Source organism: Eleutherodactylus coqui, chromosome 1, assembly GCF_035609145.1.
Source record: "Eleutherodactylus coqui strain aEleCoq1 chromosome 1, aEleCoq1.hap1, whole genome shotgun sequence".
In the NCBI taxonomy this organism is placed as follows: domain Eukaryota; kingdom Metazoa; phylum Chordata; class Amphibia; order Anura; family Eleutherodactylidae; genus Eleutherodactylus; species Eleutherodactylus coqui.
Genome location: NC_089837.1, coordinates 476,220,494 through 476,362,175, shown reverse-complemented (window position 1 = coordinate 476,362,175; position 141,682 = coordinate 476,220,494). Strand labels below are relative to the sequence as shown.

Below are 141,682 nucleotides of genomic sequence, written 5' to 3'. Positions count from 1 at the left end.
GTTTTAAGCAGGCCAGCACCTCCAGAGCGTACAGCACAATTTCGTGCCACGTGTCTAGCTTTGACACCCAATAGTTGTATGGAGCAGAGGTGTCACGGAGAACGATGGTACGATCGGCTATGTACTCCCTCACCATCTTTTTATAGTGCTCCCTCTGACTCAGCCTTGACTGGGGAGTGGTGACACAGCCTTGCTGGGGAGCTTTACAGGCCTTGGAAAGTGTTTTCCCTTGCCTGCGCTGGACATGCTGCCTGATCCCCGCTCCTTGGCCCTCGGGTCTGCGTCTTCTGCCACTAGCGCTGTCAGATGGGAACTTTAGCATCACTTTTTCCACCAGGGCCTTATGGTATTGCATCACTTTTGTACCCCTTTCCTCTTCGGGAATGAGAGTGGAAAGGTTCTCCTTATACCGTGGGTCGAGAAGGGTGTACACCCAGTAATCCGTGTTGGCCAGAATGTGTCTAAAGCGAGGGTCACAGGAAAGGCAGCCTAACATGAAGTTACCCTTGTGTGCTAGGTTCCCAGTACGCACACATCGCTGTCCTCACTAGGAAGATGACTTTCAGGATCCTCCTCCTCCTCTTCCTCCTCCTCCTCCTCTTCAGCTTATACACGCTGAACAGATGAGAGACAAGCAGCATGGGTACCCTCTGCAGTGTGGCCAGCTGTCTCTTCCCCCTCCTCCTTCTCCTCCTCCAAAACGCACTGAGATATAGACATGAGGGTGGTCTGGCTATCACGCGGCGGAGGAGGAGGACATGGAGGGTTTGGAGGAGGTGACATAAAACCAGCACCGAGGTAGGACCCGCTATTCTGGGTGTGGGTAGGACATGAGCGGTCCCAGGCTCTGACTCGGTCCCAGCCTCCACCAAGTTCACCCAATGTGTCGTCAGGGAGATATAGTGGCCGTCAGTACTTGTCCACGTGTCCGTGGTTAGGTGGACCTTCTCAGTAACCGCGTTGGTGATGGCACGATTTATGTTGCGGGAGACGTGCTGATGTAGGGTGGGGACGGCATATCGGGAGAAATAATGGCGACTGGGGACCGAGTAGCGTGGGACCCCCGCTGCCATCGTGTTTTTGAAAGCCTCTGTTTCCACAAGCCTGTACGGCAGCATCTCCAGGCTGATTAATTTGGCAATGTGAACGTTTAAAGCTTGTGCATGCGGGTGGGTGGCAGCATATTTCCGCTTTCGCTCCAAAGCTCGTGTTAGCGACATTTGGAAGCTGCGCTGGAACACATTGGTGCAGGCAGTGGAGGTCCGTGGAGATGAGGGTGTGGGTGCACTGGGAGGTGCTCGTGCCTGCGTCCTGGGAGGAGGATTGGATCTGTGTGAGGCAGTGGTGTGACCTGTAGGCGGTAAATGGCCTTCGTTCCAACTCGTGGGGTGCTTGGCCATCATATGCCTGCGCATGCTGGTGGTGGTGAGGCTGGTAGTGGTGGCTCACCTGCTGATCTTGGTGCGGTACAGGTTGCACACCACTGTTCGTTGGCCATCCACACTCTCACTAAAAAACCTCTAGACCTTCGAACACCTAGCCCTCTGCACAGAGGCTTGCTGCGAGGGGTTGCTGTGGGAAACAGTTGGGGGATTATTTGCTCTGGCCCTGCCTCTCCCCCTGGCCACCCCACTGCCTCTTCCAACCTGTCCTGCTGCTGCACTTGCCTCCCCCTCTGAAGCCCTGTCTTCAGTAGGCCTAGCAAGCCAGGTGGTGTCAGTCACCTCATTGTCCAGCAGCTCTTCCTCTGAATCCTCTGTCCGCTCCTTCCTCTGACTTACTGCCCTACAACAACCTCACTGACAGACAACTGTGTCTCATTATCCTCATCCACAAAAAGCTCTTGAGACAGTTGCCGGAAGTCCCCAGCCTCATCACCCGGACTCTTGGAAATTTCCAAATGTTGGGCATTGGTCACGACAAACTCCTCAGGTGGCTAATAAACCGTTTTTCCCACTCAGGACAGGGACCCGAGAACAGTTTCTGGGAGTATGCCTGTTTAGAATCTCTCCTTTTCCTGGAGTGAGCAGGCTGGGTGGAAGGAGGAGCAGCCTGAGGATTTAGAGATACAGTCCCTTGGCCGGTAGGAGTGGACTGCATGGAAGACTGTGTATTTGATAAATTGCTGGACGTGTTATCCGTGATCCACGTCAGGACCTGATGGCACTGTTGTTCTCGTAATAAAGGTCTACCGCGTGGACCCACAAAATGTGACATGAAACTGGGGAGCGGAGAGGCGCGGCGCTCTCCCAATTTCCCTTAGCAGCAAGCTCTGATTCACCCCACCCAGGTCCTCGGCCTCTGCCCACACCCTCACTTGAACACCCGCGTCCACGTCCTTGACATTCACCCTTACCCCTACTCTTCATCATGTCGGATAAAGATTAGAGCAGGGCCCAAATAAATTAACCCACTGTATAGTGCTGAGTACTGGGGCTAATTCACTGCACACAGAGACTTGTAGATACCAGAAGCTCTATGCTGTCACAGAATGTGAGATACTCTGCACTGGCCCACAAAAAATTAACACACTGTTTAGTGATGGGAAGTACCTTCTGCAAATTCACAGCACACAGCGAATGGGAGATGTGAGATGCTCTGCACTGGCCCACAAAAAATTAACCCACTGTTTAGCAATGGAAACTACCTTCGGCTAATTCACCCCAAACAGCGATTGGGAGATGTGAGATGCTCTGCACTGGCCCACAAAAAATTAACCCACTGTATAGCGATGGGAACTACCTATGACTAATTCACCGCACACAGCGAATGGTAGATGTGAGATGCTCTGCAAAGGCCTAGAAAAAATTAGTCCACTGTTTAGCGATGATAATTACGGCTAATTCACCGCACACAGAGAATGGTAGATGTGAGATGTTCTGCACAGGGGCAGAGAAAATTAACCCAGTGGATAGTGCTGATAACTGCGACTACTGCACCCCACACAGAGAATGGTAGATGTCAGATACTCTGCACAGGGGCACAAATAATTAACCCAGTGGATAATGCTGATAACTGCGGCTACTTAACTCCACACAGAGAATGGTAGATGTGAGATACTCTGTATACAGGCAGAAAAAAGTAACCCAGTGGATAGTGCTGATAACTGCGGCTACTTCACCCCACACAGATAATGGTAGCTGTGAGATGCTCTGCATAGGGGCACAAATTATTAACCCGGTTGATAGTGCTGATAACTGTGGCTACTACATCCCACACAGAAAATGGTAGATGTGAGATACTCTCCACAGGGGTACAAATAATTAACTCGGTAAATAGTGCTGATAACTGCGGCTACTTCACCCCACACAGAGAATGGTAAATGTGAGATGCTTTGCACAGGAGCAGAAATAATTAACTCGGTGCATAGTGCTGAAAACTGCGGCTACTTCACCCCACACAGAGAATGGTAGATGTAAGATGATCTGCACAGGGGCAGAAAAAAATAACCCAGTGGATAGTGCTGATAAGTGCAGCTACTTCACCCCACACAGAGAATGGTAGATGTGAGATGCTCTGCACAGGGGCAGAAAAAAATAACCCAGTGGATAGTGCTGATAAGTGCAGCTACTTCACCCCACACAGAGAATGGTAGATGTGAGATACTCTGCACAGGGGAACAAATAATTAACTCGGTAGATAGTGCTGATAAGTGCGGCTACTTCACCCCACACAGAGAATGGTAGATGTGAGATGCTCTGCACAGGAGCAGAAATAATTAACCCGGTGGATAGTGCTGATAACTGCGGCTACTTCACCCCAAACAGAAAATGGTAGATGTGAGATGCTCTGCACAGGGACCGAAAAAAATAACCCAGTGGATAGTGCTGATAAGTGCAGCTACTTCACCCCACACAGAGATTGGTAGATGCGAGATGCTCTGCACAGGGGCAGAAAAAATTAACCCTGTGGATAGTGCTGATAACTGCGGCTACTTCACTCGACATAGAGAATGGTAGATGTGAGATACTTTGCACAGGGGTACAAATAATTAACTCGGTAGATAGTGTTGATAACTGCGGCTACTTCACCCCACACAGAGAATGGTAGATGTGAGATGCTTTGCACAGGAGCAGAAATAATTAACTCGGTGCATAGTGTTGAAAACTGTGGCTACTTCACCCCACACAGAGAATGGTAGATGTAAGATGATCTGCACAGGGGTAGAAAAAAATAACCCAGTGGATAGTGCTGATAAGTGCAGCTACTTCGCCCCACACAGAGAATGGTAGAAGTGAGATGCTCTGCACAGGGACACAAATAATTAACCCGGTGGATAGTGCTGATAACTACGGCTACTTCACCCCACACAGAGACTGGTAGATGTGAAACGCTCTGCACAGGAGCAGAAAAAATTTACCCAGTGGATAGTGCTGATAACTGCGGCTACTTCACCCCACACAGAGATTGGTAGATGTGAGATGCTCTGCAGAGGGGCAGAAAAAAATAACCCAGTGGATAGTGCTGATAAGTGCAGCTACTTCACCCCACACAGAGAATGGTAGATGTGAGATGCTCTGCGCAGGGGCAGAAAAAATGAACCCAGTGGATAGTGCTGATAACTGCGGCTACTTCACTCCACACAGAGAATGGTAGATGTTAGATGCTCTGCACAGGCACAGAAAAACTTAACCAACTGTTAATACAGAACACAGCCAGGATGCTTGAAAAAAAAAAGTGGTGCACTACTGGTCCCAGCCAGCCAAAACGCTAATGCACACAATCAGGAGTAGCACTAAGAAGGACTGTTGGGTTCTTGAATACCAGTTCATATATTTGTGGTGAAGTCAGCACTCCGGGCTTCCTCTTAAATAGATAAAAATCTTTATTTCTCCATATAGAGCTGCGACGTTTCAACCTTTAAAAAAAAAGGCTTTAACTGTGGCTACCACATCCCACGCAGAGAATGGTAGATGTGAGATACTCTGCACAGGGGTACAAATAGGTCAAAACATCGCAGCTCTAAATGGAGGAATAAAGATTTTTATCTATTTAAGAGGAGTCCCGGAGTGCTGACTTCACCACAAATATATGAACTGGTAATTATGTCCTTTTCGGGTCAATAAGTCCGGACCCAGCATTGAAGTCATTGCATTTGCTTTTGTAAAGGCTCCCCCCCATAGTGGTTCATTTAGAGTGTGCTGCTGCCAATCTACTTATGTTGGGTTCTTGAAGTCAGGAGCCCTACACTAACACTTTCCCTATCTCAGCAGCTATTTCCCTAACCTCTGCCAGCATGTGTCTGAGGCGAGCCACGGGCGGCACCAGTTTAAGTACTCAGCGGTCACCTGATCCTGCCAGCCACTCACTGCTGTGGACATGCAGAGGGTGGGCACGTCACAGCAGGAAGTGGTAATGCCTTCCCGGCATGTTTATTGGCTAAAAAATGGCGCTAAACATGCGGGAAGGGAAATCAAATTTTCTCGAGTACCGGGTGGTGCTCGACTCGAGGACCCAGCATCTCGAGTAGTCTAATTCTCAATCGAGCATCAAGCTCGGATGAGTGTGCTCGCTCATCTCTAACCCTGACAAATTATGGGAGGAAATCAAATCCATCACACTGAATACAGCTGAACAATTCATCCCTTTCAAAAAATCAGCAAAAAGACTGCAATGGCTATCGGATGAATCCATCAGAATTGCCAACAAGTGCTGAGCAGCTAAAGCAGCGGGCACCATCGTTGAATTCAGACAGCTAAATGCGGAATTTCAAAGAGAAGTCAGACAAGACAAGGAGCGCTACTGGAACAACCAGTGCGCAAAACGGGAAGAAGCAAACCAGCAAGGCCACAACCAAGCTTTCTTTGTCCATGTGAAGCAGAACCGGGCACTATTCGCACCATGCAAGACAGCAACTATCAAAGATTGGGATAGTAAATTGTTACAAGAAGATCGAAGCAAGCGTAGGTTGTGAGAATATACAGCAGAGCTGTATGCAAGCGATCAGGTCGACAACCCATTGGATCACATACATCAAGTAGAACAAGAACTGGGCATACTAAAGGAAGAAGTGACATGGGCCTTGAAAAAACTACCAAACAGGAAAGCTCCTGGCATTGATCACATACCAGCTGAACTGCTCAAACCAGTGTCAGTCACGATCCTAACTGACCTATTTCAAAAGATCTGGAGCTCCAAATCATGGCCCAAAGACTGGACAAGATCTGTTTCCATCACACTTCCAAAAAAAGGTGATGCTCAAGAATTTTCCAATTACCGCACCATCGCCCTCATACTTCAAGCAAGCAAAATTCTTTTAAGGATCATACAAAAACGCATTGAGACAATTGCTGAACGGCAACTGCCGGACGTTCAAGCTGGCGTCCACAAAGGTCGTGGCACCAGAGACCAAATCGTGAACCTGCGCTGGATCATGGAAAAGACCCGATAGTATCAAAAGGATACATGTGTTTCATAGACTACAGAAAGGCATTTGATTGTGTCAAACATGACAAGCTTTGGAAGTGTCTGAAGGAAATGAGTGTCTCAGAACATATTGAACAGCTTATAAGGTCGCTTTACAACAACCAAGAAGCAACAGTCCTGACAGCTTATGGAAACACGGTTTGGTTCGGAATTGAGAAAGGCGTACGGCTGCATTCTCTCACCAGTCCTTTTTTAATCTGTATGCAGAAACGATCATGAGTAGAGATGAGCGAGCACCAAAATGCTTGGGTGCTCGTTACTCGGGACAAAATTTTCGCGATGCTCGAGGGTTCGTTTCGAGTAACGAACCCCATTGAAGTCAATGGGCGACTCGAGCATTTTTGTATATCGCCGATGCTCGCTAAGGTTTCCATTTGTGAAAATCGGGGCAATTCAAGAAAGTGATAGGAACGACACAGAAACGGATAGGGCAGGCGAGGGGCTACATGTTGGGCTGCATCTCAAGTTCCCAGGTCCCACTATTAAGCCACAATAGCGGCAAGAGTGCCCCCCCCTCCCAACAACTTTTACTTCTGAAAAGCCCTCATTAGCAATGCATACCTTAGCTAAGCACCACACTACCTCCAACAAAGCACAATCACTGCCTGCATGACACTCCGCTGCCACTTCTCCTGGGTTACATGCTGCCCAACCCCCCCGCACGACCCAGTGTCCACAGCGCACACCAAAGTGTCCCTGCGCAGCCTTCAGCTGCACTCATGCCACACCACCCTCATGTCTATTTATAAGTGCGTCTGCCATGAGGAGGAACCGCAGGCACACACTGCAGAGGGTTGGCACGGCTAGGCAGCGACCCTCTTTAAAAGGGGCGGGGCGATAGCCCACAATGCTGTACAGAAGCAATGAGAAATATAATCCTGTGCCACCGCCATCAGGAGCTGCACACGTGGGCATAGCAATGGGGAACCTATGTGCCACACACTATTCATTCTGTCAAGGTGTCTGCATGCCCCAGTCAGACTGCGGTTTTTTATAAATAGTCACAGGCAGGTACAACTCCGCAATGGGAATTCCGTGTGCACCCACAGCATGGGTGGCTCCCTGGAATCCACCGGCTGTACATTAATGTATCCCATTGCAGTGCCCATCACAGCTGAGGTAATGTCATGTTTAATGCAAGTGGGCTTTGGCCCACACTGCATGCCCCAGTCAGACTGGGGTTCTTTAGAAGTGGACACATGCAGTTACAACTCCGTGTGGACCCACGGCATGGGTGGCTCCCTGGAACCCACCGGCGGTACAAAAATATATCCCATTGCAGTGCCCAACACAGCTGATGTAACGTCAGCTGTAATGCAGGTGTTCTAAAAATTAATTGGATTACACTGTAGGCGAGGGCCCCCAAAAATTGGTGTACCAACAGTACTAATGTACCTCAGAAAAATTGCCCATGCCCAACCAAGAGGTCAGGTGAAACCCATTAATCGCTTTGGTTAATGTGGCTTAATTGGTAACTAGGCCTGGAGGCAGCCCAGTTAAAATAAAAATTGGTTCAGGTGAAAGTTTCAACGCTTTAATAAGCATTGAAATGTATAAACATTGTTTACAAAAATTATATGACTGAGCCTTGTGGGCCTAAGAAAAATTGCCCGTTCGGCGTGATTATGTGAGGTTTCAGGAGGAGGAGCAGGAGGAGGAGGAGGAATATTAGACACAGATTGATGAAGCAAAAATGTCCCCGTTTTTGATGGTGATAGAGAACGATGCTTCCATCCGCGGGTGCAGCCTACGTATTGCTTAGGTATCGCTGCTGTCCGCTGGTGAAGAAGAGAAGTCTGGGGAAATCCAGGCTTTGTTCATCTTGATGAGTGTAAGCCTGTCGGCACTGTCGGTTGACAGGTGGGTACGCTTATCCGTGATGATTCCCCCAGCCGCACTAAACACCCTCTCTGACAAGACGCTAGCCGCAGGACAAGCAAGCACCTCCAGGGCATACAGCGCGAGTTCAGGCCACGTGTCCAGCTTCGACACCCAGTAGTTGTAGGGGGCAGAGGCGTCACGGAGGACGGTCGTGCGATCGGCTACGTACTCCCTCACCATCCTTTTACAGTGCTCCCGCCAACTCAGCCTTGACTGGGGAGCGGTGACACAGTCTTGCTGGGGAGCCATAAAGCTGGCAAAGGCCTTGGAGAATGTTCCCCTGCCTGCGCTGTACATGCTGCCTGATCTCTGCGCCTCCCCTGCTACCTGGCCCTCGGAACTGCGCCTTCTGCCACTAGCGCTGTTGGATGGGAAGTTTACCATCAGTTTGTCCACCAGCGCCCTGTGGTATAGCATCATTCTGGAACCCCTTTCCTCTTCGAGAATGAGAGTGGAAAGGTTCTCCTTATACCGTGGGTCGAGCAGTGTGTACACCCAGTAATCCGTAGTGGCCAGAATGCGTGTAACGCGAGGGTCACGAGAAAGGCATCCTAACATGAAGTCAGCCATGTGTGCCAGGGTACCTGTACGCAACACATGGCTGTCCTCACTAGGAAGATCACTTTCAGGATCCTCCTCCTCCTCTGGCCATACACGCTGAAAGGATGACAGGCAAGCAGCATGTGTACCCTCAGCAGTGGGCCAAGCTGTCTCTTCCCCCTCCTCCTCATGCTCCTCCCCCTCCTCCTCCTCCTCAACGCGCTGAGATATAGACATGAGGGTGCTCTGACTATCCAGCGACATACTGTCTTCCCACGCCTCCGTTTCCGAGTGCAAAGCGTCTGCCTTTATGCTTTGCAGGGAACTTCTCAAGAGGCATAGCAGAGGAATGGTGACGCTAATGATTGCACCATCACCGCTCACCATCTGGGTAGACTCCTCAAAGTTTCCAAGGACCTGGCAGATGTCTGCCAACCAGGCCCACTATTCTGTAAAGAATTGAGGAGGCTGACTCCCACTACGCCGCCCATGTTGGAGTTGGTATTCCACTATAGTTCTACGCTGCTCATAGAGCCTGGCCAACATGTGGAGCGTAGAGTTCCACCGTGTGGGCACGTCGCACAGCAGTCGGTGCACTGGCAAATTAAACCGATGTTGCAGGGTGCGCAGGGTGGCAGCGTCCGTGTGGGACTTGCGGAAATGTGCGCAGAGGCGGCGCACCTTTCCGAGCAGGTCTGACAAGCGTGGGTAGCTTTTCAGAAAGCGCTGAACCACCAAATTAAAGACGTGGGCCAGGCATGTCGCGTGCGTGAGGCTGCCGAGCTGCAAAGCCGCCACCAGGTTACGGCCGTTGTCACACACGACCATGCCCGGTTGGAGGCTCAGCGGCGAAAGCCAGCGGTCGGTCTGCTCTGTCAGACCCTGCAGCAGTTCGTGGGCCGTGTGCCTCTTCTCTCCTAAGCTGAGTAGTTTCAGCACCGCCTGCTGACGCTTGCCCACCGCTGTGCTGCCACGCTTCGTGACACCGACTGCTGGCGACGTGCTGCTGCTGACACATCTTGATTGCGAGACAGAGGTTGCGTAGGGGGAGGAGGGTGGTTTAGTGGAGGAAGCATACACCGCCGCAGATACCAGCACCGAGCTGGGGCCCGCAATTCTGGGGGTGGGTAGGACGTGAGCGGTCCCAGGCTCTGACTCTGTCCCAGCCTCCACTAAATTCACCCAATGTGCCATCAGGGAGATATAGTGGCCCTGCCTGCCTGTGATTGTCCACGTGTCCATTGTTAAGTGGACCTTGGCAGTAACCGCGTTGGTGAGGGCGCGTACAATGTTGCGGGAGACTTGGTCGTGCAGGGCTGGAACGGCACATCGGGAAAAGTAGTCGCAACTGGGAACCGAGTAGCGCGGGGCCGCCGCCGCCATCATGTTTTTGAAAGCCTCCGTTTCCACAAGCCTATACGGCAGCATCTCCAGGCTGATCAATTTGGCTATGTGCACGTTTAACGCTTGAGCGTGCGGGTGCATGGCGGCGTACTTGCGCTTGCGCTCAAACACTTGCGCTAGCGGCGGCTGGACGGTGCGCTGAGAGACATTGGTGGATGGGGCCGAGGACAGCGGAGGTAAGGGTGTGGGTGCAGGCCAGGAGACGGTAGTGCCTGTGTCCTGAGAGGGGAGTTTTTTTCTCTGTGGCAGGTTGGGGCACAGGGGGAGAGGCAGTGGTGCAAACCGGAGGCGGTGAACGGCCTTCGTCCCACCTTGTGGGGTGCTTGGCCATCATATGTCTGCGCATGCTGGTGAAGGTGAGCCTGGTGGTGGTGGCTCCCCGGCTGATCTTAGCGCGACAAAGGTTGCACACCACTGTTCATCGGTCGTCTGCACTCTCAATGAAAAACTGCCAGACCTTTGAGCACCTCGGCCTCTGCAGGGTGGCATGGCACGAGGGGGCGCTTTGGGAAACAGTTTGTGGATTATTCGGTCTGGCCCTGCCTCTACCCCTGGCCACCGCACTGGCTCTTCCAACCTGCCCTGCTGCTGCACTTGCCTTCCCCTCTGAAGACCTGTCCTCAGTAGGCTTAGCAAACCAGGTGGGGTCAGTCACCTCATCGTCCTGCTGCACTTCCTCCGAATCCTCTGTGCGCTCCTCCCTCGGACTTACTGCCCTTACTAGTACCTGAGTGATAGACAACTGTGTCTCATCGTCATCGTCCTCCTCATCCACTGAAAGCTCTTGAGACAGTTGCCGGAAGTCCCCAGCCTCATCCCCCGGACCCAGGGAACTTTCCAAAGGTTGGGCATCGGTCACGACAAACTCCTCCGGTGGGAGAGGAACCATTGCTGCCCATTCTAGGCATGGGCCCGAGAACAGTTCCTGGGAGTCTGCCCGCTCCTCAGAATGTTTCATTGTAATGGAGTGAGGAGGCTGGGAGGAAGGAGGAGCAGCAGCCAGAGGATTCAGAGTTGCAGCAGTGGACGGCGCAGAACTCTGGGTGGTCGATAGATTGCTGGATGCACTTTCTGCAGCCCAAATAGATTTTTTGTCCCAAATTTTTTTGGAAAATCCCACTGCCTATATAGACAGTATATGTCTTTCACCTTTTTCACTGTCCCTGCCTCACCACTACTGGCCCTATACTATGTAAAATTACTGCAGACTGAGAACGCAATGCTCTGCACGGCCGATATACAAAAAAAAAAAGTGCAACACTGCAAAAAGCAGCCTCAACAGTACTGCACACGGTCAGATGTGGCCCTAAGAAGGACCGTTGGGGTTGTTGAAGCCTAAAATCACTCCTAACACTGTCCCTATACTATGTAAAATTACTGCAGACTGTTACCCTCTGGACAGGATGACAGCGGTGATGTAACGGGCAACGCAGAGCCAAGAAAGAATTTTGTGCAAGCCTGCTGTAACACTTAGCTGGCTGCGTATTAATTAGGACTACTACCTCCAGCAGAGACAAATTTTTTTGGAAAAGCCCACTGCCTATATAGACAGTATATGTCTTTCACCTTTTTCACTGTCCCTGCCTCAGAACTACTGGCCCTATACTATGTAAAATTACTGCAGACTGTTTCCCTCTGGACAGGATGACAGCGGTCATGTAACGGGCAATGCAGAGCCAGGAAAGAATTTTGTGTAAGCCTGCTGTAACACTTAGCTGGCTGCGTATTAATTAGGACTACTACCCCCAGGAGAGACGCAGTACACTCAGTACGGTCACAGGCAGCCCAAATAGATTTTTTTGTCCCAAATTTTTTTGGAAAAGCCCACTGCCTATAGAGACAGTATATGTCTTTCACCTTTTTCACTGTCCCTGGCTCAGCACTACTGGCCCTATACTATGTAAAATTACTGCAGACTGAGGACGCAATGCTCTGCACGGCCGATATACAAAAAAAAAAAGCGCAACACTGCAAAAAGCAGCCTCAACAGTACTGCACACGGTCAGATATGGCCCTAAGAAGGACCGTTGGGGTTCTTGAAGCCTAAAATCACTCCTAACACTCTCCCTATAGCAGCTCCAGCAAGACAGCACTTTCCCTGAGTTATGTCAGAATGCATCTGTGGCGAGCCGCGGGAAGGGCCGATTTATATACTCGGGTGACACCTGATCTCGCCAGCCACTCACTGCAGGGGGGTGGTATAGGGCTGGAGCATCACATGAGGAAGTTGTAATGCCTTCCCTGTCTTTCTATTGGCCAGAAAAGCGCGCTAACGTCTCAGAGATGAAAGTGAAAGTAACTCGAACATCGCGTGGTGCTCGCCTCTAGTAACGAGCATCTCGAACACGCTAATACTCGAACGAGTATCAAGCTCAGACGAGTACGTTCGCTCATCTCTAGTTCCTACCTAGAACAACTGAAGCAGCACAATCCGATAGAGTATTATTCAATTATAATTTTTTAAGCAGGCATTCTTCCAAACCTTTATCACAATTATACACATTATGATTGTCACATCAGTGGGATAAGACAATCTTAGGTCAGAATTAATAAAGAGATGAACAAAACTCTCCACTGAAATTCCCCTACCGGTGACCTTTATCTCATGTGTGATTTGAGATATCAAAAGTCTATCTAAGATGGTATGCTGGTTTAGGTGATGATCGACACAGCAGATAATCAGATAAGACAGTGGGTAGGTAAGACACTGGTATGTAATACAGCTTGCAGTCCAGGCCTGGAGAATATCTTGCCCATGGATGTACAGCAGTCAGGGCATGTTCCATACAGTCTGTGACATAGTGGATTTCGGGGCTACTTGTCCCAGTTAGATGAGTAATGTTTTGGATATCTGTGTGTATAAGTAAAACAAATGTAAGTCAAACATTATAGACATACATAACATATAAAAGCATATTCTAATAGAATGCCTCACGTTTCTGATAGTACTGTTCACCAAAGTTATCTTTGATTTGTGAAGGAAGATTTGACCACAGATGCTCCACAGACTTCACATGAGTTTCTGGTATGCAAATTGGTGTCTTGAAAGCGCCAGGTTCAATTATTGAGACCTTCACTCCAAAATCACGAAGCTCCCTTCTGCAAAGAGGATACAAAGCATAAGAGAACTACTTCAAATTATATTCTCAAATTCACACACAAACGTTTCCAAGTGTAAGCAAAAGCCATCGCAATACCAGAATTTTGAGGAATTGTAGTCGGTATAAAACTACAGCTAGGATGTTAATTGAATTGGAGTTATTTAGAATGGTTCTTGAGAATAGTGAAGCAGCTCCAAACGAAGTTTGGACTAATGTGAGATCTTTTTTAAATACCTTAACCACCACAATTACACACTGGAATGCACAACAAGTTCATTGGTGTTATGGGAAACACTTATGTTTGGTATCCATCCTAGAGCTCTCAACCCCCTTCAGATTGTGCTTCCTTTAATGATCAACTAGTGGTTTGGTGTCTATAGACTTCCAGACTATCAGATAAAAGAGGACAGCATTTTGGTTTACACAATGCAAAGCAAATGAGATACAAAATTTGGGGACAGAAATTTTCTGGCATTTTTCTTGTGTAAAGCTGAAAAATCTCATCAGTTTATAAATGTTCAGTAACCATCCGCAGGCCTTGCCAGGTGAGGGAGACAGCAGGGTTGAGAAGATGGCTGTCACTGGTGGCTCTGCTGCTCTGCTCCGTAGTTCGGCTGCAGCCTGGCTACTCGACAATTGTTTTTTATATCTTCTCCTCCAGCTAACCCCGGAGTATTCTGGGTGAACCCCTCTACCTAATCCCAGGACTGCCTTTGGGGGGTGGGGGACTCACAAGACACATGAGAGTAGGGTATCTCACATCCAGACATATACAAGTTAGACATACACAACACCAAACATTTGACCTGACAGTGACTCTATACAATACAAAAAACCACCACCTGTCTCCTCCATTAAACAAGACAGACAGGCACTCATAAACACACATTACACACACCACAGGAGGTAATTAAAGTCCTGAGTGGCCCTAAAGTCTGGAACACTACAGCTCCCCCCTACTTTGAGAAAGCCGACCTCGGTGCACTATGAAACACAAAGCTTATATCCGAGATGGAACTGCCCTCAGTGTGCTACTTAATCAAAAGAAAAACTCTCCTTAATCCCAATAAAGAGTGGCTATACCGGTCTCAATAAATAGGATTGTTATGGGAGAAAACTCACTAGTCAAGACTGGAGAGGGTACGGTAGAACCGTATTCCTCACTCCTCCTCAGGTTACCCTTTACATTAAGAACCTTACTTTGGCATAACTTCAAAATTTTTTAAAAGTCTCATGTGCGATTTTAATTTATGACAGCATGTAGCATGAAGCATTGGCCAGTGGCTTTTTAAAGACTGTCGAGTCAAGTAGAACTCGAGATACATCGACATATGCTATGGGGCCCAAGCTTTGAGACAATACATCACTGTTACTGACACTAAAACTAAGAAATGATGTCTTGCTAGGTTGTCGGTAGTAGTGGTATGACCTTCACTACCTTCCAACTCGCCATGACAGATGAGATTTCACCAAAGGGAAATATAAAACATTGAGGAGGTGCAAGACATGGAAGTGGCACACTCGACACTGGTAGTACTTACTTAAGGACTGTATCTTGACACTAGACACCCTAGTACTCTCTAGGAATAGAAAACATTTACACATTTCAGAATAATATAACTTATACACGCCTGTAAATTGCTTCCTCCTGCACAGTTTACTCATAATGTTGCATAACATTTTAGAATCAAGACATTCAAATAACGAAGCATCATTATTAGTCCATATATGAAAGCACAGCTCACAAAAACATGAAGTCCATAAAGTGTCCTTCAAATAAAGTGCTTTCTCATAAATTAGGGGGTAATAGCTAGGTATGAAAACAATCACAAAGTACAGTAATTTGTCTCATAGGGAGTCCTTAAAGATTTTTTTAGCATGTACTTTAGAAGCCTCCCCTCCTAGGATGCTCCCAAGGGGCAGTTGGCTCTTCCTCTTTCAACTCTGTGGTGAAAATAGGTGTATATTTGCAGAATGAACTTATGCCAATGGACGAGCACAGTGATATGCTGCGGTGCCGGAATCTCATGAAATCTTCTTCGGCCTCCAGAAGTGCATTTTCTTTTTCTGCTGCTGGTGTATTGGCCAAACTACCCAAGAGGAGGGCCGGTAATACACTCCATCAGTCAGTATTCCACTTGATGGTGGCGCTGATCCAGCCGTTTTCAACATCAGATCCTTGCTCCACTGGACAGTTGTCCCTCTTTGGATCCCAGAAGTTTGCATTAGGGTAGTTTATCACATATGTCTGGAGGTACCCTGGAACGCGCTGTAAAGCCTCTATGTTGTACTTATGGATCAGTATTAGAGATGAGCGAATATACTCGTTTCGAGTAATTACTCGATCGAGCACCGCGATTTTCGAGTACTTCCGTACTCGGGTGAAAAGATTCGGGGGGCGCCGGGGGGCGGGGGGAGGTGTGGCGGAGTGGGGGGTAGCAGCGGGGAACAGGGGGGAGCCCTATCTCTCTCCCTCTCCCCCCCACTGCCCGCTGCAACCCCCCACTCACCCACAGCGCCCCCGAATCTTTTCGCCCGAGTACAGAAGTACTTGAAAATCGCGGCGCTCGGGCGAAAAAGGGGTGTGGCTGAGTAGGTACGCTCATCTCTAATCAGTATCCATGGCGGGCAGTGATATAGTACAGATCTTGTAGGCAACATATACGGTTCTCTCAGCTTTGTGCTGGCATCTCAATGCTATTCCTATGCAGAAACAGTGGGGCCATGTCAGACTGTACATTGGCAGTATCAGGCATCTGATGAGTTCCTATTTCTTGCAGAGTAATTGGATCCAGCAAGCACCATGACAGTATTCGTTTACTTCTCCTTGGCGACAGGCAGGTGACTGTTGGCTCCTCCGTTCTCTTGTGAGGCTGACGATTACTTCGGCTTTGAGTGTCCTTAAAAATGCAAACTGTTTTCTGGTGCAGCTAAGCTTGACGTGGAAGGCTCAGGTGATAATGTGCTGTTGCATTTCCAGTTCATCCCAAAGGACCAGCAGGCCTCCACTGGGGCATAGCCAGCAGGCTTGTAGTTTTGAGTGGCCAACATTCCTGTAGAAGTTGCGCGTCTACTGCTGTGCTGCTGATCATGTTCTGAGTCTTTTTCTTCAAGTTCACTTACGCTTTCCTCAAACTCCATCCTGGGGGAGGCCCTAGAACAACTTTCATCACTGATTACAATGGGGGATTCACACCCCCTACTTTGACTTTAGCAGTGGCGGGTTGTTTTGGCGCGAAGCTTTCACAGGCTTTTCTCCTGATGAAAAAGACAGTTGGGCGCCATCTTGTGAAATAGTGGTGCATTTTAAATTTTCTAGCAGTTGGTCACCATCTTGTACAACCAACTCTTCCATTAATACAACACAGTCCTCCTTTAACATATATTGCATTGTAGGACACATTGTCCCATTAAAGTTTGCAAATCTCAGTTTTTCAGTCTGTACTTTGTATAAAAAGGCATGGAGGTACAATCCTGTTTGTGACAGCCAAAAAAATGGGTGCAGAGCTTTCCGAGTGAGGGAGACAGTGGGGTTGAGAAGATAGCTGTCACGGGTGGCTCTGCTGCTCCCCTCCGCTCGTTCGGCTGTGGCCTGGCTCAGCTACTCACCGGTTGTAATTAGACATAGACAGAAGAGTGTGATGCCAATACCCTTTATCTTAAATATGCTGCTGATAATGATAGATACAGTCCAGACCAGAGACGTTATGGTAAACAACTGTATAAAGTTGACTCAACTCTTGAACAAAGTCCATTAACAGTTTTTATGGTAACAAGCAAAACATTGATTTTTCAGCAGATATAAGAATTAGTAAGACTTCTCTCAGACACTCTGTAGACATAAGTGATCCTGAGGTAACATTATTTGTGGAGGAATTAAGGGAACTTAATCTGGCACTCAAGTGGCTCCTATTCTGCTGCTCTTTAGTGGTAGTTCTACACACGGTTGACACTGGCCAGTTCAGGGTTACTCCCGGGACACGTGAAGTCTTACCCGCACTGGGCATGCTTTTTCCAATGGGGTGGAAATAGACTCTCCGGCTACCGGGGCTCTCCTTCTCAGACTCCCTTTTCTTTGTCTAGGCTTTAGACTAGACTCAAGCTTTTCCTTTTTCTCTTAGACTCTGGCAGGCTGGCTGCCTACATGCCTGCATTGTTATATCTTCCCCTCCAGCTAACCCCAGGGGATTCCAGGTGAATCCCTCTACCCAATCCCAGGACTGCCTTTGGGGATGACTCACAAGACACATGAAGGTAGGGTGTCTCACATCTAGATATATACAAGTTAGACAGACACAACACCAGACATTTGACCTGACAGAGACTATACAATAAACAAAACCCACACCTGTCTCCTCCATTACACAAGACAGACAGGCACTCATAAACACAATTACACACATCATAGGAGGTAATTTAAGTGCTGAGTGTCCCTAAAGTCTAGGGCACTACAAATGTATTGTAAACAACTGAGAAGCACAATGAACAAAAAACATGGCAGCACAACCAGTATAAACCTAGCATCCCACAGATATATTTAGTTAAACATAAAAAAATAATAGTGGTTTCTACTCTTCATTAGATCTCATGTAAGGTGTGAAAAAGGATTGATGCAGTATCGATCAGCCACCCATCAGCTGCTGTTCAGGACACTAGGAAAGTTCAACTGACACCCTCCCTCCTTTGTCTTCCCTCCTCCCTCACAACTGCCAGGCATTTGATGACCATGTGGCCTTAGGAAGTATTTGATCATGATGGCAATCAAATTAGTCAGTTACAGAGGGATTCCAATTACTCCCCTGCCAGGGAGGTGTGACACCTTGGATGGTTCCCAGAGAGACATCCAGGCTCCAAAATTTTTATTAAGAGTTATCAGTCGTGTAAAGGTCCTAGCCCAATATGAATTATTTTAGGAATCGGGTGGGCCAGCCTGGCAGATATAGCAAAAATGGGAAATTATGATTTTTTGAGGCAACTACACCTCTACTCCCACCCCTTTCTGAATGAACTAAGAAAGGGCTGGGGGAGGTGTGTTCTGGGGAAACCAGGGACCCAGTTGTCAGACTTCAGAGATACGCTACGGTGTAAGGCTTTCCCAATTGCTTCAGTGACTCCACACAAATCAGAACCTTGGTAAATATCCCAAATCTGATAACTTTCTTTATATTGTCTCCTTGTTTTATTTTAAATTACTGTCTGTTGTATATGCATGTAAGCTTTATCTCCATCGTAACATCCTTTTCTGTATATTTTTGTATACATAGATATTTAGCACTGCTAGTCTTTTTTAGAATAAATCTGCAATTTCTTAGTCAAGCCTTGTCCTTTTTAAAATGAACCATGAATTCGGAAATTGTGTTCATAATTAATAATCTGGGTTCCAGCTTACCGGTGACATACAAGTTGGTGGTGGCAGCAAGTGTGTGTGTGCGTATTGTAGAGTGCTGGAGACGTTAGACCGACCAGAGGGTGATTTGAGCTTTCGTTCTGCATGTGTACAAGAGCCTAGGAAAGCTGGGTACAAATGCAGCTGTATTCTAGCGACTCTGCACTAGCAACCCCGCTAGAGTGATCGATTGAGGCTCTACCATGACAATTGGCAGCAGCAAGCGCCATCTGTGAAAAATCAGTGACAGGGGCAGGAACAATCGGGATCCCCCCCCCCCCCCCTCTCTCTCTCTGATATAGGGGGTTATGGTCTTTCTCTTAAAGAGGTTGTTTGGGACTTTGGGCATTTTTTCTATTTATTACCTATCCTTAGATAATCAGAGGTCTGCCACTCAGGATTTCCACTAATCAGCTGATTCCCAGCACAGCTGTCAATATAGACAGCGCAGAAAGCAGATCGTGCTGTCTGTAGTACAGTGGCCCGGACTGTTATTGTATGCAAAACTCCCAGTGACTTCAGTGAGAGCTGTGCCTGCAGTACTACAATGGGCTTTTGCAATATTGACATTGCTATTAGCATGCAGCACTGAATACATTGACAGTGGTGCCAGGAATCAGTTGATTGACAGGAATCTTGAGTGCTGGACCCTTAATGATTATCTATTGATGATCTAGCCTGAAGATAGGTAATCAGTAGAAAAAAAGGACCCCAGGTGTGGGAAAACTCCTTTAATTACTGGTGGATTGGCACAGTGGTGAGGGAGAGCAACGATTCACATGGTCTACATCTTGCATCCTATTGTCATAAAATTAGCAGATGGAAATCCCGGTATTATGCAATAGTCCTATGTTGTTGATTTGTGCCTCAGAAATAGGTCTCAGTCAGTATTATTAAATAGAGATGAGCGAGCATACTCGTCCGAGCTTGATGCTCGTTCGAGTATTAGGGTGCTCGAGATGCTCGTTACTCGAGACGAGCACCACGCGGTACTCGTCTCGATTAAACGAGTACTGACCATTAAATTCAATGGAGCCGGCAATACAGCCGGCTCCATTGAAAGCAATGGGCTGGCGGCGAGCGCGGGATGAATTTCCGGGAAGGGCTTAAAAATATAAGCCCTTACCTGAAAATCATCCTAAAATGTGTAAAAAAAAAAAAAAAAGTATACTCACCTTTCCGCTGCAGCCGGAGTTCAGCCGCGTCTGGCCGGCAGTTCTCCTGAACTGCTTTCTGTAGTATTCAGCAGGTGGGGATTTAAAATCCCCGCCTGCTGAATGGGCTGCCTCTGATTGGGTGAGTGAGAACTGCCTCTGATTGGTGAGGCTGTGACCATTCATGAATTCATGAATGGGTGAGTGAGTGCTGCCTCTGATTGGCTCACCGCAGGGACCAATCAATCAGAGGCAGCTCTCAGCTGAATGAATTTTTTTTTTTTTCTTTTTTTACACATTTTAGGATGATTTTCAGGTAAGGGCTTATATTTTTAAGCCCTTCCCGAAAATTCATCCCGCGCTCGCCGGCAGCCCATTGCTTTCAATGGAGCCGGCTGTATTGCCGGCTCCATTGAATTCAATGGGCTAACATCGTTCTCTCTGCCACAGCTGTTACAGCTGTGGCAGAGGAGAACGATCTTTATGCTGACAGTGCGGGGGGGGGGGGGGGTCTCATTCTTGCCACTATTGTGGCTTAATAGTGAGACCTCGGAGCCCGAAATGCAGCCTTGCATGTTGCTCCTCGCCTGCCCTATCCATTTCTGTGTTTTTTTACATGACTTTGGTGATTTGCTAAGATTTTCACAAATGAAAACCTTAGCGGAGCACCAGTTATATACAAAAATGCTCGAGTCGCCCATTGACTTCAATGGGGTTCGCGACTCGAAACGAACTCTCGAGCATCACTGAAAGTTCGACTCGAGTAACGAGCACTCGAGCATTTTGGTGCTCACTCATCTCTATTATTAAATAATTTGTTTTGACTTCAGAAGCAAATTCCAGTCAGGCAATTGCTGTGACCTCAGAAGCTTCTTTCATTCAGATAAACTGCTGCGACATCAAAATGTGTTGTGATATCACAAGTGGGTTCCAGTCAGCTATTCTTCTGTGACACAACTAGGGAATTCCACTCAAGTATCTGATGTGACATCACCAGTGGGTTTCAGTCAGGTAAGCTGTGGTGACATCACAAGTGGGTTCTAGTCAGCTTTTCTTCTGTGACATCACAAAAGAATTTGACTCCGTTTACAGCTGTGATATTACAAGTGTGACAAGTTGGAGTCCGCTTGCCACTGGATCGCCCACCTTTGATGCCTGAATGGCCACCAGCCATGCAGAAATGCTCCAGAGATGTAGATTCTCTTTAAACTTGGCTCCTGCCAGTCTTTATTCACAGCACATCAAACAACGTAAACAGAGTCCATAAAACATTCTTCAGTAAACATAAAGTCCATATACGCACCCCACCTGGGTGTTGAGGTTAGGGTTCTCATTCCTGTCAACCTCCCACCTGTCCTGGTCTGCACTAGACCATAGGGCTAGCAGCCCTTCCAGCTCCACTGAGCTGTCTCTCTGGCTCTCAGCCAGCGTCTCTGCTGCTTCATGCAGAAACTGCCTCTCTTGCAGCAAATTCTTGCTACACCCAGGATGTTAACCCTCTTTCCCTTTTGCAGGTATCAGAATGCCTGACTAGCACACTCTGCAGTCATCTGTGTAATCCTCTACTCCACCCCCGCCCCTTGATAAAAGCCATAGGCCGTATTATAAAACTCCAGGCTCGGGTGTCTCTTTTATTTTTACTTCGTCTTGTAACTCTGAGGGCTGCTCAGCCTCCATCTGTAGCTCAACTCTCACCTTTGCAATGACTTTCATGGTTTTTACTTTCTTTTTAAGATTCATCAGGATTTTCTTTTCTTTTACTTGCCTGAACTGGGCCCTAGGCCTCTCTAGTCTCTGAACCTTCCTTCTAGCAACACGACTATTTGATTCCACGAGTCATCTTTGCGTTTGACTTTTGGACAAACTTTTGAAACTACACCTTTTCTTTTGACACCACTTTCTCTGAGCATGTCAAGGGTGGTGCTTCATTATTTTCCTCCCGAGCCCTTTCTTCCAATTCTAACTGGGACCGTTCTTCAGCCCAACTAGTGACCTTTGCTTCCTGTTTTCTCAGAGCATCTCGTAGACTTCCTGCTAGCTCTCTCATTTGACTGTCTTCTTTTCCTATAAGTTTCAGGATTGCTTGAACTTGCAAGTTCACTTGAACCAAATCTGCCTCTCTTTTTGCCAGAGCCATTTCAAGTCCTTTGTTTTGTTCATGTAGAGCAGCATTGGAATGTCCAAGTGCAGTCCGCTTCCTTCGTTCAAGCTCTAGCTCTCTTTTTAATCTAATTAGCTTCTGTTGATATCTCTGACTCAGGTCAGTTGATGAACAGCCCAAGAACCCTTCAATGGCCTTTTCCTCACCTTCCAGTTATATGTTCAAGAACTCTTGTAGTGTCTCTTTCAACTGATTCTGCTGCACCCTCTCCTGCTCTAGAAGACCAGATACTTCATGTAACTCTCTTTTCAACTCTTCAGTGTCAGAAAGTTTCTCCTTCAATACACTGACCTCCATTTCCTTTTTCTGCATTGCATCTGTGAATGTCTTACTCTATGTTCTGGATTCTTCTAGAACACGGTCTCTATCCTTTGGTAAAGAACATATCCTCTGACTAAAGGCTTCAAGCCTTTCTAGATTTTGATTTAATTTGTCTTGCAAGTTAACAACAGACCCCTTAAGACCTTCATTTCTTGCAAATTCACCATTTGTTTCATCTGCTTCTGTTTCAGCTCCTGGACTTGAGCTTCATATATTTTAGCTTCCTCATATAAGCTCTTTTATAGCTCGGATACCTCATCCTGCCATTGGTTTTTCCACTTTATTTTCAGCTTTCTGCCTGACGTTCTCAGACCCTCTAGTCATAGCTTTGACGTTCTCCATCTCATCTTGTACCTGTGACAGCTGGAGTTTCACCTGAGTTATGTCTTCTTGCGATTCTTGGACGATCGCACGCTGTCCCTTTAAGTCCTCTGACATTCTCTCAAGCTCATCCTGAAGCCTCTCTTGCTTCTGTTACTCCATGTTCAGACTTGAACACAACTGCTTGTTTAGTCTTTCTAACTCAACCTTCAATTCGAATGCCTCTTCCAGGGTGCAGTGCAAGGAGATCACTTTGGTTTCTTTATCACGAATCTCTGCTTTAGCATGATCACGTTCTTCTGCATATTTAACAGAGATGGTTTTCTTCTCACTAAGCAACTGATCAAACTTCTATTTCTTTCTCAAGTTGGACACAATCTGATGTTGGTGATCCAGATCCACACTGATAACTTTTAATTCTTGCTGAAGTCTAGTGTTAGCCTTCTCTAGTTTGTCATGAGCATCTGCTTTTTCTTCGTACCATTGATTTGCAGCTTCTAATTCCTTTTGAACTTTCTTCTTTTGCTCTTCAACAAACTCCAAGCGCACAGCACTCTTCTCCATTTTCTTTTCCAGAATCGATACCTCAGCCTGAAGTGTTGCATTCTGCTCAGACGGGTCTCTCTTAGTTTGTGCATCTTCCTCTAACCGCTTGAGGAACACATTTCTCTCATCTTGCATTGTCTTCAGGTGTGCACTGAGACCAAGCCTCTGCTGCGTCTCTTCTTGCAGCAGCTTCTGAGACTCTTTAGTCTGAGCTTCCAGCTCCAGCTGCAGTCTGCTCACCTGCTCAGACAGCGCTGTTTGCATGCTGTCACCTTCAGTTATCCTAACTTGTAGCTCTTGAAACTGCATCTCTACTGCATTTTTCTTGCATTCAGATTCATGTTTATCTTCCAACAATACCTTCACTTTTTAGGTCAGCTTAATACACTCACTTTTCAATGTTTATATCACCTTTTCAGTTTGCTCAAACAGCTTGGACAGTTCCCTCATAGCTAGAGCATGACTCAGTTCTAGCTCCTTGATCTGGGTTTCATGTAGTTCAGCTTTCTCATCCAAGCGCAACTGTAGCTGGGACACGAGTCTCTCGTGGAGCGCTTCCTGGTTTTCCTTACCTAACCCAGTCTGTCTTTCAAGATCTCTGCTTGCTTCTCTGTCTGACTGCAAGCAGTTTTCTCCCTCTCCAGTTTTTCCTTAAGCTGACTTATCTGGAAGTCCAATTCACCATTTTTCTTTGCTAACCGCATTTTCAACTCTGCAAACCTGTAGCTTGATTCTGTGCATCTGTAGAATCTCTTTCTAACTTGCAACACCTCATCTCCAGCTCTTGGGTTTTCATTTGCAGTTTCCTACAGTCCAGTTTATACTGCCCCTCCACCTCTGAGGTCTTGCATCTGTTCACGGGCTTTTGAAAGACATCCCTCATACTTATTTTTCTCACTTCTCATTTCTTCTAAACTTTGTACACACTGGACAGTTTTCTGTTCCAGCGACAACCTTTGTTCAGTTTCAACTTCAGTTAATCTCCTAAGGTGCTCAATCTCCTGTAAGAGAGCTGCATTCTGTGCTTTCAGGTGATCAGCTTCCTGGAAAGCACTTTTCTTATCTATGAGGATTCTTTCTGTCTGCTCCTCTGCTAACAGCCTTTGCCTCTTGGCCTCTACTCCAAGCAGACACAAGTTGGCCCTTTCTTTTTCCAACTGCGTGTCATATCTTTTATTAGCCGTTTGACATGCTTCCTCAAGAAACTTTATGTAAACTTGCATCAGTGCAAATGCTTCCTGAATTCTAAGCAAGGCTTTGCGGTCTGTCTCACCCTGGTCTTTTTCTTTGCTAGAAGCAGCCTTTTTCTTCTTTTTTTTCAAGCCTTTAGTACTACTTGTCTCCTCTCTCTCTAGTTTGCTTTCACTACTCCTCTCTATCACTAGAGGCATAGTCATGCTAACTCCCGCATGGGAGTTGGCTGCACTCCCTACAGCAACCTGTTCATACCCCGACCTCATTTGGGGATTATAACTCCATATTAGGCACATCATATAGAAAACACATCCCACACTCCCCCATACATGACATTTCAGGGTTAATGGATGTCAGTTCACATTGTGCAGATTCCCCTACACCAACCTGCAAAAAAGAAACGTTATGCATTTTGTCTGATTTTGCATTATCAGAATGTTTCAGTCCATATTGCCTCATTTCCTCAGTCCTTGAAATGCTCTCCCCACTCCCCCCAACTTAATAGTTGGCATTGCTGCCACTCCTCTGGACCCACAGATGACAGTCCCTGAATACAGTTCACACCTGCAGTTTTTGTAGGAACATACACTGAATCCTTTGCCTCCCACAGTTGAAAAAAATGGGGAAAGTCTATGCCAACACGAATTCTAAAGGCATTCTCTCACATTTTGTCAGGACCCATGTCACCATTTTATAAGGCATCTCAAAGGTTAAACTCACCCCCTTATCGGTCTCTGGACCGCAAAAGAGAAATGGCAAAATGTCTGGCATCACAGTAGACTTGTTCTGCTGTGATGCAAGTCCACAAACCGTGGGATGTCACCCACTATCAGCTGGCAGGTTCTCACCTCCAACCTTACTGGAACTGACCTCCTGGCCACCGGACTCTCTGGTGCACAACTATCCGTGTTGTCCACACAGCAACCAGAGTTTTTCCAGCCTCCTGGCCCATTAAACTCCTCTAGCACTACAGCTCACAGGAAAATCCATTTGCTCACATGTTGCTCTCTGCAGCTTTGTGCGCCATTCCATTTGTGCCAGTGCATCCTCCACCCTATGTGACAAGTTGGAGTCCGCTTGCCACTGGATTGCTCACCTTTGATACCGGAATGGCCACCAGCCATGTAGAAATGCTCCAGAGACGTGGATTCTCTTTAAACATGGCTCTTGTCAGTCTCTATTCATAGCACATCAAACAACGTAAACAGAGTCCATATAACATTACTCAGTAAACATAAAGTCCATATACTCACCCCACCTGGGTGTTGAGGTTAGGGTTGTCATCCCTGTCAACCTCCCACCTTTCCTGGTCTGCACTAGTATAGAGGAGATAGATATAATATAATATAATATATTATATCTATCTATCTCCAAGGTGAAATGTCTATTTCACATTCTGAGCCAGCACAACGGAATGTGCCGGCCACATCCTCTTCTGCTAACCGTTATCAGAATATGCAGCTTGATAAAAATACACGCTCATAACCTAAGGGCACATTTTTAACCCGCACATAACCCTCAGGCGTCATTTGATGACACACTGCTCCCTCCACCCCTGCCCCCTCCATTAAACACGAAAAGATGGCGCTGGTTTGCACCTGAAACCACGTGATGTCGGACGTCGATGACGACAGAAGCTCACGCAGGACCGGATGTAAAAAGATCTTATTTGGACTACTCAATCCCATGCTTTGATTTACAATCACGTATTGCTTCCTGCATGCCCATAAATTGCAATTAACTCATAATGCTATATAAGATGCTATACGCCTACTAATAAACAGAGTCCAGGAAGACTTTCTACACTGACAGTCTTGTCTCTGTGTGATCTCTTCCATTGTGCGCACAATCTCTGAACATAAATATGGAAGGGTGCAAACATTCCTATTGATTACGCCGTGGACCCGAAATAAATAAATCCTCGACAGCTGGCGCCAAACGCGGGGCCATGGTCGATTTGGATCCGGACGCAATCGGACCGTGAAGGACGCGGACACACGGAGGCAATCCTAAGATCTGGCACGGGCTCAACCAAAACCACGGTAAGATAAATTATCTATACCTGTGTGGCCAGTTCCAGGCTTGTCTGTTTGCCCGTGTTGGATCCGCTCAGTCTAGATCCGTCAGACAGGTACCTTATGTCTTGACCACGCAATACAGAACCTGTCATATTTTAAAAGGAATGGTTGGCATGCCTGTGTTGTTTGAGAGTACTGGTTAATCGGCAGAGTCAACAAACTGGTCACAGGAGGGTAACATTTATTGAGGTTTTGTCCAGACGGACTCTTCTCCGGGAAGGGGCCAATAGTCCTTCTGGGGAGATAGAGGGTGCTGACGGATGATGTTAGTGTTGAAATAAGTCAACCTGGTTACTCCTGGCAGGGCAGTGAAACGACCCCGATTGTACCAGTGCTCTCTCTATGTGTATGTATGTCCTGCTCAAACTTTAAAAAGGGATTGTTGTTGGCAATAAGTACGCATTTGTTGGGTTATAGCCAAGATTGATGCACTGTACACAGCGGATAGTTGTGGGTTTGGCCCACTGATAGAGGATTGTCCTCAAATCAAAAAGTGTATAGGTTAAATGTGCATTATTGGATCCCTTCTAGTAAAGACAGATTGCTAAACTGTGTTGCTGCTGAATTGCTTAAAAGTACAGGACGTGATATATTGTGCCCGGCATCGGGAGAGTGTCCACTGAACGTTACATTGACAGTCAGGTAGTGAGAGAAATATGGGGAACAAGCATAGTGAATGCATGTGATTTGGTGGCAGAGAGAGAGAGAGTGGATCAATATGTGATAATAGATATAGATACAGATATAGATACAGTGCAAGAGTGTGATTATGTCACCTATAGATATATAAGAAAAGGTGTATAATACTAGGTAGATAGACATGGATGTATATGTGTGTGTGTCTGTATATATATATATATATATATATATATATATATATACACTACCGTTCAAAAGTTTGGGGTCACATGGAAATGTCCTTATTTTTGAAGGAAAAGCACTGTACTTTTCAATGAAGATAACTTTAAACTAGTCCTAACTTTAAACAAATGCACTCTATACATTGCTAATGTGGTAAATGACTATTCTAGCTGCAAATGTCTGTTTTTTTGTGCAATATCTACAAAGGTGTATAGAGGCCCATTTCCAGCAACTATCACTCCAGTGTTCTAATGGTACAATGTGTTTGCTCATTGGCTCAGAAGGCTAATTGATGATTAGAAAACCCTTGTGCAATCATGTTCACACATCTGAAAACAGTCTAGCTCGTTACAGAAGCTACAAAACTGACCTTCCTGTGAGCAGATTGAGTTTCTGGAGCATCACATTTGTGGGGTCAATTAAACGCTCAAAATGGCCAGAAAAAGAGAACTTTCATCTGAAACTCGACAGTCTATTCTTGTTCTTAGAAATGAAGGCTATTCCATGCGAGAAATTGCTAAGAAATTGAAGATTTCCTACAACGGTGTGTACTACTCCCTTCAGAGGACAGCACAAACAGGCTCTAACCAGAGTAGAAAAAGAAGTGGGATGCCGCGTTGCACAACTAAGCAAGAAGATAAGCACATTAGAGTCTCTAGTTTGAGAAATAGACGCCTCACAGGTACCCAACTGGCATCTTCATTAAATAGTACCCGCAAAACACCAGTGTCAACATCTACAGTGAAGAGGTGGCTGCGGGATTTAGGGCTTCAGGGCAGAGTGGCAAAGAAAAAGCCATATCTGAGACTGGCCAATAAAAGAAAAAGATTAAGATGGGCAAAAGAACACAGACATTGGACAGAGGAAGACTGGAAAAAAGTGTTGTGGACGGATGAATCCAAGTTTGAGGTGTTTGGATCACAAAGAAGAACGTTTGTGAGACGCAGAACAAATGAAAAGATGCTGGAAGAATGCCTGACGCCATCTGTTAAGCATGGTGGAGGTAATGTGATGGTCTGGGGTTGCTTTGGTGCTGGTAAGGTGGGAGATTTGTACAGGGTAAAAGGGATTCTGAATAAGGAAGGCTATCACTCCATTTTGTAATGCCATGCCATACCCAGTGGACAGCGCTTGATTGGAACCAATTTCATCCTACAACAGGATAATGACCCTAAACACACCTCCAAATTGTGCAAGTACTATTTACAGCAGAAGCAGGCAGCTGGTATTCTATCGGTAATGGAGTGGCCAGCGCAGTCACCAGATCTGAACCCCATTGAGCTGTTGTGGGAGCAGCTTGACCGTATGGTACGCCAGAAGTGCCCATCCAACCAATCCAAGTTGTGGGAGATGCTTCTAGAAGCGTGGGGTGCAATTTCTCAAGCTTACCTCAACAAATTAACAGCTAGAATGTCAAAGGTGTGCAATGCTGTAATTGCTGCAAAAGGAGGATTCTTTGACGAAAGCAAAGTTTGATGTAAAAACAATGTTATTTCAAATACAAATCATTATTTCTAACCTTGTCAATGTCTTGACTCTATTTTCTATTCATTTCACAACGCATGGTGGTGAATAAGTGTGACTTTTCATGGAAAACACAAAATTGTTTGGGTGACCCCAAACTTTTGAACAGTAGTGTATATATACACACACACACAAATGGTTAACAGAGCTTACTTTTAGTGAGAGAAAGACTGTTTACTTGAAGTTGCAGGCTGAGACAACCCCCCCCCCCTCCTTGCCTCTGTCTTCTTCTCAGGGCCTCATGAGATAAGAACAGAGAGAATGTGATACTAACCTTGGAAAGTAGCTTTGTTTGCTTTAATCGAATGGAAGCTTGTAATAAATCTAATGAATTATGCTGTCTTAGAAGGCAGGAAAGATAGGGATTTTAAGGTACATTCTTGCTGGGGTCTGAGGTCACAAATAGATGTTCAGTGATGTACTAAATTGTTAGAGCAGGTGGGGTATCAGTAAACAGGAGCATTAGACCCCAGCAGTAGAAGTGGAAGCAAGTTCATGGAGAATCTGTGGACAATTATGTGACAAATAACCACTACTATTTGTCTTGTATGTCTTGACGTTATGTAATATAAATCTTTGTTGTATGTCTTGGTCTCCTTCATACAAATGTAAGAAAGTTATACCGCACTCACATTCTGTGGGGGATTTTAAGAATACAAGGGTTAAAAATGCAGAAAATGTTGCATCGTCAGAAGCTCCTAGCATATATTTCCTTTTTTTATGAGTTTAAAACAAGTTTGTTCAGTCTGTGTTTCATATTCACTGAGAGATAACAGTCAGAGTTATTTTGCAAAGGTGGGGACTGTCATTTTTGGACTTCACTCTTCGTTCATGGTCAAAGACAGAGAAGGAGGGAGAGAGGGGGGCTGAAACAGCACTGATACCCATGCATTCTAAAGACACCAGCATTTAATATAGCATATAACTGCTTCAATAAATAAGGAAGATAGAATAATATCTCAGTCACTCAGCAAACTTTTTCACACAATTTGTCAAAAATAACACTCATTTACAATCTCAACTCAGTAGAATCATGTACTTTATAACATTATAACACTCACCTCAATGCCTTTCAAATGATGTCTGCTTGTAACATAGTAACATAGTATGTAAGCCCGAATGAAGACAATGTCCATCTAGTCCAGCCTGTTTATCCTCCTATGTGGTTGATCCAGAGGAAGGCAAAAAAAAAAAAACAAGAGGCAGAGGCCAATTAGCCCTTTTGGGGGAAAATTCTTTCCCGACTCCCTAATGGCAATCAGACTAATCCCTGGATCAACCTCTAATAATTCCTACCTGCCTGTATACCTGGATTAACAATTAACCTAAGATTTATATCCTTCCCCTCCAGAAAGACATCTAGTCCCCTTTTAAACTCCTCTATGGATCTTGCCATCACCACATCCTCAGGCAGAGAGTTCCACAGTCTCACTGCTCTTACAGTAAAGAACCCTTTTCTGTGTTGGCGGTGAAATCTGCTTTCTTCTAGACATAGCGGATGCCCTCTCATTACCGCCGCAGTCCTGGGTATAAACAGATCTTGGGAGAGATCCTTGTATTGTCCCCTCATGTATTTATACATAGTTATTTGATCACCCCTTTTTTCCAGGGTAAGTAATCCCAATTTGGATAGCCTCTCTGAGTATTCCAGTCCCTTTATTCTATGTATTAGTTTTGTTGCCCTTCTTTGAACCCCCTCCAGCACTGTAACATCTTTCCTGAGCACCGGTGACCAGAACTGTACACAGTATTCCATGTGAGGCCTGACAAGTGCCTTATATAGTGAAAGAATAATGTTCTCGTCCCTCCCCCCTGTACCTCTTTTAATGCACCCCAAGACTTTATCAACTTTTGCAGCAGCTGACTGGCATTGGTTACTCCAGTTTAATCTACAATCCACTAGTACCCCCAGGTCTTTTTCCATATCACTTTTCCCTGGCAGTACCGCATTTAGTGTATATTGGTGACATCCGTTTCTCCGGCCCATGTGCATAACCTTACATTTTTCAACATTGAGCCTCATTTGCCATTTTTCTGCCCAAGCCCCCAGCTTATCTAGGTCCATTTGTAGCCGTACCTTGTCCTTCGTTGCATTGATTATATTGTATAATTTTGTGTAATCTGCAAATATTGATATTTTACTGTGCAGCCCATCTATCTGGTCGTTGATAAATATATTGAACAGAACGGGGCCTAATACTGAACCCTGTGCCACCCCGCTAGCAACGGAGGCACAATCAGAGTATGGACCATTTATTACCACCCTCTGCTTTCTTTCTCTGAGCCAATTCTTTACCCAGAGACACATGTTTTAACCCAATCCGAGCTGTCTCATTTTACACACGTTTATGACACTTTTTTTCTGTGTTCTGCCTGTGTGTCGTGCTGGCACACCTTCACACAGGGGGGCAGACTTGACCACATGGATGGATGAAAGTTAATGACTAGAGATGAGCGAACACGTTCGGCTCCGCCCCTTTTTCGCCCGAACACCGAACTTTGCGAACACTTCAGTGTTCGGGCGAAAAAGTTCGGGGGCCGCCGTGGCAGCGCGGGGGGGTGCGGCGGGGAGTGGGGGGGGGAGAGGGAGAGAGAGAGGGCTCCCCCCTGTTCCCCGCTACTGCCGCCCGCGCCGCCGCGCATCTCCCCGCCCCCCGGCGGCACCCGGACACTTACGCGCGAACACTGCAGTGTTCGGCAAAGCCGGTGTCCGGGTGCGGATATGTCCGTAACGGACACGTTCGCTCATCCCTATTAATGACCAGTGTTCAGACTATGATGAATGTAAAATGTGTGATGCAGATATTGACTGGGGATAAAAAAATTCTCCTCCCTCTGCACCTTACTTGTTTGGGATGTGAATTTGAAGATTGCAAATTGTAAATGAAAGCATGAAGACACATGCAAATGGACAGAATTGAAGGAGTGAAGCTAGATGATGTAAAAGTACGTAATTGGTCATCCCTCTCTTGTCCACAAAGGAGGGGGTGAGAATATTGGGCAGTAAGAAAAAGTAATTTTTTTCTCAAATTTGATGAGACATTGCAGACAGGATCAGATTAATAATGAATTTGCTTAAAGAATATCACATTTCCAATGTGGATAGAGGTTTATAGATTATTCTGCCCTGATGTAACTCATGTCTCTGTTATTGGCGCTGATATCATATCTGCATCCCTCAAATTCTCACCGGATGGATCGGTACAGGTTGAGACCTCATGTGCCAGTTCAGAAGAGTTTTGTAAACTAACTGCTCTCTTGGTGGATCCAGCTCACGCGTTTGTCCTGACAGCCGCTGTAGAAACTCAGTTTTCCGCAGGTCCTGACAAATTGTTGGCCACCTCCAAGACAGACATAGGGAAATTGAATGTACCCCCTAAGATGGTATGTCTGAAACCAGGATACACACCCCTGGGTCAAACAGTAACCCTTTAGTTTACCACAAGAAAATGTTGTTGGGGACAAGTGGGAGACTTGGTTCCAATGGGTATTTTGCGTGAGATACGTCCTCCAGCAAACACCTCTTTTTCAGTCAAGAAAAGACACACTACTTTGAGCCCAGCTACTCTTCTTCCAATCAAGTATCCTAGTTCAAATGGGGGAGGAGAAGGCATAGGTGATCTAGGTATTACAGATCAGCTATTTATTTATTTTTTTAATTATTATCAGCATGATTGTCTAGCATTGATGCAACAAGAAAATTCAGGTTTTAAAAATAGTTACTGGAACCTCTTGTTAACAATGCATATTTTGAGCTTTTTGTAGATGGTACCAGGGTGAGGATTGATGACTCCACACCGGATATGCAGTGGTCACACAACAAAATGTCCTAAAAGCAGAAGCTCTGTCTCCGCATGTCACAGCAGAAGAAGCAGAACTGAAGGCCCTCACTGAGGCGTGTAGAGTGGCAGAAGGTAAGACGGCAAAAATTTACACTGATTCCCGGTATGCATTTGCCATAGCCCATGATTACGGCCCAATATGGAAGGCCAGACAGTTTCTTACCTCAGTAGGACAGCCAATTAAGAATGGTGCAGCGGTGCAGAGTCTCATGGAGGCCCTACTTCTACCTGACAAAGTGGAAAGCTTACACCAATTCCTACACTGGAGAAGCAAGAGGCAACGCCATCTTAGAAAGCATAGCAAAGGCAGCGGCCCTCAAACCGTAGAAGAAAAGAAGATACTGACAACATAAGCCAGAGACAAAACTTTGGACATTGACAAAACTGTGGACATTGATATGCTAAGGACTTTACAGTTACAAGGAAGAAAATGAAAAATGGACTAAAAATGGGAGCAGTAGAACAGGAGGGCGTATGGTGAACAGTCAATAGAACTTGCTTACCATGGTCTCTGTGCCCTATGATGGTCCAGTTGATGCACGGAAAGACGCACCTATCAAAGCAGCAATGATGTCAGCGATTGAACGAGGACGGGTGACTCCTGGGTACTCTGTAGCTGTTGCATCATTTGTCCAGTCTTGCATGATCTGTGCCATAGGCAACCCAGAGCAGAAGTAAAGGGCCCACATAACACTTGCCTGGACCACTCTACCCATTTCAGGGATTGTAAATTGACTACATTCAGCTCCCACTTGTTGGGAAGTATGAATATGTGCTTGCTGTTGATGTCTTTTCAGGTTGGAGGCCTACCCTGTTACCAAGGTAAATGAGGAGGTAACCGCACAGAAGCTCATGAACGAGGTAATCTGCAGATACGGGGTACCGGAAGTGATTGAGTCAAACAAAGGTACACACTTCACAGATGAAATAATGCAACACATCATGTCTGCTCTGGGTATATCCCAGGCCTTTCATACACCCTACCATCCATGGAGTAGTGGGAAAGTAGAAAGAATGAACGGTACCCTAAAATTTAAGATACAAAAGGCAATGGAGGAAACGGGCAAACCTTGGACTGAGTGCCTTCCATTAGCCCTTTTTCTAAGTTAAGTTTATACCTAGCAGCAGAGGAAATAATAAGTTTGGAACACCGTGTATTTAGAACACTGTCATAGGTTTTTGCTAAGATTTTGCTTCACTTTTACCTACAGTGAATACTGCTCATGCCACTTAACGTGCCAGCGTTACAACACCCCCAGTCCAGCTACCTTGCTGCCTCTGGAGAAAGGGGGGGGGGAGTGGGAATAATCACCTGACAAGTTTTCCCTTTCAGATTGATAGACATGACTATGTACTAGCTAATGGCCCAGGAGACAGGGGATTCGGTCATGTTGATCAGTCATTAGATAACCCTGATTTTGCGCTCTTTGTGGATGGATCGAGGTATGGTCCAGAAGGCAGGTTCTACACAAATTATGTTGTGCTCTCCTTACAAAGCCAAACCACTTCTAACCAATGTCTACACAGACTCCCACTGGCATTGCTCATGACTACAGAACCATCTGGAGAGTGAGGTCATTCTTGAAAATAAAGCAATTAGAAACAGAAAAGGTGTACCAGCACCGACGGAAGCCCTCTTGCTGCCAGAGAGAGTGGCCAAAATATGCAACAAAAGGCCACTCCATGGATGGCACCTGAGGCAACTGTAAATCGCCCAGCTGATCAGGCTGTGAAGACAGCCACAGAGAAGCCCAGACTTGATCCTTCAGGGGCTGGGGCGGTACAGGTACCCCCTCAGATGACACCCCCGGTGGATTATGACCTGTTGATTCAGTTACAAAAGGTGACTAAAGAGGGGCAAAGAGATACCTAGGGATAAATGGATGCTATCCAACCAGCCTCGTCTCCCACAGGCCCCTATCCCATCATGGCCAGGGCTTCGGCCTCCCATGAAAATACACACCTGTCACAAACAGCTGTGGTCACTAGTCACTGGTCTGCATCAGGATTTAGCGTCATGGCAACCACACACACACAGGGCTGCCTGATTCAGTGAACCGAACAACGTGGGTAAGTCTGTATAAGCTCCCATGCAGTGCACCCCTCGGCCCGACTACCCGTTTCAGCATCTTCAAGTAGACTACTTCCAACTGCCAAGGGTGGGCAGGTATGAGTTCGGTCTGGTCTGCCTAGACTTGTTCTCAGAGTAGACATTCTGACATACCCGCCCACAAACGCCACCAACAAATATTGACTTCTGAGGTGGTATACAGGTACAGAGTACTACAGACAACTAAGAGTGACCAAGGTATTCCCTCCATGGGGGAAGTGATGCAATATGTAATTAAAGTGTTGGGAGGAGAACTGGCCTTTTATTCTCCGTACCATCCACAAAGCAGTGGTAGAGCAGAAAGTTTAAATGGTACCTTAGAAACCATGATCCAGAAGGCCATGGCAGAGCTCAGTAGACCATGGACCGAGAGCCTCCCCTTGGTACTCTTCTCCAGAAGGTACACACCTGAAAGAATAGGCCTCAGCCCATATGAGGTACTTTTTGGGTCGGCCCCAAGGTTAGGATTGTATTTACCTCCAGATGCAGCATGGTAGATTGACAAACTGTTATTGCTCTCACAAAATACCTAACTAATGTATATTCTCGAGTGTTTACTTCCCTTCCAGATCCAGAGACTGACACAGGGACCCTTGACCTGCTCCCTGGAGATTGGGTTTATGTGAAGAAAATTGTTAGAAAACAATCCTTTGAGCCCAAATACGATGGTCCTTCTCTGTTCTCTCAGCCTCTATACTAACACCACCACCAATAGGACAGGCTGTGAAAGATCAAAAAAATGGACAAAAAGAGTACGCTATTATTGCTAAAGTACCGTGCCCAGCGGTGGGGATTGTGATATACCCAGGAAACTAAACACCCGTTGTCAATTATGGCAATGGTAGATTCCTAGGGAATTTCACAGACAGGTACTGTGCCTCCCGAAAGGATGGCACCCCAGCACGGAGACAAGTCCAGTCCCTAGAAGATGTCTATTGGGTGTGTGGTGATGGAAAGATATGCAACAGATTTAAAGGGGATTGGAGTAGAGAATGTGCCCTTGAGAAGGGCTCAATGCCCCTACACAGAATACCTGACCATATAGATGCTGCAGAGAACAAACCCCCACACAGAACAAAAAAAAAGAGAAATCGAGACCCCAAAAGGTAACTTTGACCCCCATGTGTACATAGATGCGATAGGGGTGCCTGGGGGGGGGGACGGGGGGACACACCAGAGAAATACAAAGCCAGGGATCAGGTTAAAGCAGAATGGGAGTCGTTATTTACCATTGTCACTGTTAGAAAAAACGCAAATTAGTTAAACTATATCTATTATAACCAACAGTGACTTGTAAATTTCACTAGAGATGCCTTACAGGAAATTGCTGACCAGCTAGGACCCATGGTATCAGGGCCCAAGTAGGGATTGCTGTCCTGTGTGCATTAATTATCTTTATCGTTGTAGCTTGCTGTATAATCCCCTGTGTCCGGGGAACCTGTGAAACCACTGCCGCCAATGCTGCTCTCACCAAGAACCTGCTAAACGTGTCCTCAGAGAATGTGAACAAGCCTCACACCCCCTTGAAGACTCTGACCCCTTTCTACTTCACACTCCCGCCTTAGGGCCAAATCACCCTCCTTGGAACGAGTCAGTAGCTACGGAGGACCCAGGCTAGCTGTACTCCAGACGGAAGGGCTGTGAAAAACTTGTGGTTGACCCAGAGAGCTTGCCTTGGTTGGCTCAAAGAGTTGCCTTGGTTGGCTCAAAGAGCCTGCCTCGATTTGGGATGTCAAGGAGGGTTCACTGCTAAGGACTGCGGAGTAGTGTAGGGACAGTTAGTGAAATAGACAGTTTCAAGGGGGGGGGGGGGGGGTTGTGGAGGATATATACATATATATATCCAAGGTGAAATGTCTATTTCACCTCCTGAGCCAGCAGAACGGAATGTGCCGGCCACATCCTGTTCTGCTAACCGTTATCAGAATATGCAGCTTGATAGAAATACACGCTCATAACCTAAGGGCACATTTTTTACCCGCACATAACCCTCAGGCATCATTTGATGACACACTGCTCACTCAACCCCTGCCCCCTCCATTGAACATGAAAAGATGGCACTGAAACCACGTGATGTCGGACGTCCATGACGACAGAAGCTCACGCAGGACCGGATGTAAAAAGATCTTATTTGGACCACCCAATCCCAGGCTTTGATTTACAATCACGTAATGCTTCTTGCATGCCTATAAAGAGCAATTAACTCATAATGCTATATAAGATGCTATACGCCTACTAATAAACAGAGTCCAGGAAGACTTTCTACACTGACAGTCTTGTCTCCGTGTAATCTCTTCCATTGTGCGCACAATCTCTGAACATAAATATGGAAGGGTGCAAATATTCCTATTGATTACGCCGTGGACCCAAAATAAATCCACGACACTTGACCATGGGGTTAGCAGCACTTCCAGCTCCACTCAGCTGTCTCTCTGACTTGCTCAGTCAACGTCCCTGCTGCTTCATGCAGAAACTGGCTCTCTTGTAGCAAATTCTTGGTAACCCAGGGTGTTAATTCTCTCTTTCCCTTTTGCAGGTATCAGAATGCTGACTAGCACACTCTGCAGGTCATTCTGTGTAATGCACTACTACACAATCTAGTTTCATTTAGGTAAGCTGCTGTGATATCACCAAGATGTTTCAGTCAGGTAATTTTGTCTGTGACATCATACCATCTGGATTTTTAGACTAAATTGCTGTTATCCACATGGGATCAATGATACTTTGCCTTTTGCCCCTTTTATTTAGTTTGTTTGTTGTTGTGGGTTGTAATTGCATCTGAGATCTTCTGTTTTACATACTAAGTGTATGATAACTAGAGATGAGCGAGCACACTCATCCGAGCTTGATGCTCGTTCGAGCATTAGGGTGTTCGAGATGCTCGTTATTCGAGACTAGCACCACGCGGTACTCGTGTCAATTCCATTTCCTTCCCTGCATGTTCAGCGCCATTTTTTAGCCAATAGACATGCAGGAAAGGCATTACCACTTCCTCCTGTGATGTGCCAGCCCTATTCCACCCCCCTGCAGTGAGTGGCTGGCGAGATCAAGTGACCGCCGAATACTTAAAGCGGTCCTGCCCTCGGCTCGCCTCAGACACACACTGGGAGAGTATAGGGAAAGTGCTGCTGCTGCTATAGGGAAAGTGCCAGTGTAGGATCATGTCTACAAAAACCCCAACGGTCCTTCTTAGGGCCACATCTGACCATGTGCATAACTGTGTGGCTGGCTGGGAGCAGTTTTGCACAATTTTTTTTTTTTTTAAATCTCGGGCTGTGCAGGCTATTACAGCTATAGCGTTCTAAGTCTGCAGTCTGTAATACAGAGTATAGGGAAAGTGCTGCTGAGATAGGGACAGTGGTAGTGTAGGATCCTGTCTACAAGAACCCCAACGGTCCTTCGTAGGGCTACCTCTGACCGTCTGAATTTTACAGGGTGTCTGGTGGGAGTTGTAGTGCATCACTATTGCACAGCTAGGCCTGTTTGCAGCCTTCCGTATATTTTTTTTCTTGCTGGACTTTGCGTTACAATACCGCTCTCAGCGTCAAAATGTATGCCAATAATTCCATAATTATTTAAACCGGTCTGTGTCTGCAGTGAACTTAACGCACAGCGTAGGTCCAACACAGCCACTTATAGAGGGAAAGTGATATTCACACTATACAGCCTGTATTCTTTTTCACAAAAAAAAAAAAGCTCCTTCATTGGGCTGCATCTGACCGTCTGAATTTAACAGGGTGTCTGGTGGGAGTTGTAGTGCATCACTATTGCACAGCTAGGCCTGTTTGCGGCCTTCCGTATTCTTTGTTTCTGCCTGGAGTTAGCGTTACAATACCACTCTCAGCGTGAAAGTGTATGCAAATAATTCCATAATTATTTACACCACTCTGTGTCTGCTCTATTCATAATCCATCATGCTGAGGGGTAGGGGTCGTGGGCGAGGACGCGGAGGTTCAAGTGAGGGTGTGGGCACAGGCCGAGTTCCTGGTCCAGGTGAATCACAGCCGGCTGCTGCGGGATTAGAAGAGAGGCAAGTTTCTGGCCTCCCCAGCTTCATATCACAATTTATGGGTCCACGTGGTAGGCCTTTATTACAAACAGAGCAGTGTGAGCAGGTCCTGTCGTGGATGGCAGAAAGTAATCTAGTAAAGCATCTAGTAATGTAGCGACCACCCAGTCTTCTACCCAGTCCACTGCTGCAACTCTGAATCCTCTGGCTGATGCTCCTCCTTCCTCCCAGCCTCCTCACTCCATGAAAATGACACATTCTGATGAGCAGGCAGACTCCCAGGAACTGTTCTCGCGTCCCTGCCTTGATTGGGAAAAAATGGTTCCTGTCTCACCTGAGGAGTTTGTCGTGACCGATGCCCAACTTTGGAAAGTTCCTGGGGTCCGGGTGATGAGGCTGGGGACCTCCGGCAACTGTCTTAAGAGCTTTCAGTGGGTGAGGAGGACGATGATGATGAGACACAGTTGTCTATCTGTGAGGTAGTAGTAAGGGCAGTAAGTCCGAGGGAGGAGTGCACAGAGGATTCGGAGGAAGAGCAGCTGGATGATGAGGTGACGGACCCCACCTGGTTTGCTAAGCCAATTGAGGACAGGTCTTCAGAGGGGGAGGCAAGTGCAGCAGCAGGACAGGTTGAAAGAGGCTGTGGGGTGGCCAGGGGTAGAGGCAGGGCCAGAGCGAAGAATCCCCCAACTGTTTCCCAAAGCATCCCTTCGCGCCAAGCCACTGTGCAGAGGCCTAGGTGTTCAAAGGTGTGGATGTTTTTCAGTGAGAGCACGGACGACCGACGAACAGTGGTGTGCAACCTGTGTCGCGCCAAGATCAGCCGGGGAGCCACCACTACCAGCCTCACCACCACCAGCTTGCGCAGGCATATGATGGCCAAGCACCCCACAAGGCCGTTCACCACCTCCGGCCCACACCACTGCCTCTTCCCCTGTGCCCCCACCCTGCCACTGAGATCCAACCCCCCTCTCAGGACACAGGCACGAGCGCCTCCTGGCCTGCACCCACACCCTAATGTCTAATACAGTCATTGGAGTGGTGAAAGAAAATGTAACTGATTTACTGAGACCGTCGCAGCTGAACTAGCATCGAAGTCCGCTTTATGCCCACGAATGCTGAGGGTGTGGGCTGAGGCCTATGTCCTCGGCGCAGTGAAAGTCTGCCTTGTTGGGGCACTTTGATTTCTTCATAGTTTATGTCTTGGGTTGCCTAGGACCCACCTATGCTGTGGGTGCACACAGACTTCCCATTGCAGTGATTTACCTGTCTGGCACAAAGACAGTGACTGACTTGGGTAGGGGGCAGGGTGCAGATGGCTTTCCCCTTGCGGTGTCGCTTGAGCTATCCGACACCAACACAGAATGAATCGTGTGTGGGCACATGGATTCCCCATTGCTATGTAACTCGCGGCACCTTGGGTCACACAAGATGGAGGCTGGGAACGAGCTTGACCCTGGGCCCGCTCACGTGAAGATCAAACATCAATTTCTCATCAATTCTCAACAGCATTGTGGGCTATCGCCCACCCTTTTCGAAGAGGGTCGCTGCCTGGCCCTGCCAACCCTCTGCAGTGTGTGCCTCCGGTTCCTCCTCATCGCAGACGCACTTGGAAATAGACATGAGGGTGGTTTAGCTATGAAGCGAGCGTGTGGCATGAGGGCAGCTGAAGGCTGCGCAGGGAAACTTTTGTGTGCGCTGTGGATGCAGGGTCGTGCGGGGGGTGGGGCAGCATGTTACCCAGGAGAAGAGGCTGCGGTGTGACCCCCAGGCAGTGGTTGTGCTTGGTTGCAGGTAGTGTGGCGCTTAGCTAAGGTGTGCCTTGCTAATGAGGGTTTGTCCAAAGTAAAAATTGGTGGGGGGGGGGGGGGGGGGGAGGAGCAGACTCTTGCCCCTATTGTGGCTTAATAGTGGGACCTGGGAGCCTGAGATGCAGCCCTGCATGCTGCCCCTGCCCTATCCATTTCTGTGGGGTTTCCATGGATTTCGGATGTTTTCTGGTTTTTCACAAGTGAAGACCTATCCGGAGCATCGGTCATATACAAAAATGCTCAAGTCGCCCATTGCCTTCAATGGGGTTCGTTACTCGAAACGAGCTCTCAAGCATCGCGAAAAGTTCGAGCCGAGCAACGAGCACCCGAGCATTTTAGTGCTCGCTCATCTCTAATAATAACAGTCACTTCAATTGTATATCCAAGTGTATCTGTCCCTTAATTCGACCTAACTTTTATGGTTCATGAAATTTTGTCTAATGAAACTGACACAGAATCATTATGTGATAAGGTTAATAGAATGTCCTGTTCTGTGTATGAAATGAAGTATTCCACAGTCTGCACAGGTGAATGCAGAGTGTGAATAGACTGGTATAGAAAGCCCAGGCACAGCCTGTGTGAGAATTAGTTCAAGAATGTACTAGACACATAGGCCTTATATCCAAGGGCATATTTGAATTGCGGATCCCCCGTGCGGGTGAGTCGCAGTTCAATATGCCCATAGACAATCATTGGGCATCCACAGGTAATTAAATACCAATAGTCAATGGAAGCCGTCCAATCCGCGGCACACCTGCAGCTGACACTGCGGATGTGCCGTGAATCTGTGGGAAGGCAGGACATTTGAAGAAAAAAATGCACTGTGCATGCGTGCGGTACGCTAGTTGGTGGTTGCTGAATCCGCAGTGCAGAAGAATAAAGATTCGGCCAGGACAGAGAAGACCCGCACCGCATTCAGACAGGTGAGTAAAAGGTCCATGGCTGCCGCCACAGGTGGATTCCGCTGCAGATTTCTGCACTTGGAATCCTCGCGTGCCCGTGGACATGAGGCCTTAGGCTAGTTTTACATGGCAATCGGGATTTTGCCACAAGAAAATCGGGGCAAAATTGCATCTTTGTTCCCTCGATTTGTGAGCAGCAGCGATGCTTTTTCTTGAGAATCACTCCACATCGCTGCCGCCAGCAAAAAAAAAAAGCACCATTTTTTTAATCACAAAAGTTGATAGGACTTTCTAATGTTAAAAACACAGCGCACATAAATCACAAGTTTGTGCATTGCAATAAAAAGGAGGCTCCATAGGGAAACATGGGAGAAAAACAAAATCCCGTACCGCAGAAAGATAAGGCATACCGCTATTTTTGTTTATCGGAACATCGCATTAATGAAAACATTGCTAATGTGAAGGAAACAATTGAAAATCATTGGTTTCATATTTCTGCTTTTTCACTCACTCTCGCATCGGCTGTGTGAAATCCACCTTACCTGAGACTATCAGAAAAAGCTTCAACTCCAAACTTAGATGGACAATATCCTCCTCCGACAGCAGCCAGTCTTCCAAGACCACTAGAAACATTTACAATTCGTCCTCTTGCTTTTATGATGAGTGGCAGAAAGTTCACTGTCACATCAAAGGGACCCAGTAAATTAACATTCAACATCTGAGAAAAATGTGCTTTGGTTTGCCATGCGTTAGGAGACAGTGGAGCTCCAATGCCAGCATTGTTCACAAGACCCCATAAACCTGAAAAATAAAAAGATGATGGTTAAAAGGAAGTCTGTCACCTAATTTTAGTGATATGAGCAGATGACAGTTACATGCGAGCAGTTAGGATGAATCCATATATATATTTATCAGTTTCCAGTGTGTCACCATTCCTAAGAGATCCTCCTCAATAGTGTCGTGTGTCATATGCAAATTAAACCTGGACCATAGGATGGATGGTCCACCTCTGCCTGCGGTCTGGTCTTATTCTCTTCCCTTTGCCTGAAAAACTGCCCCTTTCTGTCCTTAGTGATATTTCCAGCTCTGCCCGTTGGAGACATAATGCGCTCCACCGGAGTCATGCATGATGACTGTTTCATGGCCTCACTAACATCACCACTCATGCACCTGATCACTCAGAGCGGCGCACACAAATTGTGGTGGAACGCATGACATCTCCAGATCACGAAGCTGGAGACATCACTAAGGACAGAAAGGTGCTGGGAAAGGAGTCCACTATTGTCCGTATCGTAGACAATGGTGGACCTCTCATTGGATGATAACCATACACAGACAGCTGTTTCGGGGTGTTTGACCTTCATCAGTGCACAGCAGGTTTCTAGTTTGGCTGGTGAGAGGTCTGTGATGTGAGCCAAGAAAAGCACCCATGTAGTGGCCCAGCAGGTCCTCCGGAACAGTCACATCAACACCTGTCCTATCACACCTGTCCATGCGCCTGCCTAGGGCATAGAAGGTGCCGTACTTTAGAGAAAGCCTGTTTCTCCCGCTCTTCTAAGCTTGGAGCTTGGTTCTGGCATTAGCTGGCTGCCTATTGGCTAATTGTAAAGTTCACAGTCATTGAAGCAGAGTCCAGGGTGGGAAGATTTCAAAGAAAGCCCCTATACAGAGTGGGAGGAGAGACGAAAAGTGCGGGAACTGAAAGAAAAGATAAAAAGGGGAGGAGAGGGAGTGAGGAGGCATTTGGAGTTAGGCATTGGAGGAAAGCGCTCATGAGAGAGCTGGCTGCAGCAAGTTGTGTCAGAGAAGGAGGAGGTGTTCATGCAGGAAAGAAAGCAGTATTATCATGAGTCTTCCAGAGGTTCAGTGAGGTTCCTTTCTGCTGCCTTGGTGTTCCACAGCAGAGAGGAGGAGAGAGTATCGAGGTCAATCTTCCACTAAAACAGGGAGTCTAAAGCTAGCCGGTGAACTCAAAGCCAGGATTAGTCTGGCGACCACCTTACACTCTACTTCACCTATCCTCTGTTTAAATCTGCTCATTCTGTCAGCTAGAGAAACTAGTGGGGAATTGTCTTCACTTCAGCTTTAGTGAAAGTGAAAGAAGAGGAGAGATCGTTAAAGTCAAATGCTATTCATTTATAAATCAGTATTGCTGTTGTCTTATCATAGTACTCAATTCACTGCATACTGATATTTCTGACTGTTTCATCACCAAGTGCTTCATTGAAAGTTTTATGTGTTCTACTGTACAAATATCAGCTTAGTAAATCTGCATACTTCCAGATTACTACACACGCTACTGGACTCGTCTCAATAATTTCATCAGCATACCATCCCGAGGGTTCAGGTTGGAGTACTGGCGTCACCCCTGACAAAACAGGCCTTCCTGTTAAGCGTACCACAGTATGTTATTTTGGCCACTGTGAAACAGCTGAGCAGGGCATTGTTATCGCCACTCTCGGGAGAGGTTACAAAGCCACTCGTGACAACCGACCTACAAACCCCAAGCTCCCCCCCACTCTGGTGCGCTCAGCTCGGCCATTGCACCTACAAGGGGTGAGAAGAATAGATGGCGCTGCAGAGGTATTGTTCCATCTTGCTTATCTGCATACATTACCCAGAGGATCATGCATAGCCCTATAAGTCTCCTCATTCACATTTTAAGTGTCTTCACACCCCTTCTGGGTGCTCTCCTTAGGGAGAGACGACACCCTTCTTGACCCAATTGATTTACGAAAGCGTAAAATCTGCAAATAGACTTCACTCATCACAGTACTGTAAAAAAAAATGGGTCTAGGTTATGCATTGTCATAATATCGCACTTCAGATGCACACCACGTTCTTCTATTTTGAGAATTTACATAGCCAGATAAGTGAAACTATGCCTCCTGTGTAAACCATGTGACATTTTGAATATTTAGGTCGTCCACAACAAAAGCTTCCAACTAACAGCAGTACGCAATGCGTTTGTTTGTATCCACAGCTTTCAATTCATACACTGCGGTCACTCAGTATACACGAAGATGAGCCCTCTTTGCCGCTCTTTGGATGTCCTCATCTGCTGAGAAAATTTGCGTAGACTTTCTTCCAGAAGCTAACAATCTGACTTTAGCATTCTGCATTATTTCTTGCAGCATTTTCATCCTGCCTCCATCATGCTTGTCTAAACAACGTTCCTGTTGCTTCCAGTTTCCGTACCAATTTCTGAATACACGTCTTTGCTGGTGGCTTTCTGACTTTAATTTTCTACATAAATTCAGCTCACCAGAACTTAATGAATCCTGTTCTTCAGTAGGTGTGCACAATGAACACACGCTCTTGCACAGTATAATAAGACATGGGCAGCTATTGACTACATGACAGAAGCAAAACATGGCTGTCAGGATGGCTTGGTGTGCCGAGTGAGAAAGCCAGGCTAGCCACACAGACTAGACGTTCAGTCTTCCTTACCGATAACTGCCGCCATGTAGACAGTAGCAGTAGGTTTAACGAGTGCTCAACGAACATGTTATGAGGGTTTTTTGATTCTCATTGAGTACCTAAATTTCATTAAAGTATGTTTATTAGTCTTGGAGTTATGGACGAATTTTCCGGGGCACCCTGTATATGTTGTATTGTAGGTGCATAGGGACTTTTGAATTGGTCACTTTACATCAATCATTAATATACTTAATAAATTGTGTATATCCATCTCTGTTTATGTTCATTAGAAGAACATGTTGTACCAGTAGGACATTCTGACCATAGGCGTACTGTCAGGGGTCACAGGGGTCATAAGGGCGACTGGGTCCCAACACTGAGGGGGCCCAGAGGCTGTCCTCTGCGATATACAAATGCATATTGAGTGCATTGCACTGTTGGCTGTACCGCACCAGTCATGTAGCCGGCAGTGTGGCTAGCCAGAGAGGAAGCCGAAGCACAGAAGAAGAGGAGGACAAGGGAGTCAGGCATAGGCATGGCATGGATTGAGCAGAGCAGGATGATGAGATCATGCTCCTGCTGACACAGTGTACAGTGGCCATGTCCGCATGCCCTGCTTCTCTCCTCACTCAGAAAAGTGGTCCGGGGTATGTATGTATGCACGCATCTATCTAGCAATCTATCCATCTCAAATTTATTTCTCTCTCTATTATCTATCTTTCTCATATATATATATATATACTGTATATGCCTGGTATAAGTTATACATCTGTATATACTGTATATAATTGCACTTTACACACAATTAAAAAACGCATTAAAAACACATGCGTTTTTTAGTAGTATATGCAGTTTCTTAAAAACCTATGTGGTCTTTGAATACCTCATGCGATTTTTTAAATGTTTTTTTCTTAATTGTGGCTCAAAAGTACAATAAAAAAACATGAAAATACCCTCAAGCCACTCTCACACGTGTTCAGAAAACACAGTTGAAATCGTGGCATTTTTACTGCAATTTCGAGCAGCATTTTTGAAAGCATGGTACAGCATTTGACGGCACTTTTTAATGCATGCCATCATTGTGATGAGTGAAGAGGTGCGTTAAAAAAAGTGAAAATGCAAGAATAGAACAGACAGCTCTTGAAAATCGCGATGTTAGAAACACCACGTTCGAGCTGAGGTCTGAGTAATCACATTAAAATCAATGGGAGCGTCGTACCATGGTTTACAGGGCGCTCAGGACGTCGCACTAATAGCGGTAAAAAGCGGTGTGTGTGAGATAGTGGCCTAAGGGGCTACACACAAATTTTTATGTAGTGCATGAAATGAGTCACGTTTGGAAAGATTATGTCAATGGCTTATTTTATGTATGGAAATTCATTTTGCAGCTGTATGTAGCACAATTTAGGTATGGGTAACGGGACAAGTTGAACTTTTTCCCCCAGGCCGCTGAGCCTTTAGTTATGGCCTTGGTTCTGACTAAGACGCTCTAGTAATTTATATATGTTATATATGTATATTTATACAATTGGTCGCTTTTCATCTATATGGCTTGTGTATATCTTACTGTTTATGATGATTACATGAACATGTTGGACCAGTAGGATGCTCTTACCAAGACATTCTAGTAATTTGTATATGTGAAGTAGTATTTTATCTTACCTGCATCTCCAACAATATCAGTGGCCCACTTGGCAGCTGAGCTCACACTTTCACTGTCTGTAACATCTAACATTACAGTTTGCAGTCGACTTGATGCCTCCTTCTTCAGGTTTTCGGCCCCTTTCTCCGTTAGGCACGCTGCCAGCACTTTCATTCCACGTTTGTCCAGTTGTTTGGCCAACAGATTTCCAAATCCGCTATCACATCCGGTAATGAAGACATATTTATCAGAGAGATTCTCCAGGATGTGACTCTGTCTGTACCATCTGTACAGGAGAAGGAGACCCACGAACACCAGCAGGGGGAGCCACATGACAGAATGGGACAGTATATCTCACAGTTACCTAGAAAAACAATGTGATAACTGCTATTTATCATATTTTTATATGTAATGACCACATTCAATTCTATGCACCAATACAACACTGATGTTCATTAATAGTCATGTCTGTCTGAATTATTGTATCATGATGGTTGGGTGGCCACATAGAACCAAATGGCAGGCTATAGGTCATGTACACAGGCCAATAAATCCCTCAGTGTAAATGTATGCCCTAAATAAATGACAAATGAGAAGTCATGGGTTCAGCGTAAATGCAATCAGAAAGCTGAGCGACAGATCGACATCTGCACTCAACATGTTGTCCCATGTAAAAGGTTTGTCTTGTTTGTCAATAAAATAAAACAATGTCTCTCTACTGGTGGATGGGGGGTTGGAGATTTCTTTCTTATCCAGATTGATGAGACAAGAGAATCTTGGAAAGTTGGGTTCCTCAGAAAATCTTCAGTAATATACTGAGGTTTGTGATAAGTTCATCTTGTAGGCCATAATTTATCTTCTACCATTCTGTGGGGGGTCTCGCGTGGTGAAATCTGCGATCGCCGTCCACGCGTGGAGATTAATTAGGTGATTGCCCAATTAGTTTATGCAAGTTAGTATATATAGAGGAGGTCCGTTTTAAAATTCATGCCCCTTGGGTATCTGGTATTCAGCGTTAGTATCCAGAACGCCTCTCTTCTAAACACTTGTGCCTGGCTGACCTCACCTCCTGTTACCATTAGTAACTTGCTCTATCCCAAAAAATTTAAAACTATTCAAACTCCCTGAGTGTGTCTCCAGGAAGTGCTTTGCTGCTTCTGAACTATTGGTGTTGCCATTTTTGATGTATCGCACATGTTCCACAATGCGGGTTCTAATTTTGCGTGTCGTACAACCAATGTAGTTCTTATTACATTCTGCACATGAGGTTACATAGATTGCATTACTGGTGTTGCAATTCATGTAGGTTGGAGACGCACCTGCTGCATGGAACCAGGAGCTAGAAGCCGTCTAAGGTGGGATAAAAATCTTTTTTTTTTAAACATTATTAAGACATAACATATTTAATAATTTTTATGCCTTAACTGTTAGGGAAACTTATTTTGGCTCTCCTTTGCCTTATGGGCAATTGTTCAATAGTTAATTTATCACATTTAGGGGCTCCTGTCTATGGGCGGGTCGGACCCCAAATGCAGAGTTCCCGCAGAGGATTTCGACCCCCGATGCCGGCCAGTAGCCCCTGCGCACCTGTCCGGCGTCTTCTTCTCTGTACTGCGGATGTGCCGGCCAGTGCCCGGGTACACATGCGCAGTACAGAGGACACCGCACCATTGCTAGGCGATGACGCGGCTCTCACAGCCATTCTGCAATGATGATTGCAGAATGGCTGCGGGACAGACAGCTTCCATTGACTTCAGTGGGAACCGTCAGCATGTAACCCGCATGCTGCGTTTTCTTCTTAGCGAGTGCAAAATCACAATCGCTTTCTGCTCGTGGGCAGGAAATCACGTTTTTACATTGAATGCTATGGGCTGGATTTGCTGCGGAGTACAGAGGCGGAATCCCGCTCCGGACTTCGCAATGCAAATTCGTCCATGGACAGGAGCCCTTAGTTATCTTGGAGTCTTTTTTTCTAGTTAATATGATGATATAATAGACACTTGAAACAACAGTCGCCTAGAACCATATTTTGCCCAGCTACACTATTGCTGCCTATTGGCCTCTTCCCCCTTTTTTTCTCTTTCTTGTTTGGTTAGGAACTGGTTGATAAATATTAATTGATACATAATGGATACATAGTAATAAACATAATATTTACTTGACTCAAGAAATAGTAGTAACAATATAACAACATGTTATTTACATTGACACATTGTAATACTCACATCACCATCTGTTATATTACATGGATCTCAATATATACAGAATAATGTAAGCTATCTGCTCAAAGCTGATATACTGCAGCTAGTCGCTCAGAAACTCATTTACTTTTGCTATGAATTAAAAAGTAAAGTAAGTTATCAGTGTTCACAGTATCTATCTATCTGACAAGACCCTATATTATTATTATTATTATTATTATAGGCACTTACTACATAAAGCTCACCTCTATATATGACGATTCTACAGGCGATCCTGTCCAGCACACGGTCACTTCTCACTGAGAGCACAGAGGGCTGTTTTCTCTTATAAATACCATTCCTGCAGCAGAACTAGGAGAGGTACAAACGGAAATTACACTCTGAATACGGGCCAAACCTCATAGAACCGTTTTGCTAGTAAAAGTATGAACTATCAACATGCAGAATATTTCTGAAAGATGCACCTAAGGGCAGCTCCACACAAGCCTATGTGCAAAAATGCTTGCCCCTTCTCAGCGTATTTGCGCATGAACGAGGCTTTTGAGGTAGATTTGCTCTCTTGCCTGCACTTTTTATGTGTGCAGGGCAGGTTCATATGGGCGTGTGGCACTTATTCAGTGGATTTAATGGCTTTTTAAGACTAATGAGCTCCACATGTGTTCTTTTTCCTTTGTTTTTTAGCAGTGTCACACTCTTCTTACATATTTTTGCACCTCCCATAGATTTCCATGGGACTTTTGCTGTGCAAAATTCAGGAAAACAGACCATGTGAAAGGTCCCTTATTCTCTGCATTTTGTCAACATAATGATGGCATTCACTGTATATTGGATTTAACTATTTTTCTACCTTGTAAAATAAAAGAAAACCTCTACACATCTACTTTGGACCAGTTTCACGTGGCTGAGAAATTTTTTTGAATGGAGTCCTATACATATATGACATGCTCTATCCTTACGTATTCCTCGGAACTAGAGATGAGCGAGCACCAAAATCCTTGGGGGCTCATTGCTCGAGTTGAACTTTTCGTAACGCTCGAGAGCTCGTTTCGAGTAACAAACCCCACTGAAGTCAATGGGTGACTCGAGCATTTTCGTAAGGGACCGATGCTCCGCTTAGCTGATGACTTGTCAAACACCAGAAAACATCAGAAAGTCATGGAAACACCACAGAAACGGATAGGGATGGGCGGGGGCAGCATGCAGGGCTGCATCTGAGGCTCCCAGGTCCCACTATTAAGCCAAAATGGGAGCAAGAGTCTGGCGTCACCCCCCCCCCCCTAACAATTTACTTCGGACAAACCCTCATTAGCAAGGCACACGCGCTGGCACATCTTAGCTAAGCATCACACTACCTGCAACCAAGGACAATCACTGCCTGCGGGTGACAATGCTGCCTCTTCTCCTGGGTTACATGCTGGCATTGTTGTCCAACCCTCCCGCATGACCCTGCATCCACAGTGCACACAAAAGTTTCCCTGCGCAGTGTTCAGCTGCCCTCATGCCACACGCTCGCTTCATAGCCACACCACCCTCATGTCGATTTATAAGTGTGTACTGGATGAGGAGGAACCGGAGGCGCACACTGCAGAGGGTTGGCAGGGCCATGCAGCGACCCTGTTTGAAAGTGTGGATGATAGCCCACAATGCTGTTGAGAATTGATGATAAATTGACGTATAATCATCATTCCAATCCCGTGTCCCCTTTGTCACAAAATTGTCAGGAGCCGCAAACGTGGGTATAAAGGGGAGTCAGGTGCCAGCACTTCTACACATCTCCACAATGCAGCAATGCTCTGTGTGGGAAGCACGTGAGTGGGCCCAGGGTCAGGCTCGGTCCCAGCCTCCACCTTGTGTGACCCAAGGTGTTGCGAGTGGGAAATCCATGTGTCCCCACACAATTCATTCTGTGTAGGTGTCAGATAGCTCAACACTGCAATGGGGAGTCTTTGAGTTCCTTGAGTTTTACCCTGCCAAGGACCTTGGCCCACATTTCTACCCTAGTCAGTCACTGTATTTGTGCCAGACCGGTAAAACACCACAATGGAAAGTCTTTGTGCACCCACAGCATAGGCGAGCACAAGAAACTTAAAGATGGTATTACGCCTAAAGAAATCACAGCACTAGGGATGAGCGAGCGTACTCGGCCACGCCCCGAGCGCCGTGATTTTCGAGTACTTCCGTACTCGGGCGAAAAGATTCGGGGGGTGCTGTGGGTGATTGGGGGGTTGCAGCGGGGAGTGGGGGGGAGAGGGAGAGAGGGCTCCCCCTGTTCCCCACTGCTACCCCCCGCTCCACGACGTCTCCCCCCACCCCCCAGCGCCCCCGAATCTTTTCACCTGAGTACGGAAGTACTCGAAAATCGCGGTGCTCGATCGAGTAATTACTCGAAACGAGTAGGTTCGCTCATCTCTACACAGCACCCAAACATGGCAGAGTTTCACCCCACCAAGGACCTCGGCCCACATTTCTACCCTAGTCAGTCACTGTATTTGTGCCAGACCGGTAAAACACCGCAATGGGAAGTCTTTGTGCACCCACAGCATAGGCGAGCCCAAGGAACCCAAGGAAATTATTACACATAAAGAAATCAGAGTGCCCAAACATGGCAGAGTTGCACCCCACCAAGGACCTTGGCCCAGAGTTTCACCCTGCTAAGGGCCTCGGCCTCGGCCCACATTTCTGCCCTAGTTAGTCAGTGTGTTTGTGCCAGACAAGTAAAACACCGCAATGGGAAGTCTTTGTGCACCCACAGCATAGACGAGCCCCTGGAGCCCAAGGAAAGTATTACACATAAAGAAATCAGAGCGCCCAAACAAGGCAGTTTCACCTTGCCAAGTACCTCAACCTCAGCTCACACCCTCAGTAATCGTGGGCATAAAGCGGAGTTGGATGCTAGTGCAGCTGTGAACGTCTCATTAATGCAGTAACGCTTCTTTTGTTTGGCCCAAACCAGTGTCTCACATAACTATGGTAACACGAGAGAAAATACATGTTGCCCAGTGCTGATCCCCTGACCCCAAGCAGGAGGAGGAGGTGGCATAACAAGGCCAAGAAACCATGACCGAGGTAGGACCCGCAATAGTCTATGTGGGAAGTATGTGAGCGGGCCCTGGTCCCAGCCTCCACCTTGTGTGACACAAGGTGCCGTGAGGGAAATCCATGTGTTCAAGAGGCAAAGGCTCTTAGCAGAGGAGCAGACAGAAAGAAACCTAACAGAAAAGGAAAGTATTCTCCAAAAAGCCGAGCAGCTGAAAGCAGAGAATGCAGCTCTCTTAAAGGAGAATGAGCGCCTTGAGAGATTGGCTAGGGAGGAAGCTGATCACAGGGTGTTGCTGGAAAAGAAGAATGTTCTGTGTGAAAAGAGCTTAGAAGAAATGAGAAGTGAGAAAAATAAATATGAGGGATGTCTTTCAAAAGCCCATGAAAAGATGCAAGACCTCAGAGATTAGGCTGATTGCAGAGTATGTCTGGAGGCACAATCTGTGCAGTGTGAACAGGACTGTAGGAAACTGCAAATGAAAAGAGTTGGAGATGACGTGTTGTAAGTTAGAAAGAGCTTCTACAGAGGCACGGAATCAAACTACAGTTTGCAGAATCAAGTTGCAGAGTTGAAAATGCAGTTAGCAAAGAAAATTGGTGAATTGGAGTCCCAGATAAACCCGCTTAAAGGGGTTGTCCCGCGCCGAAACGTTTTTTTTTTTTTTTCAACAGCCCCCCCGTTCTGCGCGAGACAAACCCGATGCGGGGACCTAAAAAAAAATCCGCACAGCGCTTACCTGAATCCCCGCACTCTGGTGACTTCTTACTTACCGGTTGAAGATGGCCGCCGGGATCTTCTCCCTCGGTGGACCGCAGCTCTTGTGTGCGGTCCATTGCCGATTCCAGCCTCCTGATTGGCTGGAATCGGCACGTGACGGGGCGGAGCTACACGGAGCCGCTCTCCGGCACGAGCAGCCCCATTCAGAAAAGAAGAAGACCCGGACTGCGCAAGCACGTCTAATCTGGCGATTAGACGCTGAAAATTAGACGGCACCATGGAGACGAGGACGCCAGCAACGGAACAGGTAAGTGAATAACTTCTGATAACTTCTGTATGGCTCATAATTAATGCACAATGTACATTACAAAGTGCATTATTATGGCCATACAGAAGTGTATAGACCCACTTGCTTTCGCGGGACAACCCCTTTAAGGAAAAGCTGGAAAAAGAAAAAGCTGCTTGCAGTCAGGCAGAGAAGCAAGCAGAGATCTTGAAAGACAGACTGGGTTACAAGGAAAAGCAGGAAGTGCTTCATGAGCAAGTGGTGATCCAGCTACAGATGAGCCAGGATGAAGAAGCTGAAGAATATGAAGCTCAAGTCCAAGAGCGTGAACGGAGTCATGCTCTCATTGTCGGGGAACTGTCCAAGCAGTTGGAGCAAACTAAAAGGTGAAAAAAACATTGAAATGTGAGTGTATTAGGCTGACCCAAAAGGTGAAGGTGTTGTTGAAAAACAAACATGAATTTGAATGCAAGAAAAATGCAGTAGAAATGCAGCTTCAAGAGCTACAAGTAAGTCACTGAAGGTGACAGAGTGCAGACAGAGCTGTCTAAGCAGGTGAGCAGACTGCAGCTGGAGCTAGAAGCTCAGACTGAAGATTCTCAAAGGCTAATGCAAGAAGAGACACAGCGGAGGCTTGGTCTTAGTGCACACCTGAAGACTATGCAAGATGAGAGTCGTGTTCCTCAAGCAGGAGGAAGATGCAGAAACTAAGAGGAATCTGTCAGAGCAGATTGCAATGCTTCAGGCGCAGGTGTCAGTTCTGGAAGAGAGACTGGATGAGTACTCTGCATGCTGGGTCACGGTTGAAGAGCAAGACAGTGAAATCCTAGGAGTGGAAGTGATAAATCAGCTGTTTTGTCTTCAAACTGATGTCTATGATGAAATTGAGAAGTTAAAAGTGAGTCTTCAGCAGGAAGTAGAAGGCATTAGTGTGGAGCTTGGTTACCAATATTAGATGGCATCCAACTGGGAGAACAAACAAAAGATGTGTGAACAGTGGCTTGCTGAGGGGAAATCTGTGTCTCCTAAAGATGCAAAAGAATGGGTGAACAAGCGAATGCGCACTGAAATGCAAGACTGGATTAGCACCAAGACAGACACTGGAGAGAGAACCCTGATACAGGAAAAGCTAAAAGGTGTGTTCCAACAACCGATAGAAGGAGTGGAGACCTTGTTGGAGAACATTAAGAAAGAGACTGAAGTGCTAACCTTGACATGCACCCTGAAGGTGGTGTCAGAAGTAAAAGCGGTATTTTAAAAGTCTGCTAAGAACTTAAATGTGAAGATGAAACTCTGGGAATCAATGGGTCATATTGCTGAAATAAGGTTCAGAGACTAGAGAGGTCTAGGGCCCAATTCAGACAAATGAAAAGAAAGAAGATCCTGTTGAATTCTAAAAAGGAGATAAAAATTGTGAAAGTCATTGAGAAAGTGAGAGCTAAGCAACAGATGGAGGGTGAGCAATCCTCTGAAGTTCAAGTGACCAAGGAGAAGGCAGAAGGTGAAAATGTTGAAGCAAAGAAGGCCACTAAAGTAGAGATTAGGAAAGATGCCTCAGAAGTTACAGGTGAAGAAAGTCCTGGAAAAGAAGTTGCAGAGGTGATAGCTAGGAAAGGGCCAGTTAACGATCAGACTGAAGAGAAGATCATTAAGAACACGCAGAAAAATTAAAATGTTGTTAGCGTTTCAGAATGTGAAGAAAGTGGCAGTGATAGTTCCACACATAGAGACCCCCGAGCCTGGAGTTTTGACCCTAGAGGGCCAAGGGAAGAAGAAAAAAAAGTGTGATGCGGCCTACGGCCTTTATCAAAGGGGGGTCATATGTAGCAGGGCAGTGTCAGACTAGCCTGCAGAGGGTGCTAGATAGGCATTCTGACACCTGCAAAAGGAGAAGTAAAGGTTAACACCTGATGGGTGTAGCAGGAAATGGCTCCAAAAGAGCCAGTTCCTTCCAGAAGCAAGGGGAAGTTACAGTTTTGCAGTGCAGGACAGGCTGTAAGCTGAGGTCCAGTGTGGACCTGTTGGGTCTGTCACCCGGTCTGACGGAGGAAGACGCCGCCCCAGGAGGGGTTAAGGACAGGACCCTGTGGGTTGTGAACCCTAATGCTTATGTGGACTGTGTATAATTTACCTTTATGCTGTGAATAAAGACTGGCAGAAGCCAGATTTAAAGAGAACCTCAGTCTGCTGGAGCCTGTTTTTGTGTGAGGTAGCCATTCCAGTATCAAAAGTGGGCAATGCCGTGGCAAGCAGACACCCAACTTCTCACAATAGAGTAAAAAAATCCATCATATCCTCTGACCATAAGCCGAAGAATTTTAATACACCCTTGGCTTTCCAAATTTAAAAATGGGATGTGTATCTCCAAAATTGCCACACTGCAATGTAAATCTATATATATAAAGCTGAAAGCCCTCACTGACTCACTGACTGACTCACTGACTCACTGACTCACTGACTGACTTGCCAAAAGTTCTCCAACTTCCTGATATCGTAGAAACATGAATTTTGGCACGAGCATAGATTATCTCCAAAATAGGAAAAGTAATTGGGTCCCAACTCGATTATTCAATTCTAGCGCAAAAGAATTGGCGTCGAAATTTAACGTACATAATCTAAATCTCTCACTTTCCAATGTCATAGAAACTTAAAACTTGGCACGGGCATTGGATATGTCATAAATAGGAAATGTTAATAGGTCCCAACTTGATTATTAAATTCTATGCACAGTTGGAGAGATAAGAGCGTGTGTCGTACCATTTTTCTGTATAATAAGTTTAACTGGAAAGCCCCATCTATATGGTATTCCTTTTTCACAAAAAATTTTTTGTATAAGGGGCAAAGTCCCTTCTGCGTTTCAGTGTTGTTGCTGAGAGGTCAGCAAACGTATTGATTGAAGAGAATCTGCTTGGAATATTTGTGGTTTTAGATGCTGATTGAAGAATTATATCTTTGATATGGTAGAAATGAATTCTTTATAGCGTGTCTCTTGGTGCAGATTGTGATAGATGAGATGGTTTGGGAATGCTGTGGATTCGATCAATAATTAGCTTGTGGCGATCTGCTTTAGGAAGTAAGATGGATATCTAGTCTATAATATAATCTTTTAGTTGAGTGGGTAGTATTGATTTAGGAATGCCACAGAATCTTATATTATTTCAGCAGGAATGGTCTTCAAGATCAGCTAGCTTAAGTTTAACTGCCATCATGTCTTCATCTAGTTCATTTTGGACATCCACCAATGAGTTATGCGGTTGCGTAAAATTCTCCATTTTTGATTCCAGGTGGGCTGTTCTGTTGCCTATATCTTGCATCTCTTTTGCAAGAGTAATGATAGTGCTTTGAAAGTCTTCTTGAATGGATTGTCTGAGTTCCGCTAGAAGAGATCTCATTGTTTGTTCAGTAATGAAGATGTTTTGAGGTTTTGTAACAGGGACTTTAGAGTTGTTGGTGGGTGAAAAGTTTGGATTGGAATGTTCCTGAGAGGTCTGGCCTGGGGCACCCCCACTGGATCATAAGAGCCAGAGATTGCTGGTGTTAAACATAGGGAGAGATTCTTTCAGTTTTTCATGTTCACATTCGGTAGTGGTCATTTCAGCCGTTTGCTCAGCAATTGGTTTTGTGGGGTTGTACTACTCTGTATAGATCCAGTTGTGGGGTACAAGGTGGTTAGTTTTATAGGTTCAGATTTCTTAGATTTGCTTTCTGGCATGGTTGGATGCATAAAATGATAAAGGTGAATCAAGCTGGAAATATACCTGCAAAGCTGGATGGATGCAGTGGCTGGTGGTAAGTGTAGATGGCGCTATCTGTGTGGTGGCAGAGCTTTATTCCCACACTAATATGCCGTTAGGCTGCATCCACAGGGGCTACAAAATCTCGCTACAAAACACAAGTATGTGAATCCCATGGCTTCCAGTGGGTTCTTTCACATGGGATGTTTTGTAGCCTGAAAGACCCCATTGGAAACCATGGGCTTCACATACATGCGTTTTGTAGCGAGATTTTGTAGGCCGTGTGGATGTGGCCTTAATATTGGTAGTAGGCACCTCTCCTCAGACTGCATGTTTTGTAAAGCAAGTGTGTATTCAGCACCAGTGAGTTGTGGTCCCCTGTGTTATTTTGTGCAGGTGGTTAGTGATATATCACACCTCCCTTCCAAAGAGGCAGGCTTCAGTTCACACTCCAGACTATACTATGTATTAAATGCACACAGCTCTCTCCCTCAGGAGCTCAGTTTCACCAGCATATGGTTTATGTGGTGACTAGTGTATGGGCACAGAGGTGTGTTACTTATGTGAGTGAGGAGACTCAAAAGGCCATTCATGCTCTTCTGGGTAATATTCAAATAAGGGAGATGGAATAATACCTCCACAGTGCCACCTATTGGAAGGCAGCCTTGTAACAATGGCTGGGAATTAAAAGCAAAGCCAGACTCCATGTACAGACAGCTGTTTCAGGTTATATGTAGAAATATGCTGTTGGATAAAGGCGACCCTCCCCTCCTCTCCTTCAGGGCAGCCTGTGATGACACACAACTCTTCAATCCAGACCTCCGGTATCACAGGAAAACATCCAGCAGCAGCTGGTAAACTCATTTGTAGACCCCTGCAGGGGTTAAGGTTGCCTCTCACCTCCTCTCTGGAGAGGCCACTTCTGGTCTGTGCTGTAAGTGCTGGATCCTGTGGCTTCTTCCACCTCAGGCCACACTTAAGGGGTGATCTTGCATCCCAAATCACCACTTCTGCCCTCCTAATCAAGCTCAGAGATGCTTAGGTGCTTCTTGCATTTTGTGTGTAGGTTGTTGCTCAATATTTGCTTTGTGCCGCTTTTTATCTAGGTTTAGTGAGGGAGCTCCTACATCACAAATCTTCTCACTGCAGCATCAGGCTCCCCCCCCCTACAATGGGTATGTCTCTGAACACAAGTCTTCATTCATATGCGTACTGTACAAAAAAACCCTGTTTTTAAAATGACACAATTACCAAAAAAATTCCTTCTGCTTTGCTTAGATTCATTCAAAAACTGTGGGATCCAACTTCACAAGCGGATCTTCTGATAGAACAGCAAGTAGCTGACGCTGAAAAGCAATATACTACAAACCCCACAGACACTAACAAAATGCAATGGTTAGGACTAGAGATGAGCGAACGTACTCAGTAAGGGTGATTTCGCAATCGAGCACCGCAATTTTCGAGTACTTCACTACTCGGGTGAAAAGTACTCGGGTGCGCCGGGGGGCAGGGTGGGGCGCGGTGGAGCGGGGGGTAGCAGCGGGGAACAGGGGGGAGCCCTCTCTTTCTCCCTCTCCCCCCCACTCCCCTCTGCAACCCCCCGCTCACCCCCGGCACACCCGAGTACTTTTCACCCGAGTAGTGAAGTACTCGAAAATCGCGGTGCTCGATTGCGAAATCACCCTTACCGAGTACGTACGCTCATCTTTAGTTAGGACTGATTCGCCAGTACAAACACCAGCTACACGTAAAAACTAAAAGGAAACTTTTCTTTACTAAACAATATTTCTTTGAAATGGGCAATCAGTCCAGCCATTTATTGGCTAATCTAGTTAAACAAAATGGACAATCTAACTCAGTACTTAAAATCAAAACGACAGATGGCCAGCTGCTGACAGAGGCCCAATCCATTGTAACAAGATTCAAAGAATACTACACTAATCTGTATACCTCCTCAAATAGCAAGTCTGTAACTGATAATTTAGAATATTTGGAAAATATAACCTTCCCAACCCTTACGACAGAACAGGTGGAGCTACTAGAGGCCCCAATTGACATAGAGGAAGTTCAACAAGCTATAGAAGAAATGTCGTTAAACAAATCCCCCGGACCGGATGGCATCCCTTTAGAAGCGTACCGGAAATATGCAGGTCAATTAACACCAATTTTACATGATGTTCTGCAGTGGGGATATAATGAAAACTCTCTTCCGCCCTCATTTTATGAGGCATCAATAATAGTGCTGATAAAAATGGGCAAAGACCCAACTGAATGCGATTCATATAGACCTATATCATTGCTCAACGTGGATTATAAAATCCTGACTAAAATATTAGCTACTAGGCTAAATAGAGTAATATTATCTATAATCCACGAGGATCAAACGGGGTTCATGCCCGGGAAAGCGACCACGATTAACATACGTAGGACGCAGACAATAGCACAATTAGGCAGAAAATATAATAAACCCTTGGCAATAGCGTCTTTAGACACAAAGAAGGCATTCGATTCATTGGAATGGAATTTTTTAGAAGCCTGCCTGACCCGTTTTGGCTTCGGGCCGCAATTCCTAAAATTGATCAAGCTATTATATAAGTCACCCATGGCAAACGTAATAGTTAACGGTATACCATCAATGAAATTCCCGCTATCACGGGGAACACGCCAGGGATGTCCACTATCCCCAGCTCTATTTGCGATAGCAATAGAAGCACTAGCCATCCGCCTACGTAATGCCCCTGATGTGACTGGAGTGCAATGGGAGGGCAGAGAAAGTAAAATTGGACTTTATGCAGACGATATGATTATATAGCTCTGCAACCCTGAACACTCATTCCCACAAGCCCTAGAAATAATAAACTGTTTTTCCAAATACTCCGGCTTATATATAAACTGGACCAAGTCAGCCATAATGCATACAGCCAAAGACTCCGTCATGATCCCATGTGTACTTTCCAGTGGACTACTGGAAGTAACAAAATTCAAATACCTAGGAGTCAATATAGTACAGGATCATGAAAACACCCCAGGTGAAAATATAGATCCGCTATATGACTCAATAAGCACTAAAGTAAAGGTTTGGTCCAGACTTCCTCTCTCGGTGGCCGGGCGAGTAAATTTGATAAAAATGGTAATTCAGCCCAAGTGCCTGTATTCCCTACAACATATACCGGTTAAAGTACCAGAAAAATTCTTTCAAACATTAAACTCCGTGATTATTCGCTTTATCTGGGGCCAGTCTAGATCTAAACTGGGACTCGCTAAACTGCAAAGATCTAAGAAACAGGCGGGAATGGCACTACCTAATTTCAAATTATATTACCTATCGAGCCAACTACGAAACCTCCGTTCCTGGTTTACCAGGGGGGAGTTACCACTGACGGACTATTATTTAGCTAGCGAGGTAGCGGGACAAAACTTGATTGGATTCCTGGAACATCCAGAATACACAAAACCATCTAAATTACTACCCATACATCGACTAGCCCAATCGGTGTGGCGTGTGGCCAAGGAGATCCAACAATTCACTGACATAATGACTGACACCCCTCTGTGGGAAAACCCCACTCTGCCATCACTACAATCACTACAAGATACTAGATATTGAACTTCTCTGGGAATACAGGTGTTGGGAGACATATACGAGGACAATGTAATGCTAACTTACACACAATTACGGGAAAAACTACAAATGCCGAAATTACAACTATTTAGATACTTCCAATTGAGACACGCCCTAAATGCCCAATTTCCACCAGAAACAGTTATAATCTCTAAGTATCCAATAGTGGGCGTCCTCAGGACACAGGGACCCAAAGGACTGATATCAATTCTTTACACGCACTTACTATCTGCTAAAATGGATCATGAGTAGAGATGAGCGAGCACCAAAATGCTCGGGTGCTCGTTACTCGGGACGAAATTATCGCGATGCTCGAGGGTTCGTTTCGAGTAACGAACCCCATTGAAGTCAATGGGCGACTCGGGCATTTTTGTATATCGCCGATGCTCGCTAAGGTTTCCATTTGTGAAAATCTGGGCAATTCAAGAAAGTGATGGGAACGACACAGCAACGGATAGGGCAGGCGAGGGGCTACATGTTGGGCTGCATCTCAAGTTCACAGGTCCCACTATTAAGCCACAATAGCGGCAAGAGTGGCCCCCCCCCTCCCAACAACTTTTACTTCTGAAAAGCCCTCATTAGCAATGCATACCTTAGCTAAGCACCACACTACCTCCAACAAAGCACAATCACTGCCTGCATGACACTCCGCTGCCACTTCTCCTGGGTTACATGCTGCCCAACCCCCCCCCCCCCGCACGACGCAGTGTCCACAGCGCACACCAAAGTGTCCCTGCGCAGCCTTCAGCTGCACTCATGCCACACCACCCTCATGTCTATTTATAAGTGCGTCTGCCATGAGGAGGAACCGCAGGCACACACTGCAGAGGGTTGGCACGGCTAGGCAGCGACCCTCTTTAAAAGGGGCGGGGCGATAGCCCACAATGCTGTACAGAAGCAATGAGAAATATAATCCTGTGCCACAGCCATCAGGAGCTGCACACGTGGGCATAGCAATGGGGAACCTATGTGCCACACACTATTCATTCTGTCAAGGTGTCTGCATGCCCCAGTCAGACCGCGTTTTTTTATAAATAGTCACAGGCAGGTACAACTCCGCAATGGGAATTCCGTGCGCACCCACAGCATGGGTGGCTCCCTGGAACCCACCGGCTGTACATTAATGTATCCCATTGCAGTGCCCATCACAGCTGAGGTAACGTCTGATTAAATGCAGGTGGGCTTCGGCCCACACTGCATGCCCCAACCTGACCGGGGTTTTTAATTCATAGACACAGGCAGGTACAACTCCCTATTGTGAAGTCCGTGTGGACCGACAGCATGGGTGGGTGCCAGGAAGCCACCGGAGGTACATAAATATATCCCATTGCATTGCCCATCACAGCTGAGGTAATGTCATGTTTAATGCAGGTGAGCTTCGGCCCACACTGCATGGCCCAGTCAGACTGGGGTTCTTTAGAAGCGGACACATGCAGTTACAACTCCCTGTGGACCCACAGCATGGGTGGCTCCCTGGAACCCACCGGCTGTACATAAATGTATCCCATTGCAGTGCCCATCACAGCTGAGGTAACGTCCGATTAAATGCAGGTGGGCTTTGGCCCACACTGCATGCCCCAGTCAGACTGGGGTTCTTTAGAAGTGGACACATGCAGTTACAACTCCCTGTGGACCCACAGCATGGGTGGCTCCCTGGAACCCACCGGCGGTACATAAATATATCCCATTGCAGTGCCCAGCACAGCTGATGTAACGTCAGCTTTAATGCAGGTGGGCAAAAAATTAATTGGATTACACTGTAGGCGAGGGCCCCAAAAAATTGGTGTACCAACAGTAATAATGTATGTCAGAAAAATTGCCCATGCCCAACCAAGAGGGCAGGTGAAACCCATTAATCACTTTGGTTAATGTGGCTTAATTTGTAACTAGGCCTGGAGGCAGCCCAGTTAGAATAAAAATTGGTTCAGGTGAAAGTTTCAACGCTTTAATGAGCATTGAAACGTATGAAAATTGTTTACAAAAGTTATATGACTGAGCCTTGTGGGCCTAAGAAAAATTGCCTGTTCGGCGTGATTATGTCAGGTTTCAGGAGGAGGAGCAGGAGGAGGAGGATGAATATTATACACAGATTGATGAAGCTAAAAGGTCCACGTTTTTGATGGTGATAGAGAACAATGCTTCCATCCGCGGGTGCAGCCTACGTATTGTTTAGGTATCGCTGCTGTCCGCTGGTGGAGAAGAGAAGTCTGGGGAAATCCAGGGTTTGTTCATCTTGATGAGTGTAAGCCTGTCGGCACTGTCGGTTGACAGGCGGGTACGCTTATCTGTGAGGATTCCCCTAGCCGCACTAAACACCCTCTCTGACAAGACGCTAGCCGCAGGACAAGCAAGCACCTCCAGGGCATACAGCGCGAGTTCAGGCCACATGTCCAGCTTCGACACCCAGTAGTTGTAAGGGGCAGAGGCGTCACAGAGGACGGTCGTGCGATCGGCTACGTACTCCCTCACCATCCTTTTACAGTGCTCCCGCCGACTCAGCCTTGACTGGGGAGCAGTGACACAGTCTTGCTGGGGAGCCAGAAAGCTGTCAAAGGCCTTAGAGAGTGTTCCCCTGCCTGTGCTGTACATGCTGCCTGATCTCTGCGCCTCCCCTGCTACCTGGCCCTCGGAACTGTGCCTTCGGCCACAAGCGCTGTCGGATGGGAATTTTACCATCAGTTTGTCCGCCAGGGTCCTGTGGTATAGCATCACTCTCGAACCCCTTTCCTCTTCGGGTATGTGGAAAGGTTCTCCTTATACCGTGGGTCGAGCAGTGTGTACACCCAGTAATCCGTAGTGGCCAGAATGCGTGTAACGCGAGGGTCACGAGAAAGGCATCCTAACATGAAGTCAGCCATGTGTGCCAGGGTACCTGTACGCAACACATGGCTGTCCTCATTAGGAAGATCACTTTCAGGATTCTCCTCCTCCTCCTCCTCAGACCATACACGCTGAAAGGATGACAGGCAAGCAGCATGGGTACCCTCAGCAGTGGGCCAAGCTGTCTCTTCCCCCTCCTCCTCATCCTGCTCATGCCCCTCCTCCTCCTCCTCAACGCGCTGAGATATAGACAGGAGGGTGCTCTGACTATCCAGCGACATACTGTCCTCCCCCGCCTCTGTTTCCGAGCGCAAAGCGTCTGCCTTTATGCTTTGCAGGGAACTTCTCAAGAGGCATAGCAGAGGAATGGTGACGCTAATGATTGCAGCATCGCCGCTCACCATCTGGGTAGACTCCTCAAAGTTTCCAAGGACCTGGCAGATGTCTGCCAACCAGGCCCACTCTTCTGTAAAGAATTGAGGAGGCTGACTCCCACTGCGCCGCCCATGTTGGAGTTGGTATTCCACTATAGCTCTACGCTGCTAATAGAGCCTGGCCAACATGTGGAGCGTAGAGTTCCACCGTGTGGGCACGTCGCACAGCAGTCGGTGCACTGGCAGATGAAACCGATGTTGCAGGGTGCGCAGGGTGGCAGCGTCCATGTGGGACTTGCGGAAATGTGCGCAGAGCCGGCGCACCTTTCCGAGCAGGTCTGACAAGCGTGGGTAGCTTTTCAGAAAGCGCTGAACCACCAAATTAAAGACGTGGGCCAGGCATGGCACGTGCGTGAGGCTGCCGAACTGCAGAGCCTCCACCAGGTTACGGCCGTTGTCACACACGACCATGCCCGGTTGGAGGCGCAGCGGCGCAAGCCAGCAGTCGGTCTGCTCTGTCAGACCCTGCAGCAGTTCGTGGGCCGTGTGCCTCTTCTCTCCTAAGCTGAGTAGTTTCAGTACGGCCTGCTGACGCTTGCCCACGGCTGTGCTGCCACGCCGCGCGACACCGACTGCTGGCGACGTGCTGCTGATGACACATCTTGATTGCGAGACAGGGGTTGCGTAGGAGGGGGAGGAGGAGGGTGGTTTAGTGGAGGAAGCATACACTGCCGCAGATACCACCACCGAGCTGGGGCCCGCAATTCTGGGGGTGGGTAGGACGTGAGCGGTCTCAGGCTCTGACTTTGTCCCAGCCTCCACTAAATTCACCCAATGTGCCGTCAGGGAGATATAGTGGCCCTGCCCACCTGTGCTTGGCCACGTGTCCGTTGTTAAGTGGACCTTGGCAGTAACCGCGTTGGTGAGGGCGCGTACAATGTTGCGGGAGACGTGGTCGTGCAGGGCTGGGACGGCACATCGGGAAAAGTTGTGGCGACTGGGAACGGAGTAGCGTGGGGCCACCGCCGCCATCATACCTTTGAAAGCCTCCGTTTCCACAACCCTATACGGCAGCATCTCCAGGCTGATAAATTTGGCTATGTGCACGTTTAACGCTTGAGCGTGCGTGGCGGCGTACTTGCCCTTGCGCTCCAACACTTGCGCTAGCGACGGCTGGACGGTGCGCTGAGAGACATTGGTGGATGGGGCCGAGCACAGCGGAGGTGAGGGTGTGGGTGCAGGCCAGATGACGGTAGTGCCTGTGTCCTGAGAGGGGGGTTGGATCTCAGTGGCAGGTTGGGGCACAGGGGGAGAGGCAGCGGTGCAAACCGGAGGCGGTGAACGGCCTTCGTCCCACCTTGTGGGGTGCTTGGCCATCATATGTCTGCGCATGCTGGTGGTGGTGAGGCTGGTGGTGGTGGCTCCCCGGCTGATCTTGGCGCGACAAAGGTTGCACACCACTGTTCGTCGGTCGTCTGAACTCTCAGTGAAAAACTGCCATACCTTTGAGCACCTCGGCCTCTGCAGGGTGGCATGGCGCGAGGGGGCGCTTTGGGAAACAGTTGGTGGATTATTCGGTCTGGCCCTGCCTCTACCCCTGGCCACCGCACTGCCTCTTCCAACCTGTCCTGCTGCTGCACTTGCCTTCCCCTCTGAAGACCTGTCCTCAGTAGGCGTAGCAAACCAGGTGGGGTCAGTCACCTCATCGTCCTGCTGCTCTTCCTTCGAATCCTCTGTGCGCTCCTCCCTCGTACTTACTCCAATTAGTACTACCTGAGTGATAGACAACTGTGTCTCATCGTCATCGTCCTCCTCACCCACTGAAAGCTCTTGAGACAGTTGCCGGAAATCCCCAGCCTCATCCCCCGGACCCCGGGAACTTTCCAAAGGTTGGGCATCGGTCGCGACAAACTCCTCCAGTGGGAGAGGATTCTGAACCATTGCTGCCCATTCTGGGCAGGGGCCCGGGAACAGTTCCTGGGAGTCTGCCTGCTCCTCAGAATGTGAGGATTCAGAGTTGCAGCAGTGGACGGCGTAGAACTCTGGGTGGTCGATAGATTGCTGGATGCACTTTCTGCCATCCACGACAGGACCTGCTCACACTGCTCATTTTCTAATAAAGGTCTACCGTGTGGACCCATTAATTGTGAGATGAATGTGGGGACGCCAGAAACGTGCCTCTCTCCTAATCCCGCAGCAGTCGGCTGCGATACACCTGGATCAGGAGCTCGGCCTGTGCCCACACCCTGACTTGGGCCTCTGTGTCCTCGCCCGCGTGCACGTCCTCTAGGCCTACCCCTATCCCTCAGCATGCTGTATTACCAGTAGTGCAGAAACAGAACGCTGTAATTAAATGTGCCGCTTATTGGCCTGTGGTTGGAGGCTGACTTCCCTTACGGAACGCACAGCAGAGCCAGGAAACAATTTTGCGCACGCCTGTAGTGAGACGTAGGTGCGTATGACTGAGCTAGTGGAATTCACAGCGCAGAAGCAGTCAAGTGGCCAAAGGCCAGTAGTAGGCCTTAAGTATTTTGCTTCTATTTTTTTTAAATGCTGAGCTGACACAGCAGACAGATACTGTAGGCAGCATATAATATTATGTATACTGTTTCCCTCTGGCGGGATGACGGCGCTGATGTAACAGAGACAGCAGATCCAGGAAACAATTTTGCGCAAGCCTGCTGTAACGCTTAGCTGCGTATTAATTAGGACTACTACCCCCAGCAGATAGATACTGTAGGCAGCGTATAATATTATGTATACTGTTTCCCTCTGGTGGGATGACGGCGATCATGTAACAGAGACAGCAGATCCAGGAAACAATTTTGCGCAAGCCTGCTGTAAAGCTTAGCTGGGTATTAATTAGGACTACTACCCCCAGCAGATAGATACTGTAGGCAGCGTATAATATTATGTATACTCTTTCCCTCTGGCTGGATGACAGCGCTGATGTAACAGAGACAGCAGATCCAGGAAACAATTTTGCGCAAGCCTGCTGTAACGCTTAGTTGCCTGTTAATTAGGACTACTACCCCCAGCAGACACGCAGTAAACTGAAGACTGTCACAGGCAGCCCATATATAGTATTTTTCCCCAATTTTTTGGAAAAAGCCCACTGCCTATATAGCCTGAATATTTATTTTCCTGCCTCACCAGTACTGGCCCTATACTCTGTACAATGACTGCAGACTGCGGACACAACGCTCTGCACGGCCGATATACAAAAAAAAAATTGTGCAACACTGCTAAAAGCAGCCTCAACAGTACTGCACACGGTCAGATGTGGCCCTAAGAAGGACCGTTGGGGTTCTTGAAGCCTAAAATAACTCCTAACGCTCTCCCTATAGCAGCTCCAGCACCAGCAGCACTTTCCCTGATCTCTGTCAGAATGCATCTGTGGCGAGCCGCGGGAGGGGCCGATTTATATACTCGGGTGACACCTGATCTCACCAGCCACTCACTGCAGGGGGGTGGTATAGGGCTTGAACGTCGTAGGGGGAAGTTGTAATGCCTTCCCTGTCTTTCTATTGGCCAGAAAAGCGCGCTAACGTCTCAGAGATGAAAGTGAAAGTAACTCGAACATCGCGTGGTACTCGCCTCTAGTAACGAGCATCTCGAACAAGCTAATACTTGAACGAGTATCAAGCTCGGACGAGTACGTTCGCTCATCTCTAGTGAGTACCTTTTTTTTTTTTTTTTTTTTTACTATTTTTAAAGGTTTTTCAGGGAAGGGCTTATGAAGCCCTTCCCTGCAAAGCCACTAACAGCTGCCGGGGCTCAGCGGGGACTTCTGCCGTTGTCACCGAATCTGTAGCGCTGCTGAACTATCAGCAGCTGGGGATTTTAAATCCCCGGCTGCTGATAGCTCAGAACTACAGAGCCTGGGACAGCGCTAGAAGTCGCGGCTGAGCTCCGGCAACTGAAGGGAGGTGAGATTTGTTTTTTTTTAATTTTTTGCACTAATTTAAATGGCTTTTCAGGGAAGGGCTTATGAAGCCCTTCCCTGAAAAGCCATTGACAGGATGCCGGCAGCACTGATTGTCATGTGTGACAGCTGCAGTTGAGAACTGAAGAATTCCTTTTGCTGCATCTGCCACCGATGAGGCAGATGTAGCAGCAGGGAATTCTTTTAACTAGCGGGGATGAAGGATACATCTGCCGCATGCGGCAGATGTGTTCTTCATGCCCGCGGGGGTCACAGCAGCGTGGAGAGGTACGTTTTTTTAATTCTTTTTTTGTTTTGCACTAAAATGTTTCTTTTTCAGGGAAGGGCATATATTTTTAAGCCCTTCCCGAAAATTCATCCCGCGCTCGCCGGCAGCCTACTGCTTTCAATGGAGCCGGCTGTATTGCCGGCTCCATTGAATTCAATGGGCTAACATCGTTCTTCTCTGCCACAGCTGTTACAGCTATGGCAGAGAACGATCTTTATGCTGACATAATTTTATTTTTTTATTTTTACACATTTTAGGATGATTTTCAGGTAAGTAAGGGCTTATATTTTTAAGCCCTTCCCGAAAATTCATCCTGCGCTCGCCGGCAGCTCATTGCTTTCAATGGAGCCGGCTGTATTGCTGGCTCCATTGAATTCAATGGGCTAACGTTGTTCTGCTCTGCCACAGCTGTTACAGCTGTGACAGAGGAGAACGATCGTTATGCTGACAGTGCGAGGGGGGGGGGGGCTCACTCTTGCCACTGTTGTGGCTTAATAGTGAGACCTCGGAGCCCGAAATGCAGCCCTGCGTGTTGCTCCTCGCCTGCCCTATCCATTTCTGTGTTTTTTTTACATGACTTTGGTGATTTGCTAAGATTTTCACAAATGAAAACCTTAGTGGAGCACCAGTCATATACAAAAATGCTCGAGTCGCCCATTGACTTCAATGGGGTTCGTTACTCGAAACGAACTCTTGAGCATCACTGAAGGTTCGACTCGAGTAACGAGCACTTGAGCATTTTGGTGCTCGCTCATCTCTATTCTTAACCTATTCACAATTTTCATCTTGTAATCCAATAGCATCTTTGACTTTTCTTTTGCTTTTGACATACTCCAAAAATCCTTTTTTATTGCTTTTGGCCTCTGTTGCAAGCCTCAATTCATCATTGGCTTTTCTGACACTTGCACTACAGTTTCTGCAGACCACATTATATTCTTCTTTAAATATTCCCCCCTTTTTCCATTTGATAAACATATTTTCTTAGTTTTTAACGTGTGCAAGTTCTGTGTTCATCCATTCTGGTCTCTTTAAATGCTTTCTATTCTTCCTTTTTTTAGGGGTTGATAACGATTGTGCTTTGAGAATCTCATTTCACAATATTTCCTAAACTTTTTGGACATTTCTGTCCTTAAGAACATCCAGTTATTGGATTCTTCCTACCCTCTTTCTGAGTTCATTGAAATCTGCCTTTCTGAAATCCTACCTTGAGGTTTGAGTTTTCTCAGGTCTTCCTCCCCTTTTTATCCAAAATTCAAGGATAGCATGATCACTGCCTCCTAAGGTCCCAGCTACCCTAACTTCTTCAACCATTTCCTCCCTGTTGGTAAGAATTAGGCCCAAGATAGCAGATCCCCTTGTTTTCTCTTCGACCTTTTGGAAGATAAAGTTGTCAGCAAGAGCGGATAAGAATCGTTGGATCCATTACTTTTACCCGAGAGAGATTCCCAACAAATGTCTGGATAGTTAAAATCTTCCATAATCACTATGTCATGCTTTTTTAAGAGCTTGGCCATCTGATGAAGAAAGAGTTCATCCATATCTTCTGTTTGTCCAGGTGGCCTATAGTAAATGCCTACAATGGTGTCCTTTCTGTAGTTCTCTCCTTGTATTCTTACCCAAACAGTTTCTACAGAACTCCCATGCTCTGAAGCTTGAATCTCTGTGGAGTTTAATGTTTTCCTAACATACAATGTAACACCTCCATCACATTTTTTTGGTCTATTTCTTATAAATAAGTTGGATCCTTCAAGCCTTGTATTCCAATCTCTTAAGAAAAAGGAGAGGAAGTTATGGAGGGCGCCAAACACTTTTCAAAAAAGTAGTGGGTGACTTATATTAACTCACCTGGTGCTAGACATGACACCCTGGGGTGAGCATGTCAGCACCTAGTATACTTGATGCTTGAGAAAGACGTCTAGAACGTCGAAACGCGTCGCATTGTTACTTTTTATGTTGCAAGTATATTTATTTATTATACTTATTTTATATAAGGCTTTTGACCTTAATTTGTTATGTTTAAATAAATGTCCTTAATATGAATCATCACTGACCGCTGTAATTCGTTGGAAAGAAAAAAAGAACCGGTCTTTGTTTTTCGTGTAAAGTAGCGCAGGAACACCATTTTTTCTGTTTGTTCTACCAATCTCTTAAGAAAGAAATCTGTCTTATCAGGAAGCTGGTGTGATCTCTTGCTACAAATGGCTAGAAGACGCTAATCACAAGTCTCCTAAAAGTTGCTACCATAGTCTTCTACAGGACTGTGAATGCTGAAAGAAAGGTTAAGACTAACTTGGTTACTGCTTACTGCTGTGGATTTAAAAGACATTTCATTTCTTCCATTTACTGGAGTTGCAGCCATTTATGTTATGTGGACATGTGTGAATAAACTAACACGAACGAAATCTTGCTGTTTGCCTGGTATTTAACACCTGAAGAGCTACAATATACACACGGAGGTCAGTTAGATTCTCTTCAGTGTATACACATGGAGGACAGTTATATTTTCCCCAACATATACACAAACAGGTCAATTAGATTCTCCTCAGTATACAAAAAATTTCCCTAGGCTTTATGGTTTCTGAGAAAATAACTATCTCCTATATCGTAGATTTTCCAAGTTTTTCATGCTTAGAATTGCATATTTAAGTTGCGACCCATTTAATTTTCCTATTTAGGGCGTAAAAACTGGTCGTAGTACAGATGAGCGTTATTAGTTACATTACATAGGGGTCACTTACTTTTGCACTTAGAATTGAATAATCAAGTTACAACCCATTTACCTTTCTTATTTAGGGTGTAGTTGTACCAAATTTCACATTGTTCGGTACAGATATATGTTATTAGTTAGATTACATATGGGGTCACCATTTACTAACTTTCAAGCTTAGAATTGAATAATCAAATTGTGACACCTTTACTTTTACTTTTCCTATTTAGGATGTAAAGAATGGTCGTGCTAAATTTCAGGTTTGTACGACATCAGGAAGTTAGAGAATTTATATATATATATAAGTTAGCATTCTCAAACACTATGCCTGCTTTGATTAACCTGTGATGCTCACATGGACAGCACTAGCCCACAAAAGAAGGTGTAGTGTCTTAGACTATCAATGCATACTAATATACAGTATGCATCAGGTAGTCAGAGAGGTGGTGTGGTCATTGTTGTTTGTCCAGGATCCGAGGGTCTGGAGCTCACCATATGTGTGCTTCTGGGTTAATGTCTCACATGTCTTGCGGGCAGAAAGTACAATGACTTATACTGATACACACACAAAAATGTTTTCTTCATAGCGCCATTATGTTGATGAAGTGATGAAACTAAACCATTGATTTTAATGGTTTAGTTTTGACTAGCGGGATTCTTGCACATTAATAGTATGCACATGAAGAGATAGGGCAGGACCTATCTTAGAGGTTTTTTTTTCATTTGTACGCAATAGCGCAGACTTTGAATAGTCAAAAAAAAGTATATCAATGGTTCATGTGCAAATACGCTCCGTAGGGCCGAGCATATTTGTGCATGCACCCATGTGTTTAAGCCCCCAGGCTAACTTCACATAAGCAAGTGCGATAGGGGGCTTGACAAAGTCCACTGCGTCGGACGAAACGTTGCATGTCTCACAACGTATGGAGTTTTAAACTAATAAAGAGGACATCTGGAATTTTATTCTACTGATGACTACCTGATGATTCTTTGAAGATTCCTATAAGGTGCTGCTTACATACGTTTGTTTGTCTACTGGTTAATGGACCCTTAAAGTCTGGATCCTACGGTGAAAGTGCATCCTTTAAGTTTATTTTCTTCTCCCCCACTGCTGTGGTTGCTTGGTGTGCTGCTGAGACTCCCTCTATGTTGGATACTGCGATGGGGGGGCTGTCAATCCCGTGCCAAAATCGTGCTCCCCACCATTTGTCTTCAATGACAAATCCAGGTTTTTTGGGGTACTTACGCTGGCCGTGTTTGTGTCTGGAGACTCAGGTTTGAGTGCCTCAATTCTACCTTTGCTGTGCATCGGTACACTGCCTCCACTACTAGTGTGATGGTCTGAGGGGGTGATCACATACGATAGTTGGTCACCCCTAGTGGTGGAACGAGGAACAATGACAGCTCAGCGATATGTTCCAGTCATTCTGCAGCCACATGTGTTGCCTCTCATGCCAGGGCTTCAAAGAGGCATTTTCGAGCAGCATAATGCTCGGGAACACACAAGGGTGTCACGGGTATCAACAACATTACCACACTTCCGAAGCCTGCTCAGTCACCAGATTTATCCCCAATAGAACATGTACTGGACCATCTGGCATGCCAACTTCGACAGACTACAAGTTTGCAAGACCTGCAGGCTCAGTTACAGCAAATGTGGAGTGATATGCCACAGGATACCATACAGAATGTGTATGTCTCCTTGCCCGCCCATATCATATCTTGTATCCAAGTTAAAGGTGGTACAAGGGGGTACTAAAGCCTACATTCCTGATTGAATCACATCTTGTAACCAAGCTAGAGGCAGTACTACTGGGTACCAATGCAGCGTCCGAGGAGCAGGCCCTCGGCTGAGAAGACAGCGAGGTAGAGATGTTAACCTTGTCATGGGGCTTTACCATCTCCTCCCTAAGGGTAGCTTAGGACCAAACCTCATTACTGCTGGGATAATAGGGGTAATAACCATTGTTACCTGAAGTCCAATTTGTCACTTATGATGCCAACTTTCCATCCTCTGCGGTGGATCTTTGGAGATGTAAATTCAAGAGAAATAAAGTAGTCCACACACAAAGTATACTTTTCTAAACAGGAACCGAGAACGCTCAGTTCTGCTCATTAACTGAACATGTATCAATGTTAACAATCCAACAGTTCTTACAATAGTGACATAGGAAGGATTCACGGGGTATTTGAATCTCTACAGTCTTAGTTATCTGTAGGCGTTTAACTCTCCCGGTAAAGCTCCTACACTCACACTTCTCACTGGTTAGTGGTTCCTTCCTCTCTCTTCAGACTTATGCAGTCTCCACTCGTTCCTCTCAGTCCAGATACACTCACTTTTTTGGAGATGGCAACTAGGCATAGGCCCAGGCGGGAACAACGGATCACCTCTTAGACTCTTCTACGCTTCTTCTCTTCTCTGTAGTGGCTGTTTACTCTCTAGTCCTCAGACGGACTCCTTCTCTCAACTCCTCTCAACTGCTAGACTAGATTGACTTACATTGCATTCCTGCATTCTGCAAACACATATCTAGCACCATCACATGACCACAAATGACACACAAAACGATACATTTTCCAGACAGGTCAGGACAGGACATACCAGACATTATTAACCCTTTCATTCCTGCAACTATCCAATACACATAAATCTAATACACTCCACAAACAAGACACTGACAAGACAGTGACATGAGACAGACATAGAACATTCAGGAGGAAACCCCATTAACTCTGGGCCACTACACTAGAGCTTCCATGACCGCTCGTAGTACATCTTGTTTCTAATCTAGAGGCGGTACAACAGGGTACTAGAGCCTCTGTACTTGCCCGTATCACATCTTGTATCCAAGCTAGAGGCGGTACAACAGAGTACTAGAGCCTCCATGCCCGCATGTATCACATCTGGTATCCAAACAAGAGGTGGTACAACAGGGTACTAGAGCCTCCATCCCTGCCTTAAACAGAGCACAGTCAACCCACACAGGAGTCCATATGCTTTATATACAACCACCTCTCCCAGATATACATAATATTCACAGCACCCCATAGCAAAAATCTTTGCAAACTGACAAATTATATTGCTAAAATAATGTATACAATGTCAAAATAGCGCCATAATAAATAAGAAAGTGCTATTATGATGAACTATCCCGTGGAATATCTAATCTGCAGCCTACCCCAAAATCCCAGTTTTTCTACTGTGTGCGGGATCTTATAGAATACTATTAGGCTGTATTTACATGGGCCTTAGTGAGTTGCACCTGATATTCTTGGGTGCAACTCTTATTGCACCACACATAGACACCTTCATAAGTCATTTTCCATGCAAGTTCTGTTCATGTTGGACATAGATAGAATTCAACCAAGATCATTGGCCGAGGAAATATGGCCTCACACTAAGGCAAGGTGCACATTACTGTATTTTGGGGGTGTTTGCTACCCGTGTAATTCCCTGGATAGCACATATGAGCATGGACACTATAACCAATTATTGCAAATATAAAGAAAGGTTTATAAAACATTTCCTGTGTAAGATGTGTCAGATATTCCACAAAAGTGGATGTCTAGTAATTGACTGATTTTGCAATAGTTTTTGTAGGGCTGTTTGTAAATAAACGCTCTCTCCCCACCCGATGGTATTCTGGGCTGCAGTGTATACATGCTCCACCTGGGCCATCTAGATGGGCGCTTAAGTATGAGATGCAGCCGCAAAATGCGTCACGGCTGCCTCTCGTTCATGCGATTTTTGGCTGTGATGCGGCCAGAGCGTTGTCAGCCAAAAATGGCTGCGCCCATGTGATGGAGCCCTAAGGGTCTGTTTACACCTGACGATTTGAATGAGCAACCTGTTTATACAGGCAGGTACATTGTTGACTTGTTTAAATAAGAAATCATTCAGGGTTCAGATTTACACGAGCGATGCGTTTTTTGCACGGCCGAAAACCACATGAACTAGAAGAAGCCACGGCTAAATCTCGCGTTCTCTCACCTATTCACTAGTCTGGGTGTGGCGTATAGACGCTGCAGCCCGGAATTCCTTCAGCCGGCATAAATCTTCAGCATGGCTTAATAGACAGCTGAACTGCTAGCCACTGCTAAACTCCTTCCCCTCCCCCTCTGTCAGCAGCTCCCATAGAAGCCTATGGGAGCCCATCAGCTGACTGTGGCTAAGATAGGGCAAGACCTATCTGTTTCAGCCGCATCAAAACACCGGCCGATATCCTATTATTGCGCCCACAATGTTTTGATGCAGCTAAAAAGCCATTTGAATTAATGTATTAGAATCCAGTGCTTCAGATGGTCACGATTTTCAGCCAACGTTTTATCAGGGCAAACTAAGGCCTAAAATTATATGAGAACAACTGATCAATTGGTATTTAAATTTAATTATTTTTGTGCCTGCATAAAACAATTTATCATTTGTCATTCGATAGTTGGTTGTGTTCACAATGAACGTTCATTTTTGCTTGTTTGAACCTTTTTTTGAACAATAATTTACCGTGTAAAAGGGCATTAAGCTATATTAATCCATTGAACAAGTGTAACAGAATACTCTTAATACTTTCACAGACCCATGCACACAATTACATTACATTTTATGAGTTGTATCTCTACATCATATAGATGTGATATATTCCTACCAAGAAGAACTGAAGCAGCGCAATGGAGTATGAATCCATTCTAATTTTTTAGAATGGCGTTCTTCCAAACCTTTATCACAATTATACACATTAACAGGGTGACATCTTGGGGTGAGACAACCCGGCACCCAGTAAGGTTGAGAATGAATCAATCTTAGGTCAGACTTAATAGAGAGATGAACACAACTCTCCACTGAAATTCACCCACTGGTGACTTTTATCTCATGTGCGATTGAGATATCAAAAGTCTATCTAAGATAGTATGCTGGTTTAGGTAATAATCGACAGAGCAGATAATCAGATAAGACAGTAGGTAGGTAAGACACTGGTATGTAATACAGCTTGCAGTCCAGACCCGGAGAATATCTTGCCCATGGATGTACAGCAGTCAGGGCATGCTCCATACAGTCCGTGACATGGTGGACTTTGGGGCTGGTATTCTCAGTTAGGTGAATTATGTTCTGGATATCTGTGTGTATAAGAAAAACAAAGGTAAGTCAAACATTATAGACATCAATAACATGTCATAAAAGCCTATTGTAATAGAATGCCTCACATTTCTGGTAGTACTGTTCACCAAAGTAATCCTTGATTTGTGAAGTAAGATTTGACCACAGTTGCTCCACAGACTTCACATGATTTTCTGACGAGCTCATTGGTGTCTTGAAACCGCCCGGTTCGATCATTGAGACCTTCACTCCAAAATCACGAAGTTCCCTTCTGCAAAGAGGATACAAAGCATATGAGAACATGGCAGCACAACCAGTATAAACCTAGGATCACCAGTGTAGTTTTTTATGATTGACTATATTCTAGCAAAGTCAAGGTGTTAGCTCCTTCTACTGGTTGGGATTAGAGACAGGGTCAGACTAGTAATAGTAATTAGCCCTGAGTGACTAATGACAGCATTCCGCCGATATATTTAGTTAAACATTAAAAAAATAATAGTGGTTTCTATTGCTCATTAGATCTCATGTAAGGGGCAATGGTCCTTCTCTTAAAGAGTGTTGCGGAGGTTTGGGGGTTGCTCCCTCTCAGATAGTCTGGTACTGGTTTTATAGGTGTTTCTCCATCTCCTTGCTCTGGTAGGAGTGATCTAGGTGAGACATGTTTTGGTCTGACCTATTTAGCTTGGCCTGATGCTCAGCTGAATTGCTGTTAATTCTGCAGTCTCACTTTGACTGACTGCAGTCCGAGCTGGTTCTGGATATCCTATTGACCCATAGCATATAAAGTCAAGTACTGCATTTGTTTTCCTTTTCCTCTTTGTTTTCTGTGTTATTCCTGTCCCACGTTGGGTTAACTAGTGGCGTGGTCAGGTGCGTCCTTGTCAGGACGGGTTGCCTGCATTTAGGCAGGTCCCTTTCCTGGTAAGGTTTATTAGGGATGGTGTTTCCCCTCTATTGCTAACTAGTAGCTTTATTGTTTAGCACGGTTTGGGTGCAGTATGTGTTTTACAGGTTTATGGATCCAGTTTGTCCCTTCTTGTACATAACAGAGGTTGTCTGGAACTTTGGGCGATTTTACCATTCAATGTCTATCCTCATATGATCGGACATCTGCCACTCAAGATTTCCACTAATCAGCTGATTCCCAGCACAGCTCTAACTGTGGACAGCACAGGAAGTAGATTTTGCTGTCTGTAGTGCAGTGGCTTTGGTTGGTATTGCATGCACAACCCTCATTGAATTCATTGAGCTGTGCCTGCAGTACTACAATGGGCTTCTGCAACATTGACATCGCTATCAGCATCCAGCGCTGACTAGATTGACAGTAGTGCCAGGCATCAGTTGATCGACAGGAATCCCAAGTGTTGAACCCTTAACGATTATCTATTAATGACCTAGCCTGAAGATAGGTCATCAGTAGAAAAAAAAACCAACCCAGATTTGGGAAAATCCCTTTAATTACTGGTGGATTAGCACAGTGGTGAGGGAGAGCAATGAATCACATGGTCTACAGCTTGCACCCTATTGTCATAAAATTAGCAGATGGAAATCAAGGAGTCCTTAAGCCGCTATTATACAATAGTTCTCTGTTGATGATTTGTGCTGCTGGAAATGGCACTGTACTGGGATGCCACAAGTGTTTTTCAGTCAGGCAAGCTGCTGTAACATCAGAAGGGGGTCTCATTCAAGCAAAAGGCTGTGACATCAGAAGTGGTTTCCAGTCAGGTGTTCTACTGTAACATCACAAGTGGGCTTCAGTTATGCAAGATGCTGTGACATCACAGTCGTGCTTTATTCATGTGATTTACTGTGATGTCACAAATAAGTCATTTAATTGCTGTGACATCACAAGTGGGTTTCATTTAGGTAAGCTTCCGGGAAATCAAAAATGGGTTTCCGTCAGATGATTTTCATTAATTGCTGAGACTGCACAAATTGGTTTCTGTTAAGTAATTTGATGTGACATCAGAAGCAAATTCCAGTCGGGTAATTATTGTGACCTCACAAGCTTGTTTCATTAAGATTTGGTGATATCACAAGTGTTCTCCAGTTAGGAATTTGCTGAGACATCACAAGTAAGTTTCAGTCAAGTAATTTGTTGTGATATCACAAGTGGGTTCCAGTGAGGTATTCTTCTGTGACACCACTAGTAAATTCCACTCAGGTATCGAATGTGACATCACCGATGGATTTTAGTCAGTCTATTGTGACATTACAGCTGTGTTTCGATTAGGTGACTGGCTGTGATATCACAAGTGATTTCCAGTCAGGTGTTCTACGTTAGCATCAAAAGTGGGCTTCACTTTGGAAATCACTTATGATGTCACAGCACATTACCTTTAATTGTTGTGACATCACAAGTAGATTTCATTCAGGTAACGCTGTGGATTGAGATTTTTGTTGAGCTGTATTTTACTGCTGTGACATCACCAAAGTGTTTCAGTCATGTAATTTGCTGTGACATCATACCGCCTGGATTTCTAGACTCAATTGCTGTCATCCACATGTGATCAATGAGACACTTTGTCTTTTGCCCCTTTTATTTAGTTTGTTGTTGTGGATTGTTATTGCATCTGCGACTTCTACTTTACATACTATGTGCATGATACCAATCACTTTTATCGTATGCCCCAGTGTATCTGTCCTTCAACTCAACTTAAAGGAGATGTCTCGAGGAAGCAGTTAATTTTTTTTTTTGCCCAGTCCCCCTTATTCAGCATACAAAACTAAGCACCCGTTTAAATGACTTTTAAAGCCGGTTTCTACTCACTGTTCCAGCGTTTCAGCAACTTTTAAAAACTTTTCCAAAGATGGCCGCCGGTTCTTCTCCCAAAGTGTACAGCCCTTGCTTCAGCCCGACGTGCGCGCTCCCGAGACGCCGCCAGCTGTGTCTCCATGGCAACCGGACGCATCGCAGCCGCCGACCAGACGCCCACCGCCAGGCAGCAGGTAAGCGGCGCTAGCCCCCGGCTCCCCAGCGCTAGTTCCCCCGGCGCAGCGGCAGCCCCCCCGGCCTAGCGACAGCCCCCCCGGCCTAGCGACAGCCCCCCCGGCCTAGCGACAGCCCCCCCCATCGCAGCGACAGCCCCCCCGGCCTAGCGCTAGCTCCCCCGGCGCAGCGGCAGCCCCCCCGGCCTAGCGACAGCCCCCCCCGGCCTAGCGCTAGCTCCCCCGGCCTAGCGACAGCCCCCCCCGGCCTAGCGCTAGCTCCCCCGGCCTAGCGACAGCCCCCCCGGCCTAGCGACAGCCCCCCCCATCGCAGCGACAGCCCCCCCCATCGCAGCGACAGCCCCCCCCATCGCAGCGACAGCCCCCCCCATCGCAGCGACAGCCCCCCCGGCCTAGCGCTAGCTCCCCCGGCGCAGCGGCAGCCCCCCCGGCCTAGCGACAGCCCCCCCCGGCCTAGCGCTAGCTCCCCCGGCCTAGCGACAGCCCCCCCGGCCTAGCGCTAGCTCCCCCGGCGCAGCGGCAGCCCCCCCGGCCTAGCGACAGCCCCCCCCCCCCCGGCGCAGCGGCAGCCCCCCCCGGCGCAGCCCGGCGCAGCGACAGCCCCCCCCCGACCCATCACTTACCTGGGAGGCTTCTCGGGGCGGCTGGGCTGGGCTGGTCTTCTCCGCTGGGCAGCTCCAGTTTCTGCACCTTCCTCTAACAGAGGATGGTGCAGAATGGCCGCTTCAGCGCGCTCCCGAGCAGTGACAGCTCGTCTGCGCATGCGCAGAAGAGCTGTAGCGGGGAGCACACTGAAGCGGCTCGTGCTGAATGGAGAAGACCGGACTGCGCAAGCGCGTCTAAAAAAGCAAGCTGCCAGCGAATTTAGACGGAACCATGGAGACGAGGACGCTAGCAACGGAACAGGTAAGTGGAATAACTTCTGTATGGCTCATATTTAATGCACAATGTACATTACAAAGTGCATTAATATGGCCATACGGAAGTGTATAACCCCACTTGGTTTCGCGAGACCACCCCTTTAACTTTGGCCTATGGCTTATTTATCGGTCTTGTTTTATTTCCCTATTACTAGAGGCTGCGATTTGCTCTTTTCTTCCAAGCTGAGCTCATTTGGTATGATCGCCACTACGGATAGATGTATCAGTATTTCACTCTCTTCGCTTCTACAGTCTTTCACTGCAGTGAGAGTGCATGCGTGAGGGTCTCTTTGGTGCAGCGCATACTGGTATTTGTTTTGGTGCGCATGCTGTAAGATTCCTACGGTGCATCTTTTTCTTCGTTGGCTTATCCCAGTGTACTCGCACGCATTTCCTGACACGTGTCACCTGTGAGGAGGTGGGCGATTGGAGAGATACGGTCACCTATTGGTTGGTGGAGCTGAGCCCCTGTAAATGAGTGGTGACTGCTGGAATATTTAACCCCTTAACACTACAGGATGTACATCTATGTCCTTCACGTTCCGGGAATTTATGAAGGGAGATCACAGGGCACTCCCACTCCACACAATGTGGGTGCAGGCTGTTTCTTACAGCCGGCACCCGCCTGCGACAGCTCCGATAAGCCGAACTGTTCATCTGAGCAATTAGCCATTTAAATCCCCTGACCAATGTTCAGGAGCCCATCTGGCCACTCCGCGATCAGATTGCGGGTTGCCATGTGGGTGTCATGGCAGCCGGGGGCCTTCAGAAAGATTGCCTGTCAGAACGCGGTATAATGTAATGCTATGACATTGCATCGTACTGCAGGAGCGATCAAAACACTGCATGTTCTTGTCTCTGGGGACTAATAAAAAAATGAAGAGAAGTTTTAAAAAGTTTTACTAATTCTTAAAAAATGAAAGGTAATAAAATTAAAAAAAAACAAAACACTTGCCAATAAAAGAATAATAAAAGAATCTAAATAAAACAGAAACACATATATGGTATCGTTGCATCCGTAAAAGTTTGATCAAAACAAACAATTAAAATGACGCCAGAATTGCGCTTTTTTTGGTCACCCTGTCTCCAAGAAAAAAATGTAATAAAAAGTGATCAAAAAGTTGTATGTACTCAAGAATGGTACCAACAGAAACTACAGCTCTTCTCGCAAAAATGAGCCCTCGCTTACAAAACAACATATCTGAATAGTGCGTTGATAAACATATGCTGCATGAAATTGTCTAATAAAACTAATGGAATGTCCTGAAATGCCTATAATCTGTGAAAGTATTCCACAGTCTGCATAGGTAATTGCAGAGTGTGAACAGGCTGTTACAAAAAGCTCAGCCTCAGTGGGAATTAGCTCAAGAATGTACTGGACCCTTACCTGAGACTATCAGAAAAAGCTTCAACTCCAAACTTAGATGGACAATATCCTCCTCCGACAACAGCCAGTCTTCCACAACAACTAGAAACATTTACAATTCGTCCTCTTGCTTTTATAATGAGAGGCAACAAGTGCACTGTCACATCAAAGGGACCCAGTAAATTCACATTCAACATCTTCGCAAAATGTGCTTTGGTTTGCCATGCATTAGGAGACAATGGAACTCCAAAACCAGCATTGTTCACAAGACCCCATAAACCTGAAAAATAAAAAAATAATGGTTAAAGGAAGTCTGTCACCTAATTTTAGTGAGATGAGCAGAAAACAGTTACATGTCAGCAGTAAGGATGAATCCATAGATATGCATCAGTTTCCAATTTGCCACCATTCCTAATAGGTGGTCCACCTCTGTCTGCGGTCCTTGCTCATTCCCTTCCCATTGCCTCAAAACTACACCTTTCTATCCTTCTTGATATTTCCAGCTCTGCTCGTTGGAGACCTAATGCGTTCCACCGCAATCATGCATGGTGACTGCTTCTCGGCCTCTCTAACATCACCACTCATGCACCTGATCACTCAGAACGCATGACATCTTCAGCAGGCGAAGCTAGAGGCGTCACTAAGGTCAGAAAGGCGATGGGAAGGGAGTCCACAATTGTCCGCATTGCAGACAATGGTGGACCCTCATTGGACGGTCCAGGATTAATTTGCATATGGCACATGACACTATTAAGGAGTGAGATCTCATGAATGGTAACCCACTGGAAACTGATGAATATATCTATGGATTTATCATAATAGCTCATTAGGTGACACTAAAATTAGGACTTCTTGTCCTACTCACTGGAGATCCAGAAAAAGCAACTATAATTCGAAGACTAATTAACACATTTCAATGAAATTTGGTCAGGAACCCCTCATTATGTGCTGAAATTATCCTTCGTTTGAGGTCGAGCAGGTCTAAATTAGATGCCCCATTTTTGCTGAACGCTCTGGTAAGTATGTTCAGTGCCACTGCAGCAGTTTCTTGCATGATGTTCCTTTTCAGTTCGACTTATTCCAGTAAACCTTCTCCTTCAGGAAACCCAACAACCAAAACTCAAATTAGGTGACTGCGGTGGCCAAAGTACTTTAGGAATAATTTGATCCCAAAAATGTTCAGATCTCAGGCATGGTCATATTGGAGGTGTGGCAGATTGCCCCATCCTCTTGTATGTATCTGGAGCTAGTTTTTTCCTTGTCCAATTGATTTACGAATGCGTAAAATCTCCAAACACACTGTATCTTGTCACAGTAATGTAAAAAAAATAAATAAATAAAAGAAAGGAAAGAAAAAGGCTAGTTATGCGTTGCCATGATATCGCACACTAGTTTTTTCAGGGTGAAGTAGGGTCTTATGGATTTAGTGAGGATTTTTAGCTGCCCACTTCCATTTTGAGAATTTGCACAGCCAGATAAGTGAAACTTTATGTGTAGAGATGAGCGAACGTACTCGTCCGAGCTTGATATTCGTTCGAGTATTAGCGTGTTCGAGATGCTCGTTACTAGAGGCGAGCACCACGCGATGTTCGAGTAACTTTCACTTTCATCTCTGAGGCGTTAGCGCGCTTTTCTGGCCAATAGAAAGACAGGGAAGGCATTACAACTTCCCCCTGCGACGTTCAAGCCCTATACCACCCCCCTGCAGTGAGTGGCTGGCGAGATCAGGTGTCACCCGAGTATATAAATCGGCCCCTCCCGCGGCTCGCCACAGATGCATTCTGACAGAGATCAGGGAAAGTGCTGCTGATGCCGGAGCTGCTGTAGGGAGAGTGTTAGGATTGATTTTAGGCTTCAAGAACCCCAACGGTCCTTCTTAGGGCCACATCTGACCGTGTGCAGTACTGTTGAGGCTGCTTTTTGCAGTGTTGCACTTTTTTTTTTTTTGTATATCGGCCGTGCAGAGCATTGCGTCCAGAGCATTGCGTCCTGCAGTAATTTTACATAGTCCAGGGCCAGTAGTGGTGAGGCAGGGACAGTGAAAGACATATACAGTCTATATAGGCAGTGGGCTTTTCCAAAAAAATTTGGGAAAAAAAATCTATTTGGGCTGCCTGTGACCATCCTCAGTGTACTGCGTCTCTGTTGGGGGTAGTTGTCCTAATTCATACGCAGCCAGCTAAGTGTTACAGCAGGCTTTCGCAAAATTCTTTCCTGGCTCTGCTGTGCATTCCATAAGTGAAGTCAGCCTCCAACCACAGGCCAATAAGCGGCACATTTAATTACAGCATTCTGTTTCTGCACTACTGGTAATACAGCATGCTGAGGGGTAGGGGTAGGCCTAGAGGACGTGGACGCGGGCGAGGACGCGGAGGCCCAAGTCAGGGTGTGGGCACAGGCCGAGCTCCTGATCCAGGTGTATCGCAGCCGACTGCTGCGGGATTAGGAGAGAGGCACGTTTCTGGCGTCCCCACATTCATCTCACAATTAATGGGTCCACCTTTACTAGAAAATGAGCAGTGTGAGCAGGTCCTGTCGTGGATGGCAGAAAGTGCATCCAGCAATCTATCGACCACCCAGAGTTCTGCGCCGTCCACTGCTGCAACTCTGAATCCTCTGGCTGCTGCTCCTCCTTCCTCCCAGCCTCCTCACTCCATTACAATGACACATTCTGAGGAGCAGGTAGACTCCCAGGAACTGTTCTCGGGCCCCTGCCCAGAATGGGCAGCAATGGTTCCGAATCCTCTCCCACTGGAGGAGTTTGTCGTGACCGATGCCCAACCTTTGGAAAGTTCCCGGGGTCCGGGGGATGAGGCTGGGGACTTCCGGCAACTGACTCAAGAGCTTTCAGTGGGTGAGGAGGACGATGACGATGAGACACAGTTGTCTATCACTCAGGTAGTAGTAATTGGAGTAAGTCCGAGGGAGGAGCGCACAGAGGATTCGGAGGAAGAGCAGCAGGACGATGAGGTGACTGACCCCACCTTGTTTGCTACGCCTACTGAGGACAGGTCTTCAGAGGGGGAGGCAAGTGCAGCAGCAGGGCAGGTTGGAAGAGGCAGTGCGGTGGCCAGGGGTAGAGGCAGGGCCAGACCGAATAATCCACCAACTGTTTCCCAAAGCGCCCCCTCACGCCATGCCACCCTGCAGAGGCTGAAGTGCTCAAAGGTGTGGCAGTTTTTCACTAAGAGTGCAGACGACCCACGAACAGTGGTGTGCAACCTTTGTCGCGTCAAGATCTGCCGGGGAGCCACCATCACCAGCCTCACCACCACCAGCATGCGCAGACATATGATGGCCAAGCACCCCACAAGGTGGGACGAAGGCGTTCACCGCCTCCGGTTTGCACCGCTGCCTCTCCCCCTGTACCCCAACCTGCCACTGAGATCCAACCCCCCTCTCAGGACACAGGCACTACCGTCTCCTGGCCTGTACCCACACCCTCACCTCCGCTGTCCTCGGTCCCATCCACCAATGTCTCTCAGCGCACCGTCCAGCCGTCGCTAGCGCAAGTGTTGGAGCACGAGCGCAAGTACGTCGCCACACACCCGCACACTCAAGCGTTAAACGTGCACATAGCCAAATTTATCAGCCTGGAGATGCTGCCGTATAGGGTTGTGGAAACGGAGGCTTTCAAAGGTATGATGGCGGCGGCGGCCCCGCGCTACTCAGTTCCCAGTCGCCACTACTTTTCCCAATGTGCTGTCCCAGCCCTGCACGACCACGTCTCCCGCAACATTGTACACGCCCTCACCAACGCGGTTACTGCCAAGGTCCACTTAACAACGGACACGTGGACAAGCACAGGCGGGCAGGGCCACTATATCTCCCTGACGACACATTGGGTGAATTTAGTGGAGGCTGGGACAGAGTCAGAGCCTGGGACCACTCACGTCCTACCCAGCCCCAGAATTGCGGGCCCCAGCTCGGTGGTGGTATCTGCGGCGGTGTATGCTTCCTCCACTAAACCACCACCCTCCTCCTCCTCCTCCTCCTCCTCCTACGCAACCTGTGTCTCGCAATCAAGATGTGTCAGCAGCAGCACGTCGGCCGCAGTCGGTGTCGCGCGGCATGGCAGCACAGCAGTGGGCAAGTGTCAGCAGGCCGTGCTGAAACTACTCAGCTTAGGAGATAAGAGGCACACGGCCCACGAACTGCTGCAGGGTTAGACAGAGCAGACCGACCGCTGGCTTGTGCCGCTGAGCCTCCAACCGGGCATGGTCGTGTGTGACAATGGCCGTAACCTGGTGGCGGCTCTGCAGCTTGGCAGCCTCACGCATGTGCCATGCCTTGCCCACGTCTTTAATTTGATGGTTCAGTGCTTGTCAGACCTGCTCGGAAAGGTGCGCCGGCTCTGCGCACATTTCCGCAAGTCCCACACGGACGCTGCCACCCTGTGCACCCTGCAACATCGGTTTCATCTGTCAGTGCACCGACTGCTGTGTGACGTGCCCACACGGTGGAACTCTACGCTCCACATGTTGGCCAGGCTCTATGAGCAGCGTAGATCTATAGTGGAATACCAACTCCAACATGGGCGGCGCAGTGGGAATCAGCCTCCTCAATTCTTTACAGAAGAGTGGGCCTGGTTGGCAGACATCTGCCAGGTCCTTGGAAACTTTGAGGAGTCTACCCAGATGGTGAGCGGCGAAGCTGCAATCATTAGCGTCACCATTCCTCTGCTATGCCTCTTGAGAAGTTCCCTGCAAAGCATAAAGGCAGACACTTTGCGCTCGGAAACAGAGGCGGGGGAAGACAGTATGTCGCTGGATAGTCAGAGCACCCTCCTGTCTATATCTCAGCACGTTGAGGAGGAGGAGGAGGAGGAGCATGAGGAGGATGAGGAGGAGGGGGAAGAGACAGCTTGGCCCACTGCTGAGGGTACCCATGCTGCTTGTCTGTCATCCTTTCAGCGTGTATGGCCTGAGGAGGAGGAGGAGGATCCTGAAAGTGATCTTCCTAGTGAGGACAGCCATGTGTTGCATACAGGTACCCTGGCACACATGGCTGACTTCATGTTAGGATGCCTTTCTCGTGACGCTCGCGTTACACGCATTCTGGCCACTACGGATTACTGGGTGTACACACTGCTCGACCCACGGTATAAGGAGAACCTTTCCACTCTCATACCCGAAGAGGAAAGGGGTTCGAGAGTGATGCTATACCACAGGACCCTGGCGGACAAGCTGATGGTAAAATTCCCATCCGACAGCGCTAGTGGACGAAGGCGCAGTTCCGAGGGCCAGGTAGCAGGGGAGGCACGGAGATCAGGCAGCATGTACAGCACAGGCAGGGGAACACTCTCTAAGGCCTTTGACAGCTTTCTGGCTCCCCAGCAAGACTGTGTCACCGCTCCCCAGCAAGACTGTTTCACCGCTCCCCAGTCAAGGCTGAGTCGGCGGGAGCACTGTAAAAGGATGGTGAGGGAGTACGTAGCCGATCGCACGACCCTCCTCCGTGAAGCCTATGCCCCCTACAACTACTGGGTGTCGAAGCTGGACACGTGGCCTGAACTCGCGCTGTATGCCCTGGAGGTGCTTGCTTGTCCTGCGGCTAGCGTCTTGTCAGAGAGAGTGTTTAGTGCGGCTGGGGGAATCATCACAGATAAGCGTACCCGCCTGTCAACCGACAGTGCCGACAGGCTTACACTCATCAAGATGAACAAAGCCTGGATTTCCCCAGACTTCTCTTCTCCACCAGCGGACAGCAGCGATACCTAAACAATACGTAGGCTGCACCCGCGGATGGAAGCATTGTTCTCTATCACCATCAAAAACGTGGACCTTTTAGCTTCATCAATCTGTGTATAATATTCATCCTCCTCCTCCTGCTCCTCCTCCTGAAACCTGACGTAATCACGCCGAACGGGCAATTTTTCTTAGGCCCACAAGGCTCAGTCATATAATTTTTGTAAACAATTTTTATACGTTTCAATGCTCATTAAAGCGTTGAAACTTGCACCTGAACCAATTTTTATTTTAACTGGGCTGCCTCCAGGCCTAATTACAAATTAAGCCACATTAACCAAAGTGATTAATGGGTTTCACCTGCCCTCTTGGTTGGGCATGGGCAATTTTTCTGACGTACATTAGTACTGTTGGTACACCAATTTTTTGGAGCCCTCGCCTACAGTGTAATCCAATTAATTTTTTGCCCACCTGCATTAAAGCTGACGTTACATCAGCTGTGCTGGGCACTGCAATGGGATATATTTATGTACCGCCGGTGGCTTCCTGGCACCCACCCATGCTGTGGGTCCACACGGAGTTGTAACTGCATGTGTCCACTTCTAAAGAACCCCAGTCTGACTGGGGCATGCAGTGTGGGCCGAAGCCCACCTGCATTAAACATGACATTACCTCAGCTGTGCTGGGCAATGCAATGGGATTTATTTATGTACCGCCGGTGGCTTCCTGGGACCCTCCCATGCTGTCGTTCCACACGGACTTCACAATAGGGAGTTGTACCTGCCTGTGTCTACTTATAAAGAACCCCAGTCTGACTGGGGCATGCAGTGTGGGCCGAAGCCCACATGCATTTAATCTGCCGTTAGCTCTGCTGTCCAGGGCACTGCAATGGGATACATTTATGTACAGCCGGTGGGTTCCAGGGAGCCACCCATGCTGTCGGTCCACACGGAGTTGTAACTGCATGTGTCCACTTCTAAAGAACCCCAGTCTGACTGGGGCATGCAGTGTGGGCCGAAGCCCACCTGCATTAAACATGACATTACCTCAGCTGTGCTGGGCAATGCAATGGGATATATTTATGTACCGCCGGTGGCTTCCTGGCACCCACCCATGTTGTCGGTCCACAGGGACTTCACAATAGAGAGTTGTACCTGCCTGTGTCTATGAATTAAAAACCCCGGTCAGGTTGGGGCATGCAGTTTGGGCCGAAGCGCACCTGCATTTAATCTGACGTTAGCTCTGCTGTCCAGGGCACTGCAATGGGATACATTTATGTACAGCCGGTGGGTTCCAGGGAGCCACCCATGCTGTGGGTGCACACGGAATTCCCATTGCGGAGTTGTACCTGCCTGTGACCATTTATAAAAAAACACGGTCTGACTGGGGCATGCAGACACCTTGACAGAATGAATAGTGTGTGGCACATAGGTTCCCCATTGCTATGCCCACGTGTGCAGCTCCTGTTGGCGGTGGCACAGGATTATATTTCTCATTGCTTCTGTACAGCATTGTGGGCTATCGGCCCGACCCTTTTAAAGAGGGTCGCTGCCTAGCCGTGCCAACCCTCTGCAGTGTGTGCCTGCGGTTCCTCCTCATGGCAGACGCACTTATAAATAGACATGAGGGTGGTGTGGCATGAGGGCAGCTGAAGGCTGCGCAGGGACACTTTGGTCGTGCGGGGGGGGGGGGGGGGGTTGGGCAGCATGTAACCCAGGAGAAGTGGCAGCGGAGTGTCATGCAGGCAGTGATTGTGCTTTGTGGGAGGTAGTGTGGTGCTTAGCTATGGTATGCATTGCTAATGAGGGCTTTTCAGAAGTAAAAATTGTTGGGAGGGGGGGGGCCCACTCTTGCCGCTATTGTGGCTTAATAGTGGGACCTGGGAACTTGAGATGCAGCCCAACATGTAGCCCCTCGCCTGCCCTATCCGTTGCTGTGTCGTTCCCATCACTTTCTTGAATTGCCGAGATTTTCACAAATGGAAACCTTAGCGAGCATCGGCGATATACAAAAATGCTCGGGTCGCCCATTGACTTCAATGGGGTTCGTTATTTGAAACGAACCCTCGAGCATCGCGAAAATTTCGTCCCGAGTAACGAGCACCCGAGCATTTTGGTGCTCGCTCATCTCTATTTATGTGTAAACCATGTGACATTGTGAATTTTTGGATTGTTGGCAACCAAAGCTTCCAACAGCAGAACACAATGCATTCATTTTAATCCACAGCTTTCAATTCATACACCTCAGACACTCAGTATACACGAAGATGAGCCTCTTTGCCACTCGTTGGCACATGTTCTTGGATGTCCTCATCTGCTGAGAAAATTTGCGTAGACTTTCTTCCAGAATCCAACCATCTGACTTTAGCATTCTGCATTATTTCTTGCAGCATTTTCATCCTGCCTCCATCATGCATGTCTAAACAACGTTCCTATTGCTTCCAGTTTCAGTACCACTATCTGAATACACATCTTTGAATTTATGTAGAAAAAAAGTCAGAAAGCCAGTTTGACATAACTTAAAGGGGTTGTCCCGCGGCGAAAGCAAAATTTTTTTTTTTAAATGGACCCCTGCATTGTGCCGTTAAAAAGAAAGCATTTGTTAGTTTTTAAAAAGTACATTTCGCTTACCTGCATCAGCATTCTGCAGCTTCTTCATTTCTTCTTTTAAAGATGGCGCCGCTGGTATTCTCCCACGGTGCACCGCGGGTCTTCCCATGGTGCACCGTGGAGTTTCTTCTTCTGTCTTCCGCGTTCCACTGCCGATACAGCCACCTCATTGGCTGATCGGCACCACGTGACGGAGGCGGAGCTTCGATGACGACGCGCAGACCAGCTCTCCGGCACGAGCGGCCCCATTCACCAGGCAGAAGACCGCACAACGCAAGCGCGTCTAAAGATGCCAGAAGACACTCAAAATTAGACGGCACCATGGTGACGGGGACGCCAACAACGGAGCAGGTAAGTGTATAACTTCTGTATGGCTCATATTTAATGCACGATGTATATTACAAAGTGCATTAATATGGCCATACAGAAGTGCTTAACCCCACTTGCTGCTGCGAGACAACCCCTTTAATGAATCCTGTTCTTCAATAGGTGCGCACAATAAGCACACGCTCTTGCACAGTATAATAAGACATGGGCAGCTATTGACTACATGACAGAAGCAACACATGGCTGTCGGGGTGGCATGGTGTACCGAGTGAGAAAGCCAGGCTAGCCGGACAAACTGCACCAGGCAAACCTTTTAGAGGCCAAGTACCCAAACTGCAACCCAAAACCCACTTCTTTACAGCAAAGTGCCAAGGGGCGGGCCTTATCAAGACGTATGATTTTACCCCCGTCATTCTAAAAAGGACAGGGCCACTTCAAAATAGACTGGGTGCAGATTTGACTGTTTTTTGGATGCGGAAATGCTGCAGAATGTCCTCAGTGGAAATTTCTGTGGAAAATCTGCAGCATTTCCGCATCCAAAAAGCAGTCAAAATCTGCACGCTGTCTGATTTGAAACAGCCCTGCCAAATTCCATCACAGATAAACAAACCCAAGCGGTAATAGTGACACCCCCACAGCGATAATAATGACCCCCCCAGCAATAAGTGACTCTCCCCAGCAGCCCCAGCGATAGTGTTCCCCCCCCCCCCCCCCCCAGAGGCCCCAGCAATACTAGTGACACCCCCTCCCTTCCCCTGCGGCCCCAGCAATAATGACATAGTGACATCCCACAGCAGCCCCCAGTATTAGTGAGACCCCACAGCGGCCCCAAGTAGTAATAGTGACACCCCACAGGAGCCCCCAGAATCAGTGACACCCGACAATGGCACCCCACAGCGGCCACCAGTGACACCCCACAGCGGCCCCCAGTAGTAATAGTGACACCCCACAGTGGCCCGTACTAGAAATAGTGACACCCCACAGCGGCCCGTACTAGAAATAGTGACACCCCACAGCGGCCCTCACTAGAAATAGTAACACCCCTCAGCGGCCCCCAGTGGTAATAGGGACACCCCACAGAGGCCTCCAGTATCACAGTAGCACCCCACAGTTCCCCCCAGTATCACAGCGACACCCCCTAGCAGCCCCCAGTAATAGTAACACCCCACAGCGACCCCAAGTAGTAATAGTGGCACCCCACAGAGGCCCCCAGTATCACAGTGGCAGCCCCCAGCGGCCCCCAGTATCACAGTGACACCCCACGGAGGACCCCTGTAGTAATAGTGACACCCCACGGAGGCCCCCCAGTAATAGTGACACCCCATGGAGGCCCCCCAGTAGTAATAGTGACACCCCATGGAGGCCCCCCAGTAGTAATAGTGACACCCCACAGAGGCCCCCAGTAGTAATAGTGACACCCCACGGAGGCCCCCCGTAGTAATAGTGACACCCCACAGAGGCCCCCCAGTAGTAATAGTGACACCCCACGGAGGCCCCCCAGTAGTAATAGTGACACCCCACGGAGGCCTCCAGTAGTAATAGTGACACCCCACGGAGGCCTCCAGTAGTAATAGTGACACCCCACGGAGGCCCCCCATAGTAATAGTGACACCCCACGGAGGCCCCCCAGTAGTAATAGTGACACCCCACAGTGGCCCCCAAGTAGTAATAGTGACACCCCACAGTGGCCCCCCAGTAGTAATAGTGACACCCCACAGTGGCCCCCCAGTAGTAATAGTGACACCCCACAGCGGCCCCCCAGTAGTAATAGTGACACCCCACAGCGGCCCCTCAGTAGTAATAGTGACACCCCACAGCGGCCCCTCAGTAGTAATAGTGACACCCCACAGCGGCCCCTCAGTAGTAATAGTGACACCCCACAGCGGCCCCTCAGTAGTAATAGTGACACCCCACAGCGGCCCCTCAGTAGTAATAGTGACACCCCACAGCGGCCCCCAGTAGTAATAGTGACACCCCACAGCAGCCCCCAGTAGTAATAGTGACACCCCACAGTGGCCCCAAGTATCACAGTGACACCCACAGTTGTCCCCAGTATAATAGTGACACCCCCCAGCAGCCTCCAGTGTAATAATGACATCCCACAGTGCCCCCCCATTCCCCACCCCCGAGACCCACATACTTACCACCTCCTTCTCTGCCTGGCGCAACACCAGCAGCGTTGATCGTAGGTGCACACTAACATCAGTGTGCTGCCGGACGCCTCCTCCCCCTCCTCCAAGTAGGAGACATCAGGGGAGGGGGGGAGGAGGATCCTGGCTACACATGGACGTCACAGTGTGCGCCGGAATCAGCGCAGATAGCAGCACTGCTGAGTGAATGCCGGAAGGGAAGCCACGGCCCCTACCAGTATTCACTATCGTGGCGAGCGTCTGATGGCGACGCATGCCAGCAGGGAGGGCTCTGCGTGCCACCTCTGGCATGCGTTCCATAGGTTCGCCACCACTGGACTAGATGCTCAGTCTTCCTTACCGATGACTGCCGCCAAGTAGACATTATTAGTAGCTTTAACGAGTGCTCAATGAATATGTTCTAAGAGGATCTGGATTTTTATTGAGTAACCAAATTTCATTCAAATCTGCTCATTAGTCTTGGAGTCATTACGGATTTTTGTGTGTCCTGTATATATTGTATTGTAGGTGCATAGGGACTCCTCAACTGGTCACTTTACATCAATCATCAATATGCTTCATAAATTGCATATATCCATCTCTCTTTATGATGATTACATGAACATGTTGGACCAGTGAGACGTTCTGACCAAGACATTCTAGTAATTTGTATATGTGAAGTATTATTTTATCTCACCTGCATCTCCAACAATATCAGTGGCCCACTTGGCAGCTGAGCTCACACTTCCACTGTCTGTAATATCTAACATTACAGTTTGCAGACGACTTGATGCCTCCTTCTTCAGGTTTTCGGCCCCTTTCTCTGTTAGGCACGCTGCCAGCACTTTCATTCCACGTTTGTCCAGTTGTTTGGCCAACAGATTTCCAAATCCGCTATCACATCCGGTAATGAATACATATTTATCAGAGAGTTTCTCCAGGATGTGACTCTGTCTGTACCATCTGTACAGGAGAAGGAGACCCACGAACACCAGTAGGGGGAGCCACATGGCAGAATGTGACAGTTTATCTCAGTTACCTGGAAAAGCAATGTGATAACTATCCGTCATATTTTTATATCTAATGACCACATTCAGTTCTTTGCATCAAAATGACACTGATGTTCATTAATAGTCATGTCTTTCTGAATTATTGGTACAAGTAAGTCTGTGTCACCCAAAATGATGAGACAAGTGGATCTGGGGAAGTTGGGTTCCTTAGAAAATCTACAGTAATATGCTGAGTCTTCTGATCAATTAATATTCTAGGGCCATGATTTATTTGAAATGGCAAGTAGATTGGTAAAGGGGCTTACCATTCTTTACCACTCTAAGAGGGGCCTCACACAGACTGATTCTAATTGCGAAAAACGCAATTTCCATCCGCAGACTTTCCACGTCAAAACGCAGCAGTGAAAGCCATGCACTTTTGATTTTTCCTTCACAATCACGGACACAAATTGCGTATTCCTTGAGTGGAGAGAAAAAAAAAATTGTAGCATGCTGTACTTTCCTCTGAACTCCACACAGACGGCCTCCATTGAAGTCAATGGAGGCGTCTGACCTGCAGCTCATACGCAATTACCATTGTGTAAGGGCTGTGGGTACCTGTGTAATGGCTAAGCAACGGCACGGAAATACAAACAAGGAAAGAAAAAAAAAAGAATCTGTACTGCGCATGACTGTTTGCGAGCTGCAGCGGCCATTCGCACTACAATTCAATCAGGAAGGCAGCATCACCAACCGATGGGCTCATTCACACAATCGATGGGAAAACACTTGTGATCCTAACACACGTTTGAGGATCACAATTTTACAGAATCAATGCGATTTTTAAAATCAAAAACACTTTGCATCGCCATGAAAAACGCATGTTGGCAAAACAATATGGGCAGAGTTTCTTCACTAAATATTGTGCTCACCCGTGTGAATGTAGCCTGGTGCAGAGCTTTCCCCTATCCCCAATTAGCCTGAATGTAGCTGCAGTTTCTGGGCGATTTAAGTGCTACAATCAGTGCACTTCAGGGACAGATCCGGAGCAGACACACAAACCCGTTGTGGGGAATTTTCAATGTGGTTTTGTGTGTATATCTGTAGGCATGTATTATAGCTTTCTCGCATACAGAAGCTGTAATTTTGGTGTGTGCCCCAGGAATGCAGTTGTTAAGGCTTTTACACTGTTCCTCACTATTTTTTCAAAAAGTGGAAGGGATCTAACATGTATGGCCCATCACATTTGTTAACATGCAAAAAAATATTTTAGTTTATATGACACTGTGAAAAGCCGGATTGTTCTCTATAGGGTAATTGGATATAGCTACACTGAAAACTTGTGCATTGTCTACTAGAGTAGATTCACCTCTGTATGACAATAAGATAGGAAGTAGAGGAAAGAGTTGCAGAATAGGAGATCAGTGTTTCCTCTATAGACTCCTGGTCTTTGTGTCATTGCACCCCTAGTGATAACTTAGCCCAGATTTTCTATTACATACATCTCGCATGTTGGTGAGCATGATTTCGGTCCGTAATTCATGACCTGATATGGCACTCACCCATGTAAAGTTAGCCTCAGAATGATATAACATAATGCAAAGGGAAGCCAAAATAGGTTTCCCTAACTATAAGACCTAACTTTTATTAAATATGTTAACTGTTAGGGAAACCTTTTTTGGTTCCCATTTGCCTTATAGGCAATTGTTCAGTAGTATTATCACATTCCTTGGAGTCTTTTATTAGGATGATACATCAGACACTAGGAACAGCATTTGGCCAGAAACATATTTTGCCCAGCTACATTATCACTGCCGTTTTTCTTTTTACTTAAACTTTTTTTCTCTTAAAGGGGTTGTCCCGCGGCAGCAAGTGGGTCTATACACTTCTGTATGGCCATATTAATGCACTTTGTAATGTACATTGTGCATTAATTATGAGCCATACAGAAGTTATAAAAAGTTTTTCACTTACCTGTTCCGTTGCTGGCGTCCCCGTCTCCATGGTTGCCGTCTAATTTTCGCCGTCTAATGGCCAAATTAGATGCGCTTGCGCAGTCCGGGTCTTCTGCTGTTCTCTATGGGGCTCCGTGTAGCTCCGTGTAGCTCCGCCCCGTCACGTGCCGATTCCAGCCAATCAGGAGGCTGGAATCGGCAATGGACCGCACAGAAGAGCTGCGGTCCACGGAAGGAGCAGACCCCGGCGGCCATCTTCAACCGGTAAGTATAGAAGTCACCGGAGCGCGGGGATTCAGGTAAGCGCTGTGCTGTTTTTTTTTTAAAGTCCCTGCATCGGGGTTGTCTCGCGCCGAACGGGGGGGGGGGGGGGGGGTTTGAAAAAAAAAAAACCCGTTTCGGCGCGGGACAACCCCTTTAAGGTGAATGCACACAAGCGGAAATTCCGCAGCAGGATTTCCAGCAGAATTTCCGCCTGTGCACGCTGCTATAGGATTGCCTATGCAGACGGACGCAATTTGAACGCGTGAAACTCATACAGTAAAAAAATGGCGGCATGTCCTATTTAAGTGCATGTCTTGCACAAAATCATCACCGCTAATGCGCCGGCTCTGCCCTGTGCATGTGCCAGGTTGGCGGCAGCCGGCACATAGCAGAGCTGAGGAGGAGACACCACAGGAGGTGAGCTGGGGCATGGGCCGTATCCCGCTGCAATAATTCTCACAGCAAGATCCGACTAGGACGTCTGCTTGAGCCCTTACTTTCTTGTTTGGTTAGGAACTGGTTGATAAATATTAGCTGATACATAATGGATACATAGTAATAAACATAATACCTACTTGACTCAAGAAATAGTAGTAACAATATAACATGTTATTTACATTGACACATTGTAGTCCTGACACCACCATCTGTTATATTACACACACACACAGAATAATGTAAGCTATCTGCTCTATACCTGATATACTGCAGCTAGTCGCTCAGGAACTCATTTACTTTAGCTAATAAATACAAAGGAAGTGAGTTGTCAGCTTTCACCGTCGTCGTCTACTACATAAAGCTCACCTCTATATATGACGATTCTGTAGGAGATCCCGTCCGGCACACGATCACTTCTCACTGAGAGCACAGAGGGCTATTTTCTCTTATAAATGCCAATCCTGCAGCAGAACTGGGAGGGGTATAACTAGAGATTACACATTGAATACGGGCCAAACCTTACACAACGGTTGTCCTAGCAAAAGTATTATGCTTTCTTGGAGTTACTTTGGGGACCTATCAACGTGCAGATTATTTCTGAAGGATGCACCTAAGGGTGGCTTCACACAAGCCTATGCATAAAAATACTTGCCCCTGCGCAGCATATCTGCACACTAGCTGATATAGCTAGCTTCGCCCGAGTTAATTTGATACAGGTGTTTACCTGTTTGCACGGAAAGTTTTATAAAGTGGTGGTTACTTTAGAGTAACCAAGTAATAAAATATGTAAACATATAGAGGAGCGTTAGATTCTCCCCAGGCTGCATGTACTGATGTCCCTCTGCAGAATGTGCCACCCTCCCACTCTCCTCACTTAGGACCTAAGGAATGCTTGCGCCAAATTTCACGCTTGTACGACACCGGGAAGTTACATTACAGAAGGGCGCACTTACTCTTGCAATTAGCATTAAATAATCAAGTTGCGCCCCCCTTACTTTTCTTATTTAGGACCTTAATTTTCCTACTTAGAACCTAAAGAATGCTCGGGCCAAATTTCATGCTTCTACGAGAAGTTACACTGCAAAAGTATTGGCACCCCTATGTAATGTAACTTCTCGTAGAAGCATAAAATTTGGCCCGAGCATTCTTTAGGTCTTAAGTAGGAAAATTAAGGTCTTAAATAAGAAAAGTAGGGGGGGGGGGGTCGCAACTTGATTATTTAATGCTAATTGCAAAAGTATTGGCACCCCTATGTAATTTGCATTGAATAATCAAGTAGTGACCCCTTTACTTTTCACATTTAGGACCTAAAGAATGCTTGTGCTAAATTTCATGTTTGTATGACACCGGGAAGTTAGAGAATTAGTGGTTGGTCATGTACGCGTGACATAATTATTCAAGCCTATAGAGCTCAAGATGTGTTCCATTTAATGCGTTTTACAGTGCGACAACTTCCCATTGCATATTTTCGTACCTCCCATAGATTCTATGGGATTTTTGCTGCGCTAAATGCAGGAAAATAGAGCAGGACCTAATTTGTGAACACGATTGTGAGAACAAACCCATTGAAATCAGGTGTGTCTTATAGAAATATTCCACCTGTGAAAAGTCCCTTATTCTGTGCATTTTCACAACATAATGATGGCATTCACTGTATATTGGATTTAACGATTTTTCTGCCTTGTAAAATAAAACAAAACCTCTACACATCTATGTTGGGCTGGTTTAACACAGCTGAGAGAATCTTTTGAATGCTCTAACTTTTTGCGTTCCCCGGAATGCATCACCCATTGATTTCGATGGGACCTTTCGTGCCTTGCTTGGCTCTCGCATGCCATGTAATGTGCATGGAAGTGCACTGTGAGGTTTCCCCATTAAAATCAAGGGAAAACACTTTCGATACTCTATCGTGCGAGAGGATTGGAAGTTCACAGATGCCATGTGAGGCGTCTTTGCCTGAAAGGAAAGGCTAGCTGTGATTGGTTCATGAGCACCGTGGCTCAGCCAATTAGACCCGACGCTTGATGAACCAATCCAGGTCATTCATTCACTCATTGAATGGCTGTGATTGGTTCATCGAGCGCTGGCTCTGATTGGTTCATAAGTGCCACGGCTCAGCCAATCACAGAAAGCCGTTCCTAGAGTCGGAGATTTTGATCCTCCAATCCAGAAAAGGGCTGTCAGAGGAATAAAGCAAATGCTGGAGGGGAAAAGGAGACGTGCTCTGGAGAGGACAGCGCCTCTTAGGTGATGTACTATTATTTTTAGTTTTTTTGATGCAGCTAGGGCTTAGTTTGGGCTTTTACAGTAGGATTTCCGATTGTAAAAGTTTTCATGCAATAGAACAGAAAGGGAAACATGGCTACAAAAAAAAATCAATTGCAAATCGCAGCTGTATAGAGCATGCCATGATTTTGTAGTCTCACAATGTCCCAGGCTACAAAATATTGCTTATGTGGAAGAGCCCATAGGTTCCATATACATGCGATCTGTAGCACTGTTGCATTGCAACAAAATTGCGCGATAAAGTCGCCTGTGCGGATGCGGTCTTAATGTGGTTGTTTTTAAGTAAGCTAGGTGGTAAATCCATGAGGACCACATAACACAGGCATTAAGACTTTTGCAGGCTTCAGAAAAAACTATTAAATTCTTCTAGCGGTCACAGTGAAATGATTAAAAATGAAATTTAATGTAAAGGGATATTCCCCACAAGAACTTGTTCATGTCATGCAGAAGCCCATCTATTGAAAGAAATACCAGAGCACTGCAGTAGAAGTGGCAGCCTGAGCGAAAAGGGATACCCGGAGAACAAGGCCTTTTTGACATTTTAAAAACAGTGAATAGGGAGTTCTGAAAGGGGCATTCTGGCAATTCAAGGTGAAAGTAATATTCTTTATAAGGCGAAAACATATAATTTTACAATATAATACTATAACTTGCTTTACAAAGATGAAGACATTGCTTTATCTGTGATATGCCCCCTGCTTAGTTCTCCATTGTTGTGCAGTAGTCATGACCTGTATGCTGCACTGTTTTACTGGTCAGGCATTTTTATTGCCTTCAGATTCTGTAATGAGATGTAGTTTGTGCACCCCCTGGTGGCCACTTTTAATAACAATGTGGAAAAGTGAAGCTGGCTGGAAAGCAGCGGAGATCAGTTTGATGATTTAGATAGATGTTTGGAATAATGGCAATAAATGGAAACTTTAGGGAAATTTGGAAAGTTTTGCCCAGTCTCTGGAATACCCCTCTAAATTATGCTAAAAAGCAAGTGTACATCTTAGAGTCAAACAAATGATTCTTATTCATAGCAGTCCCCCACACATGTGTTCAGAATTTATACACACTCGCTTTGTAAGGTTCTGAGGACATATGTGTCATTTATACTATAAATTTCATTTTTAATCTTTTACCTGAGTGCTGGAAGAATTTATTTGTTTTTTTTTTCTGGAGTTGACATATCCACCAGTTAGCCTAACTAAAGTGCACTGCATCCACAGGATAGTCCACCATTCTGGATCCCCAGCTATGCACTGAGTCACTGTGCTTGTGCACTGAGCTGATTTCTGCAGGAAGCAGACAGCTCCAGTCTCACTGCAGTGGCCAGCCTTGGTATTGTATGCAAAGCTCTAATTCACTTCAATGAGGATGTTGCTTGTAATACCAAGCCTGGCCACTGCAGTGGGAACAGATGTGTCTGCTTTCTGCAGAAATCAGTTTAGGACACAAGCACACTAATCCAGCAAGCAGCTTATTAAAGGATTCCCTGCAATCTACTATTGATGGCCTAATAGTTTGCAACTGAACAACCCGCTTAAGGCTTTTCAGTCTATCATTTAAAACCCCTAAACAAAAGCATATAAATCCTGCAGCACATTTATCAAGACAGTGTCATATATTCATGAAGATCCTACAATATGTCAATCAATGTCCTGCAGCACATCAATCAGACTTTGTAGAACATCCCTCAAAACCCTAAAACACTGAATAATCTGCAATATGCCTTTCAGAGCCTGACCTTACAATGCCTTTTTTATTGTTTTCTCACCACCTTGACCTGATTAGACATGTTTTCTCCATGTGTCCCAGAACTATCTTTTGGTCCTGAATACGGCGGCCGCTGCATGGGATCCTATGGCAGCCAATGACAGCAGCCGGAGAGAGGGGGTGAGAGCGAGTTTAGCTCTCTTCCCCTCCAGCTGACTGCAATATGAGGGGGTGGGGCGGGGGTGGAGCTAAGCCTCCTCCCATTGCTGGCCGCAGACAAGGGGCGGGACGTGGGCGGAACTAGGCTCCCATTGCAATTAGCCTGAGGAGAGGAGAGAGGAGGTGAGACGGCGAAGGGGAGGGAAGGGGAAGGGGCAAGGGGATGGCAGCCTTGGCGTATATGCGCCAGGGCCCATGCTGTCTGAATGGGTGCACAAATGTTAGATTTGTGCGCCAGTTCATTAATTTTTACACACTACACTTAGCGTATATCGGCTGGCCGTGAATATATACTCGTGTGAAAGAGACCTAAGCTAGTTGAAAGTTAAGGTCCAGGATGCGATAGTGAAAGCATATTTAACACCATAAAGAACCAGCAAGTGAAAATCAATGTACAGCCTGTTAGGAAATGTAATATAATTACTCCACCCAAGAAGGTGTGCATGTATATATATATATATATATACACACACACACACACACACACACACACACACAATATATACATACGCATAAATATAAGAATAAAAACCTCTATCGGAAAGCTATGTCATAAAACACGACGGAGGGAAAAAAAGTGGGGGGGAGATAAGTTCCCCAGGAGGGAAGGCAGGGGAAAAAATAAGTATAGAACATCTATATGGGCTTGTATGACAGGAATTGTGTGTTTGCAATGGGAGGCGGTGGGACAGGGGTAGAGCCAAGTTCAGCCCGCCCCGCCCTTTTCTATTGCAAACTGTAGCAGGGTCAGGGAGGGGGCGGAAAGAGGGTGGAAAGGGTGCGGGAGCTCAATGCACTAGCTCCCGTCCCATCCTGCCTCCTTCCCTTGCAGAGAAGGGCAGCGTATATCGGTCAGGCTTGAAAACCCAAGCCCTTAGATAGCTATTCTTGGTGTTTGATCTATGCTTGTTGATGCGACTTCTCAGGGTCTTGGTGGTGCGTCCAATATATTGAAGTTTGCAAGGACATTCTAGTAGATAAATTGCGTACACAGATAAGCGATTTAAAAACTATTCTCGTACAGCTCGTAAAACTAGATCTTTTGTGGCAGATATTGTCACAACACATGCAATTTCTCTTGCCGCATTGGAAACATCCAACCATTTTAGGAAGAAGGGTTCTCTCCTGTAACAGATGTTGGCTGCTGGTTTTACGGTTACTAGGGGCTGAGGAGGTGTTGAGAGTGCGCTCTCTTCTTAACGTGATGCGTGGTTTAGGTGGTAGATGACAAGAAAGAAATGGGTCCTGTAGCAATACTGGCCAATATTTCTCTAATATTGTGCGCACCCGAATGTGACAAGGGTTATAGGTGGTGATGAAATTATGGTGCAAATCAGGGAGATGCTCCTGCTCTGCAGAATGGAAGGTTTTGATTATTACTATACAATTCAGAGAAGGCACTAATCACTGGTGTTGTGTACTACAATCAGTGTAAGCATGTTAGGTAAAAGGTACATCTATGGGAGGTGAGAAGCCAAGATGGCACGGCGCTTGGGTGGCGGCCGAAGGTATTACAGCAGGTACTAAAATGGCCGCAGAGACATGGCCTGACTAAGAGTACTATGAAGCCAGACAAGCATCTAGCCACGCCTTATTCCATGTGCAATGCCAACAAGTCCCTCATCTGACACATATCTACCAGTATGGTACTTGTCACTCCTTCTATAAAAGTTAAATTCAGAGCTCCACCGACATTATCCCATCGTGTAGGATCGGGGTAAATATGATGACCTCTGGCAATTTCAGGGCTGTCATCAATAGCGTTCCCCAGATTCACCAATACTCCAAAAAGAAATGCTATTCCTGTAATTTTGTCCTTACTGAGGAGGTCCATGGGGAAGGGGTGTGGATTTCGTCACCGGGTTGAGACAGAGAAACCCTAATATGGACCCCCCTTTGTAGCAGGCTGCACTAGAACCCCCTCAGCACACTGTCCCTGCTCTGCCTGTGTTACCTTTTTACTGTGAGATTGGGGAATCCAGGTCTGCCTTTCAGCAATCTTTATTGCAGTAGGAGTGGTGAGGAGTACCTGGTCAGGTCCTTCCCACTTTGGGGTCTTTCAGTTCTTTTTCTTTTATCACCTTGATTAGAACCAAAATCGCCTGGTATTATTTCCCTTAGTAATGCTGTAGCCACTGTGGCAGCATCCGCTGAACTGTGGGAAACACTTCTATCCACTTGGCTAAAGCATCTATGATAACTAGGCAGTATTGCTTACCTTCACATTTGTATAATTCTATGTAGTACATACAAATGTGTTGGAAGGGATACTGAGGTGTAGGACAGGGTCCCCTCCTGGTCTTATATTCCCTTGTGCATTGTGTGTAGCACAAATAATACAAGACAAACAAAAATTTTTTAGAGTAGTTTGTAAACCCATAGGCTGTGAATACTTTCAATATGAGTGCTACCATCCCCCCTGTTGAGACATGACGAAGGCCATGGCTCAAAACTGCTGCACATCTGAAGAAAGATTCAGGTAAGATAGGTTTTTTAATGTGGAGATATACAACCCATCAACAAAGAGAGTGCCTTCAGCATCTACAAGAGATACATCCTGCAGATCTGGTCTGGGTAACACCTTATGTGCCATCTCTCCTACACAGTTATGTGGAGTACCGTCTGAAGGTAAATGGATGGAGTGTAGTAAATCTCTCCATCGTTAGGTGTGGCTGTGAGAGCAGTAGTGTCCTGCAGGAGGGATGTCTGAAAGGACTAAGATATGAGTATAACCAGCTGTGTGTGGTACTTTCAGTGTGAGTGGGGGAACAGCACTATAGTGGCAGAAGATTTGACTGCTTCAGCTGCCACTTGTACACAGGGTGGGAGCGCTCGGCCACTGGATCTAGTCTGCAAGAGTAGTATGCCAGCAGTCTATTTCCCACCGTGTTCCTGAGTTAAGGGAAGGGTATGTGACCTCTGTCTTGAGTCAGTTAGAAAGGGCTTGTTGTAGTTTGGCAGCCCCCAAGACTGATGTGCCCACCAGAGTCTGTTTTAACCTCACAAAGGCTTCCTCAGAGGGTGCATCCCACTGGATCCTGTCAGCTGCACCAGTGGTTCATCATAGATGAGTCTGGTAAAAAGCAGTCAGAGATGCATAATTTGGGATCCAGGCTCTGCAGAAGCTTGTCATTCCTAAAAAGGACATAATTTGCTTGTAGTTTTGGGACCTCCAGAATTGCTTGCCTACCTTCATCTGACAGGTTATACCCCAAATATTTAACAGTTTACTGACATTATTGGAGTTTCTACCTGTTTACTTTATGGCCTTGCTCTTAGAGAAACATCAAGAGTGCGACTGTGTCTCCTATACAGTTCTCCTCACTGTCTGCTGCTACCTATCAATGTAAAATCTCAGTGTTTTGCAGATGCTGTGTGATAGAGTAGCCCAAGGGTTCGCTTACACCAAATGATACTTCCTTTGAATGAGCGAACAATGGCAGCATTTGCTTAGGCACCGGTTCATACAGACAGATACATCGTTGGCTCGCTGAAGCGAGAAATCATTCAGGGTTCACATTCACTGTACAAAAGTGAATTAGAATGACTAAACAATCAGTATTTAATTTGAATGATTAGTGAACGAGCCAACAATGATTTTTATGCCTGCATAAAATGAACAATGAACAAAAAGCGAATGATTTATCATTCGATCATTGCCTGTGCTTACACGGAGCAATTCATTTTCGCTCGTTTGAATGATGCATTCCGTGTAAAAGGGCCTCAAGCTATATTAACCATTTGAACAAGTGTCACAGAATACCCAAGACTTTCACAGACCCATGCCCACAATTACATTAGACCCTATTTTTCAATTTTATGTGTTGTATATCTGCCTCATATAGATGTGATGTATTCCTACTTAGAAGAACTGAAGCAGCACAATCCGATATAGAGTATGAATTTATACAAATTATTAAGCAAGAATTCTTCCTAAACCTTTATCACAATTATACACATTATCAGAGAGACATCAGTGGGGTGAGACAACCCGGGCACCCAATAAGGAAGAGAATGAATCAATCTTAGGTCAGACTTAATAGAAATGAACACAACTCTCCACTGAAATTCCCCCACTGGTGACCTTTATCTCATGTGTGATTGAGGTATCAAAAGTCTATCTGAGATGGTATGCTGGTTTAGGTAATGATCGACAGAGCAGATAATCAGATAAGACAGTAGGTAGGTAAGACACTGGTATGTAAAACAGTTTGCCATCCAGGCCCGGAGAATATCTTGTCCAGGGATGGACAGCAGTCAGGGCATGCTCCATACAGTCTATGACATAGTAGAGCCTGGGGTTGGATTTGGCAAGTTGATCGGTCATGTTGTCGACATCTGTGTGTATAAGTACAACATACATAAGTCAAACATTGCAGACATAGATAACATAAAAACCTATTCTAATAGGATAACTCACATTTCTGGTAGTAGTGTTCACCATAGTAATCTTTGATTTGTGAAGGAAGGTTTGACCACAGATGCTCCACAGCCTTCAAGTGAAGTTCTAGCAACAAAATTTGTGTCTTGAAACCACCCGGTTCGATTATTGAAACCTTCACTCCAAAATCACGAAGCTCCCTTCTGCAAACAGGTTAGAAAACATAAGAGAACTACTTCAAATTATATCCTCAAGTTCATAGACAGATGATTCCAAGTGTAATCATAATACATCGCAATACCCGATTTTTCAATAATTGCAGTTGGGTTAAAACTACAACTAGGATCTTAAATGGAGTTAATTAAAATGTTCTATGAGAATAGTGAGTCAACTGCAATCAACGCCCTTCAATATCAGCCCTTTTTTCATCTTCACCTTTCAAGCTTTTTATTTTTCCTGACGTAGCTCTATGAGGGACTGTTACTCTGCAGGAGAAGTGGTCTATTTTTTTAATGGTACCATTTTTTTGTAGCATATAATAGATTGAAAAATGTCACATTTTTGAAATGGAGTGAAAACAAGGAAACATGGAAAACAAGCCACTGCACACCTTTTTTTTAAAGGGGTTTGCTTTTGTGGCATTCATGGTGCAGTAAAAAGGTCATTATTACTTTAAAAAAGGGATGATAAACCATAAACTTGTAGTCTTGTGCATTACAATGCAACAACACACCCACTTTGTCTACGACATAGGACAAGAGTATATATAGAAATACCCTGTATCAATTAACAACACACAAATATAAAAAAACATACATATAAAGGAAAGACTGTGTCCACACAATCGACTATACATGGGAATAGGAATCCCCGCATGAAACATTTGAGCGAAGTCTGACTGGGAGGACAGCCATAGACTCTCACCTTGGATTTAGAGCCACCACCACAACCAGCTCCAACACTCCATAATCTACAACTCTGCTGCTACACACCTGAAAACCAGGGTTGCCTATCCCCCACCTCTCCCTACTCCCTCTTTACCCACCTAAAGATCCCCCCCCCCCCCCCGATCTTCCTTCTCTTCTCTTATTGTTGTTCATAATTTTTGTTAACTAATTAGTTTATAGCCCGTTGGGGCATATATTTGTTATAACAGATTGTCTACTCAGAAAACAAAAAAAAGAAACTGCCTTAGATGCAGAGAACACAGATGAATAACGAAGACAGACTGAGTATATGTTAATTACTACTTAAAAAAAAAAATTATAAAAAAAGAATTTTGCTTTTTATCTTTATATTCAAATCCCTGTATCTTTTTTCCTTTTTCTGTGGATGGGGGTAACAGAGTGCTTGCTTTTTGGGGGCGAGCTGTAATGTTTACTGCTACCTTTTTTGGGGAGATGTGGCTTTTTTTTATTATTATTTGCCTTTACCAGGCCAAAAAGTTTAGGCCAACCATTTTTTTTTTTACTTTGAAACCAAAGTAATAGTGCAAAAGTTTATAAACAGAGGTTGCAGAACTAACATTGTCAAAACTGTTGGGTCAAGTCCATGTGCATACAAAGAGAATAGGATAAACAGTGTTTCACATATATCAAGAAACAATTTAACTTCTAAGTAGGAGAGAAAGACAGGAGAGAAAGACCCGAGAGGAAATTCAAAGCCATGCGTCTAGGGCTCCTAGAAAAAAAGCCTTCTCCCGACGAGTTGAAGAGTCTGTCTGATATAACAGAAATAATATCTGAAATCGTATTTTCTAAACCAAAACATGGGAATGTCAACTGAAAAATTAAAAAAAATGAACTCCAAGGTGCTCAATAGAGAGAAGCAAACCAACCGGCAATTCTTTTTTATACTGTGAGGCCTTAGTCACACGGGCGGTTTTTTGCGCGATTTGCGGATCGCATGACGGATGCGCATCCGCAAATCGTGTGACCGGGGCCAAAAAAAAATTTAAAAAAAAGCCCGAAAAATCTGCTCCTAGCCACGTTTCATTAGAAACGGGCTGGAGCTGTCCAGCGTATTGAATTCAATGGAGCCGGCAATACAGCCGGCTCTATTGAAAGCAATGCGGGCGAGCGCAGGATGAATTGTCGGGAAGGGCTTAAAGGGGTTGTCTCGCGGCAGCAAGTGGGGTTAAGCACTTCTGTATGGCCATATTAATGCACTCTGTAATATACATCGTGCATTAAATATGAGCCATACAGAAGTTATACACTTACCTGCTCCGTTGCTGGCGTTCCCGTCTCCATGGCTCCGTCTAATTTCGGTGTCCTCTTGCTTTTTTAGACGCGCTTGCGCAGATGGGTCTTCTCCCTTCGGCTCCGCTCGGCAGCAGCGGCGTTTTGGCTCCGCCCCCTTGTACGCGTCATCGCATAGCTCCGCCCCGTCACATGTGCCGATTCCAGCCAATCAGGAGGCACATGTGACGGGGCGGAGCTATGCGATGACGCGTACAAGGGGGCGGAGCCAAAACGCCGCTGCTGCCGAGCGGAGCCTAAGGGAGAAGATCCATCTGCGCAAGCGCGTCTAAAAAAGCAAGACGACACCGAAATTAGACGGAGCCATGGAGACGGGGACGCCAGCAACGGAGCAGGTAAGTGAATAACTTCTGTATGGCTCATATTTAATGCACGATGTACATTACAAAGTGCATTAATATGGCCATACAGAAGTACTTAACCCCACTTGCTTTCGCAAGACAACACCTTTAAATATATAAGCCCTTCCCTGCAATTCATCCAGAAAAGTGTAAAAATAAAAAAAAAATCTATATACTCACCTTGTCCCGGCAGCAGCTGAGCCAATCAGGGGCAAGTCTGACTCACACCCCCCTTCACACCCACTGCAGGCCGGCCGCTCTGAACTCCGTCTGCCGGGACAAGGTGAGTATATATATTTATTTTTACACATTCATTAATTGTTCTGTGTTTCGCATTCCTATGTGAAGGACTGAACGATTAGTGTTTAAACTGCACCATAATTGCACGAGCCGGTTTTTATGCCGGCTGACACTGAACGACGAATGAGAAGCGCACAATTTCGCTTATTTGACTGGTTTTCTGAACAATACATTCCGTGTAAACACAGCATTACAAAAGTTAGAATGTCCTAGACACTTACCTGAGACTATCAGACAAGGCTTCAACTCCAAACTTAGATGGACAATATCCTCCTCCGACAACAGCCAGTCTACCGCAGCAACTAGAAACATTTACAATCCGTCCTCTAGCTTTCATGATAAGAGGCAACAAGTTCACTGTCACATCAAAGGGACCCAGTAAATTTACATCCAGTATCTTAGCAAAATCTGCTTTGGTTTGCCATGCATTAGGAGCCATTGGAACTCCAATACCAGCATTGTTCACAAGACCCCATAAACCTGAAAAATATAAAGATGATGGTAAATGGCTACTTAGAGGGAAGCTATCACTTCCAAACAACTCCATTAACTAAGTTAAAGTGCTCAATGGGAAGGGGACGAGGGTCTGGGGGATGTATGGCCTTTATACTCACCTGCTTCCCTGTTCTCACGATGTCCGCAAGTGAAGGTCACAGACAGCACAAAAATCTGACAATTTTCAGACTGCAGTGCTCATAGTCTACCATAGACTTCTATGAGAGAGCATGCACACAGTAGTCTGAAAAGAGTCCAATTTTTGTGCGGCACTCAGACTTCACCAGAAACAGTGCTAGAAATGGAGAGCGGGTGAGTATAAAAGAATACATCCCTGTCACCTCTCCAAACAGCACCATACCTTAGTTTATGGTTCTGGTCGGAGGTGACAGGTTCCTTTTAATAAATGTACATTCTGATATAGTTATACAATTGGTCAGTTTACATCAATCAGTAGGATATGCACCATTTATGAAGCATATTAAGGTTTATGCTTGTGTAACATGTTAGACCAGTAGGACGTTCTGACCAAGACGTTTTAGTAATTTATATATGTGAAGTATTGTTTTAGCTTACCTGCATCTCCAACAATATCAGTGGCCCACTTGGCAGCTGAGCTCACACTTCCACTGTCTGTAACATCTAATATTACAGTTTGCAGTCGACTTGATGCCTCCTTCTTCAGGTTTTCGGCCCCTTTCTCCATTAGGCATGCTGCCAGCACTTTCATTCCACGTTTGTCCAGTTGTTTGGCCAACAGGTTTCCAAATCCGCGATCACATCCGGTAATGAAGACATATTTATCAGAGAGATTCTCCAGGATGTGACTCTGTCTGTACCATCTGTAGAGGAGAAGGAGACCCACGAACACCAGCAGGGGGAGCCACATGACAGAATGTGACAGTATGTCTCACGGTTACCTAGAAAAACAATGTGATTACTGCTATCCATCATATTTTTATATCTAATGACCACATTCAGTTCTTTGCACCAGAACAATGCTGATGTTCATTAATAGTCATGTCTTTCTGAATTATTAGTACAAGTAAGTCTGTGTCACCCAAAATGCTGACAAGTGGATCTTGGAAAGTTGGGTTCCTTAGAAAATCTACAGTAATATGCTGAGTCTTCCGATAAGTTTATCTTCTAGGGCATGATTTATTTGAAATGGCAAGTAGATTGTTAAAGGGACTTACCATTGTTTACCACTCTAAGAGGGGCCTCACACAGACGGATTATACACTGGAAAAAAAGATAGTTCTGTATCTATCTTTCGACCAATATATGGCGGCGGCTCCCATAGACTACTATGGGAGCTGGGAAAAAAAGGGAGGGGAAGGCATTTTAGCAGCGCCCAATGCAGGGAAAAGCTTACAGGTGCCTCTATATAGGCATTGGAAGTCATTCTGAGGATTTATGCCAAGTGAGGGCTTTCCGGAGGGCAATGTTTTTTTTTTTTGCTATAAAAGTTGCTTGTGTCATGTGAATGGATGAGAAAACGCTAAATAAGTGCAGGACTTGGAAATTCGGCTGTTTATCTAATTTTATGACATGGCCAAGAGAACGTAAAAACACATGCAGTCGTGTGAAAGCGCCCTCAGGGCCAGATCCCGAGGAGCCACACAAACCTGTTGTGGAAAATTTTCAATGCCATTGAACCATAAGTTGAGCCCCGTGCCGCTAGAACTTGTGAAATATTTTTGCTCGCATCTTCAAAAGGATACTTCTACAGTTAATAAAACTGGAATCATGAAGGACTATAACAAGCGAATGGAGTGTTTTCCTTTGCAACAAACAGACATGTTGAAGTATACCTCAAAGTTGCGAACAAAAAGGTCTTGCAGGAAGAAGCACAATTTGGCTCTCAAGTCATCATTACGAAGACCCCTGAGTGCGTCATTGGGGTTCAGCAGACCAGAGGTGACAGGGTCATGTTCTGGGGAGCATTTTCCTGGCATGGCCTAGAACTGTTGGCCATTACACCACAATTCTTGAATGGTGAACGCTCTCACTTGACTTCTCAGTCAGACAGGTTTCACATGGCTGAGAAAATCATGTGAGATTTCTGACACAACGAAGTGATGTGAGGCGGCTTTGATATAAAAATGCCTTGTATCCCCCCCAGATATGGCACTTGCCCATGTAAAGTTAGCCTCAGAATAATGTAACAATTGCCCATAAGACAAAGGAGAGCCAAAACAGGTTTCCCTAATTTTTATTAAATATGTTAACTGTTAGGGAAACCTTTTTTTTTTGGCTCTCCTTTGCCTTATGGACAATTGTTGAATAATTAATTTATCACATTTCGTTTCCCTGGACTCTTTTTAAGGCATTAGGCCTTAGTCACACGGGCGTTTTTTCACGCGATTTGCGCATCGCATGACGGATGCGCATGCGCAAATCGCGTGACCGGCGCCCAAAAATCGGCCCAAAAATCGCCCGAAAATCTGCTCCTAGCCGCGTTTCATTAGAAACGGGCCGGAGCTGTCCAGCGCATTGCATTCAATGGAGCCGGCAATACAGCGGCTCCATTGAATGCAAGCGCTGCGGGCGAGTGTGGGATGAATTGTCGGTAAGGGGTTAAATATATAACCCCTTACCTGCAATGCATCCTTAAATGTGAAAAAATAAAAAAAAAGGATGTACTCACCAGCTCCCGGCAGCTGGAGATCCCGGCGGTCGGCCTGCAGTGGGTGTGAAGGAGGTGTGACTCAGGCTTGCCCCTGATTGGCTCAGCGCTGAGCCAATCAGAAGCAAGTCTCAGTCACACCCATTCATGAATTCATGAATGGGTGTGACTGAGATCAGCCTCTGACAATTGACAATTCATCCCGCGCACGCCGGCAGCCCATTGCTTTCAATGGAGTCGGCTGTATTGCCGCTCCATTGAATTTAATGGGCAAACATTGTTCTTCTCTGCCACAGCTGTTCCAGCTGTGGCAGAGAAGAATGATTTGTCTTCTGTATGTTCTCAATGGGGTCGGCGCTGCTGCCGCCGGCCCCGTTGAGCGCATATAGAGAAGAGAACAGGAATCGCAGATTGCAGATAGGTGCGATCTGCGATTTCTGTTCTCTAATTTATCGGACGAGCGCATAAAAAGCGCTCATGTGTCCGATACCATTGCAAAGCAATGGTTTTAAAAAGTCGCCGGACGCATGCGCATGCGCAAATCGCGGCAATAAACGCCCGTGTGACTAAGCCCTTAGGATGATATAATAGACACTTGGAACAACAGTCGGCCAGAACCATATTTTGCCCAGCTACACTATCACTGCCTATTGGCCTTTTTTCTCCCCTGTTACTTTCTTGTTTGGTTAGTAACTGGTTGATAAATATTCATTGATACATAGTAATAAACATAATATTTACTTGAGTCAAGTAACAGTAATAACAATAGAATATGTAATTTACATTGACACATTGTAATCCTCACATCACCAGCTGTTATATTATATGGATCTCAATATATACAGAATAATGTAAGATATCAGCTCTATACCTGATATACTGCAGCTAGTCGCTCAGAAACTCATTTACTTAAGTTATGACTTACAAAGGAAGTAAGTTGTCAGTGTTCACAGTATCTACCTACCTAGCAAGACCCTATATTATTATTCTAGACACTTACTACATAAAGCTCACCTCTATATATAAGGATTCTATAGGGGATCCCGTCCGGCACACGTTCACTTCTCACTGGGAGCACAGAGGGCTGTTATTCCTTATAAATAGCATTGCTGAAGCAGAGCTGGGAGGGGTATAACTGGAGATTACACACTGAATAACTCACATAACGGTTGTGCTCCAGATGTGTTCCATTTACTGTGTTTTACAATGTCACACTCTTCCAATTGCATATTTTCGTACCTCCCATAGATTTCTATGGAAGTTTTGCTGAGCAAAATCCAGGAATAGAGCAGGAACTAATTTTTGAACTCAATTGTGAAAATAATCCCATGGAAATCAATGGGTTCTATTCTCCGTGTTTAGTGTGCGCAGATGTTGCATGCGCAAATACCTGTGCAAACATGGTTGTGTGAAAAAGCCTTAAATATGCTGAAAATTCTGCACCAAAATGTGCATGTATATATGTGGGCAATGGAACAGAAATTGGTAGCAGCAGATTAAACTGTGTCTTTAGGTGCATCTTAAAGACATATTCCACCTGTGAAAGATCCCTTATTCTGTGCATTTTCACAATATAACGATGGTGTTCACTGTGTATTGGATTTAAAACCTCTACACATCTACTTTGGTCTGGTTTCACATGGCTGAGAAAATCTTTTGAATTGAGTCATATACAGGAGCGATGACACGCTCTAACTTTTCACGTTCCTCGGAACGCATCGCCCATTGATTTCAATGGGATCTTTAATGCCTTGCATGGCTCTTGCATGCCGTGCAATGTCCATGCAAGTGCGATGTGAGGTTTCCCATTGAAAGCAATGTAAAACACTTCTGACACTATCGCGCGCGAGAGGCGTTTTTTGCCTAAAAGGAATGGCTGGCGGTGATTGGTTCACGAGCGCCGTTGCTCAGCCAATCAGAGCCCAACGTTTGATGAACCAATCACAGTCATTCATTCGTTCAATGGCTGTGATTGGCTAAGCCGCGGCACTCATGATCCAATCACAGCCAGCCCTTCCTGGAGTCGGGGATTTTGATAATCCAATCCAGGAAGGGCTGGCAGGAGACTAAAACAAGTGCCGGAGGTGAAGAGGAGACGCGCTCCGAAGATGACAGCGCCTCTTAGGTGATGTATTATTATTAGAGATGAGCGAACGTATTCGTCCGAGCTTGATATTCGTGCGAATATTAGGGTGTTCGGGATGTTCGTTATTCGTAATGAACACCATGCGGTATTCGGGTTACTTTCACTTCCTTCCCTGAGACGTTAGCGCGCTTTTCTGGCCAATTGAAAGACAGGGAAGGCATTACAACTTCCCCCTGTGACGTTCAAGCCCTATACCACCCCCCTGCTGTGAGTGGCTGGGAAGATCAGATGTCACCCGAATATAAAAGTCTGCCCCTCCCGCGGCTCGCCTCAGATGCCTTGTGAGTTAGATGAGGGACAGTGCTGCTGGTACCGGAGCTGCTGTAGGGAGAGAAATAGCAGTTAGTGTAGGCTTCAAGAACCCCAAAGGTCCTTATTAGGGCCAGTAATACCTGTGTGTTGGCTGCTGTTAGCAGTGACTTTTTTTTTTTTTTTTCTCAAAATCGCCTCTGCAGAGCGTTGCACCCGGCATTAGGGACAGAAGTGTTGGATAGGCAGGGAGAGTGTTAGGAGTGAGTGTAGCCTTCAAGAACCTCAACGGTCCTTTCTAGGGCCATATTTAACCGTGTGCAGTACTGTGCTGGCTGCTGTTAGCTGTGCTGCATATTTTTTTTTTTCTCAAAATCGCCTCTGCAGAGCATTGCACCCTCCATTGATACTACAGGGAAAGAATTGTGTAGGCAGGGCCACAACACAGTTATTATTCATTGAATATACGCAGTGGGTCCTTTTGGTGTAAAAAAAGGGAAAAGAAATCTATTTGTCCTGCCTCTGTCCGTCCTAAGGGCTGTGGACACGTGTGAGCTGCGTGTACAACGTTAAAAAATCTGACGCACCCAGCTACGGTTTACTGCTGGTTTCGCCATTTGCTTTCCTTAATTGGGAAAAAAATAACTGCTCTGCCAGAGTTAATAACTCTGCTACCCTCAAGTTCTGTGACACATTAGCAGGGCCACAGCACAGTTATTAAACTTAGATTATTCATTCACTAGAGGCAGTGGGGCGTTTCGTTTTCAAAAAAGGGAAAAAATTATATTTGGCCTGCAGTCTTGCGCCAATTTATTTCCTGCCTGTGAAATCAAATCACTGGTAATACAGCATGCTGAGGGGTAGGGGTAGGCCTAGAGGACGTGGACGCGGCCGAGGACGCGGAGGGCCAAGTCAGGGTGTGGGCACAGGCCGAACTCCTGTTCTAGGTGTATCGCAGCCGTCTGCTGCGCGATTAGTAGACAGGCACGTTTCTGGCGTCCCGACAGTCATCGCACAATTCATGGGTCCACGTGGGAGACGGTTATTAGAAAATGAGCAGTGTGAGCAGGTCCTGTCGTGGATGGCAGAAAGTGCTTCGAGCAACCTATCGTCCACCCACAGTTCTGCGCCGTCCACTGCTGCAAATCCGAATCCTCTGTCTGCTGCTCCTCCTTCCTCCCAGCCTCCTCACTCCACTACAATGACACATGCTCAGGAGCAGGAACACTCCCAGGAACTGTTCTCGGGCCCCTGCTCAGATTGGGCAGCAGTGGTTCCTCTCCCACCAGAGGAGTTTATCGTCACTGATGCCCAACCATTCGAAAGTTCCCGGGGTCCGGGGGAAGAGGCTGGGGACTTCCGCCAACTGTCTCAAGAACTTTCTGTGTGTGAGGAGGACGATGACGATGAGACAGTTGTCTTGCAGTGAGGTAGTAGTAAGGGCAGTAAGTCCGAGGGAGCAGCGCACAGAGGATTCGGAGGAAGAGCAGCAGGACGATGAGGTGACTGACCCCACCTGGTGTGCAACGCCTACACAGGACAGGTCTTCAGAGGGGGAGGCACGGGCAGCAGCAGGGCAGGTTGCAAGAGGCAGTGCGGTGGCCAGGGGTAGAGGCAGGGCCAGACCGAATAATCCACCAACTGTTTCCCAAAGCGCCCCCTCGCGCCATGCCACCCTGCAGAGGCCGAGGTGCTCTAAGGTCTGGCAGTTTTTCACAGAGACGCCTGACGACCGACGAACAGTGGTGTGCAACCTTTGTCGCGCAAAGCTCAGCCGGGGAGCCACCACCACCAGCCTCACCACCACCAGCATGCGCAGACATATGATGGCCAAGCACTCCACAAGGTGGGACGAAGGCCGTTCACCGCCTCCGGTTTGCACCCCTGCCTCTCCCCCTGTGCCCCAACCTGCCACTGAGATCCAACCCCCCTCTCAGGACACGGGCACTACCGCCTCATGGCCTGCACCCACACCCTCACCTCCGCTGTCCTCGGCCCCATCCACCAGTGTAGTTCAGCGCACCGTCCAGCCGTCGCTTGCGCAACTGTTGGAGCGCAAGCGCAAGTACGCCGCCACGCACCCGCACGCTCAAACGTTAACCGTCCGCATAGCAAAATTCATCAGCCTTGAGATGCTGCCGTATAGGGTTGTGGAAACTGAGTCCTTCAAAAGTATCATGGAGGCGGTGGCCCCGCGCTACTCAGTACCCAGTCGCCACTACTTTTCCCGATGTGCCGTCCCAGCCCTGCACGACCACGTCTCCCGCAACATTGTACGCGCCCTCACCAACGCGGTTAGTGGCAAGGTCCACTTAACAACGGACACGTGGACAAGCACAGGCGGGCAGGGCCACTATATCTCCCTGACGGCACATTGGGTGAATTTAGTGGAGGCTGGGACAGAGTCAGAGCCTGGGACCGCTCACGTCCTACCCACCCCCAGAATTGCAGGCCACAGCTCGGTGGTGGTATCTGCGGAGGTGTATGCTTCCTCCACTAAAGCACCCTCCTCCTCCTCCGCAACCTCTGTCTCGCAATCAAGATGTGTTAGCAGCAGCATGTCGCCAGCAGTCGGTGTCACGCGGTGTGGCAGCACAGCGGTGGGCAAGCGTCAGCAGGCCGTGCTGAAACTACTCAGCTTAGGAGAGAAGAGGCACACGGCCCACGAACTGCTGCAGGGTCTGACACAGCAGACCGACCGCTGGCTTGCGCCGCTGAGCCTCCAACCGGGCATGGTCGTGTGTGACAACGGCCGTAACCTGGTGGCGGCTCTGCAGCCTCACGCACGTGCCATGCCTGGCCCACGTCTTTAATTTGGTGGTTCAGCGCTTTCTGAAAAGCTACCCACGCTTGTCAGACCTGCTCGTAAAGGCGCGCCGGCTCTGCGCACATTTCCGCAAGTCCCACACGGACGCTGCCACCCTGCAACATCGCTTTAAGCTGCCAGTGCACCGACTGCTGTGCGACGTGCCCACACGGTGGAACTCTACGCTCCACATGTTGGCCAGGCTCTATAAACAGCGTAGAGCTATAGTCGAATACCAACTCCAACATGGGCGGCGCAGTGGGAGTCAGCCTCCTCAATTCTTTTCAGAAGAGTGGGCCTGGTTGGCAGACATCTGCCATGTCCTTGGTAATTTTGAGGAGTCTACCCAGGTGGTGAGCGGCGATGCTGCAATCATTAGCGTCACCATTCCTCTGCTATGCATCTTGAGAAATTCCCTGCAAAGCATAAAGGCAGCTGCTTTGCGCTCGGAAACGGGGGCGGTGGAAGACAGTATGCCGCTGGATAGTCAGGGCACCCTCCTGTCTATTTCTCAGCGCGTACAGGAGGAGGAGGAGCATGAGGAGGATGAGGGGGAAGAGACAGCTTGGCCCGCTGCTGACGGTACACCGGCTGATTGCCTGCCATCATTTCAGCGTGTATGGCCTGAGGAGGAGGAGGAGGAGGAGGATCCTGAAAGTGATCTTCCTAGTGAAGACAGCTATGTGTTGCGTACAGGTACCCTGGCACACATGGCTGACTTCATGTTAGGATGCCTTTCTCGTGACCCTCGCGTTGCACGCATTCTGGCCACAACGGATTACTGGGTGTACACACTGCTCGACCCACGCTATAAGGAGAACCTGCCCACTCTCATTCCCGAAGAGGAAAGGGGTTCGAGAGTGTTGCTATACCACAGGACCCTTGCGGACAAGCTGATGGTAAAATTCCCAGCCGACAGCGCTAGTGGCAGAAGGCGCAGTACCGAGGGCAAGGTAGCAGGGGAGGTGCGGAGATCGAGCAGCATGTACATCCCAGGCAGTGCAACAGTCTTTAAGGGCCTGGACAGCTTTATGGCTCCCCACCAAGACTGTGTCACCGCTCCCCAGTCAAGGCTGAGTCGGCGGGAGCACTGTAAAAGGATGGTGAGGGAGTACGTAGCGGATCGCACGACCGTCCTCCGTGACGCCTCTGCCACCTACAACTACTGGGTGTCGAAGCTGGACACGTGGCCTGAACTAGCGCTGTATGCCCTGGAGGTGCTTGCTTGTCCTGCGGCTAGCGTCTTGTCGGAGAGGGTGTTTAGTGCGGCTGGGGGAATCATCACAGATAAGCGTAGCCGCTTGTCAACCAACAGTGCCGACAGGCTAACACTCATCAAGATGAACAAAGCCTGGATTTCCCCAGACTTCTCTTCTCCACCAGCGGACAGCAAGGATACGTAAGCAATACGTAGGCTGCACCCGCGGATGGAAGCTACGTTCTCTCTCACCATTCAAAATGGGGACATTTCTGCTTCATCAATCTGTGTCTAATATTCCTCCTCCTCCTCCTGCTCCTCCTCCTGAAACCTCACGTAATCACGCTGAACGGGCAATTTTTCTTAGGGCCACAAGGCTCACTCAAATAATTTTTCTGAACAATTTTTAAAAGTTTCAATGCGCTTAAAAGCGTTGAAACTTTAACTTGAACCAATTTTTCGTTACACTGGGCTGCCTCCAGGCCTAGTTACCACTTAAGCCACATTAACCAAAGCGATTAATGGGTTTCACCTGCCCTCTTGGCTGGCCATGGCCAATTTTTCTGATGTACATTTGTACTGTTGATACAGCAATTTTTGTGGGCCCTCGCCTACAGTGTAATCAAATTAATTTTTAGCCCACCTGCATTACAGCTGACGTTACCTCAGCTGTGTTGGGCAATGCAATAGGATATTTCTATGTACCGCCGGTGGCTTCCTGGCACCCACCCAGGCAGTGGGTCCACAGGGAATTATAAATGCATCTGTTTCTACTTGTAAAGAACCCCAGTCTGACTGGGGCATGCAGTGTGGAACGAAGCCCACCTGTATTACGCACGACATTACTACCTCAGCTGTGTTGGGCAATGCAATGGGATATTTCTATGTACCGCCGGTGGCTTCCTGGCACCCACCCATGCTGTAGGTGCACATGGAGTTTAACCTACATGTGTCCACTTGTAAAGAACCCCAGTCAGACTGGGGCATGCAGTGTGGGCCGAAGCCCACCTGCATTAAGCACGACATTACTACCTCAGCTGTGTTGGGCAATGCAATGGGATATTTTTATGTACCGCCGGTGGCTTCCTGGCACCCACCCATGCTGTGGGTCCACAGGGACTTGTAAATGCATCCGTTTCCACTTCTAAAGAACCCCAGTCAGACTGGGGCATGCAGTGTGGGCCGAAGCCCACCTGCATTAAGCACGACATTACTACCTCAGCTGTGTTGGGCAATGCAATGGGATATTTTTATGTACTGCCGGTGGGTTCCAGGGAGCCACCCATGCTGTCGGTCCACAGGGACTTCACAATAGGGGGTTGTACCTGCCTGTGTCTATGAATTAAAAAGCCCGGTCTGACTGGGGCATGCAGACACCTTGACAGAATGAATAGTGTGTGTCACATAGGTTCCCCATTGCTATGCCCACGTGTGCAGCTCCTGATGGCGGTGGCACAGGATTCTATTTCTCATTGCTTCTGTACAGCATTGTGGGCTATCGCCCCGCCCCTTTTAAAGAGGGTCGCTGCCTAGCCGTGCCAACCTCTGCAGTGTGTGCCTGCGGTTCCTCCTCATGGCAGACGCACTTATAAATAGACATGAGTGTGGCGTGGCATGAGGGCAGCTGAAGGCTGCGCAGGGACAACTTGGTGTGCGCTGTGGACACTGGGTCGTGAGGGGGGGTTGGGCAGCATGTAACCCAGGAGAAGTGGCAGCGGAGTGTCATGCAGGCAGTGATTGTGCTTTGTTGGAGGTAGTGTGGTGCTTAGCAAAGGTATGCCATGCTAATGAGGCCTTTTCAGAAGTAAAAGTTTTTGGGAGGGGGGGGGGGGCCCACTCTTGCCGCTATTGTGGCTTAATAGTGGGACCTGTGAACTTGAGATGCAGCCCAACATGTAGCCCCTCGCCTGCCCTATCCGTTGCTGTGTCGTTCCCATCACTTTCTTGAATTGCCCAGATTTTCACACATGAAAACCTTAGCGAGCATCGGCGAAATAGAAAAATGCTCGGGTCGCCCATTGACTTCAATGGGGTTCGTTATTCGAAACGAACCCTCGAACATCGCGGGAAGTTCGTTTCGAATAGCGAACACCCGAGCATTTTGGTGTTCGCTCATCTCTAATTATTATTTTTTGGTTTTATTCTGCAGCTAGGGCTTAATTTAGGGGCCATAGTCATGAGGCGCAGAGTGTTAAGCTCTCGCTTATGACCTGAAAGTTGCGAGTTCAATCCCCACATGGTCTAGGTAGCCGGCTCAAGGCTGACTCAGCCTTCCAGCCTTCTGAGGTCGGGAAAAAATAAATAAATTACCTGAAAGTGCTGCGGAATACGTTGGCGCTATACAAATAGCAGGTCAGGATTCCCTATTGGAAAAGTTGCATCGCACGGAAACGTGATACAACAGAAAGGACGGCTCCGTAGGCAAATGTGGGCTACAAAAGAAAAAGAAAAGCAAATCGTGGCTGTATAGAGCATGCCGTGATTTTGTAGTCTAGCAATGTCGCAGGCTGCAAAATATAGCTCATGTGGAAGCTAACAACCTCTGTGACATACATCTTCCATTCCAGACCACAGCTCTCACCCTGCTACATACCCCCACCTCTACGCCAAGCCGGCTGGCTGGGCACCAACTGCAACTGAACAATAAATTCTGGATAGCGCATCTGCATTACCATGTAATTTTCCCGGCCTATGTTCCACTTCAAAGTCAAATTCTTTAATGTTAAGAACCATCTTGTCACCCTGGCATTATTCCCCTTATTTTTATACATCCACTTCAAGGGAGCATAGTCTGAGATTAGTTTAAATGTCCTTCCCAGGAGATAATACCTTAGGGAGTCTAGTGCCCATTTTACCGCTAACCCCTCTTCCTCAACTATTGCATAATTTTTTTCATAAGGGGACATTTTCCAGCTCAAAAACACTGGATGCTTCTCTCCATTAATCCCTTGAGACAATACGGCTCCTAGTCCTACTTCCGACGCGTCCATCTGGACTATGAGTTCTTTTGAAAAGTCTGCGGCTATCAACATGGGATGTCGACACAATACAAGTTTTAGCTTCTTGAACGCATGTTCTGCTTCTGGGGTCCATTGTACCATTACCGACCTGTTCCTCTTGGTAAGCTCTGTCAGCGGGGCTGTAATTGTGGCAAAATTCGGAACAAAGCATCAGTAATAGCCCACTATATCTAAAAACGCCAGTACTTGTTTTTTAGTTAGAGGTCGTGGCCAGTTCTGAATGACTTCCACTTTATTAATTTGGGGTTTAACTAGACCCCTCCCCACTATGCAGCCAAGGTACTTGACCTTTTCTATTCCCACTGCACATTTTTGGGGATTTATCGTGAACCCCACACTTCTGAGGGAGTCTAATATTGCCTGAACCTTGCTGAGGTGGCTTTCCCAGTCCCGACTAAATATGATGATATCTAAATATGCCACCGCGTACTCCCTATTGGGAGCAAGGATTTTGTCCATCACCCTCTTGAATGTTGCGGGGGCTCCTTTTAGTCCGGAAGGCATAGTTAGATACTGAAAACAACCTTCTGGGGTAGAAAAAGCCGTCTTTTCTTTTGCCTCGGCTGACAGAGGAATCTGCCAATACCCTTTTGTGAGGTCTAGTGTAGTCATATACCGGGCTGAACCGAGTCTGCCAATTAGTTCATCGACCCGGGGCATTGGGTACGCATCAGATTCTGAAACCTCATTAAGCTTCCTGTAATCATTGCAGAACGCCATTCCCCTGACGGCTTTGGCACCAAGACTATGGGGCTTGGCAACCCACTTTTGGATTCCTCAATGACCCCCAGCTCAAGCATCTTTTTTACTTCATGGGAAACTACTTCCCTGCGGGCTTTAGGGATTCTGTAGGGTTTAATATTGACCCTTACATTAGGGTCTGTACGGATCTCATGTTCCATGACCTTAGTTCAACCAGGTCGGTCGGTGAATAGATCCCTATTCCTCTGCAAAAATTCTTTACTTTCTTGTTTCTGGGATTTCGACAGGGTTTCTGCTATAATCACCTCCTGCACATTACCCTCCGGCTCTGTGACCAAGCAGGGAGAACCCAGTGATTCCCGCTCCTTCCAGGGTTTTAATAAATTTACATGGTAAATTTGGATGGGCTTTCTCCTACAGGGTTGGAAAACTTTATAATTGACCATCCCCACTTTTTCCACCACCTCGTATGGTCCTTGCCACTTGGCAAGAAACTTACTTTCTACTGTGGGGACCAGAACCAACACCCAATCCCCTGGGTTAAACGGTCTGACTTTGGCTGACCTGTTATAGATGTTAGCCTGCCTTTCTTGCGCTTGGAGGAACTATTCTTTCACTAGTGGCATTATTTTGGCAATTCTCTTCTGCATTTGGGCCACATGTTCAATGATACTCTTATGTGGGATGGCTTCATTCTCCCACGTTTCTTTAGCCATGTCGAGCAGTCCACGGGGGTTGTCGTGCGTATAATAGCTCAAAGGGAGAGAACCCAGTGGAGACTTGTGGTACCTCCCGGATGGAAAATGGTAAATACGGAAGCAAACAGTCCCAATCCCGGCCATCCTTTTCTACCACCTTTTTTAGCATATTTTTTGTGTTTTATTGAATCTTTCCACCAACCCATCTGTCTGGGGTGGTAGACGGAGGTGCGCAATTGCTTAATCTTCAGCAACTTGCACAGTTCCTTCATCACTTTCGACATGAATGGGGCCCCCTGGTCTGTTAGGATCTCTTTAGGAAAACCCACCCGGGTGAACATCTTTAACAACTCTTTACCAATACATTTAGAGGAAGTGTTCCTCAGGGGTATTGCTTCTGGATACCTGGTAGCATATTACAAGGATTACAAGGATATACTGGTGACCTCTAGCCAACTTCACTAGGGGTCCCACCAAATCCATAGCGATTCGCTCAAATGGTATTTCGATTATGGGCAGTGGTATCAAAGGGCTTCTAAAGAGCAGATAGGAGCAGATATCTGGCACTGGGGGCAGGATCTGCAGAAATTCTCTATTTCTGGCCAGAAAAACCTCTTTAAAATACATTCCTGTGTTTTTTCTGCCCCTAAATGACTGCCCAGTATGTGAGTGTGGGCTAGGTCGAGGACCATACGCCTATAGCCACCAGGTATCAGAAATTATTTTACCACTTCATTCATTAATCAATTCAAAATGGGGAAATCGCACCTCATCCCCTGCCTCTTGGGGTACACCATTGATCACAGAGATGTTTTATCGTGCATTTCTTAAAATCAGGTCATTAAGCTGTGCAGTCCCAAAATTACCCCTGTTCACCTCAAGGTCAGGTACCTGAGGTTCCGGAGTGGGTTCCTCAGAATCAGTCAGTCCTGCAAAGGGAAATTCGTTATACTGGAGTTGAACATCTCCCGGGTTGTTAAACGTGTTGTTTCCGCAGGGCCGTTGTACTTTCGCTCACAACTCCCAAACCAAAGGGAAGTCCCTCCCAATTATCAGTGGGTAGAGTAAATTTTTAACCAGCCCCACCTGGTGTATATAGGTTCCACATACTGTGCTTATGGTCACCCGGGTATTCTTTGGTGTCCCCGTGTATCCAGACCACCCCCAACCTGCCCTTGGGGGCCAATCCAGTGGATATAGCTGAATCCAGCAATGAAATCATGCTCCCTGAGTCCAGCAAGGCTGACACTTCCACACCATTCACCGTCACCTGACACATCTGTGGCTGGGTGTTTTTGTCCAACCCCATAGCGCATGTAGAATGTGCCACCATAGAACAGTCCCAGCCATAGGAGCATTCCATAGGTTCGGCCTGAGCTGGACAATGAGCGGCGATATGCCCTGGACCTTGGCACTCCCAACACGCAACGGGGGTGACCGTGTTCCTTCACATGGGCTCCAAACCCCTCTGGTTCCTTGGCCTCCTTTCTGTAGTGGATTTGGAACTCTCTCTGAGCGTCTGCAGGATGGCTAGTAGGCTTCACAGCCGCCGCCTCTTCCACTATAAAGTACCGCTCGACCAAGCCCACCAGGTTGTCGGCGTTCTCGGGATTTCCCTGCGCCACCCATCATTGCATAGGCCTGAGCAGAGTCTGTATGAACCGGTCCATCACAACCTTCTCCACTATTTGTGCAGGTGAGGAGGTTTCTGGTTGCAGCCATTTTTGGGCCAGATGCAAAAGGTCAAACATTTCTGACCTGGGCGGTTTGTCTTGGCTATACTTCCAGTGATTGACTCGCTGTGCTCGGACTGCCATGCTCACCCCCAGGCGAGCCAAAATCTCCGTTTTCAGCTTGCCATATTCCCTGGCATCCTGTTGGGGCAAGTCATAATATACCTTTTGCAGCTCCCCAGGAGGAGCAAGTAAGTCCACAGCTGAGTGAAACAGTAATAAGTCCATTTGTTTTCACAGACCTGTAGTTGTCCAGAAGCGCAGCTGGTCTTTAAGTCGTAGCGTCTCCAGACCCCAGTCCTAGGGCCGGAGTTCCTTAAGTGTCCTGCTGGAACAACGTAGCTCTCCCTTTATCCACAGCGTCTCTCTGCTTACAACAGAAGTCAGTTTACACCTGAAGTCTGGTTCTCCCAGCCACACACACCTACTCCTCACTTCCACCTGTCTCTTTATATAGCTTGCTGGTTAAGGGCGCCCACCCACTGGCGTTTTTTTTTTCCTTTGCGTTTTGCGTTTTTTCTCAAGAGCAATTAGTTTTGAATGTGTTCCTGTCCACTGGCGTTTTTTTTTCGGTCCGTTGCGTTTTTTAACATAGGAACTGTCAGTTGCATATGTGTCCTTATTTTTCTCGTAATGCACCCATGAATGTCAATGGAAATGGCGCGAAAAAGGCGCGAAAATGCCGTGAAAACGCCGCAAAAAACGCCGCGGAAAACGCGCCAAAAACGCGCCGAAAACGCTGCATTTTTCACGCACGGAAATCGCAAACGCCAGTGGGTGGGCGCCCTTAGGTGTAAGATCTGGCCTGGAGTAATACTGGACAGATCTACATCACAGAAGCTAACAACCTCTGTGACATATATCTTCCATTCCAGACAACACCTCTCACCCTGCTACTAATTATATATATATATATATATGCGTGTGTGTGTATGTATTTGTGTGTGTGCTTTGAGCCAAACAGATAATTCTTATCCATAGCTGTCCCCCCAAACAGGTTTTCAAAATTTATCCACACTCGCTTTGTGAGGTTCTGAGCATATATGTGTAATTTATACCATGAATTTTTAATCTTTACCCGAGTGCTGGAAGAATTTCCATGTTTTTTTTCTAGAGTTGACCTATCTACCACTGACAGTTAACTAAAGTGCACTGCATCGAAGGATAGTCCACCACCCCAGATCCCCTCTTATCAACTGTTAACTGATTCACTCAGCTTGTGCACTGAGCTGAGTTCTGCAGGAAGCAGACAGCTCTAGTCTCACTGCAGTGGCTAACCTTGGTATCGCATGCAAAGCTCTTATTCACTTCAATGGGAACTTTGCCTGTAACACCAAGCCTGGCCAATGCAGCAGAAACAGAGCTGCCTGCTTTCTGCAGAATCAGTTCAGTGCACAAACACACTGATCCAGCAAACAGCTGATTAAAAGGACCCCCTGCAATCTACTATCGATGGCCTAATCTGTCAATAGGCCATCAATAGTTTACAACTGAACAACCCCCTTAAGCCTTTGCAGTCTTTAATTTAAAACCCTAAGGGTGCATTCACACAAACGTATATCGGCTCGGTTTTCACGCCGAGCCGAAATACGTCGTCCTCGTGTGCGGGGGTGGGGGTGGGGGTGGAAGAGCCAGAAGCAGGAACTAAATATGCCGCCGCGTACTCCCTATTGGGAGCAAGGATTTTGTCCATCACCCTCTTGAATGTTGCGGGGGCTCCTTTTAGTCCGGAAGGCATAGTTAGATACTGAAAACAACCTTCTGGGGTAGAAAAAGCCGTCTTTTCCTTTGCCGAAAGTGAAAACCGAGCCGATATACGTTCGTGTGAACGCACCCTAAAAACAAGCATAAAACTCCTGCAGCACATTTATCAGTATCACACACTCATGAATATCTTACATGTCAATCAATGCCCTGCAGCACTATAACATGGACAACTTCTAATCACATGTGATTTGTAAGCTTCCGTGAGCTCGAACATTAACTCTTTAAATTTGGCTGCCTGAAAACACACCAACTAGCAATATTGCTAACAGTAGCAATGAGATCTCATCCTTGTCTTACATTTTTGTCCTGTTTTTTTTTCAAAAATAAGGACCCCCAATCAGATATTAAGTGCGCAGAATCAGGTACACAACATTGAACATGTGAATGTCCCCGGAATCTTGTAGTCTTGTGTTGTTGAGATTTGAAATTGCCTTTTAACCCTTTCTAATCCACTGTCTGACATCTAAAGACATTCTAATTGAAGGCTGTACAGCTCTCATTTCGGAAGACGTCCGGCAGGGTATACTTACTGTAGATTACTGGCCGCTCTGTTGTTGGGGGCCTCTCCAGCATGTCCCATGCCGCAGTACTGGCTCTAGCCAGCAGATGGCGCCATTGTATAATGGCAGAAAAGCAAGCCCCCTAGGAAACACTGAATTGAAAATTTGATTGCAAAGGGTTAATATGCCCATCAGAAAATGCAGCACTAGTAGGCAACTTTCACATGAGATGGACTTGTCCACAGGATGCAGAGCTGATACGGATTTTGTTGTGTTTTTCATTGTGGGATGAATTCTGCAGAACATTTTGTGGAATTTCCTGTTTTTTTACATAAACTTTAATTGCAAAATTACATCTCTTCTAGGTTAGAAATCCACAACAACAAGTTGGCAAAACATCCTTAATTCTTGAGCAGAAGCTTTTGAAGTAAAGATGCACTGATTTTAACAGACGCAGAATACAAGCCCCATAGGGATAACATTATGATGCAAAAATGCCCTTGCTAATTCCATTCTCTGTGAAAGGTCCCTTATGCAGCACTATGGTTGTATTTTACAAGGAAAAGTAACTCCAGACGTTGCCTTAAATCAGGGCTGCACCCAAGCACCAACCATGTACACCCCGTTTCTGGAAGACTAGACCAGAACCCACAACAGGCCACAGACACAAGTAAAGCCAGCTGTGTTATTAACCTGTCATCTCACAAACCCACTAATGTGGAGGTTAGTGTACTCTCCAGGGATCTTACTGTTAGGAGAAAGCTTACCAGGAGCGCGGTCGATTCTCGGCACCACGCCAGTCCAGCTGCAAGGGTGCAGGCACGGCGTTCTTCCTTCCGCGTCCGGCGACTTTTCCTTAGGGTGGCCACGTGGCTCTGGGAGCCTTTTCTGATGTGGGCCTTCTTCCTCCACCCACCAGCATGGCATTGGCTATACCCCCTGTTCTCTGGATAAGAGGCAGCAGTTGGCAAATTTCATTGCCAGTGTTTGGTTGTATCCAGTGAGGTTATCTAGGTCTCTCTCGTCCTCTTAGTCCTTGAGCTACAATCCTTACCGTCCTTTGCAGTAATTTTGTTTTGTCTTTTGTGTATCTCCGTGGTAGCTTCTCCCTTAGTTTTGTGCTCCATTTTCCCCCCGGTTATATCAGGCTATCCCTATACAGTATAGGGACTGTCGCCCAATTGCTCCCCTGGGGTTAGCCAGGGCAAGGCAAGTAGGTAGGGTCAGAGATGTGGGTGGTTTTCAGGGACTCCCAGTCTTATTTCCGTACCGGCCTAACAGAAACACTGGCCGTATAGAAAAAAAAAAAGATTTTTTTTCCCCGGCTTTCATCGCCCAATTTTTTTATTTAGTATGGATGCGCTTACCACTCTTACCACACACTTTTGTGGTACAAGAATTGGCCAGCAGAGTTGGTTTTCAGGAACAGACTATCTCTACAAACCCAAGTCCGGTTTCCGAACCTAAAATTCAGTTGCCAGATGTTTTTTCCGGGGAACGGCGAACATTGTTTTGTTTCAGGAAGGGTGCAAGTTGTACTTTAAGTTGCGGCCCCATTCTTCAGATACAGAAGCACAGAGAGTAGGTCTCGTTATGTCTAGGTAAAGAGGGGGTCCACAGAATTGGGCTTTTTCTTTGCCGTCTGATTCTCTCGCTCTATTGTCGGTTGATAATTTTTTTAAAGACCTCGGTCACATCTATGATGAGCCTGACCGTGCCAGTTTTGCCGTCAGCAAACTTTTAGATTTGCGTCAGGATAGACGTTCTGCAGAGAACTATTGTTTTCTGTTTAGGCAAAATTCGGTGGAATCTGGGTGGAATGACCACGTTCTTAAAGATCTGCTTCTCATCGGATTGTCAGAGTCACTAAAGGATTTGCTTTTGTCTCACCCAGAGCCTAGAACTCTAGAACAGGCCATGACGTTAGCAGTCAGGGCTGACCGTCGTCTTCATGCTAGACGCAAGCCTCCTAGGGGTCTGGTCGCTACACCTCAGCGAAAGCAGTCCCAGGATTCTCCTTCGTCCACAGCTGAACCTATGGATGTGGATTCCATGTGCCCGCTAGAGCACAAAGAGTTTTGCGCCAAGAATCATCTAGGTCTGTACTGTGGCAAATCAGGTCATGTGATCGCCGCATGCTATAAGAGGAGACAACAGGAAAACACCAACTCCTAGGCGATTTGCGGAAGGATCATCTAGGAGAACACGTAATTCCCAAGATTTTCTAAATTGTTTGTTCCTTGCGTTATTTCATTTAAAACTTTCAAGTTAGAGGGGACAGCCTTCATTGATTAGGGGGCTGATTTTGCCAAGTCTTTATTTATTTCTCTCAGGTCTCTCAGCTGGTTTTCTGGGATCGAGTAAACACCTCTCTGGGCTGGATTCATTAGTAAAAAGACTCCTGAAGTTTTATTTTCTGTGGGGGCTTAACACACGGAGACGTGTTTGTTTTTTGTTATGGGTAAATTATCCATTGATGTAGTTTTGGGTTTACCCTGGTTAAAGCTCCACAATTCCCATGTACTTTTCCCTCCCATCTCTGCTACTGAGGTTTTCCTACCCTCATACATTAAAGAATTTGCGGATGTGTTCTTTAAACGTTTGTCTAAGTCTTTGCCTCCACACCGAGAATGGGATTGCAAGATAGACCTCATTCCAGGTAGCAAGATTCCCAAGGGAGGGATTTATAACTTGTCAGTTCCCAAACGTAGTGTTATGAAGGAATACATTACTGAGAGTCTGAATAAGGGACACATCCGGCCCTCTAAATCACCCGCTGGGGCCGGATTACTTTTTGTTGAAAAGTAGGATGGTTCTCATGGTCCATCCCTGCGTGGACTACCACGCTCTAAATGAGATTACGATTAAGAACCAGTGCTCGTTGCCACTTATTCCCGATTTGCTCAATCAGATTGTAGGAGCCCAGTGGTTTTCTGAATTAGATCTTCGAGGAGCATACAACCTGATTCGTATAAAAGGTGATGAGTGGAAAACTGAGTTTAATACGCCCTTAGGTCATTTCGAGTTTTTGGTCATGCTTTTTGGGTTGTGTAATGCTCCCGTTTTTCAGGGTTTTATGAATTCTACCTTTCATGACATTTGTGGGTCCTTTTTGGTGGTCTATCTTGATGATATACTGATTTTTTTTCCCCCGACTTGAAAAAAACATGTTAAACATTTACATATTGTGTTATCTCGTCTTCGCGCTCAGAACTTATTTGCCAAGTTTGAGAAGTATATTTTTGGGGTTCAAAAGATTTTCTTTTTAGAGTATGTAATTACTCCTACTAACATCCTAATGGAATCTGACTAGGTCAAGGCTATTTTTGAATGGGTGCAACCCACTAACTTGAAAGCCTTACAACGGTTCTTAGGGTTTGCAAACTTTTATTGTAAATTAGAAGGAATTTTTCTACTATAGCCAAACCTTTAACGGATATGACTAAAAAAGGTGTGGACTTTAGCGCTTGGTTGGTAAAGGCAGTCCAAGCCTTTATTCAGTTGAAGAAGCCCTTTTCTTCGGCACCAGTTCTTGCTCAACCTGATTATGATCAGCCATTTGTAGTTGAGGTTGATGCTTCAGAGCATGGTGTGGGTGCAGTTTTATCTCAGGAGTTCCAAGGTGGTTCTGGCTTGTAGCCTTGTGCTTTCTTCTCTAAGAAATTCAACCCAGCCGAGCGAAATTATGATATTGGCAATAGGGAGTTATTAGCCATAAATGGGCCTTTGACAAGTGGCGAAATTTTCTTGAGGGTGCCCGGCATACAATTACAGTACTTACATATCATAAGAATTTAATTTACTTTGAAATGGCTAAACGTCTTAATGCCCGACAAGCCAGATGGACACTTTTCTTTTCTCGATTCAACTTTATGGTTACGTACATTCCGGGTACTAACAATGTCAAGACTGATGCCCTGTCGCGCAGTTTTGAGACACCAGATTCTGTGGAGTGCCAACCGGTAAATATTTTACAACCAGGCACGGTAGTAACAACTCTCTCCCCTAGCTTGGCGACTCAACTTCAAGTTGAACCACAGACAGTACCGGAAGGTCTTCCGGACAGGAGGTTATTCGTTCGCAGTAACTTGAGATTAATGGTTTTGGAGGAAGTACATTCGTCAAGATTAGCAGGGCATCCAGGCATTTGAGGAACCCTGAATTTATGTTCACGTCCTTATTGGTGGCTGCAAATGTCGCGGGATGTGAAGAGGTTTGTTAGGGCCTGTTCAGTTTGCGCCCGAGGGAAGTCTGTTCGCAGTCATCCGGAGGGTCCACTTCTGCCTTTACCAATATTAAACAAACCATGGTCGCAGCTTTCTATCGATTTTATCACGGACTTACCAGAATCGCTAGGTAACTCTGTCATTCTAGTTGTAGTCAACTGGTTCACTAAGATGGCTCACTTTGTTCCTCTCAAGAAACTAGCTACTGGTTCTGAGTTTGCCACCATTTTCATTAAGTAGATTGTTCGATTACACTGCATTTCCACCAACATTGTTTCGGACCGTGGTGTCCAATTCATAGCTCAATTCTGGCAAACTTTTTCTAAGAGGATCAGGATTAAGTTATCTTTCTCCTCCACCTTCCATCCTGAATCTAATGGGCAGACAATTTCGGTCTGCATCCTCGGTTCTCAGTTTTCAATTCTGTTGAGTCGAACGTTCCGGCAGTAGAGGATCGTATTCAGGAATTTCAAGAGTTTTGGAATAATGTGCGTAGTAATATCGAAAAGGCATGTAATGACATGCAAGATCATATCAGAAAGATGTGTACTATTTCTAAGCCTTTTTCGGTGGGTCAATTGGTGTACTTGTCTACCAAGAACCTTAAATTAAAAGTACCTTCCTCTAAGTTCATGCCTCGGTGTGTTGGACCATTTGCTATTACTCGGGTCATTAACATGATGGCCTATGAGTTAGATTTGCCCAAGACCTGGAGAGTCCATAAGGTGTTCCACAAGATATTATTGAAGGAATTCATTCCTGCGGTGGTACCATTTTTGGAGATAGATATGGATTTTTTTAATCACTTTTTTAAATTCTTTTTTGGAGGCAAAACAAACAAAATAAGCATTTGCCTTAAGTTTTTTTAAGCTTCTGCCTTGCACGATAAATCATTTGTTGAATTTATTGTACAGGTTGTTACAGATACGATGATACCAAATATGTAGGGTTTTTAATATTTTTTATACAAAACAGCGAAATGGTGCAAAAGAGGTTTGCTATATCTATATTTTTACATTTTTTATGTCCTGTGGCTGTAGTAATGCATTGCGCGCTGCAATGCTATATCGCTTACAATAGCGATAATAGATACTGGTGTCCCAGGGCAACCCACTGGCCTTCCAAAAATACATTGCAGAGGGCCGATGGAGTCACACAGGGAGCGTGCTCCCTCTATGAACCCTTTGCATGTCACAAACTACATGTGGCATGTAGGGGGTTAATAGAAGGGATAGCTGTTCTGATCTATCCCCGCTGTTGCAGTGCAATGCTTGCTACCACTGCGGGACGGCACGAGCTCAGCTTCTGATTCGCCATCCACAGGATGTAAGTTTATGTCCTGTTGTGTTAAGTACCCTGCAGCCAGGACATAAACTTACATCCTGTGGCATTAACCCCTTCCCGCTCCTGGACGTACCTGGTACGTCATGGCAGCCTGGTACTTCCCGCAACATGACGTACCTGGTACGTCCTGGAGATAGCACGGGATCACATAAGATCCCGCGCTATCCCGCAGCGGGAGCCGGCTGTCAGTCACAGCCGGCGTCCCGCTCCAACAGCGGGGGGACATCGGAGATGCGCCCGCCGCTGTTAACCCCTTCCCTGCCGCGATCTAAGTAGATCGCGGCAGGGAAAGAGTTCACAGAGGGATCGCGATCCCTGTGTGTCTCCGGCCGGAACTCGCGATGTTATCGCGAGAGCCCGGCCTGTCACCATGGCAACAGGACACCAGACACTGGCGTCCTGTATTGCCTGTGCCTATAATCGCTGTACAAGCGCTAAGGCATGGCAGAGCAGTAGCTTTGCCATGCCTTATGACAGCGATCATAGGCACAGTGATGTAAGTCCCTCAGAGGGACTCAAATAGTATAAAAAAAAGAAAAGAAAAGTGTAAAAAAAAGAAAAATGTAAAAAAAAAAAATGTAAAAAACCCCTTTTTTATGCTTTTTCTAATATTAGCATAAAAAAAGGGAAAAAAAACTAAAACCCCACATATTGGATATTGACGCGTCCGTAACGACGTGTACAAAAAGTTGAACATGCTTTTTATTTTGTACGACAAAAAGCGTAAAAAAAAACGCTAAAAAACAGAGGCAAAATGCTAATTTTTAGCATTTTGCCTCACAAAAAATGCAATAAAAGTGATCAAAAAAGCCGTACATTTCCCAAAATGGTACCAATAAAAACTACCGCTCGTCTCGCAAAAAATAAGCCCTTAAAGAGCTCCGTACATAGAAAAATAAAAAAGTTACATGACTTTGAATGCAGCTATAGAGAAAAAAAAAAGATTTCCAAAAAAAGGGGGTTTTATTGCAAAAAAGTGTAAAAACCTAAAAAAAATATAACAATTTTGGTATCGTTGTTACCGTACCGACCCGCAGAAAAAATTTAGTGTGTCATTTATGCTGCATGATTAACGCTGTAAAAAAAAAAAAAAAATCTATGGCAGAATTGATGCGTTTTCTCTCCCTGTTATCATTAAAAAAAAAAAAAAAATTTTTACGATATTGTCTATGTACCCAAAAGTGGCACCGATAAAAACTACAGATCGCCACGCAAAAAACAAGCCCTTATACGGCCGCGTCCACGGAAAAATAAAAAAGTTATGGCTTTTGAAAAATGGAGATGGAAAAATACCAAAAAATCGCTTGGTCCTCAACGCCAAAATAGGCCATGTCATTAAGGGGTTAAAGGGCTGCAAGTAAGAAAAAAAATCTTTTTTACTATTTTCCACAAAACAGTGCCACTCTTGTCCAGGGATTGTGTATGGTTTTACATTTCAACCTATATAAATGAATAGGGCTAAGTTGCAGTAACATACACAGTCCATTGACAATGCTGGCGCTGCCTATTTAAGAAAGCAGACTTTTTTTTTTTTTAAACAACTCCTTTTAACAAAAGACAATTCTTCAGTAGATAATCGGGTTTCCAGGAGTCTCCACGACAGCACCACCTGAGATCGCCTTCCTCCTGATAGGACAGGAACACACCGGGAGGTTAAAATCCCCCCCCCCCCCCCCCCCGTCCCCCCTTCCTCAGTGTATTTTAACGAAACTGCCAGGGTAGGAACTAACTTAAATTTCTTTACCTATCTGGTATCTATATCTTTCTTTCGGGAGGGAATGTACAGGTGCTGTCGTAGAGACTCCTGGAAACCCGATTATCGGGTAGGTATAATCACCCTTTTCCCAGGTCGTCTCCACAACAGCACCACCTGCGACGTACCAGCTAAAGCTATTTTTTAGGGTGGGATTGCCGCCGAGAGGACCTTACGCCCGAAGGTTATGTCCTCATCAAGTTGCACTTTTACCCTATAATGTCTGACAAAAGTGTGTGGCTTCTTCCACACTGCTGCCTTGCATATTTGTTCCACGGAAGCCGAGCTATGCTAGGCCCATGAAGTCGCTACTGCCCTCGTGGAGAGGGCTTTAAGAGTCGCGGGGGCCTCTTTCCCCAGGGTCCTGTAGGATTCGCTAACGGCCAGGCGGATCCACCGGGATATTGAGCTATTAGCTGCTTTTTTCCCCCTGTTAGGGCCTGAGAATTGGACGAACAGGTTGTCGTCCTGCCTACACGGACCTGTGGCCTCGATATACTTCAGGACCGCTATCCTGACATCTCAGCAGTTTAGGGCTCTCTCCTTCTTGTTTTTTGGGTTATTAAAGAACGAGGGGATTACTATGTTCTGTGCCCTATGGAATGGAGACACTACTTTAGGCAAGAAGGTCGGGTCCGTTTTGAAGACTAATTTGGTGTCTGTTATTTTGAGGAGCGGGTGGCGGATGGATAGGGCTTGTAGCTCGCTAACCCGTCTGGCTGAGGAAATGGCCACTAGAAAAATTGTTTTAATTGTGAGCGTTCTTATTGAGAGCCCTTCAATTGGTTCGAAAGGTTCTGCCGACATAGCCCCCAGGACGAGGTTTAAGTTCTAGAGATGAGCGAACGTACTCGTCCGAGCTTAATACTCGTTCGAGTATTAGCGTGTTCGAGATGCTCATTACTCATGACGAGTACCACGCGATGTTCGAGTTACTTTCACTTTCATCTCTGAGACGTTACCGCGCTTTTCTGGCCAATAGAAAGACAGGGAAGGCATTACAACTTCCCCCTGCGACGTTCAAGCCCTATACCACCCCCCTGCAGTGAGTGGCTGGCGAGATCAGGTGTCAGCCGAGTATATAAATCGGCCCCTCCCGCGGCTCGCCACAGATTTATTCTGACATAGAGGAGGGAAAGTGCTGTTGGTGCCGGAGCTGCTATAGGGAAAGTGTTAGGAGTATTTTAGGCTTCAAGAACCCCAACGGTCCTTCTTAGGGCCACATCTAACCGTGTGCAGTAGTGTGGAGGCTGCTTTTTGCAGTGTTGCACTTTTTTTTTTTTTGTATATCGGCCGTGCAGAGCATTGCGCCCTGCAGTAATTATACATACTCCAGGGCCAGTAGTGGTGGTGAGGCAGGGACAGAAGACATATATTTATTGAATATAGGCAGTGGGCCTTTCCAAAAACATTTGGGAAAAAAAATCTATTTGGGCTGCCTGTGACTGTCCTCAGTGTACTGGGTCTGTGCTGGGTGTAGTTGTCCTCCTAATTCATACGCAGCCAGCTAAGTGTTACAGCAGGCTTGCGCAAAATTATTTCCTGGCTCTGTGTTGGCTGTTACATCACCGCTGTATTCCTGTCCACAGTGCAACAGTCTGCAGTTATTTTACATACTCCAGGGCCAGTAGTGGTGAGGCAGGGACAGAAGACATATATTTATTGAATATAGGCAGTGGGCCTTTCCAAAAACATTTGGGAAAAAAAATCTATTTGGGCTGCATGTGACTGTCCTCAGTGTACTGGGTCTGTGCTGGGTGTAGTTGTCCTCCTAATTCATACGCAGCCAGCTAAGTGTTACAGCAGGCTTGCGCAAAATTATTTCCTGGCTCTGTGTTGGCTGTTACATCACCGGTGTATTCCTGTCCACAGTGCAACAGTCTGCAGTTATTTTACATACTCCAGGGTCAGTAGTGGTGAGGCAGGGACAGAAGACATATATTTATTGAATATAGGCAATGGGCCTTTCCAAAAACATTTGGGAAAAAAAATCTATTTGGGCTGCCTGTGACTGTCCTCAGTGTACTGGGTCTGTGCTGGGTGTAGTTGTCCTCCTAATTCATACGCAGCCAGCTAAGTGTTACAGAAGGCTTGCGCAAAATTATTTCCTGGCGTTCCGTAAGCGAAGTCAGCCTCCAACCACAGGCCAATAAGCGGCACATTTAATTACAGCGTTCTGTTTCTGCACTACTGGTGATACACCATGCTGAGGGGTAGGGGTAGGCCTAGAGGACGTGGACGCGGGCGAGGACGCGGAGGCCCAAGTCAGGGTGTGGGCACAGGCCGAGCTCCTGATCCAGGTGTATCGCAGCTGACTGCTGCGGGATTAGGAGAGAGGCACGTTTCTGGCGTCCCCACATTCATCTCACAATTAATGGGTCCATGCGGTAGACCTTTATTAGAAAATGAGCAGTGTGAGCAGGTCCTGTCGTGGATGGCAGAAAGTGCATCCAGCAATCTATCGACCACCCAGAGTTCTGCGCCGTCCACTGCTGCAACTCTGAATCCTCTGGCTGCTGCTCCTCCTTCCTCCCAGCCTCCTCCCTCCATTACAATGACACATTCTGAGAAGCAGGCAGACTCCCAGGAACTGTTCCCGGGCCCCTGCCCAGAATGGGCAGCAAGGGTTCCGAATCCTCTCCCACTGGAGGAGTTTGTCGTGACCAATGCCCAACCTTTGGAAAGTTCCCGGGGTCCGGGGAATGGGGCTGGGGACTTCCGGCAACTGTCTCAAGACCTTTCAGTGGGTGAGGAGGACGATGACGATGAGACACAGTTGTCTATCAGTGAGGTAGTAGTAAGGGCAGTAAGTCCGAGGGAGGAGCGCACAGAGGATTCGGAGGAAGAGCAGCAGGACGATGAGGTTACAGACCCCACCTGGTTTGCTACGCCTACTGAGGACAGGTCTTCAGAGGGGGAGGCAAGGGCAGCAGCAGGGCAGGTTGCAAGAGGCAGTGCGATGTCCAGGGGTAGAGGCAGGGCCAGACCGAATAATCCACCAACTGTTTCCCAAAGCGCCCCCTCGCGCCATGCCACCCTGCAGAGGCCAAGGTGCTCAAAGGTCTGGCAGTTTTTCACTGAGAGTGCAGACGACCGACGAACAGTGGTGTGCAACCTGTGTCGCGCCAAGATCAGCTGGGGAGCCACCACCACCAGCCTCACCACCACCAGCATGCGCAGACATATGATGGCCAAGCACCCCACAAGGTGGGACGAAGGCCGTTCACCGCCTCCGGTTTGCACCGCTGCCTCTCCCCCTGTGCCCCAACCTGCCACTGAGATCCAACCCCACTCTCAGGACACAGGCACTACCATCTCCTGACCTGCACCCACACCCTCACCTCCGCTGTCCTCGGCCACATCCACCAATGTCTGTCAGTGCACCGTCCAGCCGTCGCTAGCGCAAGTGTTGGAGCGCAAGCGCAAGTACGCCGCCACGCACCCGCACGCTCAAGCGTTAAACGTGCACATAGCCAAATTTATCAGCCTGGAGATGCTGCCGTATAGGGTTGTGGAAAAGGAGGCTTTCAAAAGTATGATGGCAGCGGCGGCCCCGCGCTACTCAGTTCCCAGTCGCCACTACTTTTCCCGATGTGCCGTCCCAGCCCTGCATGACCACGTCTCCCGCAACATTGTACGCGCCCTCACCAAAGCAGTTACTGCCAAGGTCCACTTAGCAACAGACACGTGGACAAGCACAGGCGGGCAGGGCCACTATATCTCCCTGAAGGCACATTGGGTGAATTTAGTGGAGGCTGGGACAGAGTCAGAGCCTGGGACCGCTCACGTCCTACCCACCCCCAGAATTGCGGGCTCCAGCTCGGTGGTGGTATCTGCGGCGGTGTATGCTTCCTCCACTAAACCACCCTCCTCCTCCTCCTCCGCAACCTCTGTCTCGCAATCAAGATGTGTCAGCAGCAGCACGTCGGCAGCAGTCGGTGTCGCGCGGCGTGGCAGCACAGCGGTGGCCAAGCGTCAGCAGGCCGTGCGGAAACTACTCAGCTTAGGAGAGAAGAGGCACACGGCCCACGAACTGCTGCAGGGTCTGACAGAGCAGACCGAAAGCTGGCTTGTGCCGCTGAGCCTCCAACCGGGCATGGTCGTGTGTGACAACGGCCGTAACCTGGTGGCGGCTCTGCAGCTCGGCAGCCTCACGCACGTGCCATGCCTGGCCCACGTCTTTAATTTGGTGGTTCACCGCTTTCTGAAAAGCTACGCACGCTGGTCAGACCTGCTCGGAAAGGTGCGCCGGCTCTGCGCACATTTCCGCAAGTCCCACACGGACGCTGCCACCCTGCGCACCCTGCAACATCGGTTTCATCTGCCAGTGCACCGACTGCTGTGCGACGTGCCCACACGGTGGAACTGTACGCTCCACATGTTGGCCAGGCTCTATGAGCAGCGTAGAGCTATAGTGGAATACCAACTCCAACATGGGCGGCGCAGTGGGAGTCAGCCTCCTCAATTCTTTACAGAAGAGTGGGCCTGGTTGGCAGACATCTGCCAGGTCCTTGGAAACTTTGAGGAGTCTACCCAGATGGTGAGCGGCGATGCTGCAATCATTACCATCACCATTCCTCTGCTATGCCTCTTGAGAAGTTCCCTGTGAAGCATAAAGGCAGACGCTTTGCGCTCGGAAACAGAGGCGGGGGAAGACAGTATGTCGCTGGATAGTCAGAGCACCCTCCTTTCTATATCTCAGCGCGTTGAGCAGGAGGAGGAGCATAAGGAGGATGAGGAGGAAGGGGAAGAGACAGCTTGGCCCACTGCTGAGGGTACCCATGCTGCTTGCCTGTCATCCTTTTAGCGTGTATGGCCTGAGGAGGAGGAGGAGGATCCTGAAAGTGATCTTCCTAGTGAGGACAGCCATGTGTTGCATACAGGTACCCTGGCACACATGGCTGACTTCATGTTAGGATGCCTTTCTCGTGACCCTCGCGTTACACGCATTCTGGCCACTACGGATTACTGGGTGTACACACTGCTCGACCCACGGTATAAGGAGAACCTTTCCACTCTCATACCCGAAGAGGAAAGGGGTTCGAGAGTGATGCTATACCACAGGACCCTGGCGGACAAACTGATGGTAAAATTCCAATCCGACAGCGCTAGTGGCCGAAGGCGCAGTTCCGAGGGCCAGGTAGCAGGGGAGGCGCAGAGATCAGGCAGCATGTACAGCACAGGCAGGGGAACACTCTCTAAGGCCTTTGACAGCTTTCTGGCTCCCCAGCAAGACTGTGTCACCGCTCCCCAGTCAAGGCTGAGTCGGCGGGAGCACTGTAAAAGGATGGTGAGGGAGTACGTAGCCGATCGCACGACCGTCCTCCCTGACGCCTCTGCCCCCTACAACTACTGGGTGTCGAAGCTGGACACGTGGCCTGAACTCGCGCTGTATGCCCTGAGGGGCTTGCTTGTCCTGCGGCTAGCGTCTTGTCAGAGAGGGTGTTTAGTGCGGCTGGGGGAATCATCACAGATAAGCGTACCCGCCTGTCAACCGACAGTGCCGACAGGCTTACACTCATCAAGATGAACAAAGCCTGGATTTCACCAGACTTCTCTTCTCCACCAGCGGACAGCAGCGATACCTAAACAATACGTAGGCTGCACCCGCGGATGGAAGCATTGTTCTCTATCACCATCAAAAACGTGGACCTTTTAGCTTCATCAATCTGTGTATAATATTCATCCTCCTCCTCCTGCTCCTCCTCCTGAAACCTGACGTAATCACGCCGAACGGGCAATTTTTCTTAGGCCCACAAGGCTCAGTCTTATAATTTTTGTAAACAATTTTTATACGTTTCAATGCTCATTAAAGCGTTGAAACTTTCACCTGAACCAATTTTTATTTTAACTGGGCTGCCTCCAGGCCTAGTTACAAATTAAGCCACATTAACCAAAGCGATTAATGGGTTTCACCTGCCCTCTTGGTTGGGCATGGGCAATTTTTCGGACGTACATTAGTACTGTTGGTACACCAATTTTTTGGGGCCCTCGCCTACAGTGTAATCCAATTAATTTTTTGCCCGCCTGCATTAAAGCTGACGTTACATCAGCTGTGTTGGGCACTGCAATGGGATATATTTATGTACCGCCGGTGGCTTCCTGGCACCCACCCATGCTGTGGGTCCACACGGAGTTGTAACTGCATGTGTCCACTTCTAAAGAGCCCCAGTCTGACTGGGGCATGCAGTGTGGGCCGAAGCCCACCTGCATTTAATCGGACGTTACCTCAGCTGTGATGGGCACTGCAATGGGATACATTAATGTACAGCCGGTGGGTTCCAGGGAGCCACCCATGCTGTGGGTGCACACGGAATTCCCATTGCAGAGTTGTACCTGCCTGTGACTATTTATAAAAAACCGCGGTCTGACTGGGGCATGCAGACACCTTGACAGAATGAATAGTGTGTGGCACATAGGTTCCCCATTGCTATGCCCACGTGTGCAGCTCCTGATGGCGGTGGCACAGGATTATATTTCACATTGCTGCTGTACAGCATTGTGGGCTATCGCCCCGCCCCTTTTAAAGAGGGTCGCTGCCTAGCCGTGCCAACCCTCTGCAGTGTGTGCCTGCGGTTCCTCCTCATGGCAGACACACTTATAAATAGACATGAGTGTGGCGTGGCATGAGGGCAGCTGAAGGCTGCGCAGGGACAATTTGGTGTGCGCTGTGGACACTGGGTCATGCGGGGGGGGGGGGGTTGGGCAGCATGTAACCCAGGAGAAGTGGCAGCAGAGTGTCATGCAGGCAGTGATTGTGCTTTGTTGGAGGTAGTGTGGTGCTTAGCTAAGGTATGCATTGCTAATGAGGGCTTTTCAGAAGTAAAAGTTGGGAGGGGGGGCCCACTCTTGCCGCTATTGTGGCTTAATAGTGGGACCTGGGAACTTGAGATGCAGCCCAACATGTAGCCCCTCGCCTGCCCTATCCGTTGCTATGTCGTTCCCATCACTTTCTTGAATTTCCCCGATTTTCACAAATGGAAACCTTAGCGAGCATCGGCGATATACAAAAATGCTCGAGTCGCTCATTGACTTCAATGGGGTTCGTTACACGAAACGAACCCTCGAGCATCGCGATAATTTCGTCCCGAGTAACGAGCACCCGAGCATTTTGGTGCTCGCTCATCTCTATTAAGTTCCAGTCTGGACATATATTAGTAGGTCTAGGTCGCAACCTATCTGCCGCCGTCAGGAATCTACTGATCCACCTATCTCCCGCTAGCTTAGTATCGAAAAGGGAACTAAGGGCTGCCGTCTGGACCCTTAGGGTGCTCAGGGAGAGGCCCATGTCCAGTCCCTCCTGCAGGAAGTCCAGGATTAATGGGATGTCAGCACCGCTACTCGAGGAGTCCTTTCCCTGTCTCCAAGAGGTAAACCTCTTCCAGATCTTTTGGTAGATGCGGTTTGTTGTCTCTTTCCTACTTGCCAATAGCGTCCTGACTACCTTGTCTAAGAATACTGTGCCTCTCAGTATGGATTCTTCAGTATCCAGGCTGTCAAGTGGAGTCTGCTTATATTGGGATGATTCAGAGGCCCCTGTGTTAGAAGACTCGCGTGAGCAGGAAGGGTGACAGGCTCCTGGATGCTCAGGTTCTTTAGAAGGCTGAACCAGCTCCTCCTTGGCCAAAAGGGAACCACCAGTATCAGGGTGCATGCCTGTGACCTGAAGTGCTGCAGTACCCTTGGGATTAGTGGAATTGGGGGAAACGCGTACACCAGTTCTCCTCCCCAGTCCTGGCTCAGGGCGTCCACTGCTGCTGGCCGGTCCTCTACTTTGGCGTTGCGTCTGGATGCGAACAGGTCCAGTTGCGGGAGACCCCACCTGTCCGTCATTATCCTGAATGCCTCCTGGGATAGAGACCATTCCCCTGGGTCTATACGCCTTCGGGTGAGGAAATCTGCCCTTTGATTCAGGGATCCCTTCGGTGTACCGCCGATAATGAGAGGATGCGGCCTTCTGCCCAGCGAAAGATTCTCTGTGAGATGCTTTGTAGGGCTGGTGACCTCGTGCCTCCCTGATGCCGAATATGGGCGACTGCCGTGACATTGTCTGATAGCACTCTTATGTGCTTGTTTCTTACCCCAGTTGCTGGAGGGCCTTCCAGATCGCCTGCAGCTCTCTGTAATTCGAGGACTGGTGTTTCATTCCCTGCGGCCATGGACCCTGCGCCCCCCCCCCCCCCATCCCCAGGAGCTTGCGTCGGTCGTGACCTGCGTGGCCGGATTCTGTGTCCAGTGAACTCCCCTTCGCAGATTCCCTTGGGAAGTCCACCAGCGTAAGGATACTTTTACTGAGTTCCTTATCTGCATTCTTCTCTCTAGCGAGGTTTGCTTGCCGTCCCATGCCACGAGAACTGCAGCTTGCAGAGATCTGGTGTGTGCCTGAGCCCATGCCACCCCCGGGATGCACGATGTTAGGTTTCCCAGGAGGGACATAACCTCCCGGATTGAGCATGACCGTCTTTGAAGGAAGGATTCTACCCTCTGTCAGATCTTGTGCGCTTTTGACTCTGGGAGAAAGGAGCATTGAGCTTCTGAATCTAATGTTATGCCTAGAAACACCTTCTCCGTGCTGGGGTCTAGGCTGGACTTCTCCCAATTTATTAACCATCCTAGAAATTGTAGTAGGTTGAGTACGTCGCCAGGTTTTCTGTCAGGAGTTCTCTGGACTCGGCTATAATTAAAATGTCGTCCAGGTAGGGGACTATGAGGATCAAACTCTGCCTTAGGTAGGCTGCGACCTCCGCCATGATTTTCGTGAAAATGCGGGGTGCAGAGGAGATTCCGAAGGGCAGGCATCTGAATTGGAGATGTCTTGTCCTCTTGCCCATCTCTATCGCGAATCTTAGGTATTTTTGTGAGTCCTTGTGGATAGGTACATGGAAATAGGCGTCCTTCAAGTTGATCGAAGCCATATAGGCTCCCTTGGGGATCAACCTCGTTGCTGACGTGATTGACTCCATCCTGAACTTTCGGTATTTGACAAAAATGTTCAGGGGTTTTAGATTTATTATTCATGCGTGTGCCCCCCCCCCCCTGTTTTTTCTATTAGGAAGAGTCTGGAGTAATGCCCCCAGGTCTCTTCCCTCTGTGGCACAAGGGACACTGCTTTTAGCTGTTGTAGGTCCTGAACCGCCTGCTGGAGCGGGTGCAGCTGTTGCGCTGGGCCTCTGGTAGTGACATATCTTCTCCTGGGGAGGGATACTAGTTCGATTCTGTATCCCTTCTGCAGGATCTGCGGGATCCATGGGCTCCTGCACACTGAGGCCCTCCGATCCGCGAAGCCCTGCAGCCTCGCCCCCACTGGGATGGCGTCAGGGTTTCTGCTTGGCTGGATCCCCCTTGTGCGGGTTAAAGAGGAAATTCCTCCCTCTGCCTCCCTTGGGGTAGCTCCGGCGGCCCGTCTTGCCCTTGCCTCTGTATGGTTCCTGCTGCTGGGCTGGGGCCCGGAAGAAGGTCTTCCCTTTATATTGTTTCTCTTCCAGGAATACTTTCCTTTTGTCTGATGCCTTTTCTAGGATCTTGTCCAGATCCGGACCGAAGAGGAACTGGCCGTGAAAAGGGAGCGAACATAATTTGCTTTTTGAAGCCAGGTCGCCTGACCATGACTTCAGCCACAGAACTCTTCTGACAGAGTTGGTTAGGGCCGTTGTTTTTGCCGAGAGTTTCACTGACTCCGCCGCTGCGTCTGCCCAAAAATTAGTGGCCATTTTCAGTATGGGGAGGGAATCTATAATTTGCTCCCTCAGTGTTTTATTTGAGATATGCAGCTCCAGCTGCTCTAGCCATACCCCCAGGGTTCTAGCGACACACGTGGCTGCGACCCCTGGTCTGAGTGTACTGGCGGCTGCCT

At 47.0% G+C, this 141,682-nt stretch overlaps 3 protein-coding genes and 1 pseudogene across 5 annotated transcripts; all 4 read right to left on the bottom strand.

Moving 5' to 3' along the window:
• Window positions 1–12,837: 12,837 nt before the first annotated feature.
• LOC136586422 (retinol dehydrogenase 7-like) lies at window positions 12,838–46,994 on the bottom strand. The gene is made up of 4 exons (XM_066584496.1): window positions 46,655–46,994; window positions 42,115–42,373; window positions 13,187–13,350; window positions 12,838–13,102 (listed from the first exon to the last, which is right to left on the bottom strand). Exons 1-4 carry the CDS (start codon window positions 46,965–46,967, stop codon window positions 12,882–12,884), a joined length of 957 nt encoding a protein of 318 aa, XP_066440593.1. The 5' UTR covers window positions 46,968–46,994; the 3' UTR covers window positions 12,838–12,881.
• On the bottom strand, window positions 22,849–23,945 carry LOC136616929 (myosin-9 pseudogene; annotated as a pseudogene).
• Window positions 46,995–74,536: 27,542 nt separating the features above from the next.
• On the bottom strand, window positions 74,537–95,737 carry LOC136586411 (retinol dehydrogenase 7-like). Of its 2 annotated transcripts, XM_066584488.1 has the most exons (6): window positions 95,441–95,737; window positions 92,744–92,897; window positions 92,126–92,467; window positions 80,698–80,956; window positions 75,549–75,712; window positions 74,537–75,461 (listed from the first exon to the last, which is right to left on the bottom strand). In XM_066584488.1, the coding sequence occupies exons 3-6, from the start codon at window positions 92,436–92,438 to the stop codon at window positions 75,241–75,243; spliced, it is 957 nt and encodes a 318-aa protein (XP_066440585.1). In that variant the 5' UTR covers window positions 92,439–92,467; window positions 92,744–92,897; window positions 95,441–95,737; the 3' UTR covers window positions 74,537–75,240. The 2 variants fall into 2 exon arrangements, with proteins under 2 accessions (XP_066440585.1, XP_066440580.1); XM_066584483.1 differs by lacking the exon at window positions 92,744–92,897 and having other exon boundaries at window positions 74,538–75,461; window positions 95,441–95,735.
• A 7,433-nt stretch (window positions 95,738–103,170) lies between these two features.
• On the bottom strand, window positions 103,171–110,791 carry LOC136586395 (retinol dehydrogenase 7-like). 2 transcript variants are annotated; one of them, XM_066584463.1, is made up of 5 exons: window positions 110,702–110,791; window positions 107,635–107,978; window positions 106,785–107,043; window positions 103,701–103,864; window positions 103,171–103,618 (listed from the first exon to the last, which is right to left on the bottom strand). In XM_066584463.1, exons 2-5 carry the CDS (start codon window positions 107,945–107,947, stop codon window positions 103,398–103,400), a joined length of 957 nt encoding a protein of 318 aa, XP_066440560.1. In that variant the 5' UTR covers window positions 107,948–107,978; window positions 110,702–110,791; the 3' UTR covers window positions 103,171–103,397. The 2 variants fall into 2 exon arrangements, with proteins under 2 accessions (XP_066440560.1, XP_066440568.1); XM_066584471.1 differs by having other exon boundaries at window positions 107,635–107,900; window positions 110,702–110,781.
• Between the last annotated feature and the right edge of the window lie 30,891 nt (window positions 110,792–141,682).

Bases quoted from the DNA above. Each gene is read 5' to 3' on its own strand.
- LOC136586411 (XM_066584488.1), bottom strand. From the start codon at position 92,438: ATGTGGCTCCCCCTACTGGTGTTCGTGGGTCTCCTTCTCCTGTACAGA. The intron at 75,713-80,697 runs GTAAGGGTCCAG...TCCTCTTTGCAG, and splicing joins GCTTTTTCTGATAGTCTCAG to AAGGGAACTTCGTGATTTTG. The intron at 75,462-75,548 runs GTGAGGCATTCT...TTATACACACAG, and splicing joins TGAACAGTACTACCAGAAAT to ATATCCAGAACATAATTCAC.
- LOC136586422 (XM_066584496.1), bottom strand. From the start codon at position 46,967: ATGTGGCTCCCCCTGCTGGTGTTCGTGGGTCTCCTTCTCCTGTACAGA. The intron at 42,374-46,654 runs GTAAGATAAAAT...TTTATTTTTCAG, and splicing joins TGATATTGTTGGAGATGCAG to GTTTATGGGGTCTTGTGAAC. The intron at 13,103-13,186 runs GTGAGGCATTCT...TTATACACACAG, and splicing joins TGAACAGTACTATCAGAAAC to ATATCCAAAACATTACTCAT.
- LOC136586395 (XM_066584463.1), bottom strand. From the start codon at position 107,947: ATGTGGCTCCCCCTGCTGGTGTTCGTGGGTCTCCTTCTCCTCTACAGA. The intron at 103,865-106,784 runs GTAAGTGTCTAG...ACCTGTTTGCAG, and splicing joins GCCTTGTCTGATAGTCTCAG to AAGGGAGCTTCGTGATTTTG. The intron at 103,619-103,700 runs GTGAGTTATCCT...TTATACACACAG, and splicing joins TGAACACTACTACCAGAAAT to ATGTCGACAACATGACCGAT.